Source organism: Ambystoma mexicanum, chromosome 3p (assembly GCF_040938575.1).
Source record: "Ambystoma mexicanum isolate Mex_15411 chromosome 3p, UKY_AmexF1_1, whole genome shotgun sequence".
NCBI lineage: Eukaryota > Metazoa > Chordata > Amphibia > Caudata > Ambystomatidae > Ambystoma > Ambystoma mexicanum.
This window is the reverse complement of record NC_090925.1, coordinates 340,377,762-340,507,457: the sequence shown is the minus strand read 5'-3', so window position 1 is coordinate 340,507,457 and position 129,696 is coordinate 340,377,762. Positions and strand designations below refer to the sequence as shown.

The following is a 129,696-nucleotide window of genomic DNA, read 5'->3' as shown; positions in this document are numbered from 1 at the left end:
GATGTGACGCCGCCAGAAATTATCCAATCAAGGTGACATATGCACATGTCATTAAATTGGCTTTGCAATCGTAACCACCCACATTGAACAGGACGAATGGCATTTGCCTTTCATAAAATCAACACACACACAAAGGCAAGAGGATATTTTCTTCTAATAGTGTTTTTGAAAACTTTAAAAGGTGTGCATGTTTTAAACTCCAAGAACGAATACAAATGTTTTCCCTGGGACTTGCAGTACCGAAATGGGACATTTCACCTCTAGTTGTGTGTTATTCTTCATGTGGTTACATAGTGCTGTGATGAAGCAGCCCAACGACGTGGTTTGATCCCCGAGATTGGCTTTAATTCATAAATTCAATGAGGACATTCAATGTTTCTCATTTTTGCTGGGGGGGACTGAGTCCACCCTCTGAATAAAGTGGGGAGACTCCGTCCCCCCGCGTGTACCCTCGACTTGAGCCCTGTGCGGAATGCATATTGCGAATGCAGCCTCTGAGATGCTCTGGAAACACACACCCTGTGCCCTCGCCCTTTGTGTTGACAGAGCCTTTAAAATGGGGGTCATTTTTAGTTGATGGCTCATTTAACAGGCCATTGTTTTCACACTTAGAGCCTCATCACGAGTTGAGCAGCAGCCCTTAAATGCGGCGGTAATGGTATTACCCAGTGGAGTAACGTTGCTGAAAATGTTGGAGGTGACATGACAAATGAAGAAAAGGTGCCCCAGACAAATGAATGGGGACAAAATGGTTTGCCATGAAAGTTGGGGGAGGCAAACACCCCTGCCCCCCCTAAAATTACGCCCATGATATTACTGCTGTATTTAAGGGCTGGCCCTATCACGAGTTAGGCGCTAAATGGGCTGTTTTACCTCCAGCTTTTTTTCTGGAGGTGAAAATCCTATTTAGAGCCCTGTTTTCAGTCTAATTAACTCCGGGTGTATTAGCGTGCGGTATTTGCGCTGAAAATTCCCCATTGGGTCCCAATGGGGGATGGGGATTTACTGTTACCACCCAACCCATGATCCGGGGGTAATACTGCCGGACCGGTTTGTGATAACGCTATTACAGTTGGGCGGTATTACAGACGGGATACCGCCAACTCATGATGCGGCCCATTATGTGCTTAACATTTTAGTGTGAATATGGGGCATTTTTATTTTGAGGACCAGCACAGAGAATCAGTCACCTGGCCAAACCTGCCCATTCTTCCAAGAGTAGTAACGTGCCGTACAGAAAATGTTTTAAACTATGTTCTTTATTTTCATGTCTTTTTATATAACACACCAAAACCTTTTTTTTCATATTTTACTTTTTAGTTAATCTAGTGGGTGTTTCGGGACATGGACTAAATGCATCCGCTCAGTATCACTCTTTTCATTTTCTTAAAAAGCCAACCACTGCCTAGCGCGCACACCAGATGGCACCTCAATGTGACTTGGCACCTTGATTACGAAAGAAGGGTTCATTTTGCATCACCATGCAGACAGTGGTCCATGGCAAATCAATGCAGTGATGTGTGCAGCAATGATTTGTGCGCTCGACAAGTCCCCACCCTGTTGGGTAATGGCGTCTATGTGGTGCTCCTCTATGTAACAGCACATTTGCGGGTTTTTGTATGATGTGTCCCATGGCCATACAATAGCACACGGGAAGATTTTGTGTATGTGGCTCTGACGAGTATGCCATACTGTGCCCACACTTAAACACATAAAGCAATCAAAGAAAATGCATAATGTTGTATATCTACTAGGCCAAACGCCCTTTCTGCACTGCCGCACCATGATGTTCACTAGCTGCAGGCCAGCACTAATGAGAGATGCTAATGCCAGCTCCGTTAGATAAAGCAGGGGACATGCTCTTTTTGCAGATATAACCCATGAGGTCTGCGTAATGGTGAGGAGGTCGTGGCTGAGGGACTGTGGACCCTTTACCATGCATCAGAAGCCAGTTTTGTTTAAAAAGCTTCATCAGCGTTTTACTGGTCATGCTAAGGTTTGTAAGATGTACAATCCTTTCTGTGTAGCCTTTCTGTGCATTGTTTATTGGGTGTCTCTTGTGCGGTATCTTTTCCCGTCAAGAGATATAATTCCATAAAGATGTTTCTATATTGTGGGGGCATGCTCGCACTGAGGCCGAGCCACTCCTCATCTAAAATTCTCCAGAAACAAAAAGCAAAAGAGCCCTTGTACCCCATTGAGTGGCTGATGTTGCATCCATGTAATACTCACATCCAAAAATGTAACCTGTCTGAATGAGTATGTGTAGTTCATGATTAAAAACATTTTGATGTTAGGGTGTGTGTTGTGAACAGTGATATGGCCACCAAGCCATGTTTCTGTTATGTATTTAGAGATTCATACGTACAACTCCTTTATCAGAGACTTGTTTATCAAATATGATATCCCTGATCACTGTTTTATTCCCAAAATGCTCGTGTGGTTTAATGCAAAGCAGCCAGGAAGACTCATTGGTGATATGTGTCCCCTTTTCCCACTCTAATAGAGGTATTTTGAAAGAGTACAAAAGGAGTGTACCAGACTGCCCATCTTGGAATGATAACCTTCTATCAGAAAAGAATTCATATGGTTCGTCTAGTATTGCCCCTTGCGAAATACAAGTGAGGTGGTACGAACAGAATGCCTGCAACACAGGGCCAGTGGTCAGTGGGCCCACAGACCGCGACAGGCTAGTCACACCGCAGTGTGCCAATACGAGAAGTGCAAAACTACATTCAGGCAAGGCCTTTCTAAGAGCAGCAGCTGTGTTTTCACATTAAATTTCTTCTGTAAAGTACTTGAATTACAATGTAATGAAACCAGCTTAATTTGTATAGCAATGATTTATTGATGTATTGATATTGAGGAGTAGAGGAGGGGTTTTGTTACGCGACACAGAGGTGTAGCTTAGGAGTGACGTGTGCCAGTCGCAGAGAGTGGACTGGGGGGATTCTAGTGTTTCGCCCTTGGCACCAAGTAGGCTAGACACTGCCCTGACCCTCATATATAAGCAGTCTCTCTGATACCAAATTACCTGAAAAAATTGAGGTGGGAAAAAGGTGACACATAAGGTCAATTTTGATAGTTATTTGTGCTGAGAATTAAACACTAGGTCCCATCCTAGCAGGTAAACTTGCATCAGTATCTGATCAGGAACTGAATGTATGTTTTGCAGGTTACAAATAAGTTGCTTCAGTAGGTGCATTAACCCATTGGGCTGTCAGTTGTCTGGCACCAAGAGGCTGAATATTTATTAGCCTTCCTTTGGCCCATTAGATCCATATTTCACCCCCATTCAGAGGGTATTTAGTATCAAAAACCATTGGGGGCATGGGCCGTTTAAAAATTTGAGCAGAGCACTCCAGTTTTTGGCTTCCTCATGGGATGTTTGTTGATGTGGGCAGGGCACGCCTCTTTCTTGGTACTGCCACGCTAATGATTGTTTAATAGTAAATCATCCAATTTTAGAGGTGAGAGATTTGACAGGCTGTTGCTGTAGCACCCCTTTCCCTTCCTCCCTAGGCTAAAAGTCACTGCAGAGTGCTGCATTCTGCCCGCAACTCCCCACATTTGGGAGGGCTTCAGAGGAACTTTGACATAACAACTCTCCATGTTATTGATGGAATTACTAGCTAAGCACGAAGTGTTACAATTAAAACATATTTTTACTTTGCTAAAAGAATCCAATATGTGGTATGCTCCCCTTTAAGAGATGATGAGTCCCTGCTAAGTGCCCGTGCGGTGTCACGTGTCCGTGTGCCAGGTGACTAATGCGGCAGTAAAAGGGAGGAGCGGTGTCTGCGCGCCGGTCTCCGGGGCTCGCTGGATGGTGTTTTGAGTGGTGGGGAGTGTGTGTTTGAGGTGCGGTAGCTGGTGGTGTGCGTGCGTTGGTGGGGGGGTGTTTGTTTGCGGTGGGGTTGCTGGTGGTGTTGGATTGGGGGCAGTCGGTGGTCCTGGGGGTGGTGCGGGGTAGTGGGAGCCTCGCCTGAAGGTCATGTGCAGGCGTACAGGCCGGGGTCCCGCGTGTCTGCGCGCCGGTCTCCGGGGCTCGCTGCTTGGTGTTTTGAGTGGAGGGGAGTGTGTGTTTGAGGTGCGGTAGCTGGTGGTGTGCGTTGTTGGGAGGCGTTTGTTTGCGGTGGGGTTGCTGGTGGTGTTGGATTGGGGGCAGTCGGTGATCCTGGGGGGCAGTGCGGGGTAGTGGGAGCCTTGCCTGAAGCACATGTGTAGGCATACAGGCTGGGGTCCCGCGTGTCTGCGCGCCGGTCTCCGGGGCTCGGTGAATGATGTTTTGAGTGGAGTGGAGTGTGTGTTTGAGGTGCGGCAGCTGGTGGTGTGCGTGCGTTGGTGGGGGGCGTTTGTTTGCGGTGGGGTTGCTGGTGGTGTTGGATTGGGGGCAGTCGGTGGTCCTGGGGGCGGTGCGGGGTAGTGGGAGCCTCGCCTGAAGCGCATGTGCAGGCGTACAGGCCGGGGTCCTGCGTGTCTGTGCGCCGGTCACCGGGGCTCGCTGGTTGGTGTTTTGAGTGGAGGGGAGTGTGTGTTTGAGGTGCGGTAGCTGGTGGTGTGCGTTGGTGGGAGGCGTTTGTTTGCAGTGGGGTTGCTGGTGGTGTTGGATTGGGGGCAGTCGGTGGTCCTGGGGGCGGTGCGGGGTAGTGGGAGCCTCGCCTGAAGGGCATGTGCAGGCGTACAGGCCGGGGTCGCGCGTGTCTGCGCGCCGGTCTCCGGGGCTCGCTGGATGGTGTTTTGAGTGGAGGGGAGTGTGTGTTTGAGGTGCGGTAGCTGGTGGTGTGCGTTGGAGGGGGGTGTTTGTTTGCGGTGGGGTAGCTGGTGGTGTTGTATTGGGGTAGTGGATGTTTGTGGTTGGGTAGCTGGTGGTTTGTGTGGAAGTGTGGGCTGTGTGTTGATTGGTGGGTTTGGTGCTCATCATCCTTTTGAATGGGGAAGCGCCTGCGTGGGTCCGCCCACGCGTTCGTTAATTAAGAAGAAGAAGATGAAAAAAGGGAGGAGCGGGTTCCCGCTCACTCCGCCAGACTCCTGCCTGCTGTGTACTTTCTTCAGAGCTGCGTCATCACGGCCTTCCAGGCAGAGGGCCTGCCCTGCAGAGCCCTTCATGAAGGCAGAGCCCCTGCATGGCAACCCTGCCCCCTGTCTCTGTGTCCCATGTTGCAGACCCCCTGCATGGCAACTCTGTCTGTGTGTGGCCCGGGTGCCCCAGGCCATGCTCCAGTCGTGTGACCATGACTACCCTGTAAGTGTGGGTGCCTGGCTCCAGCGAACCCTCTGGTTGGCCTGTGTGCCTGCCTGCATCTGTCCTTGGTAAAGTGTATGCTGGGTGCCGCCACTGATGGTCTGTCTGGCCTGTGTGCTCACAGGTCCAGACACAACATTGGCAACGAGGGGTACCAGACCCGCATTGCTGATGCAGCGGCCCTGCTGTCTGTGGTGTCCTGCGGGCAGACCGAAGTGACATCACATGACCCTTGACTCCCGATGACATCACAGGAAGTGACCCCAACCCAAAGTGACATCACGGGAAGCGATGGAACATGAGTTTTCACCCCTTGACAAAACAGGAAGTGTCATCACATAGCATTGTATCTAAGTACACTACGGGAAATATGGTTATGATATCACTGTAAAGTGATATACATGTATGCAAGAATGGAGCACCATATGTGGCATTAATATTAATCGCGTATAGGCCCATATTACCAAATTACTGTGAATGCAAGCAGACGTCCAATGCCAAACGATAATGATGTGTTATGATATAGCACTTACGCTTAAGCGCTTCGTATAGTAAAATATACATACAATATTACCCAACTTGTGTCCGTATTCATTTAGCAACCTCAGCAGGATGAAAAGCTGAGTTGACCTTGCCGGGAGTCAAACCTGCAACCTGCAAATCACACACACATTGCAGCAGCGAGTGCTCAACCCACTGAGCTAGCTTAACGGCTATAGCTACCAGAAACCAGCCACTCCAGAAACAAAGAGCCACATGCTGCTGGCCACAACCCAGGAGCCTGAATTATTTATTTTTTGAAAGAGAAAAAACGTTTTTGCTTTACTTTAATTTTTTAGGAGTAGCTAGGGAGACCTCAGGGGTCGCTGGTGCAACCCCTGGCGACCCCTAAACGACGCCCCTGCCTGCGGGCTGCGCGCTTTCTGATCAGAGCCTTGTGCTTTGTTTGGAGGTCGGAAGCACGAGGCAGCCGGCGCTGTGTCTCTGCGCAGCATGTGTGTCCTCCTGTCATCGGTTCAACATCCACTCTTTTAGGCCCTAAACGTGTTTTCCCTCTCATATTGCAAAAGTAGGAACAGTCTCCGGTGTCAAACCCTAATGCGGAGCCCTGTGCACACGCACACATGATGCCATGGCCTGAACGTGTCTCAGGGCATCGAGGGTCGTGTAAGTAGACAGACACACCCGAGTATCTGTCGCCCCCTACACACTGGTTGATAATAAGAGTGACTCATTTGTGACCTGTCTTGTTCCTTTCAGGTGTGTGAAGCCCCTGCCCCCTTGCTTTCACCTCACTTAAGAGATTGGCTGGATCTAGAAGGTACACCCACACCCCCTCATATACCACCAAGCAACTCATGGTGCAAACGTTTAATACAAGATGATTGCTGTGAATGTTTGTGAATGTATATGTTGCTTTTTTTTCTTTATAATTTGTATTCATAAAAAAGTATGCTTACAATACATATGAATATTAAACATCACATAACTTCAAGGATACAAATATTAAAATACACATGAATATATTAAGTAAAAACAACTACCATAAAATCATCATAATAACCATAGTCTTATGTTAGTGGCAGTTACATGTTATATCTGTTGGAAATATGATCAATTGAAACACACAATACCAACAAGACAAAACCATTACAACACAACACAACACAGAAATAAATAAATAAATAAATAAGTAAATAAGTAAATAAATAATACATTAATAAGAAAGTAAAAAATAAAAGATCACTCACAATTATTGAAAGGGCTGATTTCCTAATCTCTCTTTTTGTTGTTGTGTCTGTTTGTTTCCATGTTAATCTTTCTTTTTTCGATGCATAGGATGTTCAGCAACACTTCCTTGATCATATTGTTTGGGGTAATGTTGCTATAAGGTCCCCGATGAAGGACCCTACGCAGTCCCTGATGCATTGGACATATGTCCCATGCCAGTCTCCGGGATAAGAGCATGTGAGATGAACATGCTGTACACTAGTTATTGGAGGGCGTTGTTGTCGATGGTTGGACCAGACATGATGAATGTTTATTTAAGTTTTGCACATTATTTAATGCCCAGGATATGGCGCCCCCTGGGCTATACCCGTGGTCCTGCTTCATAGATTGGCCACTGAGGTGCGACAGTAGCTGCTGCCTGGTCCAAATACTTCACTATTACGTGTTCAAGTTGTTTAGAAAATAGTGAAAAGAGATGGTGCCGGCCTCCCCAGCTCATATTTATTCTTAACTGGGCACCATCAGGGCAGCAAAGGGCAAGGATTCCTGGCACATTCCAGGGCCCGGGCTCATGTTTCCCTAGGAGCAAAAGAGACTTCACGGTGACCAAGGTACCGTTCGCAGGGCATGAAGTGAGCATGGCTACCTGGGCACTCTCCAGGGCATATAGAATAAGGTTCTGAGTGCCACCTGGGTCACGCAGGGCAGAGTTACTTGGGCACCATTATTGGTAAGAATAGCAGTCCCCTGGTTTGATCATTTAAGGGACACACAGAGAGTAAGTAAAGTGGTGTTGTCGGCCTTGCCTACTTTCCCCAATCTACACTTTTGCAGAATATTTGGTGTCATATTTTTGGTTCCTTGCGTTAAAATCGCGGCAAAAATGTCAGTGGACGCAAAACATTGCGGCAAAAAGGCTGTGGTTTTGCCGCTGCAATCCATATAAAGGATGCCGTGGACACCCCCGCAACCCCCAGTCCCCTTAAATGGTATAATGGAGTACACCTTTACAAGGTCAAGCCACAGAATTTGTTTGCACAGGCGACATTTTTGCTGCAATTTAATCACTGCATACCATATTTTTTCCCAATTTATTTGCTGCAAAAATACAGATGGTAAGTGAGGGTAAGGTAAACATGGGGGTACGGAGTGGGGGTAGTAAGGGTAGAGGGACAGTGGGGGCCACCACCCCACATTCCTGCGGTAAAAAAGCAGAAAAGTCAGGAGGGAAAGTTGGCAAAAGAGTGGGTTGGTGATAAATGGTCAGCAATCCTTCAAAGAACCTTCTCATATGACCTTTATTCTGCGGTTGGTTGCTGACGTTGCTGTGCATGACTCTGCAAAGGAAAGTGTGAGGGGTTGTTGGTGAGAGAGCAGGACAGGCAGATGAGAAACATCTGGTGTGGATGTGCGCAGGTCGCGTCGCGCGTGCATGTGCGCTCCTATGGGTTTGACGGAGATCCTTGGGGAATGTTATCCAGAAGGGAGACCCCAAGGTCTGAGAGGCTACATGTGATTTGGCTAATGTTACTCGTTGATGTGGGGCAGTAAATTAGGACTACAGATGGGAGTTTGGCCCTAGCTCCACGTGGGGACTGTCTGTGTGGATTGTAATTGGTTATTTATAACCCGCTTAATACCCAGAGGTTTCTAGGTATGGACCCAGGGATCGAACCTGTGTTGCTCCGCATCGTCTTTCTTCGAAGACGAGCACGTTGCCCCTGAGCTATACTCCCAAGATGGATGCATGCGTGTGGAGATTGAAGCTGCAGAAGTATTGTGGAGGGTGTTGGAGTTAATGAGTTGATGTCAGTAGGAGTACTGGGACAAGAATTGAACACTGGGTGCCTCAGGGAGTGCCGCGGGATGCGACTGCTGCTGAAATGAATAGGTGCTGATGGTCGTTCGGTTCTCTTTCAGCTGTGCCCCATCTGAACCAATTGAGCTACTCATTTCTATAGTGTAATGCTATAATGGGCCCATGCCATGGCGGGCGCTGTGAGCAATGCATAGCATTTTGAAGTGGATCCTCTGGTTGAAAGTTGAGTGCTCAGAGTGCTGCTGTGATGTGTTTGTATCTTATCACACCGAGGTGTAGTCTGGCTGCCACGGTTTGCACTGTTTGTAGCCTGTTGAGAAGATGGATATTCCAGCAGTCCAGCTAAAGGTTATTGGCATAGTTGAGTCTTGATAGTACCAGCGGCATAACTGCCATGGTCCTGTGTGTGAAGGCCAGGCAGGACATGATGGGTCGTAAAGGTGCAGAGTTGGAAGAAGCAGCCCCTTACAAGGGTTTTAACTCATGGCACTAATGTAAGATCGCTGTCCAGTGTGATTCCAGGCTGTAGGGCAGTATCGTTAGGTGGACGGGAAGGGCCCGTTGCTTTCGGCCAAAGACTACTGCGAGGTTGGTGGTATTACACCTCAGATCATGTGTTCTGTTTTACGCTTGGTTGATCTTAAGTCTGTTTGAGGTCATCCAAGAGTCCACGTGTTCAAGGCATGTGTTGAGCTGTGTGTTCCTGATGGGATCCAGGAGCAGGGTCCTGCATGTGTTGAAGAGAAGAGGCAAGAGGCTGGAGCCCTGGGGTGCCCTGCATGTCAGGTCGCAGGGAGGGGATCTGGAAGGGGCCATTAGTGCTGTTTCTTTTCTCTCAGTCAGGATATGATCGAGAAAGGACTTTGTCACATAGGCATCATCAAGGGCCATTAACACACAAGAGGACCAAAGATTGGGTGGCAAGACCCCGTACATAATCCCAAATGCTAAACACACACAAAGTACAGGGCCAACATGCTCACTTGTGTCATTCAGAAAGCACTAACAAATAGCCTAGCCTGTATGACCCTTCACCCAATACTAACTGTGCCCTTTGTGATAGACTAGCCTTAGGCGGAGGTGGTGAGCCACCTCTCTAGGGCGAGGGAACAGAAAAGTGACTGGCCCTCTGTTAGCTAAGGCTGAAAAAGTCCAAAAGACATAAGTGACTATGAAAACATAGATCACAATTCTGGATTACAAAGAAACTAGCCGGATTATGAGCTCAAGTAGAAGAAATTCAATATGAATACCCCCATTCATCAACTCGAAAACAGAATTAAGATCTATATTCAATCAAGGGTGCGCAGTCGTTGGCTGAACATCGCACCTCATCTGTGGTTGACCGGTTTCAGTGGGTTGCCTTATCTCTTTTGTCCCACTTTTTTCAGGACCCAATGGATAATTAGTACACATTTAAATTAGAAATATCAACCAGCTGGTCACTAAGGCTTGATATGATAGGTTATTAATACCCAGAGGTTTCTAGCTGCGGCCCGGGGGATAGAGCCTATGGTGCTCCGCGTCGTTTTGCTTCCAAGGCGAGCACGTTGCCCCTGAGCTATCCTCCAGAGACGAGTCTGTGGCTTGGGCCACTGTGTGTCATTGTAATCTCTGCGTGAATGCAAGCCCGTTCACTCCCAACTTCTTTGGTCTCTGCACAGAAAGGCCAGCCATCTCATCTCTCATCTCAGGCTGATTGGTTACACCTCGTCACAATCCTGTGCTGGGCTCCGGGCGCATCTCGCCCCGTTTCTAGGCTCCGTCTGGGGATAGTCTAAAGGGGACAGTTCGTATTGGTTGGAGGGTCATACAGGCTATTTCTTTGTGTTTTGTGAACGACATGAGTGAGCCTGTTCATCAAGGGAAAATGAAGACATGGGATCACACGGCACATCTGGAGCACATCTGGAGCGTGCGCAGAAGGCTATAAAGCCCCAGGAAGGGCAATGAGTACAATGTTAACTGCTGTGTTCCCTCTAAGTTGTGCACATGTGCGCTTGCCCCGCTTCCCTCGAGGTGCCGCTCAGAAGAGGATTAGCACACACAGACACTGACCCCCTTCCCCTTCGGATGTGCCATGTGACTTCTCTCTTAAGAAAGCTAAACTCTACTATTCTGTTTCGACATTCTGGTGTAGTCCTGTCCACATTACCCCCACTACATATTAACTCTAGAATAGATGTATTTTTTGCAATTGATGCTACTTTCCACCTAGTAATTCATTCCAATTAAAAGATTATTTTTTCCCCCTTAAAGTCCCCATTCAGATCAGGCAGGAATATAACGAGAGCTCCTGCAGTGCAACTAATCTGCTGCTCCCACTGCACTGAGCACACCAGTGCAGCTGTGTGGGAGAAAGCAGGGGCTAGTCCTCTGTGTCTACTGTTTGTAAGGAGCAGTAGTTGCTCATCCCCTGTTCATCTGTGCGGCTGGTTTTGTGTACGTGCCGTCCCCGCTCAATTCCCAGGGAAATGTCATGTCGATGGTAAGCAGCAGCACAGGGATACTGGTGCTGCGCTGCTGCGGTGCTGCGGCGCTGCGGCTCCCATGCGCTCTCCTGAAACAGACTTCTGGAGAGGCCTGTTCTCCGGCAGCCAAAGCTACTTCCTTCTGGTGGCGCATGAACTCTTGAACTCTTGTTGACATATGTTCTAGTAGTGTTCGCTATCTGGCCGGTGATGCATCATGTCTGCATTTCTTGCCAGCCACTTGAGTTATGTTCAGCGATATTTGTTTTTTGTAACCCATTTTCAGGTGATTGTTCCTTTTTTCTTCAGTGTGGCAAGAAGCACGTGCTGCATTGCGGCTGAGCGGTGTCTGCCCCTTGGCAAAAGAGTAATTGCCACTAAATCCATAGTTTATGCTGAACATATAGTGCTTCCCTCTGGTGCATACGTGTATTAGTGCATCACAGGAGCTGTGTTGCTAAGTACTGTGGCAGATCCTGAAGTCTTGGATTGGTTTGTGAGGTCTCAAAGAACTACCTATAAAACCTTTCTATTTGTAGCCAATGTATTTGGGGAAAGTGCTGTCAAATTCCCCTTGCATACTGATTTGTACAGAATTGCAGTATTTGGGGAGGGGGGAATTCACTTCCACACCCCCTTCAGAGAGTATAGTCACAAGGTGGCATACCTCATTAGTCAGTTGCGCACATGGAAAAAAATGTGCCGACAAAAAGCAAACAATTCCCGCACAGAAAGATCATTAGAGGCAACATGGATTGGGGCTACCAAGAGTAAAGAGTCATGACTACCTGGAACTATTTATTTATTTGCATTTTTAAAAGCATTCACACAGCCCCGGGGCATCGAGGCGCTGTTACAGGAATATATCTCTTAGTTGTGTATTTATTACGCGCTTAATACCCGAAGGTTTCTAAGCGCAGACCCAAGGATCGAACCTGTGTTGCTTTATATCGTCTGTTTCCAAGGCGAGCACTTTGCCGCTGAGCTATCCTCCCAGGACTATCAAGGGCACACATGACACCCATGCCTGGATGCAATCAGGGAAGTAGAAAACCGAATGACCAGGCACCAGAAGGAATAGAGAAGCCAAGGGAACATGGCATGTATGTGGCAGCAACGGTCCTTGTCATCTTCGGCAGTCCAGAGGGCGGGGCTCTCTGTTGCCATCAAGAACATAGGGTGCCATCAGAAACAGAGAGGACATAGAGGCATCTGGCACCAACCGAGGCCCACACGGAGAAAACGGTCACCTGGCATCTCCAGGGGCACAGAGGATACGCTTCATGGGCTGGGCTATCGGTATTACCCGAATTGTTCGTTTACAATTGTTCGAATGACACAATTGTTCGAATAATAGGGGTCCTAATTGACCTTCTGCACAATTGACCGTATGGTCATTTTAATATATATTATGGGTTGGGTTGGTGTAATAATAATATAAGGGGATTGGGAGGGGGGTTGGGGTGGGGGGCTGTGGGGGGTTTCCCCCGCATATATATCCTAATTGACCGTTTAAATTCGGTCAATTGTGCAGAAGGTCAATTGTTATTCGAACAATTGACATTCGAACAATTCGTATACAACCGGGCTATCAGGGGCACAGAGGACCAGGCTACCGGGGCTCTCTACAGCACATACACATAAGGGGTTACCTGGGCAATATTGGGGTACAGAGAGAGAAGAGTAGACCTATCTGTGAAGAGGAGGAGTCCTACACGGGGAGGCGTTAACAGGGCACAATGATGTGGATACATTTAGAAGGACAGAGTCTCCACCTCCTGCCCACGATGCCCATGAAGGTGACGGAGAGATGGGGTACAGAGGGTTACAGGTGAGGGGTGCGGGTAACAGTTAAAACCACGGATCTGGATGACTAGAAGAAATAGTCATCTTTCAGATTCTATCCCTGAAAATAGGTCAATGTCATCATAAAGACCACAATTCCTAAAGAAAAGTTAAGTGTGAAGGACATGACAGAATATTTAGAGGCCCTCGCAAAACCCCTCACACCGTAACTGTGCTGAAAGCTTTCGACTGGCACTTCAGTGCCCAGGTAAACCTGATCAGCACCAGGCACACATACACAGAACAGGCTGACCTAGGCACAATCAGAGGGCCCGGGGACCGGGCTCTGAGGCGTCCTCATGGGCATGAAGGGAAGGCTTACCAGGGCACGATCAGAAGACAGAAAGACAAGAATGACCATGGCACCATCATGGCATTGAGAAAAAAATATTAGGTGGACAGGGCAGGAATCAGTGTAAATGGGGCAACATCTGTGGCATATGATGAGATACCTGGTTATTCTGAGGGGTACAGAGAGAGAACATCATTAGCTGGGCAGTGCCAGGGACGCAGAGAGAACAGAGTTACCTGGCAGCACCTGGGATACCTGTGGCTTTGCCAGTTCTTGTTTTGAAGAAGTTAGAGAGTGGGGGTATGGTCAGTTTATAAAGTGCGCCCAGGCTTCCATGACTCCAAAAACGATGTTCTGCGTGGCACACACCAGTTTGATGCTCTGGCGAGTTGCCTAGACAAGGACACTGGTTGGTGCCCCGATTTTACTAGAGGGACAAATTGCCAAACTCTGAAATGCATTTTTCAACATAGAGTTAAACAATGGGACTGGGTCGCCAACTGCAGCCATGTAGCGACGTTTAGAAGTCACGAGTACGCATCCAGGGCGGTGCATACATATTTGAAACCCCAGCAATGCCCGAATGTATGGGTTAATAGCTTCCGATTAAGAATGTGCACGTCAATTAGCGACATATGTGACTGTGGCGGCTCGCTTGGGGTTCCCCATAAAGATAGATGTTGGTGTCTGTGCAAACAAGCTGTTAGATCAGAGATGGCAAAACACCTTATTCACAGAATGTTCGGTATTGAGCACTGAGTATATGAATACCTTGGGTCATATGGTGTATTGCTCCCGATTCTGTAAAGGGTGACACATTCTGGGACTATTGTCTTAACAAGGACACTGAAAGGATGCACCTCGCATAGTAAGCGATTGTCTATTGCTAAGTAATACACTGACAAATGGAGGCAGCTTGTCATTTGTTTGAGATGCCTCTATTCTAGGCGACATTTTAGCTTGCTATTAGTTTTAAATTGCTTAATATTTCTTATTTTAACGAAAACTGTTATATGATAAGCTGCTTCCGGCTGCCGGGGTTGAATTTAAAACATGTGGCAGTGTGACAGAGTACTTGAGGCTTGCTGGGTAAGTTCCCTTCTACCAGTATTCTTATTTGCCTATATATACAGGGAAACTTGAATCAGAGGCTTGCATGACTGATATAGTGATATAAAGACTGTATAGTCTATCTTTATTGGAAATCCGAAGATGAAAATTTAAACTATGGTTGCAAATGTTAATTTAGTTCAATTGTATATCCATTGCAAATGTTAGACACGTTATGAAATGTAATGTAATGAATTGTGTTAACATTTATTGTGATGATATTTTGTTAAAGTTCTTTTAGAACTATACACAAACAAACAAATAAATAAATAAATTATAATCTTCTTTCTTGTTGAGTGCAGGGGGGAGGCCTAGTCCAGGAGAGTGATCAGAATGTGATCATGTACTCCCTGCCACAACATCTCTCCCTCAAAGTCCAGCATGCCATGCTTCCTGGCCCGCAGTAGGATGCCCACCACCTTGTCGGAGACACGCACATAGTGCTCGAAGAGTCTGCCGAAGGTGACCCGGAGACGCCCGTCCCGGCCTCGCACCCCCATGTCCCGTATAATGAGGCACAGCTCCTCCATCTCCTTGCGTACATGTCGGTTGGCCCGCAGGCCTCGTCGCTCCGTTGCACTGCCCTCTGTTGGCCGCCCGTAGCCCTTATCGCCCTTGCGCAGGCGGACGGACATAGAGTGGGCGTGATCAAAGTCGTCACTGAAAGGGTTGCGCCGCTGCTGCTCCAGATGCTCCTCAGAACGACGTTGCCATACATTTCTGATGTCAGCCATGGAGGCGACCTTCACCTAGGAGTAAGTGGCGAGTAGAGGAGAGCGTTAGGGTGGCATTTTCAAAAACACAGAACACAAGATTACTGCCCACTACATGATTTGGTCCTCAACATGCTGTGGAAGGTCAAATCTCAGACGGCTTGCTATAGACACAGCACAAACAAGCATTGGCAATGCCAAGGGTTTGGGATTTTGTATAGACATGGGTTACACATTTGCCAGGCAGTGCTGTAAATGATACTATCTGGCCATTAATGGTAGTAGCTGCAAAATGGTGCAAGAAACTGGACATATAACAGCAGTGCCTGGCCAATATCTATCTAATTCTTATACACAAGCCAAAACAGTTTGCTTTGCCACTGCTTGTTGTTAAGAGGACTTCAGCGTAGGTCACACATGCTCATATAAATCAAGAGGCTCCTATCACACCAGTAGTGCATTAACAGCTCCAATTAAGCCACTAACTCTCAGAAGCTTGCTTTTCCAATGCAGTAGGTTCGCTGATAGGTGGCGCTTAGAACCACTAAAGCGCCACAACTAAAACGGGCTGGAGAGTAGCACACCTGTGATGGGGGGAGGGCAGGCCGGCCGCCCATCTACGCTGCCCTTATGCCTTGCTATCATTGCTTCTGATGTTGCCCAGTGACGTAGATTCACTAAGGGATCTGAAATATGGCACTGCGCGGAAGGCAAGGCTCTCCGTGTGTCTGGCGCAGGGGCTTCCGTTAGTGCAGCGCCTCGCAGCTCGAATGTAGCGGTATGTTTCAAGCTTGAAGCATGTCACACCTATGTTGCAAGATTTGCACTGGCCACAGGTTCCCTTTGCTGCGAAATACAAACTGGCCATGAGCTGCTTTCAAACTTTATAGGAAAACGGGCCACTACATCTGCAGACCAGGGGGTGGGGGTACACCAAGGACACAGATGCATAACCCGTGTCCCTCAAGAGAGACTGGCATGGGTGCTGCACCCATCGCGGGGCCTTCTAGGGGCGGATGCGGGAGGTGTGCAATGTTCCGCACTGTGCCAAGATGGACACCAACACTGTCCATCTTCTGGGCTCATTGCCAAGTCCAGCGGTAACTCTGCCGGTGCTAACAGCGGGTGCCTTCCCGGTGCACCGGGAGATTACAACTCCGGTGGACCGGGAAGTCAGGTGCCGGTAAAATGTAAGTCCCCATTCCCATGGAGTCGCACAGGATTCCATGGGAGTGAGGACCACCGAAGCACCGGCACTGTTGCTAACGGTACTTTCTATCTGGACTGGCAAACTTGCAATGAGGCCCATGGTTGTATAAATTGCTTTTCGCTCTAATTGTTAACTTTAGTCACATGCTTTATATTGTTTGTATACCCCCTTAAAGTGCTCTGTGGCCCCTTAAACTGTGTTTGTTTTATAATGCCGTGATCAATAAAGTTTCAAAACTTCAGGTGTTATATCATGCATCAAGAACACACTATAAAAACGATCCCAAATAAGCGTGCCTGGAGGCAAGAAAGACACAACAACTCTATTTTGGATTCAAAAAAGCTGCTGACTGGCCCTATGTTTCCCTATCAGCTGACCCTGAAGGACTGCCTGCTGGTAAGAGAGGGGGCTTTTCCTGACACCCGCTGAACCCTAAAAGGACTGTCTCTTTGCTTTGCCACTGGACTGATTACAAAGGGTGGAGCGTCCAAGCCTTGCTCCCCACACCCTCTAACTCATCCTTGGGCACATTGGGATTGGAGCCAACATAATGAGGGCGATAATCTCAATGTTTTTACATCAAATATTTAAATATAGGATTTTGTGTGTAGTAGCAGAAGTTGGCCTCTTTTACACGCTATTGTCTGTTTATTTATTTATTCATTGGTTATTTGTAATGCGCAAATACACAGCAAAAATTGTGTTGTGAGGCGCATCACGACAAGGAGGGGGGATAGGGAAGAGGAACAAGGTACACAATAAAAACCAAACGTTCTTGAAAGGTCTTGAAACATTTGGAATGTACAAGGGGGAGGGGAAGGTGAAGGAGGGGTTGAAGGGGGGAAGACAAAAACATTCTGACTAGGTCCTGAGACGATTTGGAATGTGCAAATGCTGAACATGAAAAGGGGGAAGAGGGGGAGGAAAGGGAGTGCAGGTGGGGAAAGGTGAGAGGTGCAATACATGTAAAAACAAGCAAAAGGTGCAGGCAAAAGTAGGCGCTTTGCATTAGGAACCCAGAATGCCTTTATGACAATCAGGTAGGAGTGGGAAAGCCTCGCCTCATGGAATGAGGAGCTACATCAGGCAAGCGGGCAAGCAATTAAGACTGAGCAGGTAAGTGACTGGAGTCTGGGAAAGCCTCGCCTCGTGGAATGAGGGGCTACATCAGGCAAGCGGGCAATCAATTAAGACTGAGCAGGTAAGTGACTGGAGACTGGGAAAGACTCACCTCGTGGAATGAGGGGCTACATCAGGCAAGCGGGCAAGTAATTAAGACTAAGCAGGTGTGACTGGAGACAGGGAAAGCCTTGCCTTGTGGAATAAGGGGCTACATCAGGCAAGCAGGAAAACAATTAAGACTGAGCAGGTAAGTGACTGGAGTCTGGGAAAGCCCGCCTCGTGAAATGAGGGGCTACATCAGGCAAGCGGGCAAGCAATTAAGACTGAGTAGGTAAGTGACTGGAGACTGGGAAAGACTCGCCTCGTGGAATGAGGGGCTACATCAGGCAAGCGGGCAAGCAATTAAGACTGAGCAGGTAAGTGACTGGAGTCTGGGAAAGCCTTGCCTCGTGGAATGAGGGGCTACATCAGGCAAGCGGGCAAGCAATTAAGACTGAGCAGGTAAGTGACTGGAGTCTGGGAAAGCCTCGCCTCGTGGAATGAGGGGCTACATCAGGCAAGCGGGCAATCAATTAAGACTGAGCAGGTAAGTGACTGGAGACTGGGAAAGACTCACCTCGTGGAATGAGGGGCTACATCAGGCAAGCGGGCAAGCAATTAAGACTAAGCAGGTGTGACTGGAGACAGGGAAAGCCTTGCCTTGTGGAATAAGGGGCTACATCAGGCAAGCAGGAAAACAATTAAGACTGAGCAGGTAAGTGACTGGAGTCTGGGAAAGCCCGCCTCGTGAAATGAGGGGCTACATCAGGCAAGCGGGCAAGCAATTAAGACTGAGTAGGTAAGTGACTGGAGACTGGGAAAGACTCGCCTCGTGGAATGAGGGGCTACATCAGGCAAGCGGGCAAGCAATTAAGACTAAGCAGGTGTGACTGGAGACAGGGAAAGCCTTGCCTTGTGGAATAAGGGGCTATATCAGGCAAGCGGGAAAACAATTAAGACTGAGCAGGTAAGTGACTGGAGTCTGGGAAAGCCTCGCCTCGTGGAATGAGGGGCTACATCAGGCAAGCGGACAAGCAATTAAGACTGAGCAGGTAAGTGACTGGAGACTGGGAAAGCCTTGCCTTGTGGAATAAGGGGCTACATCAGGCAAGCGGGCAAACAATTAAGAGTGAGCAGGTAAGTGACTGGAGTCTGGAAAAGCCTCGCCTCGTGGAATGAGGGGCTACATCAGGCAAGCGGGCAAGCAATTAAGACTGAGCAGGTAAGTGACTGGAGTCTGGGAAAGCCCGCCTCGTGAAATGAGGGGCTACATCAGGCAAGCGGGCAAGCAATTAAGACTGAATAGGTAAGTGACTGGAGACTGGGAAAGACTCGCCTCGTGGAATAAATATTCCTCTGTGGTAATGTCCCCCGCATCTCCCTTGGGGTCATGATTAAGATGATGGATGTGTGCTGCCATCTGCTCTGTGGTGCAGGCGCGGTGAGGGTAGGGTCCCCAGGTCACATCGCAGACCCCCGCCCATTAGGCGGGAGTGACTCATCACACGTGCACTTCAGTAATAATACCTGTCTTTTCAAGAGCTTTGCCGAACATAAGATGTGGTGCCGAGAACGAACGCTCTCCTTTTAAATATGGCCCTGCGGCTGAGAAACGTTTCACATCAGGGCAGTGTGCGCACTGCGCAGTACTGTGCACAGAGTAGTAGAACCTCTCATTGACATACGGTTCGGGAAAAACGCCTCAAACAGGAAGTGGAGTTGTGCTGGTGCGACAGGAAGCTCAGGCTCCTCCACCTCCACACACTGGGCCTTATGAAGGATGGGTCGGCAAGAGGGGGGGGGGGTCAAAGTTGAAAAGTAAAATGACCTGGCGTGGAAAACCTATTAGGCAGAACCAGTCCTGCACTAGCAATGAAATCACACACAGTTGCAGACACTCATGGGGAGGCCAGCCCAGGAGGAGGGGACAGTGGCACACAAGAGCGAGTAAAGAGAACACACAGGTGTGAGTGTACAGCTAAGGAGATGGTGCGACTTTGGAGGCACTTGGGGAGAAGAGAGGCGGGTGACAGAGAAGACGTCCGAGCTGACAGGAGGAGAGAAGGAGCTGGTGGAGAGACTAAGGGATAATAAGGAGGCGGGGAAGAGAAGACCAGAGGAGGTAGCAAAGACAAGAGTGGAGTAGGAGCTGGTGAACAGGCAAGCAGAGGAGGAGCTGGGAGCAGTTGCACTCATCGAAAAGGTGGCAAAAGGAGGGGCTGGGAGCAGTTACAGTCATCGAAAAGGGGACAAAAGGAAGAGCTGGGAGCAGTTACACTCATTGAATAGGTGACACAAGGAGGAGCTGGGAGCAGTTACACTCATTGAATAGGTGACAAAAGGAGGAGCTGGGAGCAGTTACACTTATCGAAAAGGTGACAAAAGGAGGAGCTGGGAGCAGTTACACTCATCGAAAAGGGGACAAAAGGAGGAGCTGGGAGCAGTTACACTTATTGAAAAGTGACAACAAGCAGAGCAAGGAGCAGCTACACTCATCGAATAGGTGACAAAAGGAGGAGCTGGGAGCAGTTGCACTCATCGAAAAGGTGACACAACGGGGGAGATGGAAGCAGTTAAACTGATTGAAAAGGGGACAAAAGGACGAGCCGTGAGCAGCTACACTAATCGAAAAGGTGACAAAAGGAGGAGCTGGGAGCAGTTACACTCATCGAAAAGGTGACAAAAGGAGGAGCTGGGAGCAGTTACACTCATCGAAAAGGTGACAAAGGGTGGGGTTGGGAACAGTTACACTTATTGAACGGGTGGCAACAAGATGAGCTGGGAGCAGTTACACTCATTGAAAAGGGGACACAAGGAGGAGCTGGGAAGGAGTAGAAGTCTGGGGAGGGCCAGAAGATGCCGGAAGAGAACAGAGGGCGAAACACGCACTCCAAATCTACTTGGTGTGTGAGTGAGGTGGGAAGAGCAATGAGCATGTGGCGAAGCATCGAGCGGGCATAGCAGGCGTAAGGATGGAGGAGCGATACCAGGAAAAGGGCCCCTATGAGCAAGCCCACAAGGGGGTGTCGTGGGCTGCAGGACCCCTAGACAGGTTGGTGTTTAGCCTCTGGAGCCTCCAGTCCAGCTTCGCCTCTGGTGTAGATTGTGGATCCTGTGGACTTCTTGCCCAGCTTCAGGCCGAGCTGGAGGCAGAACAAATAACAAGAATGGGCTGTGGAGGAAGCGTAACGACTTGCACTCTCTGTGTCACTCAATGGAGGAGCTTCGCTTCTGTGACGCAGGTACAAGACCCAGAAAGACTGCAAAGGGGCATTGCATTTTGGCCCCAAGAACTTGGATCTATCAGAGAGATTGGTACTCTGACCCCTTTTCTTAAATTATTAATTTGGCCATTTTCTGTCAGATACCTCAACTCTGGTTTGAACTGTATATTGTCGTTGTGTCCTTTGTTATAGCCCAATTCTCTGCCTGAAACCCGAATTCTCCTTTCCTCTCAAAGCTCTCTTCTTCCTAGTCCCTCGGCCCATCCATCCTTCCTTGTCCCCAGTCCTCCTTTCTCTTCCCACTTTCTCTTGTCTCTAAGCCCTCGGCCCATTCCATCCTTCCTTGTCCCCAGTCCTCCTTTCTCTTCCCAGTTTCTCTTGTCTCTAAGCCCTCGGCCCATTCCATCCTTCCTTGTCCCCAGTCCTCCTTTCTCTCCCCAGTTTCTCTTCTTCCTAGTCCCTCGGCCCATTCCATCTTTCCTTGTCCCTAGTCATTTTTGCTTTAGCCAGTTTCTCTTCTTCATAGTCCCTCGGCCCATTCCACCCTTCCTTGTCCCCAGTCCCCCGTTCTCTCCCCAGTTTCTCTTGTCCCTAGGCCCTCGACCCATTCCATCCTTCCTTGTCCCCAGTCCTCCTTTCTCTCCCCAGTTTCTCTTGTTCCTAGTCCCTCAGCCCATTCCGTCCTTCCTCGACCCCAGTCCTCCTTTCTCTCCCTAGTTTCTCTTGTTCCTAATCCCTTGGCCCATTCCATCCTTCCTTGTCCCTAATCCTCCTTGCTCTCCCCAGTTTCTCTTCTTCCCAGTCCCTCGGCCCATTCCATCCTTCCTTGTCCCTAATCCTCCCTGTTCTTGCCAGTTCCTCTTCTTCGTAGTCCCTTGACCCATTCCATACTTCCTTGTCTCTAGTCCTTCTTGCTCTCCCCAGTTTCTCTTCTTCCTAGTCCCTTGACCCATTCCACCCTTCCTTGTCTCTAGTCCTTCTTGCTCTCTCCAGTTTCTCTTCTTCCCTTGACACATCCCATCCTTCCTTGTCCCTAATCCTCCTTGTTCTTGCCAATTCCTCTTCTTCCCAGTCCCTTAACCCATTCCATCCTTCCTTGTCTCTAGTCCTTCTTGCTCTCCCCAGTTTATCTTCTTCCTAGTCCCTTGACACATTCCATCCTTCCTTGTCTCTAGTCCTTCTTGCTCTCTCCAGTTTCTTTTCTTCCTAGTCCCTTGACACATTCCATCCTTCCTTGTCCCTAGTCCTTCTTGCTTTAGCCAGTTTCTCTTGTTCCTAGTCCCTCGGCCCATTCCATCCTTCCTCGTCCCCTGTCCTCCTTTCTCTCCCCAGTTTCTCTTGTTCCTAATCCCTCGGCCCATTCCACTCTTCCTTGTCCCTACTCCTCCTTGCTCTCCCCAGTTTCTCTTCTTCCCAGTCCCTTGACCCATTCCATCCTTCCTTGTTTCTAATCCTCCTTGTAATTGCCAGTTCCTCACGTGTGTCTCTGTGCTGCTAACTGGAGGTGGACCACACCCTAGCTGTCTCCCTGGGTGCCTTGCAGCAGTTCCCATCCCTCACTTCACACACGGTTGTGTGTAGGTGTCGCAGTGCTCCACAACTCACGGAAGACCTTCGTGCAAAAATCGATGACACTGCCATTTTCCCCTCAATCTCAATGTTAAAAAAATGTTTTTGGTTTAATAAAAACAAAAAAACGTATAAACAGTATAGTTTGGATTCATAAAAGACACCCTAAAATTGAGTTGACAATCTCCACAAATGTCATAGCCACAATCTGAATACCGGACACCAGGGAAATAAGGGTTAGGTGGGAGGTTGCCTTGAAGGTGGGCCAGATGCCAGAGGTTTGCTTGTGTAGCGGTAGACGGTCAAGCTCAAATCGGACCTGATGCTGTCCCTCCACACTACTGCTGGGAGTAGAGCCTCCCTGATGCTGTGCCTCCACACTAGTGCTGGGAGTAGAGTCTCCCTGATACTGTGCCTCCACATTACTGCTGGGAGTAGACTCTCCCTGATGCTGTCCCTCCCCACTACTGCTGGGAGTAGAGTCCCCCTCATGCTGTCCCTCCACACTACTGCTGGGAGTAGAGCCTCCCTGATGCTGTCAGGAGTAGAGTCTCCCTCATGCTGTCCCTCCACACTACTCCTGGGAGTAGAGCCTCCCTGGTGCTGTCAGGAGTAGAGTCTCCCTGATGCTGTCCCTCCACACTACTGCTGGGAGTAGAGTCTCCCTGATGCTGTCCCTCCACACTACTGCTGGGAGTATAGTCTCCCTCATGCTGTCCCTCCACACTACTGCTGGGAGTAGAGCCTCCCTGATGCTGTCAGGAGTAAAGTCTCCCTGATGCTGTCCCTCCACACTACTGCTGGGAGTAGAGTCTCCCTCATGCTGTCCCTCCACACTACTGCTGGGAGTAGAGTCTCCCTGATGCTGTCTCTCCACACTACTGCTGGGAGTTGAGTCTCCCTCATGCTGTCAGGAGTAGAGTCTCCCTCATGCTGTCCCTCCACAGTACTGCTGGGAGTAGAGTCTCCCTGATGCTGTCAGGAGTAGAGTCTCCCCGAGGCTGTCCTTCCACACTACTGCTGGGAGTAGAGTACTCCTGATGCTGTCCCTCCACACTACTGCTGGGAGTAGAGTCTCCCTGATGCTGTCCCTCCACACTACTGCTGGGAGTAGAGTCTCCCTGATGCTGTCCCTCCACACTACTGCTGGGAGTAGTCTCCCTGATGCTGTCAAGAGTAGAGTCTCCCTCATGCTGTCCCTCCACACTACTGCTGGGAGTAGAGTCTGCTTCATGATGTCCCTCCACACTACTGCTGGAAATAGAGTCTCCCTGATGCTGTCAGGAGTAGAGTCTCCCTCATGCTGTCCCTCCACACTACTGCTGGGAGTAGAGCCTCTCTGATGCTGTCAGGAGTAGAGTCTCCCTCATGCTGTCCCTCCACACTACTGCTGGGAGTAGAGTCTGCTTCATGATGTCCCTCCACACTACTGCTGGGAGTAGAGTCTCCCTGATGCTGTCCCTCCACACTACTGCTGGGAGTAGAGTCTCCCTGATGCTGTCCCTCCACACTACTGCTAGGAGTAGAGTCTCCCTGATGCTGTCAGGAGTAGAGTCTCCCCGATGCTGTCCCTCCACAAAACTGCTGGGAGTAGAGTCTTCCTCATGCTGTCCCTCTACACTACTGCTGGGAGTAGAGCCTCCCTGATGCTGTCAGGAGTAGAGTCTCCTTCATGCTGTCCCTCCACACTACTGCTGGGAGTAGAGTCTCCCTCATTCTGTCCCTCCACACTACTGCTGGGAGTAGAGTCTCCCTGATGCTGTCCCTCCACACTACTGCTGGGAGTAGAGCCTCCCTGATGCTGTGCCTCCACACTAGTGCTGGGAGTAGAGTCTCCCTGATACTGTGCCTCCACATTACTGCTGGGAGTAGACTCTCCCTGATGCTGTCCCTCCCCACTACTGCTGGGAGTAGAGTCCCCCTCATGCTGTCCCTCCACACTACTGCTGGGAGTAGAGCCTCCCTGATGCTGTCAGGAGTAGAGTCTCCCTATTGCTGTCCCTCCACACTACTGCTGGGAGTAGAGCCTCCCTGATGCTGTCAGGAGTAGAGTCGCCCTTATGCTGTCCCTCCACACTACTGCTGGGAGTAGAGCCTCCCTGATGCTGTCAGGAGTAGAGTCTCCCTATTGCTGTCCCTCCACACTACTGCTGGGAGTAGAGCCTCCCTGATGCTGTCAGGAGTAGAGTCGCCCTCATGCTGTCCCTCCACACTACTGCTGGGAGTAGAGCCTCCCTGATGCTGTCAGGAGTAGAGTCTCCCTCATGCTGTCCCTCCACACTACTGCTGGGAGTAGAGTCTCCCTCATGCTGTCCCTCCACACTACTGCAGGGAGTAGAGTCTCCCTGATGCTGTCCCTCTACACTACTGCTGGGAGTAGAGTCTCCCTCATGCTGTCCCTCCACACTACTGATGGGAGTAGAGCCTCCCTGATGCTGTCAGGAGTAGAGTCTCCCTCATGCTGTCCCTCCACACTACTCCTGGGAGTAGAGCCTCCCTGATGCTGTCAGGAGTAGAGTCTCCCTGATGCTGTCCCTCCACACTACTGCTGGGAGTAGAGTCTCCCTGATGCTGTCCCTCCACACTACTGCTGGGAGTAGAGTCTCCCTGATGCTGTCTCTCCACACTACTGCTGGGAGTTGAGTCTCCCTCATGCTGTCCCTCCACACTACTGCAGGGAGTAGAGCCTCCCTGATGCTGTCAGGAGTAGAGTCTCCCTCATGCTGTCCCTCCACAGTACTGCTGGGAGTAGAGTCTCCCTGATGCTGTCAGGAGTAGAGTCTCCCCGATGCTGTCCTTCCACACTACTGCTGGGAGTAGAGTACTCCTGATGCTGTCCCTCCACACTACTGCTGGGAGTAGAGTCTCCCTGATGCTGTCCCTCCACACTACTGCTGGGAGTAGAGTCTCCCTGATGCTGTCCCTCCACACTACTGCTGGGAGTAGTCTCCCTGATGCTGTCAGGAGTAGAGTCTCCATCATGCTGTCCCTCCACACTACTGCTGGGAGTAGAGTCTGCTTCATGATGTCCCTCCACACTACTGCTGGGAATAGAGTCTCCCTGATGCTGTCAGGAGTAGAGTCTCCCTCATGTTGTCCCTCCACACTACTGCTGGGAGTAGAGCCTCTCTGATGCTGTCATGAGTAGAGTCTCCCTCATGCTGTCCCTCCACACTACTGCTGGGAGTAGAGTCTGCTTCATGATGTCCCTCCACACTACTGCTGGGAGTAGAGTCTCCCTGATGCTGTCCCTCCACACTACTGCTGGGAGTAGAGTCTCCCTCATGCTGTCCCTCCACACAACTGCAGGGAGTAGAGTCTCCCTGATGCTGTCCCTCCACACTACTGCTGAGAGTAGAGTCCCCCTGATGCTGTCCCTCCACACTACTGCTAGGAGTAGAGTCTCCCTGATGCTGTCAGGAGTAGAGTCTCCCCGATGCTGTCCCTCCACACTACTGCTGGGAGTAGAGTCTCCCTCATGCTGTCCCTCTACACTACTGCTGGGAGTAGAGCCTCCCTGATGCTGTCAGGAGTAGAGTCTCCTTCATGCTGTCCCTCCACACTACTGCTGGGAGTAGAGTCTCCCTCATTCTGTCCCTCCACACTACTGCTGGGAGTAGAGTCTCCCTGATGCTGTCCCTCCACACTACTGCTGGGAGTAGAGTCTCCCTCATGCTGTCCCTCCACACTACTGCAGGGAGTAGAGTCTCCCTGATGCTGTCCCTCCACATTACTGCTGGGAGTAGAGTCTCCCTGATGCTGTCCCTCCACACTACTGCTGGGAGTAGAGTCTCCCTGATGCTGTCAGGAGTAGAGTCTCCCCGATGCTGTCTCTTCACACTACTGCTGGGAGTAGAGTCTCCCTGATGCTATCCCTCCACACTACTGCTGGGAGTAGAGCCTCCCTGATGCTGTCAGGAGTAGAGTCTCCCTGATGCTGTCCCTCCACACTACTGCTGGGAGTAGAGTCTCCCTGATGCTGTCCCTCCACACTACTGCTGGGAGTAGAGTCTCTCTGATGCTGTCCCTCCACACTACTTCTGGAAGTAGAGTCTTCCTGATGCTGTCAGGAGTAGAGTCTCCCGATGCTGTCCTTCCACACTACTGCTGGGAGTAGAGTACTCCTGATGCTGTCCCTCCACACTACTGCTGGTAGTAGAGTCTCCCTGATGCTGTCCCTCCACACTACTGCTGGGAGTAGAGTCTCCCTGATGCTGTCGCTCCACACTACTGCTGGGAATAGAGTCTCCCTGATGCTGTCCAGAGTAGAGTCTCCCTCATGCTGTCCCTCCACACTACTGATGGGAGTAGAGCCTCCCTGATGCTGTCAGGAGTAGAGTCTCCCTGATGCTGTCCCTCCACACTACTGCTGGGAGTATAGTCTCCCTCATGCTGTCCCTCCACACTACTGCTGCGAGTAGAGTCTCCCTGATGCTGTCAGGAGTAGAATCTCCCTCATGCTGTTCCTCCACACTACTGCTGGGAGTAGAGCCTCTCTGATGCTGTCAGTAGTAGAGTCTCCCTCATGCTGTCCCTCCACACTACTGCTGGGAGTAGAGTCTGCTTCATGCTGTCCCTCCATACTACTGCTGGGAGTAGAGTCTCCCTGATGCTGTCCCTCCACACTACTGCTGGGAATAGAGTCTCCCTCATGCTGTCCCTCCACACAACTGCAGGGAGTAGAGTCTCCCTGATACTGTCCCTCCACACTACTGCTGGGAGTAGAGTCTCCCTGATGCTGTCCCTCCACACTACTGCTAGGAGTAGAGTCTCCCTGATGCTGTCAGGAGTAGAGTCTCCCCGATGCTGTCCCTCCACACTACTGCTGGGAGTAGAGTCTCCCTCATGCTCTCCCTCCACACTACTGCTGGGAGTAGAGCCTCCCTGATGCTGTCAGGAGTAGAGTCTCCTTCATGCTGTCCCTCCACACTACTGCTGGGAGTAGAGTCTCCCTCATTCTGTCCCTCCACACTACTGCTGGGAGTAGAGTCTCCCTGATGCTGTCCCTCCACACCACTGCTGGGAGTAGAGTCTCCCTCATGCTGTCCCTCCACACTACTTCAGGGAGTAGAGTCTCCCTGATGCTGTCCCTCCACATTACTGCTGGGAGTAGAGTCTCCCTGATGCTGTCCCTCCACACTACTGCTGGGAGTAGAGTCTCCCTGATGCTGTCAGGAGTAGAGTCTCCCTGATGCTGTCCCTTCACACTACTGCTGGGAGTAGAGTCTCTCTCATGCTGTCCCTCCACACTACTCCTGGGAGTAGAGCCTCCCTGATGCTGTCAGGAGTAGAGTCTCCCTGATGCTCTCCCTCCACACTACTGCTGGGAGTAGAGTCTCCCTGATGCTGGCCCTCCACACTACTGCTGGGAGTAGAGTCTCCCTGATGCTGTCCCTCCACACTACTGCTGGGTGTAGAGTCTCCCTGATGCTGTCAGGAGTAGAGTCTCCCCAATGCTGTCCCTCCACACTACTGCTGGAGTAGAGTACTCCTGATGCTGTCCCTCCACACTACTGCTGGGAGTAGAGTCTCCCTGATGCTGTCCATCCACACTACTGCTGGGAGTAGAGTCTTCCTGATGCTGTCCCTCCACACTACTGCTGGGAGTAGAGTCTCCCTGATGCTGTCCGGAGTAGAGTCTCCCTCATGCTGTCCCTCCACACTACTGCTGGGAGTAGAGTCTCCCTGATGCTGTCCCTCCACACTATTGCTGGGAGTAGTCTCCCTGATGCTGTCCCTCCACACTACTGCTGGGATTAGAGTCTCCCAGATGCTGTCCCTCCACACTACTGCTGGGAGTAGAGCCTCCCTTATGCTGTCAGGAGTAGAGTCTCCCTCATGCTGTACCTCCACACTACTGCTGGGAGTATAGCCTCCCTGATGCTGTCAGGAGTAGAGTCTTCCTCATGCTGTCCCTCCACACTACTGCTGGGAGTAGAGTCTCCCTGATGCTGTCCGGAGTAGAGTCTCCCTGATGCTGTCCCTCCACACTACTGCTGGGAGTAGAGTCTCCCTGATGCTGTCCCTCCACACTATTGCTGGCAGTAGTCTCCCTGATGCTGTCCCTCCACACTACTGCTGGGATTAGAGTCTCCCAGATGCTGTCCCTCCACACTACTGCTGGGAGTAGAGCCTCCCTTATGCTGTCAGGAGTAGAGTCTCCCTCATGCTGTACCTCCACACTACTGCTGGGAGTAGAGCCTCCCTGATGTTGTCAGGAGTAGAGTCGCCCTCATGCTGTCCCTCCACACTACTGCTGGGAGTAGAGTCTCCCTGATGCTGTCCGGAGTAGAGTCACCCTCATGCTGTCCCTCCACAATACTGCTGGGAGTAGAGTCTCCCTGATGCTGTCCCTCCACACTACTGCTGGGAGTAGAGTCTCCCTGATGCTGTCCCTCCACACTACTTCTAGGAGTAGAGTCTCCCTGATGCTGTCCCTCCACACTACTGCTGGGGGTAGAGTCTCCCTGATGCTGTCCCTCCACACTACTGCTGGGAGTAGAGTCTCCCTGATGCTGTCCCTCCACACTACTGCTAGGAGTAGAGTCTCCCTGATGCTGTCCCTCCACACTACTGTTGAGAGAAGAGTCTCCCTGATGCTGTCAGGAGTAGAGTCTCCCCAATGCTGTCCCTCCACACTACTGCTGGGAGTCGAGTACTCCTCATGCTGTCCCTCCACACTACTGCTGGGAGTAGCGTCTCCCTGATGCTGTCCCTCCACACTACTGCTGGGAGTAGAGTCTCCTTGATGCTGTCCGGAGTAGAGACTCCCTCATGCTGTCCCTCCACACTACTGCTGGGAGTAGAGTCTCCCTGATGCTGTCCCTCCACACTACTGCTGGGAGTCGTCTCCCTGATGCTGTCCCTCCAAACTACTGCTGGGAGTAGAGTCTCCCAGATGGTGTCCCTCCACACTACTGCTGGGAGTAGAATCTCCCTCATGCTGTCCCTCCACACTACTACAGGGAGTAGAGACTCCCTCATGCTGTCCCTCCACACTACTGCTGGGAGCAGAGTCTCCCTCATGCTGTCCCTCCACACTACTGCAGGGAGTAGAGTCTCCCTCATGCTGTCCCTCCACACTACTACTGGGAGTAGTCTCCCTGATGCTGTCCCTCCACACTACTGCTGGGAGTAGAGTCTCCCTGATGCTGTCAGGAGTAGAGAGTCTCCCTGATGCTGTCCCTCCACACTACTGCTGGGAGTAGAGTCTCCCTGATGCTGTCCCTCCACACTACTGCTGGGAGTAGAGTCTCCCTGATGCTGTCAGGAGTAGAGTCTCCCCAATGCTGTCCCTCCACACTACTGCTGGAGTAGAGTACTCCTGATGCTGTCCCTCCACACTACTGCTGGGAGTAGAGTCTTCCTGATGCGTCCCTCCACACTACTGCTGGGAGTAGAGTCTCCCTGATGCTGCCCAGAGTAGAGTCTCCCTCATGCTGTCCCTCCACACTACTGCTGGGAGTAGAGTCTCCCTGATGCTGTCCCTCCACACTATTGCTGGGAGTAGTCTCCCTGATGCTGTCCCTCCACACTACTGCTGGGATTAGAGTCTCCCAGATGCTGTCCCTCCACACTACTGCTGGGAGTAGAGCCTCCCTTATGCTGTCAGGAGTAGAGTCTCCCTCATGCTGTACCGCCACACTACTGCTGGGAGTAGAGCCTCCCTGATGCTGTCAGGAGTAGAGTCGCCCTCATGCTGTCCCTCCACACTACTGCTGGGAGTAGAGTCTCCCTGATGCTGTCCGGAGTAGAGTCTCCCTCATGCTGTCCCTCCACAATACTGCTGGGAGTAGAGTCTCCCTGATGCTGTCCCTCCACACTACTGCTGGGAGTAGAGTCTCCCTCATGCTGTCCCTCCACACTACTGCTGGGATTAGAGTCTCCCAGATGCTGTCCCTCCACACTACTGCTGGGAGTAGAGCCTCCCTTATGCTGTCAGGAGTAGAGTCTCCCTCATGCTGTCCCTCCACACTACTGCTGGGAGCAGAGCCTCCCTGATGCTGTCAGGAGTAGAGTCGCCCTCATGCTGTCCCTCCACACTACTGATGGGAGTAGAGCCTCCCTGATGCTGTCAGGAGTAGAGTCTCCCTCATGATGCCCCTCCACACTACTCCTGGGAGTAGAGCCTCCCTGATGCTGTCGGGAGTAGAGTCTCCCTGATGCTGTCCCTCCACACTACTGCTGGGAGTAGAGCCTCCCTCATGCTGTCCCTCCACACTACTGGTGGGAGTATAGTCTCCCTCATGCTGTCCCTCCACACTACTGCTGGGAGTAGAGCCTCTGTGATGCTGTCAGGAGTAAAGTATCCCTGATTCTGTCCCTCCACACTACTGCTGGGAGTAGAGTCTCCCTCATGCTGTCCCTCCACACTACTGCTGGGAGTAGAGTCTCCCAGATGCTCTCCCTCCACACTACTGCTGGGAGTACAGTCTCCCTCATGCTGTCCCTCCACACTACTGCTGGGAGTAGAGTCTCCCTGATGCTTTCAGGAGTAGAGTCTCCCCGATGCTGTCCCTCCACACTACTGCTGGGAGTAGAGTCTCCCTCATGCTGTCCCTCCACACTACTGCTGGGAGTAGAGCCTCCCTGATGCTGTCAGGAGTAGAGTCTCCCTCATGCTGTCCCTCCACACTACTGCTGGGAGTAGAGTCTCCTTCATGCTGTCCCTCCACACTACCGCTGGGAGTAGAGTCTCCCTGATGCTGTCCCTCCACACTACTGCTAGGAGTAGAGTCTCCCTGATGCTGACCCTCCACACTAGTGCTAGGAGTAGAGTCTCCCTCGTGCTGTCAGGAGTAGAGTCTCCTTCATGCTGTCCCTCCACACTACTGCTGGGAGAAGAGTCTCCCTCATTCTGTCCCTCCACACTACTGCTGGGAGTAGAGTCTCCCTGATGCTGTCCCTCCACACTACTGCTGGGAGTAGAGTCTCCCTCATGCTGTCCCTCCACACTACTGCAGGGAGTAGAGTCTCCCTGATGCTGTCCCTCCAGATTACTGCTGGGAGTAGAGTCTCCCTGATGCTGTCCCTCCACACTACTGCTGGGAGTAGAGTCTCCCTGATGCTGTCAGGAGTAGAGTTTCCCGATGCTGTCCCTTCACACTACTGCTGGGAGTAGAGTCTCCCTCATGCTGTCCCTCCACACTACTGCTGGGAGTAGAGCCTCCCTGATGCTGTCAGGAGTAGAGTCTCCCTGATGCTGTCCCTCCACACTACTGCTGGGAATAGAGTCTCCCTGATGCTGTCAGGAGTAGAGTCTCCCCGATGCTGTCCTTCCACACTACTGCTGGGAGTAGAGTACTCCTGATGCTGTCCCTCCACACTACTGCTGGGATTAGAGTCTCCCTGATGCTGTCCCTCCACACTACTGCTGGGAGTAGAGTCTCCCTGATGCTGTCCCTCCACACTACTACTGGGAGTAGTCTCCCTGATGCTGTCAGGAGTAGAGTCTCCCTGATGCTGTCCCTCCACACTACTGCTGGGAATAGGGTCTCCCTGATGCTGTCCAGAGTAGAGTCTCCCTCATGCTGTCCCTCCACACTACTGCTGGGAGTAGAGTCTCCCTGATGCTGTCAGGAGTAGAGTCTCCCCGATGCTGTCCCTCCACACTACTGCTGGGAGTACAGTCTCATAGCTGGGAAGAACCATTAATATCAAGTTTTCATCATTAATATTTAGCGCTCCGTGTCTTGTCACTTCTGCTTCTAAGTGCTATAATAATGGGTCTGGCTGCCTTTTTTGATCTTCTTCATGATGCGCAATGCTTTATCAACGTTGGAGGGATGGCGGTGGGCAGAATCGGTCCTGCCGATGGCTAACCTGTCTCCCGCAGGCTGAATACAGAGGTCTTGGGGGGCTCTTAGCTCGTGAGCAGCTCCCCAGTTATTAGGACATAAGATGATGTAGACCTCCAATGAGAAATGGCGCCCAAACTGGAAACCTGAGAGCGTGGAAGCGGGCACCAGGGGCGTTGCTAGGGGGGCATTAAGGGGGCTATAGCCCCTGATCTTTTGGTTGTAGCCCCGGATAGAATCTCAGGAGCTACAGCCAAAAGACTAGCTAGCCCCCAATCCCAACAGTTCTGACATCAGCATAGCCCCGGGTCTTTTCCAGACCTAGCAACTCCCCTGGCGGGCACACATCTGTGTGAGCTCCAGTTAGGCTGCGCAGAATGGCATTGAGTGACTGCGCAAAGTCCTGGCTCTCTAACGAGTGAGACGGCCCTCTGAAACATGCTGTGTGTTGAGTGGGCAGTCCATTCGTCACCATGGGCCCTACTACCCAATACATGTGTTGCACAGATATCCTTCCTGCCCTCAGTAGTGATGTTTGGATGTTGAAAATGCTCTGTAAGTATCGTGTGCTGTCTGCGGTGGGCATTACACAGTGTGTTGTGATGAATTGTGCATGGAGGCCGCAATGTGCAAGACTGCAGAACAGGCAACACAATGGGGCGTAGTCAAAGAACACTTTTGCGCATGGGTGCTTTGTCTATTGCCAAAAGCACCAGAGAGTATCTTCTTACTAATGCTGCCCTTGATGGGTATTTGTGGCACGAGTGTCTCGTGGTGGTGTTAGCCGTGGGCGCCCTTACAACTGCTCGCCCTTAGGTTCCTTCCAGGGACCTTCTGTGCTTTCCTGTCCTCTGCTGCGATGCCTTGTTTAGTGGAGAAGTTGCGCACACTGTGTGTTTTGATGGATTTATTTTTAGATGTCAAGATCAATGCTGTGTCTTAAATGTCTCCAGGATATTTGGCAGGCCTGCCTTCAGTGTGATGGGCCAAGAGCCTTATCACACCTCCCGCCATTATGTGCAATGGGGGATGTAGGGATGTGTGTCTTTTCAATATGAGCAGCAGATGTAGGGTTGCTCCAGCACAGTTGCTGGCCATGAGCCAGGAAATGTGTGACATTTTTTAGTGCAAGTTGCTGGAATTGTGTAAACTGGGAGCTTAATTGCAATATTAATCTGGGAGTGTACTGGCAGGGATCGCAATCAAGATGGGATAAGCAGGAGCTAAAAGCAGCTCGCGGGTATCCTGCATTAACCTGTGGCCAGGAGCTCAGGGGAGCGGGGACATAGCGTTCCGCAAATCTAAACCTCTGCATAAGCTGCAGTGCTATCATTGTGCCCATCATGTATGACCCCCTCATGCTTTTAATGTCGCGTAGATTGTCCTAATGTTTTGTATAGATTGCCCCCGACTCATAGAGCTAACTTCACATGGGTGCGTTGGTTCAGCATTCGTTGGCCGGGGGGGGTAGGGGGGGCAGAGAGTAGCTCCTGGTGACTGTTGGTGTTCAGTTAAGCAGGCTCTTCTAGGCTGCAAGCAGGAGCTAACAGCTCCCGGTGCCCCCCTGCCATCCGAACCCTGCACCGGGGATGTGCTCACCACTGGAACCTGACTAGGAAAGTCCACCTTATTAGAAATGGCAAACTGGGGCCTCAAGCAGAAAGCCACGCTTAGTGGCAATGTAAACGGAGAACGTCACACCAGAAGCCTTCTGGGAATGCCATGGCATATCATGACGCATACCGTGGCATTATAAATCATAGCATGCCATATCGTGGCATGACATCACATTCCTTGACAAACCATAACCGGATGACACATGACTGATCCTGACCCAGCACGTCACGCTGGTCATCCCCTTTAATGGTGCGTCAAGCGCAAGCTGGGAGTGTACCGGCGTTGTCAGAAGGTTGCATCTGGGGCTCTTGTTACTACACATGAGCACAGCATTGCGTTTTATGGCTTGTCTTAGCGCTGGCGCCATGACGGATACGCTTGAGGGTCGGGTATAGCGCAATATACCGCTGCTGATAGGTCTAGTTATTTACTCTCGTACCAATGTCGCCCCTGCACCAGGGTAACGGGCAGCTGTATTTGTCCCTTGTGCTGGAGCTATAGTTGCAATTGCCCATTTTGTGTGTGTTTTTCCCCCTAACGCTGGTGTGAATACTGGAATTGGGAGGGGGCTTCCAGCTGTGCAAGTTCTGACAGTCCACCAAGGTGAAAGCCAACCATGTTAAGTAATTTCACTGGCACTACAACTATCGCAAATCTGATCACAGCTCCAGTGCTATGACGGAGCAGAGGCAGGAACGTCATTTGGGGGTTGCTAGAGGTCGCAGGAGCGACCCCTAGCATCTCGCTTGCTACCCCTGGCATGGTCTTTGCGACCCCAGATGGAGCCTGCAATTTTTTTAATAGTTTGCTGTTTTCAACGTTGAACACAACAAACTATTTTTAAAAAGTTCACCTCCATCGCGGTGCCACTGTGTCTCGGGTCGGGTGCTCAAGTTGCTTAGCAACCAAAAGGCTCGTACAACCGACGTCCATGGAGCGGAGGTCCAAAGGGGGAGGGGCGTAATGGCCCGCCAAAACTTCCACAGTGGGTGGGCATGTCACCACGCGTGAGGTTGTGGGAAGAGGTCTGCTGCCCCTCGAATCCCCCCATTGGGTAAGTAGGCCTTCCTTTTTGCCTGTGGTGCTCCTGTGAGCTCCAGAGGGCTGCCACAATGAGAGGAGTGAGCAAGCCAAGGGTCCCAGGCCTCTGCCCTGTAAGCTGAGTTTTAATGGAGGATCAATGTGGAAATAAATCACTGCTCTGCCCCGGGAAGAGGAAGGAAGCAATGAGAAAGAAACGGCAGTCAGCGAGTGCTGAATGGCGAAAGTCAGTGTTTGTAGCAGTCGAGAGCCCGCCTCTGTGTACAGGGTAAAAAAAGACGATGGGCTGAGCGCATGGACGTCATTTAGGGGTCGCCAGAGGTCTCAAGAACGACCGCTGCTGATTGGCCAGTGACCGCTGTCAATCTATTGTGCCTTTTGGCATTTTGTCCAATCAGAGGAGGGGGCATGGCCACAGCTATCATCAAGAAGACTTGCGTCCACGGCGCTCTTCCTATTCAAGTCCTTCTTCAGTCTTCTTCCTGTAAAACACTCTGAGTTCTCTGGTCGGGGTTCCTGAGCCTGTGTGTGAGTCTGACTGTGAGGTCAGGGGGTGAGTGTGTGCGCTGCTGGTTGGGCTGCTGTCTGGGGCACGTGTGCGGTCGGTGGTAGTGGTGCCCTCGTCTGCGGTGCCACCGCAGGCCCAGGCTGAGGTCGGTGGTGTGCTTCACCTAGCTTCACACCAATGGAATGGCCACGTGGCCACGCGGTACTGCCGCAGGCCCCTGGCCCACTAGTTCCAGTCACGCTACGTAAATCAGCCGTAGGGCGCAGGCGAGTTCATGTCGCATGCAGCCGTGGCAGGCCCAGGCTGACCTGTGTGCTTCAACTGAGTGAGTTCAGTTGAAGCACACAGGTCAGACAGGGACGTCATTTCACCAAAATGCCAGGGGTAGCGGAAGTGACATCACAATGCCACGCCCCCAAAAGTGTAATCACACGAAGTGATGTCATTTGACCATGCCCCCACGTGACATCACAGGACGTGGCATCATAAAGCATTATCCATCAGTACACTAAGAAAATGATGGTCACGATATCACTGTTTTGTGACATTTGATACAAGAATGGATCATCGTATGTAGCAGTGTTTCAAGGCCCATGTTGCTGTGAGAAGTGTAGTACAGGAAGCATACAGGACAAGTCGGTGTGGGTGCACAGCCTGGTTAAGCCACGCATCATGGTGCTGGGGTCTATTGCAGTAGTACAGGAAGCATGCAGGACCAGTCGGTGTGGGTGCACAGCCTGGCAAAGCACACCACATTGTATGGGTTTACCCCAGGTGTGCAGGTCAACAAAAATAGCAAATTAAGTTAGGCGCACAATCTGGCAGAGCCGTGCCTCATGGCTCAGGGGGCTGTTGCAGGAGTACAGATACCCATATAAAACACAATTAAGGTGGGTACACAGTCAAACAGAGCCTCGGCTCATCCACCCTCAGCTTGGCCTTGAACAGCATTTATTCCACCTGTCGCTGTTGCATTCTACTCGTGATGGACCCTTAGAAAGTTAAATACGAAAGTTCTGGAATACCGAAAGGTCTGGATGAAGGCTGTTATATATTTTTTGCAGTTTTCCGAAAAGCGGTATGGAAATGTATGTTATATGGTTATATCCTGCTTGCAAAATCGTGATTAGTAATATATGTTAAATGTACATGCTAATGCTTTGTTATATTTGATGAACTCTCAAATCTTTCATTGCCATGTGTGAGAAGGCCATCTGGTCATTTTCTTTTGTTCGTCATGGAATTCTGTGACTTGCAGTTTTCTCATATTTAAAATGAGAATGAACAAACCTCCAATCCCAGAATTCAAAGGAAATAGCAGGACATGGCAGCCTTCAAACACATGGCAATGGGAAACGGGATGTGGGAGTTCTGATCCTTTAACGTAGAGCTATAAGATATAACACATCAGGACATTAATTAAAATCCTGCCACGGTAGAATCCTGCGTACAGTTCTACCAAGCTGTGTGTTTTGGATAAAACCAACACTTCTCCATTACGGAAGTACATAAAACGTCTGGGTTCAATGACATTGCCCTCTCTGGATTCGTAGCTCCTTCCTACTAGCCGGGTTTTATGAGCTTTTATTATTGTAACCTTTGCAGGGATTAAGGGGCACCATCTCCTAACGTGCGTGCTATGCCAGATGGGAATAACACAGTGCGTTGCTGATTTAGTACACAGCCCGTGCAGTAGAAATCCTGTCGCTTGCAAGTGATCTACATGTGAACCACAGATGTGCAAAGATGCCTGTTGTACATCTCCAGACTCCTGGGCAGCAGTGACACACGGCGTGCCCAGGTGGTCCGTGCATAGTGACCTAAGTCGGCTCTCGGGCAGTCTCGCAAACGGCTGCGCTTCCTATTTCATGATCTTAGTTGAAAATGTCATGTTTGAAAAGAAAAATCTCCCAGAAGAACTATCCCTCACTTCAATGAAAGTCAATACACAAATTAACATATCCATGCGGGTTTCGCCCCCCCTACCGTGTATCGGAGACTCGCAGTCTATTTCCTACGCCTTACTGGTTTGTATTGACTCAGTTTATAAACGCACTACTGTAGTGCTTTAATGAACTACATTTCCCTGTTCACGTTAAGGTTCAGTAGAGTTCACATTCGGCTCTGCCGTCTCTCCTTAGCTGCAGTTCTTGGGCTGTGTAATGGGGAGGTGCTGCGATGGCTGCTGCCCGTGTCTGCAACATATAATGTTCAACAGTCTTTTTTTTCATAACCAGACAAAAAGCATAAATACACGTACCTGCGACCACCACTACACTCTCTCTCTCTCTCTCTCTCTCTCTCTCTCTAGCTTTGCCTAGAAGATGTATCTTCCTAATACTACAATTATGAACTGTTTCCCGTAGGCTAAATTGGAGGGGGTCCTCGCGGTTATCACCTGGCTGTGCTATGCAGCGCATGCCACTCCTGCTTCAAGAGCTTCATATTAGGGCTTCACTTTTACCCTCTATATTGCAGGACTCCTTTACGCGCATTGTTGCCGGGCCCCCGCTAATGTGCTGTACGTTGTGTGCCTTTTGTCACACTTTTCGGTCCCATATGCTGTAAATTTCAGGACTCTTCCCACACTTCACGTGGTTTATATGCAGGGCTCAATTCTGCATTGCATGCTGTGCATTGCAGCACCTTCCCGCTCCATTTTGTACATTGTATGACTCCAAGCACGAAAGCTATTGTGCCATGGTAACTTAGTAAACATTTTTTTAGAATTTTGTAAAGCGTGCTTGCAGAGTACCTGAATCATGATACAACGGCACAAAATAAATAGCAACTATCTTAAAAAGCGCAGCGGCTGTTGTGAATCTCGCATTAACAAGTTTAATGCAAAAAGAAAACCCTACCTTGCTGTGATCTCCCCTGCACTCACTCGGGCTGGAGCTGCTGCTGTCTGCTCTCAGAGCTCTTCTCCTCAGCCCTGCACGATCTCCGGATAACTTCAGCTCGAGAAGGATACATTCATCACAGACAGACACTGTGACACCGCGCCCGCTGCCCAGGCATGGCAGCAGGCAATCAGGAGCTTGCACACTTTTTAAAATAGTTTGTTTAAACAACAAACTATTTTTAAAAGCACAACCTGAAGTCCAGGATCACTGGAACAACAGAGGTCGCAAATATATTCCAGAGGTCGCTGGGGAGACAACAGAGGTCGCTCTTGCGACCTCTGGTGACCCCCAAATGATGTCCCTGAGGTCAGACTGCCTGGGCCTCCCACGGCCGCAGGCGAGTTGGACTCGCCTGCGGCTGACTAGTTGTGACTGTTACTTTACTGTCTGCAGCATAAGAAAAAAGGTGTCAGCACATCGGCTTTACTATCTGTGCCTATATATGCCCATTGGCATACATAAAAAGCGAAAATATGCGAGTTATGTGAAATTGTGAAATGAAACGAAAGAGACAATTCTAAGATGCAACGCGAACATTCCCTGCACTACTTTGATGGCTGTGCAAGAACTCACATGACAGACCAGCAACTTAGCAGGTGTAAATGCGCCCTGGATACATGCACCCCCATCTTGCTAGCCCTCCCTGGGCACCTGCTACGAACACCTAGCGTGCCTGCCAGGGGGTGTCTCTCGGAGCTGGGAGTGGAGGGGGGGCGTGTTTCAGTGATTGAAAACAGTGGTTCCTTTTATGCGTGATCCAGGGTGTTCCACAATAAACGGTAAATGCACCCTGCTGTTTCCCACCAGCTCTCAGGGCACGAGGCTTGACACGCAGAGATGAGTAAAGCCGATCTTGGTAGGGGTTTGCATGGTGGTGACAAGTACCTCCACGTATGTGTCTTCTGGGCAGTGCCTGCGGTGTTTTCTTAACAGGGTGTTGAACTATTTCAGAGAATAAAGAAGCGGGTTTGTCGAGACAAGACGTGCAACCTCCATCACCGCGATGAATATTTTATGAAAATGTCACAATCCGAGGTAGCATTTAAAAATGCAAATCAAGGTCACCCACACAAAGATGGATGCAAAGTTTGGGAGCCCAAAAACGAGTGGCGCCTGACCATGCCAAGGTGTCGGGGTATACATTCACTACGTCAGTGGGTGTTGCCTTATTTGATTGATGCATCCTAGAATCTACATATGCAAGAGTAAATCGAGTACATGACGTTTACTGCTTGCTTTTCACATGTTCACCCTGTCTCCTTGGCTGTAAAACGGGCATGTTGTAAAAATGAACAACACGTGGTCTGCGTCACTCTCTCCGGGCCAGGAAAGTTACAAATAGCGTGTTTTAGGCCCATAATTTAACTTTCCTGCTTCGTGTATCATCAGCTTTCATAGGCGGGAGAATATCTAAATTAATTCTTCCGAAGCATCTATCTACCCATGCACTTACCTACCCATGCATCTATCTACCCATGCACTTACCTACCCATGCATTTATCTACCCATGCACTTACCTACCCATGCATTTATCTACCCATGCACTTATCTACCCATGTACTTATCTATCTACCCATGTACTTATCTACCTACCCATGCACTTGTCTATCTACCCATGCACTTCTCTGTCTACCCATGTACGTATCTATCTACCCATGCACTTATCTACCCATGTACTTATCTATCTACCCATGTACTTATCTACCCATGCACTTATCTACCCATGCACTTATCTATCTACCCATGTACTTATCTATCTACCCATGTCCTTATCTACCCATATGCTTATCTATCTACCCATGTGCTTATCTATCTACCCATGTACTTAGCTATATAACGACCAACAGGTCTATCGACGTATCTATCTACCCGTCCACTTGTCTATCTACCAACCTACTTGCTACTTGTCTGTCTATCCATCTATCTAGCTAGCTAACAAACTACTTTCTACTTGTCTGTCTGTCCATCTATCTATCTAGCTACCCATCTACTTGTCTAACTACCCATCTACTTTCTACTTGTCTGTCCATCTATCTAGCTACCCATCTACATGTCTGTCTGTTCATCTATCTTTTCATTTGTTCGAGGCTTTTTTAAAGCACAGGCATGTAACCTTGCTGCTGGTCACCACTAGGCAATTGCCAGGATCCGGGTGGTAACTGACATGTGACGCACTCTGCTTCAGAAGGCAGTCCAGCCCATCTCTAGGTTCACTGGGGTCAGTCCTGCCTCTGAACCTAGAGACTCAAACATATATGAGTCGCGTGACGTATTTCTCTCTGAAAGGTCGGTGGGGCTGGGATGGAGTCTGGCTTTGAAGAGTTACAGAAAGATGATCAGGTATCAGTATTTGCCAGTGCACTAATCAAACCCATTTTAATCTTAGCTCTAGGTTCTGAAGGAGATGAAAATCGAAGACGTTTCATGAAGTCCATGAAACAACTGCAAACAGTACAACACAACACTTTTGAATCAGAAGAAAACGTGGTAAGTGTCAACATCATCCCCATACCCGCCTATCTGCCCCTGTGCACCCAGAATGTGATTTCGCTCTGTAGTCCTGTTGAAATAACAGGGCAGATCCACATAAAGAGGGGATTTGGGTTCATACACTTCCATGGTAACATGGGCCTTGACACACTGCTACATATGATGATCTATTCTTGTATGAAATGTCACAATACAGTGATATCACAACCATATTTTTCTTAGTGTACTGAGGGATAATGCTTTATGATGCCATTTCCTGTGATGTCACGTGGGGTGTGGTCAAATGGCATCACTTCCTGTGATGTCACTCTTGGGATGTGGCATTGTGATGTCACTTGCGCTACCCCAGGCATTTTAGTGAAATGACGTCCCTGGCTACGTGAGCAGGGACTGAAAGCACATCTGTGACCACTGCAGTAAGACTGCTCAAAGGGGTAAAGCACCTGCAGCATAAATCTATGTCACATACAAGTTACAGTACTATTAACATAGCCCATGGAGGAATGCACCTGCTGCAGCGATCTGAGTGCCACGTTTGGGTCCATAAAACAGCTTACTAAGCCAACATGCCTGTTGCACATATTCTGTGTAACGTTGGGACCACTTTTGTACGGTCCAAATTAAACATCTCATGGGGTTAATGCACCTACTCCAGAGAACCGTGTGCACAGTGGGATGCAAGGGCGTGGTGGGAGGAAGGGGTTGCTACAAACAAGGTCTTGCATTCCATATCAGAATGGAAGCGGAACCTACTTGTCAATGATGCAGGTGTTTGTTATGTGTGCGGGACTCGTACGCGTCAATAAACTTTAATACTGATGCGACTATAGCAAACACGACCCCAGCACGGAGCTAGAGGAATACATCTCTTTATTTCATGCTCCTCACTCAATACTGATTCTCCGGCCCTTCCTGCCCCATGAACCCCACGCCATGTCGCAGAGCTGGCAAACATAGACAAGGGACAAGGTGCCACAGACATAGACATAGGACAGGATAATAGCGCAACACTACAGTGTTGAATCGCAGACAAGCAGGAGAGCCGTATATGGGGAACTTATAGCAGTGCCTGCCGCTGCCTCTCCACTCATATGTTCCTGTCGCACATTACAGATGTTACTGGCCAGGGCCGGCCTTAGTGGCTGCGGCGCCCTGGGTGAATTGGCGCCCTCCCTCCTGCACGCCCCTGGTCAACAGTGGGCGGGAGCGTCATTTCATAAAAAAAAGGTGCCTGCCCCGCCTTCTCCAACTACGCCAGCTCAGAGGAACCCATGAAAGACTCCGCCGAGCTGGCGTGGCGGGGGGCTAATGGTTCCCTTGGGGGCATGGCAACCCGGGCAGTCCCCCGGCCGCCCTGCCCTGTTACTAGCCCACTCAACATGCAAGTGTAAAAGCTACATGGGTTATCCAAGTCTCCTCCCTTCTCACCCCCACCCCACCTAATCCCCCCAAAGTGTTAGGCTCAGTGAGCGGAGACTTGATTTCTGGTGGGGGCTCAGACCTGGGCCATACTGCTCCGTTGATGCATGCAGCTGTCATGCTGGCACCCTCTGTCTCCACGTCGGACTGCAATTCTCATCCCAGAGCTGAACAAGTGCCTGGACACCCCATGGCCTTGGCACTATAAAAAAACATGTATTAGTAGACAAGCTTGCCCCCGGCCCTCGTGTTTTCACATCAAACAGGCGGTATGTCTTGCATGTGCTGGCCGGGCTGCTATATGTGACAGAGCTGTGTACAGTGTATACGCAAACCCGTGCATCCAGATGAGAAGCAGAACACAGGTGTTGTTAGGTCTTGAAAAGATCTGGGGCTATGCTAATTTCTGGACTGTCGGGACTTGGGGATAGCTAGCCTTTTGGTTGTAGCCCCTGAGCTTCTACCCGGGTACAATCAAAAGACCCGGGACTATAGCCTCCACAGCGCCCACCCACTTCCCCCCAGCAGCCTACAGTGTACACACGCGGAGCAAGCCAAGGGAGCAGGCCTGTCTGCCTAAGGTCTTACGTGCGCGGCTGTGCATAGCCGTGCAGGATGCAACATTACTGCACTAAAGGAAAAAGAACAAAAGCAGAGTCAAGCAGTGCATTGTTGGGAAGGGCCATAGTTCCAGAAAGGAAAGCCCGACTCGTTTGTTCACACTCTTGTGCAGTGCACATTTCCCAGCTATGTGCAGGAAAAAAAGGAAAATATTCACACTGCCTTGGCTTTTCACCATATCACGAAACAAAATAAAAAGGTGTGGCTGACTCCTGGTCGCTAGAATACGCAGCTCGGGTTATACATCACGCAGGATGCTGCAGCGTAGGCTGCTCCTCTGCTAGTTGCCTGCGCAGCCAAGAGTCACAATCAGAGACGTAATTTCACCAAAATACCTGGGGTAGCGGAAGTGACATCACATGACCTTTGACCTCTGAGTGATGTCATTTGACCCCACCCTGAAGTGACATCACGGGAAGCGATGGAACACGAGCTTTCAACCCTTGACAAAACAGGAAGTGGCATCACATGGCAACTGTTCCTAAGTACACTACAAAAAATATAGTTATGATATTGCTGTAATGTGATATACATTTCATACAAGAATGGATCACAATATGTATCATTAATATCAGTGTGTATAGGCCCATATTACCAAATTACTGTTAATGCAAGCAGACGTCCAAGGCCAAATGATAATGATGTGTTGTTATATAGCACTTATGCTAGAGCGCGTTATATAGAAAATATATATATACAATATCACCCATCATCTGTTGGTACTCATTTATCAACCTCAGAAGGATGAAAGGCTGAATTGTCCTTGCCGGGATTCAAACCTGGAAATCACACATACATCACAGCAGGGAGCACTCAACCCAATGAGCTATCTTACTGGCTATAGCTATCTTACAGGCTATAGTAAAATGAGCAATTACATGTCAGAATGTTCTCAAAGTCAGAAAGCAAATTACACTGGGTAGTGGATACCAATAAACTGGTAACTGAGATTTAACAGCAGGCCAGTTCATCTGCAGGTCTGGTGCAAAGTTGGCCACATGTCAAGCCTGCGTGGATCTACTTTTCAGGCTTCAGACGTTGGCAAAATACATACCATTGGGAGGGTTCATAACTGTGTATTAAAGAATTTAGAGTAGCGCAGGGAAAGCAGTGCACTCACACGGCATTCCGTACTCTGGGCACTCATTACTTCATACATGCAAACAAACATCCTGAACAGCATGCCATGGAGATAGGAAAGATAGACACATAACAAAGCATTAATTGTGGCACAATTAAATCAAGGGCCACTTTATGTGCTATGCTCAAACATTTCTACACTGTGCACAAGCTTTTAGGCACAAGGATTTGTTAAGTGACCAAAGACAGTGAGATGGAATGTCTTGTGATGATTGTAACAGACAACGGCAGAATAAAACATGCTATAACTGCAACTTGCGAAAAGCAAAATACATAGTCTGAAATGGATGCTTAGGGCCTCATAACAAGGTTGGCGCTCCGGTAAGAACGGCACCGGTAAGGCAATACCGGCATCCATTACCGGGCCGGTGTATCATGACCCTAGATGCCTTTGCTACCGGCATCGCCAAGGACCCGCTGTGGCCGTGCACCACCGTACCGGCACGCGGGCATGCGCGCATATGGGGAGGCCTTAATACCGGCATGCCGCAAAGAAGGGGAGACCACGAGTCACACGTACAAGTACATACCGGCATCGAGATGCCTGTAAGTAGGGCCACCATGATGCCGGCAATACCGGCATCGCGGACCACCCGTAAACAGCAAACTGCTGTGTAACCAAGTGCCACAGGTGCACTCAATCAGCACAGGTGGAGGCAATGGAGTCAGGGTCAGCACAAAAGGAGCACACCCACACACCACACCCCCCTCCAAGGCAAAATGCTACCACTTGTACTTGCCATACTGGGCCTGGAGGACAGGCCTGCACTGCTACTCCTTGAGCAGGCAGTACAACAGGAAACACAGAGGAGACGCCGGAGGAGAAGGAGGTTGAGACATGCCCAGCAAATACCACCAGTGCAGGCAGTCGCTCCCCGCAGACAGCCAACAATCCAACATATAAGGTCCAATCCATTTGACTTAACCCCAGCACAGATCCACACCCTGTACCGCCTGGACAGAGACACCATCACCAACATAGTGGAATTAATACAGGACGACTTGGTCAGCCTGATCAACATCCGCACAGCCATCTCCCCTTTGCTGAAGGTGGCATCTGTGCTCCACTTCCTGGCCACAGGCACTTATCAACACACAGTGGGCCAAATGCATGGCATGTCCCAATCATGCTTCTCTGTTGTGTTAAACCAAGTGCTGGATGCACTACTGAAGCACGCAAATGCCTACATATCCTTACCAAGGACACCACAGGAGGCAAATGCCACCAAAATAGCATTCCATGCACTGGCAGGCATGCCCAATGTAATTGGTGCCCTCGACTGTACTCATGTAGAGTTGGTAGTCCCACATGCCGTGGAGGCGGTCTACCGCAATCGGAAGCTATACCATTCCATCAATGTGCAGATGGTGTGTGATGCCAGCCAGATAATAACACACTGCTGTGCCAGATACCCAGGATCCACGCATGATGCCATGGTGCTGCGGAACTCCTCACTACCCCGCTACATGGAAGGAGACGTTGTACGAAGTGGCTGGCTGTTGGGTGAGTGTGCCCTCTGGGCCATGGGGGCAGATGGATTGGGGGGGAGGTACATGCATATGCTAGGGGAATGCCCTCTGGGCCATGGGGGCAGATGGATTTGGGGGAATGGTAGTTTCTTAAGTCATCCGCAGACACACAGCCCTCACATATGCATGCAAAATGCCCCTAGCCAAGACATACATTCCCTGGTGCTTTAAAATCCTAGGACCCTAGGTCGTGTATGTCACACAAGGCTCCCTCTATGGATTGGCATGCACTGTGCAGGGCTGACAGTCATGTGGATGTGGCTGCCAATGACGAGATAGTGCATATGACCTTGAAGGATGTACAGGCTGAGCACACCTGTCAACTGAGCCTCATCCTCACACATACCTCCTTCTGCTCCCATGTGGGTGATGCTGGATATCCCCTGAAGCCGTGGCTACTCACCCCTGTCAGGAACCCGCAGAACGGGCACGAGGAGGACTTCAATCGTGCACATACACGTACACGTGTGGTCATTGAGCAGACGTTTGGCCTTTTGAAGGCACGGTTTCGCTGCATCAGCAGGTCGGGAGGGGCACTCATATACGGGCCTGAGAAGGTGGGCAAGATCATCACGGCATGTGTAATGCTACATAACATGTGCATCTGGCGGAACATACCCCTGCCACCTGACATGGAGCTGCCACCACCTGGTGAAGTAGAAGGAGAGGAAGGAGTAGAAGTAGGACATAGGCCAGGACGTGAAACTCGTGAGGGTCGCGCAGTGCGCCAAATGGTCATAGACCAATCATTCTGATGTACTTTGATGCAGAGGGTGCCATGTGTTGTGAACTGTGGGCACTGGGTGTGTGGGCACATGTGCGCGAATCACCATGAAGCAATAAATTGACATGCAATAAATCAGCAATGTCCACTCATGTGATGTTTGTTACACAACTGGTGTATTCGTGAGGAATTAAGTACAACATGATACAAGAATCCGCCCCCACCATCCCTCCACCCACCCCCAACCTACTCCCATTCCCCCAAACACCCCAGTACTACACACTACACCCACCACCACCCCTCCACCCACCCCACCCTACTCCCATTCCCCCAAACACCCCAGTACTACACACTACACCCACCACTAGCCCTCCACCCACCCCCAACCTACTCCCATTCCCCCAAACACCCCAGTACTACACACTACACCCACCACCACCCCTCCACCCACCCCCAACCTACTCCCATTCCCCCAAACACCCCAGTACTACACACTACACCCACCACCACCCCTCCACCCACCCCCTAACACCCAAAGTCAACTATGGCAAGACATGTGTCTGCATGTATGCCCAAAGGGATTATGCAGGGTGGCCCTGCTACTGTTGAGCCCCTTTGGGAGTTGGGGGTTGGATCTCTGTGTGGCGCGAACTCCGCAGGGACATGCGCACAGGGCTGGTCTGCCTCGAGCCCGATGGTGTGGATGATGCGGATGACCCGGATGGTTGTGATCCAAGGGGCCGGGTTTGCCGTTGGTCCATGCGGTCAGCAATCCTGGTGAGGATCTGAGCCAAGGCATTGAAGCCATCACGCACTTGCTGTGCATTTGAGTTAATGGCCTGGATAACGGACGCGGTGCTGTCCTGGATAATATGGCGTGTTGTCTCCCCTTCAGCAAGGTACTGCTGCACATAGCCTTGCATCACCTCCTGCCGGGCCTCCATCCTGGAGAGGCGTCCCTCAAGGTCCCATATGGCAGTGTGGGTTGTGGTTGGTGGGTGATGTGGTGGCACAGCATGGATCATGGGGCTGTGCATGGCCGGAGACCACTGTCCATGGCTGCCCTGGTCGGATGTGTCCCGCTGAGGTGTGTCCTGTGGGGTGGCCTGCGGGCTTGGTGTGTGCACTACAGGCTCTGAGTGGACAAGTCCTGCATCGCCCTCATTGTCCGGCCTAGCTACCTCATCAACACTATGATCAGCCGATGCAGCCATCTCCCCAATTGTGCTGGCAGCAGCAGAATGTGTGCCATCCTCCATGCCTGCTGTGTCCTCAGCCAGTGTGGATGGTGTGACCACAGATGCAGGTGCAGGTGTCAGCTCTTCCTGTGTACTTGTCTGTGGTGCTTTTTTTGCACCGGTTCTTGGCCCGCTTCCCGCATGGCCCATCCTTGGTCCACTTGGGGTTGATGGACCTGTGCCATCAGATTGCCTCATAGGCATTTTGGCTGGTGTTGTGCATTGTGCACTCCCCTGCGCTTCATCACTGTCAGCATCCGTACCTGTGGGGGACAGAGAGTGGCAGGATATCAGTGATTGTTCTGCTTGCATTGTGCATGCATTAGTCATTGGACATGTGGCGCCATCTGATCAGTTGCATTCGTGCATTTGTAGGGGACTGTGTACATGCAATGTTGAAGAGTGGATCCTGATAGCGTAGTCGTGTCCACATGTACACATTGTTGGGTGCAGTTGCACATTGATGTGTTTTGGGAGGGTCGTCCTGGGTGGCACATGCCCATGATATGTGTCTTGTGGGTGTATACGTGTATGACCGCAACATGCATTGGGATGGGATGGGATGGTGGTAGACCCAGAATGCGTACATGGATATGTGTAGATGTGCATGATGGCCCATTTGTTGGCTGGTGTAGCAGCCACAATTAGGGGAGGGTGATTATGATTATTTTTACTGTTTCAGTAGGGACACTCACCTTCATCTGCCGATGTTGGCACGCCAAACTCTGCTTCACCGACTCCTTCGATGGACTCCACGTCTATGATGGAGCTGCAGGTCTCCTCCCATCTGGCCAATTTCAGTGGGGAGTGTGGTCCTCCTCCTGTTGCCAGCCCCTGGCTCCGATTAGCTGACAATATGTGCCGGACTCTCAGCCTGAGGTCGTCCCAACGTTTTTTGCAATCACGCACTGTGCATGCGGTGGTGCCGACTGCACTTATTTTCTGGGCAACTTCTTCCCAGATGGCCTTTTTCCTGAGCTGGGCTGGACGCCTGAGGTCGTTGCAGAACACCACTTCTGCATTTGCCACAAGGGTGTCAGCCAACATGTTCAGCTCATCTGTTGTGAAAACAAGGAAATAATATGAGGCAGGGTAACCAAAAAGGAAACACAGCAAACACAGGTTACAAAGGAACATACAAAGTACTTTATTTTATACTGAATCCAGTTACAAAAGAACAGAACAAAATTCAGATAGCTGTCGACCCTCAGTACAACACAGCAAACTCCGGCGTGGTTCGGTGTGCTCAGTGAGTGCAAATATTCATTGAAACAGTCAGGCTTTTATACATTTCTCCAGCCTGTTGTCCAGCTTTTCTGCAGGTTAACCATTCCATAAATATGTTACTGCTCTAGGGTCCCTTGCCAGGTCAAATCTAGTTCATCTTAGGTTTATACATTAACAAGAAGAAATGGTAATAATGTATGCTCTAGGCCTAACATTACAATGCGGGACTTAATTTATACAATGTAGTTAAGCAGGTGTTCTCATTCAATTATAGATCAGTTTCGGTGATACAGGTAATCCATTGCACACAGGTCAGCAGAAGGACAAGGTCTCAGCTCATGACCCTAACAAGTGGCCTGCAGGCAAGTTATACATTAGCTGTACAGAGGTCATGACAATCAAGTTCTGTTCTGAATAACATAGGCTAGCATTTTAGCTCACATGGTGACTTTATAGAGCAAGAAAACCTAAAATGGCGGCTTGACCCAAAATGACAGTTTACATGGTTTCTAAGGTCAGGACCTTGCAATGCAAGTTTATTCACATGTAGTTTATAAGCAGCTTGTTAGCAGCTTGGCGTAGGCCAATATACATATATTCATAGCAATAGGAGGCACAATATAATTTCTAGTTTGACAAACCCTCCTTTTGGCCTATGCCAAGTGCTAAACTACTTCTGATCTCCCTGCAAATAACTCCATGTGTCATCGTCCATACACCCTGAATAGCTATCAGAAATATCTATCGCCATTAGATCTTTTCCTAAGATCTCTTTCAGTACATACTCCTTAGAGGTTTTATCCGGGGCATACACTTTATGTCCTATTGTACCTATCGCCTGAGCGCAACATCCCCCTAGCATTGAACATACACTTGGTAGACATTGGATACAACAACAAAGAAATAGCAGAATTCCCAAAATAATCAGCAAGACTGAAAGCACTTTCCAACCCCAAGACCGCAAGAAGTCCCAGAACCAAGCGCTAAGATCCCAATTTCCCTCGGGAACATGCACTTCTGAACTAAGAATGTGCAGATTCTGTATTGCCTTAAAAATAGTTGGGGAGGAATCCGGTGCGAAAACACAGCAAGCGGACCCCACTAGTTTACATACTCCACCATGTTCAGCCAGAATGACATCTAATGCCATCCGGTTCTGAAGCGCTACCAATCTGATCGTTTTCTGCTCTAAAGTCATATTATAGAGTATATCTGTGGTCCGGTTGATGGTTCTCTCCAGTACTCTCGCTAGTTTCCTGATATCCTCGGAATTCGCTATCTGCCCAAAGAATGGAAGGAATGATTTCGCTACATCTCCTAAAACCTGTGCTGGAGTGTCGCCATTCTCGTCCCGCTGTGGACGAGCCTTTGAAACCTCTACAGTACTTGCTATAAACACCCCAGGTAACAGGATTCCTAGATAACAAGTTCCCTGCCAATCCCTGGGCAACCATGGAAATGCTACATTACCTGCAAACAAAATAGATAGGTTCACCTACATACAAAGGTCTGTCTTCCCCAGTCAAATTGGCAACGTTGGCACAACCTTTAAAATCTCCCATTGACCGGGTGCCATTCCGCTGGATGCAGAAAGAAACTGAATCAGGGCTATGGTTAACAGTATAAGAAGGAGGCACAGCATCCTTATTGCCTATCGGAGCCATTTTAAAGGAAACTAAAGATTGGAAAGGATGAGATAGTCTATCAGAAGGCCTAATAGAAGCAACGTTGGGTTTGCTTCTATTTGCAAAAAGCGAGCATCCCAGGGGAGTCGGAACACGTTTCTCAAAATCATTAAAATTAGTTCCATCAAAGTTCCCCGAGATGCTATCATTCCATCGGCCAAAGAACAGTGCTCTGAGAGAGGCATAACAAGCAGTCGTCAAAGGTAAGGGATGAATATACCAACCCAGCCCCTTATCCCCATGTTGCGGTAAATGTGAACAGACCCAACAATTGGTTTTGTTAAAAATGGCATGTGTTGAATTCATGATTAACATCATAATATTATTGTGATACTTCTGTCTATGCTGAGAGTCCCTAGGTGACAGAGTATACAGGTGTACAAAAGGAGTAAAAACAATAGGTGCAATTTCAGTTGGCAAAAGAGGCTCTAGAGGATAAATCTCCTCGACGTATCAGAATCCTAAAGCAGTTAATATAAAAATCCCAATTATTAACATCAAAACACAGCAATACGTTTTCGAGGCCCAGGCACATTGTTCATTGTCCAAGTCGGTCATCCCCTTATTTACATGTCCAATATGGGCAGTAGCAGTGGCAGGCATCGCAGTCTTCGGATGGAAACCACAATGTTCTTTGCTGGCGACCCCCCGGTCGCGCGGCTTCTTAGTCCTTCCCCAGCCCTAGCCGTCAGAACCCCCTTTCTCAAATTTGGGGAAAAAGGCAAGCCCTTGACGATTCTTTCCTTCTTTCGAATGCACAGTCAAACCGTGCTGTAGGTCTATTTTTCTCCGTCGAAAATTGTATCTGGTGGTTCACGGTATTGTTTGATCCGGAAATAAGGTAACGTCACTCCCTGAGGGAAGCAACGTATCAGAGGCAATGGAAGTTGCAGAATTCGAAGCAATGGTTCCGGAAATGACTGTTCCAAAGAGTATGGAGACAAAATGGACGGTTTCCCAAGCCCCACGGGCTCAGAGAGATTCTCCGATTCACTCACAGTGCAATTTGCTGCTCCAGGATTATCGATTGCAGCGTTAGCGAGGGGTTCTGTTTCTTCTGTAAGGTGCAGCATCGGGTGAGGAAGTTTCTTGACGTGCGTCGCGTGTATCCAGTTCTTCTTTCCAGCCACCCGCACTGCCGTTTGGGTGACCAACAAAACCTGAAATGGTCCCCGCCAGCGAGGCGTGAGGCAAGAGGACCATTCGTATGCTCTCACCAGGACCCAGCTTCCAGGCCGAATGTTGTGTCCTGGGCCTCCAAAACGTACAGGTAAAGCTGATCGTACCTGATGATAAATGAAATACAGATTTTTAGTCAACTGGTTACAGTAGTCTGAAAGTAATACATTCTCAACATTTCTCAGTGCTTTAGGTTTCGGAAGACACCAAATATTGGCAGGTCTCCCCACCACCACCTCAAATGGAGAGAGCCCAGTCTTAGTTTGAGGGGTAGTGGGCATGGCTAATAACACGATCGGTAAGGCGTCCGGCCATTTTAGTTTGTTACCGGCACACGTCTTAGCGAGTTTGTTCTTTAGGATACCGTTATGTCTCTCCACCAACCCGTCATCATCTAATTTCCCCAAGCCTTCACCCCATTTCAGCTTGGATATCCCGCACAGACCCAATATCCTCGTCCATTACCTAGTCATCCCTAGTTTCTCTTAGAGCATACATTTCTGTGTGAAGATCTGTGGCAGTTTGTCTGGTTATCTGATCAGCAAAAGCATTCCCTTTTCCTACATCGTCTGTGATCTTGCGATGCGCTGCGCATTTCATGATCGCTAACTGACTAAGGAGCGTGAGCGCCGAGAGCAATTGTACTATCAGGGGGCCATGCTGAATCTTGGTCCCATGTGAAGCTAGAAACCCTCTTTCTGACCAAATTCTCCCAAAGTTGTGAGCCACCCCAAAGGCATACTGACTGTCAATATATATATATTCACTGTTAGCCCTTCGGAAAGCTCACAAGCTCGGGTTAATGCTATAATCTCTGCGGCCTGCGCGGAGTTATGTGTAATTCGCTTGGTCTCTACAACCGTGCTCAATGTGGTGACTGCATAAGCAGCTGTGGATGTACCATCCGGAAGTTTGAAACAGGAGCCATCACAAAATAGCTCCCCTTGCGCATTATCCAAAGGAGTGTCCTTAAGATCAATTCTGCCCTTCGTTTCTTGTTCAGTAGTATACAGGCAGTCATGTGACTCTTCGTCACCGCAAACAGTATTTTGCGGGAAAGGTAGGAGTTCAGCCGGATTAAGAACGCAGCACCTCCTAATTTGAATGTGGGGAGCAAACAAGATTAATTCATATCTTGTCAGTCGTGCGGAAGTGAGGTGTTGCGTTTGGGTTTTGTTCAATAGAATATCTACAGAGTGAGGCACCATCAGGGTTAAATCATGGCCTAGGATCATTCCCTCACTCTGTTTTACAGACGCAGCAGCGACAGCGCGCAAACATCTTGGCAAAGTGCATGCAACAGGATCAAGGGCGGAAGAGTAGTAACCGCATGGCCTATTCTTCCCTCCATGTTCCTGCGTTAATACAGCCAAAGCACATCCATCACATTCATGCACAAACAACACAAAGGCATAATGCAGTCTTGAGCAACTCGAATGAATGTTGATGCTCCGTATTCCATGGCAATGGCGAAGAAATACCCTTCTTTGTCAAGGCCAACATCGGTTTTATCACTAGTGAGAAGTTTGGGATCCATAACCTACAGTAAGAAGCCATACCTATCAAGGCTCTAACTTCCTTTTGTGTATTTGGGACAGACATGCCAGAAATGTGTTTTATTCTTTCAAGTGTCAATCTCTTCCCTCCTTTGAGAGGAGATAGCCTAAATAGGCGACCCACTGGCAACAATGTTGAAACTTTTTGAGCGAAGCTTTGTGACCATGCTTAGCTAGATTGATGAGCAACAACACAGTGCCCTCTTTACAAGAGCTCTCAGAGTCAGCGGCTAAAAGCAAATCATCAACATATTGAAGCAACGTACAAGTAGGGGGCAATCCAAGGGTATCAAGCTGCTCTTTCAAAGCCCTACTATAAATACTAGGACTCTCAGTATAACCTTGAGGTGCACGAGTAAATGTGAATGAGCGTCCCCCTAAGGTGAACGCAAACAAGTATCTACTATCCTCATGTATAGGAATACTGAAGAAAGCATTCTTTAGGTCCACAACACTGAAGTGAGTAGCCGTAGCTGGAATCATGGTTAATATTGTCGTCACATCAGGCACAATTGGAAATTGCGGAGCGACGACTTTATTAATGGCACGTAAATCAATTATAAAACAAAATGGAATTGCATTATCACCTTTTTTGTACACGGGTAAAATCGGACTATTGCATAAACTTTCTGCAATCTCCTCAATCATCCCACGACGCACAAAATCGGAAACAATGCTCTTCAAAGCTTGCTCGCCTTCAACTGAGATCTTATACTGTGTAATACCGGGCAGCTTAATTCCATGTTTCAAAACTATTTTAACAGGCTCAATCTGCAAAACACAGATTGAGCCTGTTAAAATAGTTGTCATCAACTGCCCACAAACACTCTGGTACATTACTGAATTCTGGCGGCAAAGGTCTAGTCAAGAATTGCGAAACAGAACATTGCTGTGGTGAAATCGTCAAACGCACTCCATCAGAAGAACAATGAATTACCGCATTTAATTCCTTCAACAGATTCAACCCCAGCAAATTCTCTCCACAATTCGAAGTCAAGAGAAATGGACAGTGGTCCGTAAAGGGACCCAAAGAAATAGGTACTGGTGAAGAAACCGGACAAACAACTGGTGTGCCAGAAAACCCTACAGAAACATTGGTTTGCCCTGACAGTGGAATGTTTGGAACCCGAGAATGATCAATGGAGCACTTCTGTGCTCCAGTGTCTATCAAAAATTGATGTTTCCTATTTCCCACTACCATTTCAACATAGGGACCTTTCTGATTAACGGGAATAGGTGTAGGTTCCAAACCCTGCTTCGGGCAATCCTAACGAAACAAAATATCATCAAAAGGAAGCTCTTCAGATAGATATGCAGCAGAAGGATGATCAAATATGTTTCTAGTATCCACACTCGAAGTCTGATTATCCTGTGAAAAAGGTTGTTGGGGATCCTGCGAAAAATGGCCTCTACCAGGGCCCCCTCCACCCGGGCGACCTCTGGATCGTCTACCCATATTTCCAAATGTGTTATTCGACCTCTGTCGAAGGACGGGGCATTGTGCATGGCAATGACCCTCCTGGCGACAATAGGCACACTGGTTAATATTCACAGGACCCAAGGGCACATTCCCTTGTGGAACATACTGACCTCTAATCTGCGAACTACCCCCTCTGGGGCCCTCTAACAATTTGCTGTAACAATACTTTAGTCTTCAAATCACCTTTTCTCTTCTCGACTCTATCTTTTTCATTATTGACACGGTTCTCATAGTACTGAGCCATGTGCAGTACTTCTGATTGGGATTTCGCCTGCCAAGCGCTCTCAGAAGACATAATTTGTGACTGGATGTCAGGCAGCAATCCACGTACAAATTTGTCCACAAATAATCTTTTCCCAGACTCTGTGCCTAAGTCTTGTCCACTGAAATCCGAGAATACCTGTTCAAACCGATTAAAGAACTCGGTAGCACCCTCAGATTTTCCTTGGATACAGGCCGTAAGCTTGTCCCAAATAATTCTGTTTTCGGGAATTATAGTTTTCAGTTTTGCAATGATTCTGTCAGGCAAAGTCAGTATCACCTGAGGTGGTTTCTCACCAGCTGGCCTTTCCCCATCAAGCCTAACTATGTTAGCCCATGTATCTCCCAACCCTGGTACATCGTCTATAGTTCAAACTTGTTTCCACAAATCTACAGGCAGGAGTACAGGGAATAGCAAATCAATGTCGCCTAGGGTAAACACTGAGGACTGCAAAACTGACTCTATCTCTTTATAGAACCCTGTAGGATTTTTCCTAATGTCAGGAATAGTTTGTCTAATAGTGTTCACTTCCTGTCGTGAAAACGGGACGTGAACAAACTGCGATACATAATGTGCAGGAATGTCCACAGCAGGTGTACCTGCTGCAGCATTAGCAGGAATCTCAACCTTTGGGACAAATGTCGGAGGAACCTCTCTCATAGGCAACTGAGATGTAGGCAACTCCGAACGCTTACTAAGCAACAGAGCTAAGTCGAGCGCCAAAGCAGTTGAAGAAGTGTCAAGTGAAAAAGCTCTCTTATAAATGCTCAATAACTCTGTGGGACAACTAACCTTTCTCTTTAAACATTCATCCTCCAGGTACTCTACCATTACCTGTATCACTTTCCTCTGCATTTCTAGCGTATATTGACTGTATGTGTCATATACCTCAACTGGAGTTATCGATATGTCTGAAATCCATCTAATCGCATCTTTTGTACAAATTCGCGCCTCCTCAGATGTCGATTTACGACACGGAAGAAATCGTTTCTGTACATACATACTTTCTTCTTCGTCATCCTCATTCCGTAACCTTTCCAACTCCTTTCTATACTCAAATATCCTCTCAACATGCTCATGTACCTTCTCCACAGTGTCTCTTGAAAACGCTAAAGTATTCAGGTCCCTCAACCCTTGTGGGAGGTCTGCATTATTTAATTTACCCCACATTACACATAAATGAATCCCTAAACCTTCAATGAAAACATTTTTCTCAGGAAAATTATCCATATTAGAAAGTGTGGCTAGAACATTAGCTCGATCATCTCTCTCCATACAATGCTTAGCCCATGCAAACAAATCATGTTTCTTTTCTGTAGGAACAGTATTACGAGTAACAATCCTCGACCCCGCACCCTGATCAACTACAAGCGATACAGAACTACTTGGGAGTGAGGGTGCAGGCAAATTCAATGGAGGTACTATTACTAGTGCAATGGGAAGAGGCAGAGGAGCAGGTGGAGGAACAACAACCGGAGGAATAGGAACAACAGGTTGAGCAGGAAGAGCAGGAATAACAGCAGGAAGAGGTACAGCAGGAGGAAGAGGAACATACGGAGGTGGTGCAGAGGCACCAGGCCTTCGTTCATTTAACAATTTGTCGATAAACTCATCAGAAACAAGAAGATCTTTAGAAGGATAGATTTTGTGAATACCGAGTGAGAAAGCCCTGTCCATATTCCTAACCAACTCAGACTGTTTGTCCTGATCATATAACAACGCCTTTTCAGCGTTTGTTCTATGACGGCGCGCATGTTTTTCCTTACTTTTAAGCTGCTGCAACGCTTCTCTTTTCCAATTTTGCAAAACATCAAATGCTGCAGGTCTGGCCTTCTTTTTTAACAAGACTGACTCTAAATATTCAATACGAGGGATCTCAAAACTACCATTGACTGGCCACTGAAGTTCGGAGGCATGTCTGGTTTGTCTGTGCCAAATTTTATTAAATACTACACTTCCAAAGCCATGCTTACAGTACATAGTACATGCCGGTGACCCCTCCTGTGGTGCCGGACAGCTAAATTCCAAAGACTGTCTATCGCTGCGGAATAATGCCCTAAAGCAGCTAGACAATTTCCCAGCCATTTCTCAAATACTCGGTGTTACCTGGTCAATAATTGTGTCTGCAGATACAATGCGCCAAATTCAAATTGTCAGGGTTGAATTAAGAGTCGGGTAACGACTCACCTGACCAAACCTAAGGAGGACCGATCGGTTTACAAAGGACTTACCTAACGAATTTTACCTTGTGTATGGTGATTTCGGCAAATCTGTCCGCCTCAAAAAATTGACCCTCGTCAAGATGCCGTCTCAGACCACACGGCTATCGTCCAGGGAACGGATCGTGCAGCGCTGTTGAGGTGTCGCGTCTCGTTCAGTCGGGCCCGTTATGTCACACCGTCCGATCCCGGTCCGATAGCGTGCGTCAACCTTCAATAATCCGGCATCAATCTTGAGGGTCCCTATTCGGGCGCCAACTGTGAAAACAAGGAAATAATATGAGGCAGGGTAACCAAAAAGGAAACACACCAAACACAGGTTACAAAGGAACATACAAAGTACTTTATTTCATACTGAATCCAGTTACAAAAGAACAGAATAAAATTCAGATAGCTATCGACCCTCAGTACAACACAGCGAACTCCGGTGTGGTTCGGTGTGCTCAGTGAGTGCAAATATTCATTGAAACAGTCAGGCTTTTATACATTTCTCCAGCCTGTTGTCCAGCCTTTCTGCAGCTTAACCATTCCATAAATAAGTTACTGCTCCAGGGTCCCTTGCCAGGTCAAATCTAGTTCATCTTAGGTTTATACATTAACAAGAAGAAATGGTAATAATGTATGCTCTAGGCCTAACATTACAATGCAGGACTTAATTTATACAATGTAGTTAAGCAGGTGTTCTCATTCAATTATAGATCCGTTTCGGTGATACAGGTAATCCATTGCACACAGGTCAGCAGAAGGACAAGGTCTCAGCTCATGACCCTAACAAGTGGCCTGCAGGCAAGTTATACATTAGCTGTACAGAGGTCATGACAATCAAGTTCTGTTCTGAATAACATAGGCTACCATTTTAGCTCACATGGTGACTTTATAGAGCAAGAAAACCTAAAATGGCGGCTTGACCCAAAATGACAGTTTACATGGTTTCTAAGTTCAGGACCTTGCAATGCGAGTTTATTCACATGTAGTTTATAAGCAGCTTGTTAGCAGCTTGGCGTAGGCCAATATACATATATTCATAGCAATAGGAGGCACGATATAATTTCTAGTTTGACACTGTCAGGGGCAGGACTGGCCATAGACCATGTACTGTTGGAGCTGTAGGGCCAGGGACCATGAAGAAACCTAGAGCCAGAAAGTTATTGTACTTTAAAAGGCTGTTATGCCCTTTCTGTAGACATATTGCAGTTCAAAACTACAAATCCCAGCATTTGGCTCACCAGGACTACATTTCCCAGCATGCTTTGTGGACCCGCGAGCCAATGGGAAGCCGCGCTGGGTGTGGCATGCGAATGCGCATGCACAAGCCCCAAGGCACGGGGCTTGTGCTCGAGACATCGAGGAGAGTGGACGTGTGCCCAGCAGCTCCACGGAATTCACACGCGAGGGGCCCAGAGCCTCCGGAGGAACCATCCGGCCCCTCGCTTCAAAGAGATAAGTACCGCTCAGCCCACGGAGTGTCTGGGATTTATGAGGGAAGCGCAGGGGGCATTTCCCAACCCCTCCAGAGCCCCTGCGCCGTCACATAGAAGCTAAGTGGGCGGGCTTTCGGGGAAAGAGTTCTGCTTCAGTGAATGTGTGAAGATCAAAGACGATTATTTATTGTGGATGTTTTCACGTGTTTTCGTCTCGTGGAACATACGCCGGAAAGGCGCACGAGACTGGAACGCATTACAGTGCAAAGGCACTCAGTCTGAAGGAAGACCGAATATTGGCAAAACATAGATCTTGGGGGTTGAAAGGCCACGTGCGGCAGCGCACCCAAAAGGAACCTGAAATCCATGAATGCACAGAATGCTGAATGCGTGTAGAGTGTGTTTGGGAGAGTGAGAGACCGACAGAACTAGAAAGCACACGCTAATGCTTGTCCTTTGTTTTCCTTTTAGTTTGCATCTGATCATCTGACCGCAAGGACGTGGCACAGGACTCGACAGCCTTTGCAGGACAGGACTTAAAGACAGAAGCAAAAGCTAAGTGTGCTAGTGCATGAGACTTTGTTCATGAAGATGTAACTGGGCTCAAATTGTTTTACCAATCCATGTTTGTTATAACTTCGTGTTCAGAGGAGCACGTACATGTTTTGTTAGAAGGGCAATGCAATGTGAAGGGAAACACCTTTACATGTAAAGGTGTTAAGACAGTTACATCAGCCAGTTTAAGAAAAGTGTGCAGTCATCGTTTATCCTAAAATCCCCAGTTCCATCCATAACCTCTTCCTACCCCTCAATCCGGTTAACCTAAAATCCCTCTACCTATCCACTCATCGAGCCCCTAACCCTCCTTCCCCGCTCTGGTTACAGAGGTCGGTGTAAGCCTTGACTTGCAGACACTGAGACCATTGAGGGGGTGGTTGGTACTGCTTCGCTCCTGCGCCTTGGACCTGGGCATCCTGACATCATCGTCTGTAAAACGTGGTTTGCGCAAGCGGGCCGTGCCTCTCCGGGTGGTCTTCGACATGTTGTCAGTGGTGGCCTGGGAGTTGGGGTGTAGAGGGTCCTGTAGGTGGAGGATGGCAATGGATTGTGTTTTTAAAGATGGCCGCCATGGCATTTCCCGTTCCTGTGCGATGACGTTACTTCCGGGTCCGGTATTGACGCACTCGTTATTTGCACTATGTTAATAACGGTAACGGTATTTAGGGGTTGCCGAGGGCGGAGCCGTTCTGTGCGTATTGGTCGATGCCGCTGTGTGAGGGTTTGGGGGTCGTTACCGGCATGCCGGTACGGGCGTAACCGGTATGCAGGGATGCGCGCGCCCGCGCACTCTTGATCATCCGCTATGTGCGGGTTGGTGCCAAGCCAGACATGTTATTACCGCCATGCCGGTTCGGCAAGATTTTTAGCGCCAACCTTCTGATGAGGAATGCTTTTGGAAATTTGTGTCGGCATTGTGAATTTGAGGTGTTTAATAACAGACTAAATCAGTGACTCGCCCCCTGAAGTGTGCCTGAAATAAACCTTTAATGAGTCTAGCAATCATTGTATAGAATTCCAGAAAGACAAATTATTTGTTATTCTTTCTTATTCAGGGTCACTGCTCAAAGCACTACACTTGTGGAACCCCCTGTTTTTATAAGAGGCCTGAACAAGAAAGCCAGCCACTCCAGAAACAAAGAGCCACATGGTGCTGGCCACAGCCCAGGAGCTTCAATTGTTTAAGAAAATTATTTAGGGGTAGCAAGGGAGACCACAGGGGGTAGCAAGGGAGACCTCAGGGGTCGCAGGTGTGACCCCTGGCGACCCCCAAATGATGTCCCTGGTCACAATGTATTCCGCTCCATGGTGCTCCCAAGCAAAGCAACATTTGAAAGTAGGAACCCCGGGGCCCCTGCTGCGATGGATAAACAATGCTGGAGGCAGTCCTGGACCTTATTTTAACTAATGACTTGCTCCCTTATAGTAGATGGCTTATAGGAAATCGAGACCAACCCTGGCCCATCACGTATTAGCTGATCCATACATTTGGCATGGAAGATAACTTTGTACTGGCATGGACCCTGCTGTTACGCATGCAAAGGAAGCTTACACCAGTGCTGCCCATGCAGTATATATATCTGTGCCTGGAAGGCAAGCTTGCACCTGCCCTATATGTGCTGTGTATACATGTTTTGCATATGAGGGGAACCTGCACCAATATATCATGCATGTGAGAGAAGGCTCCACTAGCCCTGCCTGTGATGTTAATACATTCTCTATATGAGGCAAGCATGCTTTGGCCTGGTCCTTGCTGTGCACATACATGTGTTTAAAGCTTGCGCAGCACTTGGCCTGCCCATCCTCTGTATATGTTCTTCATGTGAAAGAAACCCGCACAGTTCCCGCCTAAACTGAACCTATATCTGGCATGTTAGCAAAGCTTGTTCTGGGCCTGCTCGTGCATCACACATGCTGTATGTGTGTGAGGCAAGCTTTCACCAGCCCCACACATTCTATACATAGAATCCTGTTGTGCAGTAACTTTGCATTAAATGTACCCATGGGTGGTACGCATTGGATTGGAGTATGTCTGCCTGTGCTGCACATTTATTATGTATGTGAGGGTCACTTGTACTCCAATGTCCTTGCTATAAATGGTCTGTGTGTGTGGAAACCCCACATTGCCCTGTAATTGCTGTGTGTGCTCTGTCTGTAAGAGATGTCTGCACTGCGACTGGTAAATATTTAGCTGTTGTGTGCAATTGTTCTGTTTGTGAAGAACGATGGTGTGTCGCTACCTGAGGGACGCTAACCTCAAAGTCCCCCATACTTTTCCATGTTGATCCCAGTTGAATAAAATATAGGACTACCCCCGCTGTGCTGCTTAAACCATTGTTTTGTGATGATTCCTCAAAGCCTAAGTGAGTTCATTTCTTAACATTGTTTAAATGTTCATTGTTGGGGCCCATCAATCACTGCTCATTATACACATGGGAATTAGTAGCTCACTATTGCTGCCGCTTGAAATGCATTCGTGAATTGCAATCTCTCAGCATTTTGCAGCTATTACATTCCTCTAATGGCCACTTCCTGTGATGTCACTTGGGGGCAGGGTCAAATGACAACCCTTCCTGTCTCAATTGGGTTGGGATCAAATTACATCACTTCCTGTGATGTCATCGGGGAGGTCAAGGGTTGTGTCATGTCACTTCCATTACCCCAGTGATACTTGGCAGTGTGTGTGTGCCAGAAAGCAGTTCCCGGAGGGAAGTGCTGTCCATGGCTCCAACAAGACCTGTCCACTTGGAGGCTGGCTGGGGTGATATTTAAATGAGGCTTTAGACCCCTCAGAGGAACTGAGTCCTCACTGGTGTTCATTTTTGATGACTTAAAAAGAACAACGGAAGCAGAAGGATGTGCTACACTCATCCTTCTCGACTTATCGGCCGCCTTTGATACCATTGACCACTCCATACTCCTAGACAGGCTCCACTCCTTAGGAATCAAGGACACCAGCCTTCATCTCGAATTGCTCACAAATCATGCTCATCCACCCGCTCTCCTCCATTTCTCACCCAGTTCCGAAAGGGTTTCCGCAGGGAGCATCCCTGTCTCCCCCCTCTTCAATATCTACCTTATCCCTCACCCTGCACTCATCCAATCTCAAAACCTCATCTGTTACAACTACGCAGATGGCACTCAGATCATCCTCAAAATTCCCAAATTGCCAGGTACCGCCGACCCCGACCTCTCATCCTGCCTTTCTGATATTGACCACTGGATGATGACTAACCACCTCCTCCTCAACATTGGCAAAACAGAAATCCTAGTATGTGGCAAAACGCTCTCCTCCCACAACCAATTCCCTGGCCTCACTGTCTTAACCCCCCACCCTGACTACTTCCACTTCTGTGAAAAATCTTGGGTTCACGCTGGACTCAAAACTATCCCTCTCCCAACACATCAACACTGTGTCCAGCACCTGCTTCTTCTACCTATGCATCCACAGGGAAATCTCCCTTTGCCTCGCCTGCCCACACCAAATCTCTGCCATCCTCGCCAGGATCATCTCCCGCTTATACTATACAAACCGCCTCTATCTAGGCGCCCAGCTTTCCAGTTCAGGAAACTCCAAAGAATCCAAAATGCTGCTACCTGTCTCCTCATTGGCCTCTCACCTAGACAACATAGCAGCCCTGCAATGAAAGTGTTGCACTGGCTCCCTATTGGTCGACGGTCTACCTTTAAAGCCTTGTGCATCACTCACCGTGCCCTCCACAACTCTGGGCCTCAATTCCTCCAGGATAAACTCATACACTATCAACCAACCAGGAACCTCAGATCTCGCACTGCTCTTCTCGTTAGCCCCTGTTGCAACTCCTCTAGATTGGGAGGATCCTTTTTCTCCATCCAAGCTCCTGTCATCTGGAGCTCGCTCCCTCTCCACATCTGCCGCATTGACAACCAGCTCACATTCAGAAAGTACCTACAAATGTGGCTATTCACTACCACAACCTGAATCCCCTGCCTACTGTTTCCCGTGATATTGCTTCGCACACAGGCACCAGCCCTAGACTCATCGAAACATCAACGAGACTTGTTGCAGTGGATAACGGTTGCTTTCGCTGTGGCCCGCCCTACTAAACTCAACCCCCAGTCCACTCCTTGCACACGATCACACATGAGCCCCCGGCCCCCTTCCACGCCGACTGGTACACTTTTGTTACCATATACAACACCTGGCAATCTGATGTTAGCATGTACATTACAACTGGAATGTTTTGGGACATATGGTCTAGTCATGAAACAGACACTGGGGTCACGTCCAAACTCACGCCACGGTGAACACCTAGAAGACCTGGCGACGGTCTATCCTGGGGTGCGCTTACTTGGACATTGGGGATAGGAAATGTAATGCACTTAGATTGATTTTCGGGGGGGTAAGAATGGTGGCACATTTAGATGTGTTTGGGGGTATGTAACATGATGCATGTAAATGGACATTTTGTGGGGGGGGGAAATGTGCAATAGGTCATAAGGGAGAACCGACCAGTCTGCCTAAAGCCCTTTAGGACAGGCAGCTGGTTGCACCAGGATGATGTATTGGGAGTGACCCGTCTGTGCTTTAACATGGCAGCATGGTTTGCCACAGTTCCGGTGTCTTGGTGCTGGACTTGTAAATTTGATATTAACCCACATACAATACCTGCAGGGACAAGCCATGGGGCTGGCGTGGATACGTGAAGGGCCTGGCACTGCAACTGGAGGAAGGCACATGCAGGGTAACACATATGGTTTCCTTAAAGCAACATGCCTACAAGGTTCAGCTCCCCCAAGATGCTACACGATATTTGTCATTGACCCCCTTTGCACTCAGAGCTACTTAAGGTTAACTATTGGAACGCACAATACTTACAAGCAGGTATCATTGATATCGTGATTATTAGACTACCTTGGTTAGCGTATGTAGAACACAGAAGATATGTTCTTGCTATGGCTATTTAATTCATTGTCTACTGTGCTCAGAGAATCCCAAATGCCTGATTAGCATATGTGCCGGACCGAGAAAATACTCTAGAACACCTAGGCCCTCATTACGACCCTGGCGGAAATCGAAAAACAATGGCGGAAATGCAATACCGCCATCGAATAGCGCTCGGTGCGATTATGACCCGTCACCGTAAAGTACGATGCCATTAGCGACACCGTAGTGAACGCCAACGCTAACTGCACCAAGTACGCGCACGCGCGCCATGCAAAACCGTAATTACCACCATGGCGCAACGGTACGCGAATTCTGACCCTAGCGGACATTTACCTAACGCCATCAAGCATGGCGGAAAGTACCATTCCGCCATGGTGAGAATTACGGCATCGCGAACCAACCGTAAATGGCCCTACTGAGTGCCTGTACAACACTCCCTGCCCACATTGCACAACTCCTCGTAGGTGCAATGAAGTCACACAATGCAACCAGTGAAATGTACAAGTCACCCATGCATGCCAACGAACAAATGAATGTAGGGGCTCCAAGTGCCTTGTGAGTGGCCATCCATATTTGGCATGTCACCATTGCCGTACTGATGCAGCACAGGCATGTGAAGGTTCAAGTACAGCAATATGAACTGAAATATGAGACAAAACAACAACAGGCCCCCATCGCTTGACACCAGTGTAAGGCAACATTCAAAGCAGTATCCTGAGGGAGACTGCACCAGCCCTGTACTCTTGCCAGTAAACAAACCAACCATCAGCATAAGCATGTACCACACAAGTTGGCAGAGTGACTGAGCAGCCAGGCTCATCTCAAGAGGGGCCAATGGGAGCTGCAGGGCACAGATGGCACGAATACAGAAGCTATTCCAATGGACATGACCTCAGTCTCCCTCCAAGAAACGCACGCAAACACAGGCACCTGTGACCAGCCATATTCTGATAATCACATCATTCCACCAATCCACCTGGCTGACCGGCATCTGTTACACAAAAGCTAATCCCCCGCCCCTGAGCATGACAACATCAAAACAGTCATAATGGCAGCCCCTATCCCTGACCTCACTGGGCTTCGTAGGCAAACGCGGCCAGTACAGTACCACGCAACTATACTCAGAAGCCGGAACCCAATGCAGATCTTCTCACAATACATCGCTCCACAAATAGGAATATGCTACATTACCTGCAAAGAATAACGCTACACGGTCAATATCAGAATAAAAATTTAATGCACAACAAAATCACCAAGCCCATACAGCTATTAGGTCATGAACTCCAAAATATATTTCATTATTGTGGGCTGCATCCGCAATAAATGACCAGCTTCTTCTTGTGTGACGCCCTGTTCCTTCATGGTACACAGGGGCTACATTCACGTTCAAAAAGGCAACATGGAAGCGCCTAGAACCGCAGGGCCGTCCCATTAGGTAGGCACTAGTCCAGCTGAAAGGTCGATATGTTGCTCCTAGCCACTAGTACTGCGTAAGGGCATGTGGCCCATTGGCGATCGTCCCATAAGATCGTAATGGTGCTCCACTGATTAACTCGAAGCAGCAGGTGTCGGGAGTAAAAGCCATCTGCAGGAGTGGCATACAGATGGCAGCGGCAAAAGGGGAGGAGATACCTGTCACCCAAATGAAATGAAAAAGAATAGTATGGGCATCAGAACCTCATTTGAATTACTCACTTCAATGATCACACTAAATCTACAGCCATATGCATGCTAGGCCACTCAAAAGGATTATTCCCACCCAAAAATCACTTGCGAATCATAACTATATAAATCGAGGTGAAAACACTATTACAAACGAGTCTTCGTGTGCATGCGTCTGTTAAAACAGAATCCATTAGATGGGATTAGTAACGTGCATAGACACAAGTGTTTGAAGGCGCGTCGAGACAGGGAGGGTTCAACAAGGGCAGATAGACGATGGTCCCACTATGGCAGCTCTGCATCACATAGCGCAGGGGAAGTGGATAGATTCCAAAAAGCCATGTACATGGCAAACTCTCAATTAAATCATCTGTCCATGCATCCATACATCATTCCCTCATCCCGGTATGAAAACGCCTGATTATTTACTCACATAACATGTGAAATTTCCATTGAGTCTGTGCGTAATGCAGTCTGCAAAATCCACTGTGCTCCAGCCCTGAATTCCAGTGTTGTGAAGTAACATGTATTTGGGAACGTCCTGCCTTATCGTCCACTACGCTATTGCGCATCCCATACTATTCATATCAATCATTGCATTCTCGCCATGGCCCCTGTCCGAAGGACATTAAACAATAGAACGTTATATTTGCAGTCAGACCTGTGGGCGTCTCCTCGCCGCTAGCTGAAAACCGAAAGAGCTGTCCTTCGAATTCCTCATTTGCAACATCACGTCGAAAAGGCATCTGTGACCGCTTGAAATCACAAATTCATCCATGTAGTGCGGCAGTGTGTGAAAATGGCAACTGGCTTCACTCACAAATGGGACGCCCCGCCCGTCGGTGAACCTCGGTACAGTGCTGCATGAGGGTCCACCGTTAATCGAGTACTACATTCCACTGACCCTTCACAAGTTTGTTCGCGACTGCAAAGATAGTATGTGAAACAATAGGACCATAGCAGAATGAACATATAAACCAATATTTCACTGCCATCGGGATTAAATACATGATTGTAATAGCAAGATGCCATGCGTCAAATTGCAGCGTTGTGTGCGGGACGTGCTCGCCCAAAGGGGATTGCAGCTGGCACAGGTGGAATGAATCACCACAGGTGGAGGCTATACAGCCTGAAAACACATAAATTGCACACCCAACCCCCTCCCACAACCACACCCACTCCAAAATGCTACCGGCAGGACTAGCGATGTTGGCCCTGGGGGACCTGATAGCACTGCAAGTACTCCAACTTCAAGAAGAAGACGAACACCAACTACTACAACAACCGGCCGCACAGAGGAGACGCAGGAGGAGAAGGAGGGCAAGGCAGGGCCAGCAAGGCCCACCAGCACAGCCACTACCACCACGCAAGCAGCCCGCAATCCCACGCCTCCGAGCTCATCCGTTCAACCTCACTGATGAGCAGATCCACACCCTCTACCGTTTGGACCGGGACACCATAACCGCCATTGTGGACATGACACACGCTGACCTTGTCAGCATGATAGATAGCCCAACCGCCATCCCACCCCTACTGAAGGTGGTGTCTGTACTCCACTTCCTGGCCACAGGCACCTACCAGCACACAGTCGGACAGTTGCATGGCATTTCACAGCCACTGTTGTCACGGACACTAATGCAAGTGCTCGATGCCCTCCTGAAGCACGCAGACGACTACATCTCTTTACCACGCTCGGAGCAGGAGATTACAAACACAAAAGTGGGATTCCATGCACTTGCCGGCATACCGGGTTGCATTGGTGCCATCGACTGCACCCATGTGGAATTGGTTGTCCCACATGCCATGGAGGTCCAGTACCGCAACCGGAAACAATATCATTCTCTTAATGTACAAATGGTGTGTGACTCCAACAGGATCTTTACACATTGTTGTGCCCGATTTCCAGGAGCAACCCATGATTCTATGGTCTTGAGGAACTCTACAATACCACGCTACATGGAGCGACACGCAGGGAACAGATCCTGGCTACTCGGTGAGTCTCATTTCATGCATGATAATGTGGGGTATGTGATGCGGCAATGACCTGGCAGGAAGGGGGGGATGCGTACGTAGCAATGTAATTCCACAAACATCCTTTATTGTCCACATACAGGTGATGCCGGGTATCCACTGAAGAGATGGCTCCTTACACCACTCCGGAACCCACAGAACCAGCATGAGGAGGACTACAACCATGCCCACTCACGTACCCGTGTAGTCATAGAACAGGCATTCGGCCTACTGAAGGCTCGTTTCCGCTGCCTCAGCAGGTCTGGCGGGGCACTCCTGTACCGCCATGAGAAGGTTGCAAAGATGGTCATGGCATGTGTCATGCTACACAACATGTGCGTACGTAGAAATGTGCCCATGCCCCCTGACGCAGAACTGCAAGCACCTGAAGATGGTCATGATGAGGGTGGGGATGTGGCAGCACCTCAAGGAGTCCGCGAGGCACAGGAGGCCCGTGAAATTCGTCAGAATATCATAGATTCATGCTTCTAGCACTCACGCCTGGTGGCTGATACATGGACACGGGACTTGTGGCACTGTGTGTGTCTGGAACATGCACAATATGGACTGTACGCCTATAAAGGCCTCGTACACAAAGATCAATGTCCACACATCTCATTGGATGATTGTGAAATGTTTATAGCATATGTGAAATTATGTTACACACCCCATCGACCCGCCACCCAAGAAAGCCCAACACACCCCCTCCACCCTCCTACCTCCCCCCCGAACACCAGTGTCCAAAGATGCTCATTGTCAGTGGGCAGACGCTATTGCAAGCCCCCTCTCCGGGTATCAGGGGCACCCCTGCCTGTGGAGCGCAGGTTCCTCCCAGATCTACGTTGGGGGCTGCCCTGGACGGAACTTGCAACGGATGATGTCTCTGCCTGCTCACGTCCATGCATGTCCCTAAGGGTTTGTGAGAGCTCAGTGAGCACACGGCGCACAGCGGCAAGTTCAGCACATACGTCTTTGGACGTCGCATGCAGTTCCCCCCTCAGGCTCTCGGTGCTTCTCTCCATTTGTGCCCTTAGTGTCTCTGTACTTCTCTCCATTTCTGCCCTAAGTGTCTCAGTAGATGTTTCTATGGCTGCCTTAGTACCCCCACATTCATCAGCATGCTCCTTGAGGAGCGTGGCCAGTTGCTGCTGTTGCACGATCACCTGGTCGAGGGACTGTTGCCTCTGCTGGGCCATGCCCATTTGCGGTGGTGTCACAGAGGGGCTGATCACCTCATGTTGCCTTGCCACAGGGCTTGTGGGGGATGGCCAGTCGTCGTCTTGTGGGTGCCCCTGCGTGGTATCCTCATGGTGTACGGGATGAAACAAACAGGGGGATTGAGACAGGTCATGGATGGATCCTACATCGACAGCACCGTTTTCTGTGTCGGAGCATGCTGCCATTAATGCAGTGTCACCTATGGTGCTGCTGCCACCAGAAGCAGTGCCTTCTGTGGCATCCATTGGGGGGACCTGTGGTGCTGCTGTTGTGGGCATGCTGGCTGCTGGGGTGCCTGTTGAAGTCCCCTCCTGTGTGCTGCCACTTGATTTGTGCTGCTGCCGTGTCTTGATCCGTGCAGCTGAGGTGGAGGGTCTTTGGCCGTTGGTCTTGGCCCTCTTTGCAGGTGTGCTGGTAGGGGTGTCCTGAAGCTCGTCGTTTGAATCAGACCCTGTGGTGGAGTAAAGGAGGGCGAGCGTTATTTATGGGTCTGTGGAAATTGGAATGGCAATGTATCACATGCATTGGGGTGGTACCTGAGGGTGATTTGGGTCAGGGCCTTGGAGGTGGTTTCATTTTTGTGTGGATTGAGGATGCAGTTGTTTTGCAGCCTGCAGTTAGGGTGTGCATGCTGCACGTGTAGAGGGTGTTTTTAGGATTTGTTATGATTTATGTATTTAATGTGACTTTTAAAGTGCGCTATCAGGCCAATGTATGTGGACGTTCTCCTGGACATGTGTTTCTGTTGCACTATGTGGACACATGGTACTTCACATGATTGGACATTGTGGATTTAGCATTGTTTTATTTGGCCCACCTACCTGATTCTTCGGATGTCTGCACTCCTTTCTCCATCCCTCCGACTCCCTCTATACTCTCCATTCCAATGGTGGAGGCACAGATTTCTTCCCAGGGGGTCAACTTGATGGGTGATTCTGATCCTCCCCCGGTAGCTGTGGCAATGTTACGGTTGGCTGATAGTATGCTCCGTACGCGTATCCGCAAGTCGTCCCATCGCTTTCTGCATTGCTGTGGGTTGCGGGGTGCGGTCCCCACCGCACTTACCCGCTGTGCCACCAGGGCCCATATGGCCTTCTTGTTCGCAAGTGCCGTACTGGTCATTTGCGTCGAGAAGACGACGGCAGCATTCTCCTGGAGGGTCTCTGTGAGCACGGTGAGTTCCTCATGGGAGAAGTGGACCTGCCGCTTGCGGTCGCACGCTTTTTTCGCAACTTTTCCCATTTTTATTGTTTTCACTAGGGTGGCTAACGGGTTGGGATGTGTCTCAGGGTAGAATTTTTAATGGTTGTGTTGGGATTCTGCTTTTGTAGGTGTACGGCGTGCTGTTTCCCGTTCCGGCCCCATGTTTTTGCTTCCGTTTCCGTATATTTACGGTCACCGTATTTTGCGATTACCGCTCATTACGGTGACCGCTATGATGGGTGGCGGAATTGCACCTAGGGCGCCGTACGATGGCGGTGAGGGGCGTTTTGGGGACATTTCCGCCATCGCGGACTTTGCACTTCCACCATGGCGTAGTGCTCGTGCCCGATGGGTCAGAATTAGCCGCACTTTACTCCGTCGTGCAATGGCGGAAACGCTATTTACGCTATGGCGGTCAGGTCAGTTACTTTCCGCCAGGGTCGTAATGAGGGCCCTAGTCTATTGGGGTCATACTCCTAGTATGGTGGAGTTGGAATATGGGCGGTAATTCTGCTACCATCCATTTTTTCCTGCTCCGCCATACTTGTAATGGGGCCCAGAGTCTCTTGCACTGGCGCTCTGTCGTGACCACCACTCAGCACCCGCCAAAGTGCCTGACCTCTTGGGCTGCTTACTGGAGCCTTGCCAGCCCGCCTAAGTCGTAATCTCGGGCCAAATGCACACATGCGTATCAAGTCTCCTCTTAGAAATGTTCCCATACCTGTACTACGGTACCCGAGGGCGTTCCTACCACAAAGCGCGTTGAGGCCATACAAATGGGAAAAGATGCTATTTAAATCACTACTGCAATACAAGAGATCTTGCTGCCGTGCGTGCGAGTGTGTGCGTGTGCGTATACACAGCTAGCTATGATGTGCTCCTTCTCTGGGCATTCGGGCAGTGCTGCTGTGCTAAGTGTGTACAGTTAGTGAAGTGTTATCCTTCTTTGGTGTTAATGCGAAGTGCCGCTGTGCTGAGCATGCAACACTGCAGTTTTAGTGCTGCCCTCTCAGGTGTGTATCTGATGCTGGTTATATGTGATATCATATCATCGCTGGAAAAAACATTGAGGGTGACTCGATATGTTTTTTTAAAGGCACTAAACACCCAGCCCAACATATTTTAGGACTGATGCAATTATTATAAACAAACTCCAGTCCTAGAATATTTGGGGAAAGTGTTGGATATTCACCCTCAATGTTTTTTTCCAGCGACATATCACTGGATATCGTGATGTTCTGCTGTGCTAGATGTTCAGTGCTGGGGCTGTACTTCCCTCTCTCCTGGTTTATGTTCCGTGCTGCTGGGCTGTACTTTCCTCTCTCCTGATGTATGTTAAGTGCTGCTGGGCTAGATGTTAAGTGCTGCTGGGCTGTACTTCCCTCTCTCCTGGTGTATGTTCCGTGCTTCTGGGCTGAACTTCCCTCTCTCCTGGTGTATGTTCTGTGCTTCTGGGCTGAACTTCCCTCTCTCCTGGTGTATGTTCCGTGCTGCTGGGCTGTACTTCCCTCTCTCCTGGTGTATGTTCCGTGCTTCTGGGCTGAACTTCCCTCTCTCCTGGTGTATGTTCCATGCTGCTGGGCTGTACTTTCCTCTCTCCTGGTGTATGTTCCGTGCTGCTGGGCTGTACTTTCCTCTCTCCTGGTGTATGTTAAGTGCTGCTGGGCTAGATGTTAAGTGCTGCTGGGCTGTACTTCCCTCTCTCCTGGTGTATGTTAAGTGCTGCTGGGCTAGATGTTAAGTGCTGCTGGGCTGTACTTCCCTCTCTCCTGCCACGCTCCATGGCTCGGCTCTACACATGAATTCTTTGGATCCCCACCTCTGTATGCCGGTATCCAGCCGGTAATAACTGACCTACTGTTTCCGTTGCCTGACACCCCGCTATTACCGGGATATTACTGGTGGCGAAAAGGGCGGTAAATCCCCATTCTATGGAGTCCCACAGGACTCCATGGAGGGGATTGCTGGTATTTTTTTGACGGTGGGGGCCTGATTTACCTCCAGCTCTTGGCTGGAGTAAATCAGTGACCCCCCACCGGAAAAACTTGTGGTTTGGCGGGCCGGGAAAAGTGCTGGTAATGGAATTACCAGCCGTTTTACCTGCATTTTTCCTGCACTGCCAAAACTATAATGAGGCCCAAGGAATGAGCTTGCTTTGCTTTGAAAATATCCGCAACTCAGGAGTGTTCAGATGGACGGATACTAAGTGGAGAGGATACTAAGTGGGGCGGATACTAAGTGGGACGGATACTAAGTGGGGCGATATCTGTGCAAAGACCTCAGCCCATTCGAATGGCTCCTCCGAACACAAAGAAATGGGAAAGGATTGATCTCACAGAAGATATGTAGAGCTACCAGGAAGCGGGGCCTAGACAGATGGAAGCTTTTGACTTCACTCGCGCAGTAGAACATGCATGAGATAAAGTCACTTCACCGCTGCCACTGGTATATTTGGAAAAAATAGATGCGTACGTGTGGACTCTACTCAAATTCCGGCTTCCCCTTCACGGAGTGTGTGGTCCTGGTCAAATAATTTGATTTCTCTCTTGGGATGTGAGGTGTGAGCTTTGTTTTGCGGGGGGTGCAGTGCCAGGATGGCATGTATGGATCTGGTGTTGTGGGTGGGGGGGAGGGGCAGTTCGCCAGGTATGGGTTTATGGGTGTTGTGTTGGTGGGGTGAAGAGGCAGGACGCCATCTTTGAATCTTTTGGTGGCTCCATCCCTGTTTGGCTGTTAGAGCCCTGCCACGCTCCATGGCTCGGCTCGTCACATGACTTCTTTGGATCCACACCTCTATATGCAGACCCGATGACGCAATGCCCATTCTGTGGGCGTCTGTCGCTGGTGTATACCACGCGGGATGTGTGCAGCTGGCGTTTTCTTTCACTAGCCAAAGGTGCCCCGACGTGCTGCTAGCATGCGTTCATATAGCTGGTGTAGTGCTGCCCTCTAGTGCATCTGTGAATTGCTGCAGCTTGATCATCTGGTGGCATTCTTCTTCACTCCCTGAGAATATCTGGGTAGTGTTTCTTTGCTGTCTGGGCTCAGCTAATGTTGTGCTGCCCTGTGGTGGACCTGCGAAGTGTTGCTGTGCCAACACTGCGCATGTGGTGCTCTGCTACCCTCTACATGGTGTGACAGGCCGCACCCCCTTTCCTCGCTGTCTGAGAGAGGGCAGGCCCCCTCCCACTCCTCTTTACATGTACTGATGACGTCCTTCCCCGCCATAGAAGACCGCGGAGCAGGAACTGGAGGAAATGCACACAGGAGGCCAGGACCATGCCACCACGGGTCGCATGAAAGCAGCGGGATGTCGCGAACGCGCCAACACCGGCTGCGAGAGGACGCCACCGGGAGTTGAGAGCGGTTTCAGAGAGGGTCCTGAGAGGGTCAGCTGGAGCCAGCGCTGATGGAGGAACACCCACTACATCACCAGGAACGTTCTCACTGAGGCAGGGGAGTGCACTAACCCACTAGGGAGTTTTTCATTTTAGTAAAATAAAAAGACCTCTAGGAAGGTCTTTAAATCAGCTAAACCACCAGGGAACCACTAGATAGGCCTATACGAAGGTCTGGGGCTGCAGTTCCATAAGGACTATTGCAAGCACACAGCAGGAACATAGCAGCAGTATGGAGGAAGGGGCGGGGCCTACAGGCCCTTTTTAAGCCTCCCAAGCCCTTCCCATAACCCCCCCAGGATGCTAAGTCATTGGATAAGGTAAGTGACCAATCCTGGGAGGGGTTGGGGTACGTACGGAGACCGGGGAAGTTCAGAGAGAGAGTGAGAGATGGCCCTAGTGCCACATTCCCCAAGAACCTGCAACCTACCAGGGAATCCCTGGCACAGAGTGATTGTAAAGTCCCAGTGAAGACCCTTGGCCTTTCTACCAGAGTCAGCGTGGTTCTTTGTGGCAGGCCGCGGTCACAGCGCATAGCTAAAATGTTGCTTTGCTGGGTGTGTACAGATAGTGCCCTGCTCCCCTCTCTGGTTTGGGTCTGTTCAGTGTGCTGGATGTGTGCAGCCGGGGTGCAGAAGAGGTTTGGCAATATGGCAGTAGCTGGTCACTTTCAGCCGGCTGGATGGCTCTCAGGCCGCGCGCTCCTCCTGGAACCAGGACTACACTGAGCGGCAAGGGCTCGATGCCCAGGTACCGTCCTGCACTTACAGGCTGGAGCCCAGCATGATGCGTGATATAAGAAACCAATGTAACTCTGTTTTCTCAAAGTGATATTCCTACTATAACACATGGCAGCCTGCATTATCTGTATACAGGCCTAGAAATAATGTTCTTATTACAGGCTAGTTGTGACATCTCAACTGACATGTAATAAGAAAATAACATTACAACTGCTCTTTAATCAGCTGTTGCTCTTCAGTTGTGATGTCACAATGCCTCCAGCTTGAGCCAGCAGAGAGCAGTTCAGCTGTCACTGTTGCACTTAATTAAAGCTGTGAAAAGCTTATCAAATTCCTTGCTTGAAGAGTCGTTTTCTGTGACACATTGCAGCCTGTAATTGGCAAGGAACTGCTTATGCTAGAATGTTTAATGTGTGCACTGCTGAAGTTGAACTCATGTGAGGAAGAACCCACATGCTTTTACCCAATTGCTTATTTTAAGGCACTGAATGAACGCTTTCTTCAATACATTTTATCAAACTGCTTGAACTATGTTTTTGCAACACATTGGGAGCTGCATTTTAGATTTTTTTTAATGCAAACACATTCTATTTTGATAATATGGATCAGTAAATGAAAGATATCCTAAATTATATAAAGCAAGAGACAAGGCATTAAAGGGAATCACATTGTGTGGCCATGTATTATAAAGAATAACACACCCCTACCACCCACAAAAAGGATATTGCAAGTCACCTTGGAGTTCCCTGACCTTATAAAGATTTGGTCACAAAAGTAGTGAACGATACCTTTGCAAATATTTTAGCTGTTTGGATCCTGGAACGATATCAGACTGAGGCCCCGAGACGGCGAGCCTACCTTGTCTGTAATGGCCGCTGCCCAAAATAAGGGCCTGAGTGAAGCGGGGACCCTTAAAGGGGGTGTTGATGCTGTTACCCACAGGGTTAGCCCATCGCCAAGGGACATATCACCATTAGCACCTGTGTAGTTTCCTAAACGGGTGCTAGTAGGTCTTTTAAAAAATGAAAAAAGAAAAGAAGCGTACCTTGCCGGCACTGTGCAGTGCTGGTGTCCTGGAAGTCTGTTTTCATTGTGGTTGACTGGGACGTCATCAACATGAAAACAGACTACAGGAAAAGCAGCAGTGCGCAGCACCGTGCTGCGCAGCCAAGGCAAGTTTCTTTTTTTAATTTACAAAATAATAGAAATCGTTGGCACCTGTGTAGGAAACTAAACAGGTGCTAAGGTGAAGGGGTAGTGGTGAAGGGAGGGGAGCGCTGGCTTCCAAGGCTGCTTGGGAACATGGGCTTGTACTATACAAACAGCCTAGCGCCCCCCACCAGGGTGCTAACATGGAATTATGACAGGTTGATGAAATCAACAGGAAATGAGTTCAAGGTACAATATAAGAGAATCTAGCTAGACATTAAGTGCAAAACTTTAAAATGCCCACTCTTAATGGCCCTCAGAATCTCCAATATAGATAAGAGGAAGGTGAATTAGCCTTGCATAAAAAAAACAACTGTCCACTCGCAATATGGAAGGATCTAGCTGGAGCAGCAGAAGACCCTGACACTTGAGTGCCTTGGAAGCTTGTAGCTGCACATACAAGCTCTGAGGTGTCAAACCAGGAGATCTCAGTTCATGTCTTACCAGATGAATGAGTGCAGAACTTCTCCTTGTTCTGTGGAAATAAGATGAAGACTTAAGAGGAAAAAAGTATCCATTATGGATTTGCTGTGAGAATTAACTAGACAATACACAATATGTGCCCTATACTACTCGACCGCTCTGCAGCATTCGACCGGATAAGCCATGAGATCCTCATCAAGCGATTAATAAAAATAGGAATAACAGATTGAGCCCTACTCTGGATTAAATCATTTCTACCAAATAGAACAGAAACTGTCTGGATAAAACCCGTCAAATCCGCTCCACGGGAAACCAACTGTGGAGTACCACAAGGATAATCCCTATCCCCACTGTTCTTCAATATCTACCTGGCTCCGCGAATCAAGCTCATCAAAAAACACAGACTCACGTTCTACAACTATGCAGACAACACACAAATCATCTATAAAATCGAAGAAGGACAAGAAGAGAACACAACGCTGGGAGAATGTCTACGACAGGATGAACACAAACAGCCTCAAACTCAACCCAGGTAAGACAGAAATCATGGTTATATCCAAAAACATGGAAAATACCAATTGTATCCCATGGCCAACACAACTAGGAACGGCACCCACACCATCGGAAATAGTCAAATACCCCCAAATCCTAATCGATAATGCCCTAACATTATAGCCACAAGTAAACGCAATAATTGAGAAATGCTTCTTCCTCCTACACTCGATAAAAAGAATCCTACCGTTCCTGTCTTTCACTCATAAAACACTGACAATCATCACCCACATCATGTCAAGAATTGACTACGCAAACAGCGTCTACCTCAGAATGCCAGAACACCTGCTGAAGAAACTGCAAAACACAGAGCAATCCCTGGCCAAGGAGCAGAATTCCTACAAAAGAAAATAACCAATTACCAACCGACAAGAACACTCAGATCAAGCAATGACATCTGCTTGGAACCTAAACCATACACAAGAAATAAACTTGGAGTATCCTTATCCTCCCAACTGGCAGCAAAATCTTGGAACACACTTGCGAAAGACATACGCAATATAAAAGACCACCTAAAACTCAGGAAACTGCTCAAAACCTGGCTCTTCACCTCAGAACTGGATGAACCAACAGACACCATTGGAAATATAATCCGCCAGAAACAAAAGTACGTGGCTAAAAGTAGCGGGTGAGAGAGGAAACCCATGATTCACCCCCTCCCAAGCCTCTCCCAAGCCAAACACCTCTGCTAGGCATAGCCCAAGGGCCAGGGACTGTAGCTGGAGACGAAGGAGCACTAATCGTTAACTAATCATTAACTACCACCCAACAGAACCGGGGGCCATTAAGATTCAGAGGGAGGAGACCACACCCCAGGGACGAGGGCAGGCAGACTCCACCGACCACCAAGGAGCAACCCACAGCCTCAGTAATCTCAACCCTGGGGAGGGGGAGGCCCTCACCACCTTCCCGCCCACAAATCACTAGACGGTCACAGAGACATGGCACCGCCTCGCGCAGAACCAAATGAATGAACCGCCAAAGGAACACTCCTGCACACAGCAAGGGCAGGGACACCCAACACAGATGTCCAAACAACGAGGTAACCCAACTAACCCTTCTGCTAAAAAACCTCAACCCTCTGCTTACACCTCTCACACCCTAAACAAACACAACCACTTTCTTGTAGGCAGGCGTGTGACAGCACGGATGCACGCAGACGATGCCATCATGATGGGAGAACCCCAGCAGCCCTGCAGAGCTTGGTTCTGGGTTACTCTGAATATATGACTCGAAGAGGACTATCTGTTAACTTAAAAGCCCAATATAATGGTGGCCTCACAGAAGGAAAGGACTGAAGCCATGCCCACATTATGACTGACTGGGCATAGGATCAGTAAGTACCCTGATGTGGCCCTTAGACACAAGGAGGGGGCGAGCTAATGGGCGGGATACTGAGACTACTATTTAGGGGGCCGTTTTCACTGCCCCTAAAAGATCTACAAGGCACAAAGAATTGCAAGGGATGGCGCTGGTATCTGGGGATACCTGGGTGACGGTATAAGTACATACATACATCGTGAGAATGGGTAGAAATGGTGGGAGGCTCCCCACCTAGATTTCTCTGAAAGCTAATGGCCTGGATCCGCAATCCGCATGCACTTTTTGTTCAGATATATTTCTGACAGTATTTCTATATTTGAACAATCATCATGACATTGTATAATGCATACCATGCCCTGAACATTGGCCATCCATTTTGCTCCCGAAAAGGAAAACGCAATAGCTCAATGGGAGACCCGATGACGCGATAGAAAGCAGCCATTGTTTGGAATTGGAGGGGAATCCGATTTGGATGAACATTTGGGAGGGGGGGGGCAGGCATTAAGTAGATGAAGAGGATGCAGCTTGGGGGGTCAGTGCCCCTGCTCCTTGTGATGCCTGTATCAGCTCCCCGGGGCAAGCATGAGGGCCGCCTCTATTAGAGTTGGGCCTAGGCCCGGCTACTGGTGGAGTCCCTTCGGATAGACCAGGAAAGCACAAATTCCATCATAGGAGAGCGGCTTCGTTCACTGATTATTCTAAATGCAGGCGGGTGTCTGCAGGGTTACCCCAGAGAGTCTAGTGGGACCCAGAGATACGAGTGCACAAGGTCAGGAGTCTACACCTAGGAGAAACTCTGGAAGAAAACATCGGGGATGCAGCTACTAACAGAAGGCGTGAGAGATGGGGTACCAACTCAAAGCAGCTTATTTATACTGCCCTTTCAGACATAGACAGGTCATTAGACGAGCTGACAACTATGGGTTCTAAATGAATATGATGTTAATTCTATAGTGACCCGCCCCAGGAGTACCTACAAGGGTTCATTTGGGGGGCCATGTTACATATTTCCATGTGATCTAATGCTATTCTTCAAAGAAGTACCCAGGGTTAGTACAATGGTTTATATCTAATATGTTGCTGGTAACCACCCCTTTCATGATTGTAACAGAACCCACATAACCTCCAAGCATTTCCAGTGATCCCAAAATGTCAAGGGGGCATTAGCTTGAGAACGGAGTGGTCCAGTAAAGGCCAGTAGGATCCCAGTAAAGCCGCAATGAGTCCTGGTAATGTCCAGCCAAGGTCAGGCTGGGAGGACAGCACAGTTTGTGGAGGCCACCATGAAGAGGACCATGGCTGTCCTTTCTCTGCCATCTTTCTTTCTGAAGTGCCCACACGGTGCTTAGCTCTGTGGCTCCAGAGCAGGTCTCTCGCTTGTCAAGCTGCCATAAAACCTGCAGGGGAATGTGCCCCTTGACACTAGCCTGCTCTCAGGGTGCCACACCGCTGGACTGGGCTGCCCCCCATCCCCTTTAGTAGCCCAGTACTCCCACAGACACCAGAAAGACTGGCACGACCAGGGCGGTGGCAGTGAGTCATACAGTGAGGCCCATCCATGGGCCCAGCAATGCAGTAGCAGGCGGCGAGACAGTGGAACAGCCAGAGTGCGGCCCATGGGGTAAGACACGCACGCACTGTCCCAGGGCTCAAACTGACATTCTGGCCCTAGCGGAGGTGTGTACAGACCTGTTCCTGACCGCTGAGGAGGGTGCATTGTGACAATGTGCTCTGCCTGGCTTTATGGGTGTCTGTGGGGGCTACCCAGGAGGCTAGGTCGGGCCCTGTCATGGTATGGGGTCGAATCCCTGGGATCCCCCATAGGGATCGTAGGCCTGCAGGGGATTTGCACATTCTATCCTCCCGCCGCGGCCCAGGAAAAGCTTCATTCCCAATGTGTACCCCGCAGTCACGGTCCCCTTGGAGGAAGTATGGCATGCACAGAGGTAAAACGCTGCAGAGCGACATTCCCTGAACGAAGCCCATGAGAGACTGCTTGCCACTGTCACTGGGGTGGCACGGGACAAGCAGAAGCAACCGAGGAGCGGCCCACAATCTCCACAGAGAAACGCATGCACGCTCAGACCCAGGGCCAAGTCGAGGGGATGGAGTCCGCCCACTTTTTTCAGAGGGTGGACTCAGTCCCCCCAGCTAAAACGAGAAATGTTGAATGTCCTCTTAGAGGTAGAAAACATTATCCTGACGATCAAACCGTACCCCTGCCCTTCCCCAATTATTAAGGAATCCGCCCACGACCTGGCCCCATTTATCACATCCTTCATCAACGCATCCTTCAAAACAGGAACTGTCCCCGACAACCTTAAGGATGCTTGGGTGATCCCCTGGCTCAAAAAACCTTCCCTCGACCCTAGCATACCCACCAACTACCGACCCATCACCACTGTCCCGTTCCTGCTAAAAATCCTAGACCGTGCAGCATACCTGCAAATCCAAGAGCACTTGGAAGCCAACAATCTTCTAGGCCTTAGACAATCTGGTTTCCGACCCAAACACGGAACAGAGACAGCTCTACTTGACTTAAAAACCCAAATCGAAGTATTAAAGGACAATGGCAAACTTGCCTTATTACTCCTACTCGACCTCTCTGCGGCCTTTGACTTGGTCAGTCACCAAATCCTATGCAAGCATCTTCACTCGGCCACCCATCTCTCACCATCAGCCACGGCCTGGATCAAATCATTCTTGAGTAATAGATCTATGCGGGTCTTCTCTCAATCTGCAGCTGCAGATCCTTCCCCGATTCATTGCGGCGTCCCCCAGGGCTCTTGTGTGTCGCCAACGCTCTATAATGTCTTTACAAAACCACTTTTTGATGTACTTGACTATCTGGGTGTCTCCTATACGAACTACGAAGACGACACCCAGATACTCATTCCCATCACTGGTGACTACTTGGCTGACACTAAGGCCTTGAACGAGGTCTACTTGGTTATCCAAGCTTGGATGGCACAACACCAGTTATGCCTCAATGATGACAAGACTGAGCTCCTCATCTTGGGCACTACGCAACGCCTTAGTAAACTTGAGCCATCCTACCAATCATTTGTCATCGATGGCAACACCATCCAAGTCTCAAAAGACACCAAAACCCTAGGTGTCTATCTTGACGCCACCCTATCCCTATCCAGACAAACAAATGCAGTCAGATCCTCTTCAGCATACACCTGCAAACTCATTGCAGCTTGCAGGCCATTCCTGACCACCCCAAACGCAGTCACTCTGGCCAGAACTCTTATCATGGCCAAAATTGACTATGCGAGCGCCCTCTACCTTGGAACGAGCCAAGAGAATATGAACAAACTGCAAATTACCCAGAATAACGCTATCAGAGCAGCCCTAAACATCCCACAAAACCACCACATCTCGGAATCTAGATCTAACTTACACTGGCTACCGGTCAAACAGAGAATTTCACTGAAAGCCTTAGGCCTCACCCACAAATGCCTAGCTAACCAAGCCCCACCATACCTCTGTAGCCGGCTATCCCGACACGCGCCCACCCGTCCGCTAAGAACGGCTCAGACCCACTGCCTAACCATCCCTAGGTTCAAACTACAAAAGGCGGGTGGATCTAGCTTCCCCGTCCTAGCCTCTAAGCTTTGGAATGCCCTCCCTCTCACCATCCGATCCGAAGAACGCTTTAGTGCCTTCAAAGCTAAAACCAAATCCTGGCTCTCCAACCAGCCATGATGTCCGGACCAGCCCTGGGAAACTCCTGCGCTAATTTACCTTCTGTAAATATGTATATTGCTGTATGCCTTGTATACTATGTGCTGTTTAATGCTTTGAATATATTTAATTGTATGCTTATGTAACCATGTCTAAATTGCGCCCTGATGCCTCCGGGCCGGATGGTGCGCGTTACAAATAAAACAAATACAAATGAAGGGTAGGATGTAGATCATGACAAAGCACTGATGTCCCTTTTAATCAGGAAACTTCTTTACTTGTTTTCCCTTGAATTGGGAACGTTTTTTTGGTGTTGGTGGTGGTACTCCACCTTGCAGCTGTGTCTCCTGTTTAGCGAGCATTTCGTTCTCCCATCCTAGTTGTGTTGCTCTGCCTTTTGAGGGCTGCTACAACCTGGATGATTATAGAGGGGTGGAGTAGGGGCAGTGATGTCTTACTGGAATGCAACTGGAAGGATTGCATCTCCTCCTTACTTGACTTTAGTATATGCAGTACATGCTAGCAAATGTTTACTCTGTTCTGCGCCCCCCAATTCCCCTTGCACCAAGCTGCCGACTACGCGCAAATGTAATCATATAACTGCCGGTGATGTCACTTCCAGGAAATTCATAAATTGGCTCCACTGATATTTCACACTGATATGCTAATTTCGGGGCACGTCACATTCTCTTGCATTTGTTGATGAGTCACTCCACTTTAATTTTTAGGACTTGACCCCTGCCCAGACCACATCCAAGATGGCGGACTGTTTTTTGAAGGCTTGGTCTGAGATGACAGAGAAAGAAGTGAAATATAATCACCCACGCGCGCACGTACGCACGCACGCACGCACGCACGCACACACACACACACCGATTCTGATAAGGCATAGTTATAGACCCCAGTTGAAGACCATAGCCCAAGAGGAGGGTAAAGAAGTATATAAACACACAATTTCCAGAGGTCAGTGTTGGGTGCTGGGATAGACGGGTAGTAAGTAGTCTAAGGAAAAGAGTAGACATGTCCTGGTGGAGGCAGTGGAGAAGAGCAAGCAAAAGGTGCTGCAGGGGGTAGATTTAATAACAGCTATGAATTTGCAGGAGGGGGGAAAGGTGCAGAAGGAGACAGAGGTAGGGGGTGAATGACCTGATGGCTCAGGAGGAGGTGTAGTAAGAGAGAGGACACTGGAAGTGCAGGACGAGGTTAAGAGGGAGCGCAAAAGGTGTAGGGGTGGAACAATTAGCAAGGGCAGGAGGAAAGGCGAGAAAGAAGATTGGAGGTGAACATCGGGCAGGGGGAGGAGAAAGAGGAGGAGAAGTTGAAAGGTCTGAAGTGCAAGGAGGAGGATCGAAACCAAAAGGGGATGGCAAGGCACAGAGCAAGCAGGAGGTGGGCAGAGTACAGAACACGATGGCGAGGAGGCGAAGCTGAGGAAACGAGGAGCCAGAACATCAGAGTTTGGAATTAGGGAAGACCAAGACAGAAGAGAATGAAAAGCAGAGAGGAGAGGAGGGGAATTGATTGAGAAGAAAACAGAAAAGTGGAACTCTCGAGGGAAGGAGGAGTGCGGGCAGGAAGGAGAAACTCACAGTAGGAGTAATTCAGAGAAATTGCCTGATAACACTAGCTAGCTAGTAGGTAAAACGTCCCTGGAGATGCAGGAGCAGAGACATAGGGACAATGCCAAGCTAACTGCTGGTCCAGGGAAGTGGGAAGAGGAATGAGCTTGTGGCAATGCAGTGGGGTTGACAGCCAATTGAAAGCCTCTGGGAGAGTCGTAAGCCTCAGAGACAGGCCTCCAGGAATGAGTGATCATCAGTTAGGGAAGGAGGGAAGCAAGATTGGATTTAGTCTTTAAGTCAGGTCACTGAGAACAAAGTAGAAGGAGGACATACCAAGTACCTCAAGATCCTCTGAATCCAACTCACCTATAGGCGATGCTATGGGTCCACCCAAAGAAGAGGCTGGGAATACAAGCATAGTGTTTGTTGCACTTGAGCAGTCTCCTGCCGCTTAACCATCAACCAAGGAGACCATCTGTGGCCAGAAGGTCTATAGAGGAAGCAGATGCTCCATTACAATGGTCTTAGACAGCAAAAGCCAGGGAGAGCTATCCCTACACTTAGCATTTGTTTTCCTTATTCTGTCATGTGTAAAAATTCACTTGCCATTTCAGGTCCCTATAAAGGAAGTACAAATAAAGATCCTTTCCTTAAAACTGACATCCCATTAGCTGGACATGTTTTCCTTATGGCCTCATGACATATGGTGTTAGAGTGGCATCATTGACCTACACTTGCGGGACAACCCACAATAGCTTAGCAGTCGTCTTCTACTCTGTTGACAGGAACCCAACCCAGACTGGTCAAGAGAATGTATCTCCAATCAAGAAGCACGGAAAACAGAATAGTCTGAGGTGAAACCCGATGCTTCCGGGTGCATATCCCAAGAGTCATCACCTCCAGGAAGAACCAGTCAACAAATCAGAATTCCCTACTTGCTGCCACTGCTGCCTTGAGCTTCTGCAGCTGCCTCCAGTCGCGGATCTGAATAGGAGAGTGGAAGTCAAGCATCTGCCCCACGGCTTCAATTTCATATCAATACATTTCTCAGGAAGCACTTTCTGAAGAGCGAGGCTCTGAAGCCAAGGTGCAGGATACAACTACTAGTTATTTGAAAGAGGCCCCTGGTGGCAAGGAACCCACAACCTTGGAAACCATCCTATGCAAACTACTACCTCGACAAAAAGCTGTGGTAGCACAGATTTAGAAACCCCAATCTTCTCCTTTAATGTCCCTGCTTGTCACCAGTGAAGGTCCTGAGGCTTTCTGCAAAACCTTTCAGCAGATCATCGGAGCTATCCATTGAGAGAGGACCTAATAAATTGCCCCTTTCTTATCCAGAGAGCTCCAAGCTCATTGAGTAATGAATGCAGGGCATTCTGTATAATACTGTTGTGTCTGAATCCAAGATCTTTAAAGATCTTGTCATTAGGAACAGAAATATAAGAATTTAAATGACTTGTGTGGACCTCAGTCTACAATTGTGGCTACAGAGGATTGCTAATCTGAGGAATGAGGCAACGTAAAGCGGGAACAATACCCTGAGATTGACAGCGTGTGGCTGAACATACTCTTGCGATAGCGGGAAGGTATATAGAGTGATTGAGCCAATCAGGAGGTAATAGAAGCTTTGCAAACTGGCACAGCATTATGACAAGTATGGTGAAGAGTCACCAATTGGATTGAACAAGGATTTGGACATGAGAGAATTACAGAGAATGCCCTGAGGAGGACCTTGTTAGGAGGTCGAAACACATGTTGGCAACAAAACCAGTAAAGAATATATGCTGAAACTGGAAATTGTCAGACTTTTCTGAAATGTATATGGAACAAAGACAAATATTTTAGGGCGTGGAGCCGTTGGTCTAGAGCTTGGTTGTAGTTCTGTCCCTTTAAAGAACTTGGGAAAAGCAGAGTTGCAGAGTTAGATACTAAACACGGGTGCAAAGTGCCAGCGTAGTGCGGGTGAAGTGCAATACCTGCAGGATGTGGAGGACCAGGGAGCCTCACTGGGTCACCTGGGATACGTTTATGTGTTGTTACACACCTCATGCTTGCATTGCACCCTTCATGCAAAGGCCTGTTTAAGGGAGACTATATGGACTCCCCCGTGTGGGTCATCAACAACGATGGATATAATATAAGCAGCAAAGTGTGTCCAACTATGGCAGCCCCTGAGGACGATCAAACGAAGATTTTGGTGGCATATTATCTTCCCTCCGTAGCCCATGTGTTCCTACTCTTACTGGTAGTTTGTCCTCAAGTGATTTGAATCACAGGGCAGTCGACATCGTGGACTACTTTCTGGAGATCCACCAGGCAAACGTGGAACTAATAAAGTCACGGAGGTCACCTGCAACCCATAGCAAGAGTTATCTTCTCTCTGGCTCAGTCGCAGTCCACGAAATGCAACTGGCTTATTTGAATGTGTCTAAGTTTGGAGAAAGAAGGACGTGCACCTCGAAGCCAGAAGGGAGGGCGGGTGCCCGGGTATTCTATCATCATTAGTACTTGAGGAAAGCGACACGGAGGTCCATGATTTCTTTACAAAACTCCCACAAGTCCCTTCACAGAAAATACTGAGGTTTTGCCTTCACTGGGACAGATATCTCAACGTCTTTATCAGCCCTGAAGCTTGTACGCCAATCTCTCTGAGGCTTTATGATAACATTAGCCTGGAAGTTCAGTGATTCCACCATGCCTAAACAAGTGCTTACCCAGAAGGAGTGCATCAGGGCAACACTAAATACAGTACATGTAGTAATCACTCCTGCTAACCAGCCCGAGTATAGGTAGGCCCGAGCAAATCCATGGGCTCGGCCAGAGCTCTGCGTTGTTAGAAGCCCTGCAAGGCCCCTTAAGCAGGGTGAAAACTTTAAATGTTTTAATTTTTGAGGAGAAGGACTCCGCACATATTGTGTGAGCCCAATTTCCTGTAAAAGAAAATTCAAAAACAAGATGACCACCACCATCGAAAATAGAAAAGGGATCAAGTCCCTTTTCTATTTCTTTGCTGGCAGCAACCTGAAAGACCAGCGGTTCCAGGATCCCTAGCAGGTAAAATGGGTGGGGGTTGGTGGGAGGGTGAGGGTTTGGGGAAGACTTGAGTAGCAGGGGAAGGGACAGGGAGGTGCCTAAAAAATGATGACCCACGGTGAAGGGCCTCTGTGTGGCTGGGAAAACACAACCAGTACACTGGGTGCTCTCGCCCACGTTTCCAGCCACGTGATTGGCTAAGCCCCCTTTCCTGGGGGCAAATTTAAATAAATCCACACCTATACTGGCAGACCTGGAGACAGCATTCCTTGCCCACTTAGGGAAGAAACCATAGTGGAGGAACATGGTGGCATTGACGGGCACTATCGTGTGGCCTATTGAACAGATCCTCTGAGGGCTCCCTATTTGACCGTAGTATACAGAAAGTACAGAGCAGGAGGCCTACACCCAGAGCAAGAATGAGCAAGTAACAACAAAAAAAGAGAAAGAAGGAAGAAAGCTGAAGGTGAAAAGGCCAAACATATAAAACACGTACAAATGATAGTGAACACAGAAATTCGACAACTCTCCCGAGATCATTAAACATGAAGGTTATTTCAATAATAATTAATCATGGAGATAATGGAGTTGAGTGAGGGTTTACTGTGGAGAATTCGAAGGTAGTGCTCAAGGGGAAAACTCACCAAAAGAAAAAAGTAGAGAGGTTTGTTCTTTCTTTTGGCCAACAGGACCCACAAAGAACTCGGAAGGACTATCAACGAGTGCTGTAGTGAGCCCCAAAGAGAAATGCTTGATTTTAGAGCCCGGTGCCCCAGCGAGTCCTGATGACACAAGCTTGACAACAATAACACTGCACTCTCATTAAACACCAAGGCGCTGAACGACGGGGGCTGTCCACTAATAGCCCGAATCCAACGATGGTTCAGAGTAGGGGAGCGATCCTCACCCCTGGTGTAAGGCAAGGCCCACTGGGTGGGGTCCAGAAAGAACACCCTTGTGCAGGCTCTTCCTAAAACTGCAACCTCTCTATTGGTCTAGAAGCGGTCCTTGGGGAGCCAGGCTGTGCAACTTTGACCATGGCAGAGGGTTATAGGTTGCTATTCGAAATTCCCTCTTTGTGATCAAGAGTGTCCACAGATACCTATGGGGGGGGGAGTTTTACTCTGGCAGAGGGGACTCTGTGATTCCGCATCTAAACAAGGATGATACAGAACATGTTGATTCCAGAATTTGAGTCTGTCCTATAACTTGTATTTGACATCTTCCAGGCTAAAAGAGACTCCTAGCAAAAAGTCTATGGCCGCTTCTGGCTGCGAAAATACACTTTCAGTTATAAAGAAAGCTCAATTGGTTCGGGAGTGATCTATGGAGACCTTAAGATAAGGTGTGCTGAGGAGAGAGCAGCCAGAGAGAGTTTAGTGGGTAAAGATGACGTTCTAGTGTCAGGTCTAAGTTCTAGGAAAGCATTGGTCGGGGCTACGTGTAATCTAACAGACCAACTCCGCCTCATTTCCACAGCCCTCACCTTAAGGAGCGTAGGCTTCTGTCTTGGAACTCGAGAAGCCGAACACTGTCCTGGTGCGGGGGTCGGGGGGCAAAGGGGTAAGGGATTAACAATATTTTCCTGTATAAGGCATTTAGAGATCACATTACTCAAACAAGTGCTATAACGTTCATTCATCACCAGTCCTTTTTCCGACGTTTTTTTCCCAAGCGTTTTTTTTCTCGAAAAAACTCATCGAAAATATATGGGAGGTGGGTAAGGGTATATAAGGGTTGAGTTTTTTCGGAAATCCCATTTAAAAAAAGACTGGTGATGAGTGGACATAGAACCCAGCAAGTGTGGTTACTGGAGCCCCCTTGCATAGGTGGCTCCCCTGTAATGCTACAGAAAGCATGTAAGTTCCGGGGGGGGGGGGGGCTGAGGTAGGACTCATAAATGCTACTAGTGACATCTTGGATGTGCTTCTGAAAGCGTGTGAATGTGTCTCCGAGGTCTTCATGGCTGTTCATCTCTCTTGATCACATCACCACATGCAAGAAGACTTTCTTTTGGTAAACATGTTGCTAAACCCCAACGAACATGAAGATGATGCTGTGTTCAAGGACCTCACTGCGCTATACACCAAGAGGCTGGCGGACAGTGCATCCAACGGGTTTATGGTGCTTGGGGTTTAATTGTTGGTGTCCTGGTGTGCGGGATCTGGGGAATAGTTATCTCAAAGAATCCAGCGCCGTCTGCTCAGCAGAAAAGAAGGTAGACTCGAGACATATATATATATATATATATAGGTCTCTGTACGAAGGTACAAAGAAAGTGGATGGCACTCCAGGAAGAAGTTTGGGGCTAATAGTCTTCTCCAAACATAGAAACAGGAAGCCAGGGTGTTACAGGCACAAAAAGTAGCTTTAATAAATATAATGTCCAGGACAGAGATAGCAACACGAAAAACAACAACGCGTTTCGCAGCAACAAGCCGCACATATGAGTGCATATGTTTGTTTTGTCTCAAGTATATAGCATTTAACCCTTGCATCAGCTGGCATGTGGTGCCTACGGATCTAAGTGATCACGAGTGTGTTTCTCTAATGTTGATGACTTGTGTATAGGCGCGTTACAAATGCCATATCATATCATATCATATCATATCACAGCATCACCATTTATGGAAAGCATCCACTTTAGGTTACTCTGTTGTAAGTAGTGCTCACACTAGGGGCCCTTCGACATTTTGTAACTAAAGTAAATAAGCATGTATCAGACTCTTTAGATTGTTTGAGTGCAACTAGCATATGTATCCTGGTGCACCCTGAGTTCAACTAACATAAATATCCTGGTGCTGCCTGAGTGCAACTAACATACGAATCCTGGTGCACCTTGAGTGCAACTAACATATGTATCCTGGTGCACCCTGAGTGCAACTAACATATGTATCCTGGTGCACCCTGAGTGCAACTAACATAGGTATTCTGATGCACCATGAGCGCAACTAACATATGTATCCTGGTGCCGCCTGAGTGCAATTAACATATGTATCCTTGTGCACCCTGAGTGCAACTAACATGGGTATTCTGGTGCACCCTGACTGCAACTAACATATGTATCCTGGTGCACCCTGAGTGCAACTAACATTGGTATTCTGATGCACCATGAGCGCAACTAACATATGTATCCTGGTGCACCCTGAGTGCAACTAATATAGGTATCCTGGTGCACCCTGAGTGCATCTAACATATGTATCCTGGTGCACCCTGAGTGCAACTAACATAGGTATTCTGGTGCACCATGAGTACAACTAACATAGGTATTCTGGTGCACCCTGAGTGCAACTGACATATGCATTCTGGTGCACCCTGAGTGCAACTGACATATGTATCCTGGTGCACCCTGGGTTCAACTAACATATGTATCCTGGTGCACCCTAAGTGCATCTAACATAGGTATCCTGGTGCACCATGAGTGCAACCAACATAGGTATTCTGGAGCACCCTGAGTACAACTGACATATGCATTTTGGTGCACCCTAATGACTTTTCAAATAGAGCAAAATCTTGGACTTCCATAATTGGCCAGCAGAAGTCTAGTTGTATCCCTTTCTTGGAAGTTTGACCTTAGCCTCAGCTTGATCCCGTCATTCAACATAAGAAACAGGAAATGAAGAAGGCATTCAGCGTCATAAAAAACAAGTACTTTGATGGGACTAGTTACAATTCTATGAAACAAAGAACTAGACCGAGGAACACAAATTGGCTTTAAGGATATAGGTACTCACAGAGTAATTAGGAAAGTCAACAAATGATGGAGACCTTAAAAGATAAGAATGTAACTGAGTATAAATAGCCCCTAAGAACCCCAACAATATGCATTGAGAAACCCATTTTCATCGAGTGCTTGGATTGAACACTTCTCGAGTTGGTATGCACCCAGGAATCAGAATGGCGGCTTCATAGATTGGAAGCTGCTTAAGAGCTGGGATGACAATTTACAAGATTAGGAAAATCTATCAGGGCTGGGAGGATTGCTCAGGGGCAACGTGTTTACCTTAGAAACAAGACAACACAGAGCAACACATCTTTGAATCACAGTCCCGCGCTTAGAGACTGGTCCCTGCTATTAAGTGCATTACAAAAGATTGATTAATTAGTCAGCCATAAAAGGCCCTGGGCCCTGACTGTGACAGGATAGAAAATGTTCCAATCAAGGAAGATCTATGTTTGTGGGCAGGCATATTTCTTTAAACAAATTGTCAATGCAGTGAAATTTCCCAGTGTGACATATTGGCCATGTGGTGAGGGTGGGATAGCATGCAAATGTTTTATTTTTATTAATATAAAAATGATGAGGGTAATTGAGGGGTCTGCAACCCAGAACCCCTTTCATAAATGCTCCATGCCATAATTATAGTGCAATAAAGTGCCTATGCTGAGATCTACAGATACCCTCAAGGGGTAATTATGCAATGACACAGAGCAGGTTCAAAAATCATGTGTGTGTTCCTGACTGCTGCTAGAACACAAAGTTCCTGCAGGCAGAGGTGACATTTGTTTCTTTTGCACCTCTAATTACAAATATAAAAATGGAATGCCACATTCATCTTTAAATATAAGCCATTCCTGGTTGTAGCATGGTGGCTGATAAAAGAACAGAATTATACAGCCACAGCAATTTGATATCACACTAGTATCAGCACTGTGGTGAGCAGGTCCCAGTTATGACAGGACTGATGCATATTTGTGTCTGGCCTAACTGTTTACAAAGCTGCTAAGTGAAACAATAGCCAGGATGCTGCTTCTTTGATTCTCTTGCAGGAAGGATAACATCATCCCCAGTGGCACAATATCTTCCCCCTGGGAGATCTCTTGGAAAAGGGTCCTTCAAAGGAAGCAATGACATAATAAAGCCACTCTCACACCAGGTTGCTGACCTCCTGCGTGACTTTAATGTTAGCAGACATAGGTAGGGTGCAGAGTTAGAATAGCCAGATAGGAGAGCTGGGCTGAGAGAAGGTGTCACCATCTTGGTTTCTTTTAGGGTTCTCTTCCTTTTCCAATCGGCTCCATTTTCAGCAAGCAAGGCACTCTGGATATAATACCATACCGAAAACGGCACTTGTTTTAACAACTTGGATAGGACCATATACAGCAGATTTGCTTTGGAACAATCCCCTGTGGTATTTGCCCTCTAAAAGGAGAGGGTCATCCCCCATTCCTTGATTAATCTTTGGGCCAGAAAGAGAAGAAGAAGAATACACTTTTGGACCTCTGTTGGCAGTGCAGTCCAGTCCTAGGTCTTCTGCCATAGAGGTGCAGACAAACGGTGTTCAAGGCAGATGTGAGTTTACCCCTTACCATTCTCAGGGAACATTGGGCTGACTGCTGTTAAGACCAGGACCATCTCTGCAGGCTGCACTGGAGCCACGCTCCTGTTCGCTTCACGTTAAGGATCCCCTGCAAGAGTTAGCCAAGCTCCCTGGAGTGGGAGTGCTGAATAGGACTCACCTTCTCCTGGAGCCCCTGGATTGAAATTCACTGGAGCCAAAGAGCAAGAGACGAGACCCCTGTTCTCCCTGTACCACCAAACTGCCTCAACACTGATTTGGATACCTTCAATGCTGTCCAAGATGCAGCAAGGGAACTGCCTTAGTCCTCCTTCACACCAATGCTCAACGGCTACTACATCTCGGAGCTCACTCGAATCCAACGCTTAAGCTCTGCTGTCTCAGCCTCTGAGACCCGCCATGTCTTCTAGCATCCCCAACTCAACATTGCCACCTGTTCACCAGCTTCTTTGAGCTTCTAGCTGATGCCGTCATAGTACCCTAGTGCTGTTTCGAGCAGGCCGAGCCAGCTCGCCTCTCAAGGCCAGAGTCCACTCCTCGGCACCCGCAGCTGCCAAGTCTTCCAGCACTGCCGACTCAACATCGCTTGTCATCCCCAGTGTCTTCAACCCACAAGTTGACACCACTGATGAAAAGCACTGCATAGTTGGGCCCAGCGCCACCACTCCTCGGCTCGATAACGGCCCAGTTCCAAAATGCAATGCCGAAAAAAGCCTGGATCAAGACTGGTGAGCCCTAAAGTCTAAAATGAAGGGTGCTGTGAAGAGGAACGTTTTTCACCCTGGACCTCTTTTAGGGAGCATAGTTACTTTGAAACCCCCTTCTCCACCTTGGTCTTCAACACATATCCTTTTAACAGGTACATTGTGTCAATCATGTGCCTGAACGCCCTACTCTTCTACCCAGAGTGCCCTTTTCAGAACAATCCCCCGTCTCTGCTTTGTTTTAGAGAGTTGTGTTTGCCAAGTGTTTTCTGAATGGTTTAACCACATTTTTAGTTTAATTAAAAGTTTCTGTTTCCAGAGACCCCGGATTGTCCTTTCTTTTGTTTTAGAACTTTGGTACTTAAAGTTGTTTGGGGTGCTACTGACGGGGAGCCCACGTCCCTCAAGAAGATATAACCTGCCCTCGGTCTGCAAAAGAGGTGCAGCGTGTATGCCTTTCGTGCTGTGCCTGTTTCACCTTTATGGTTGGTATTGCCACTGGCTTAGTAGTAGTGTGGGACTGACTACTGAGTAGGTGGTTTCGCCACTACTCACCCTCCTTCTCCTGCCGAGCAGTACTAATCTCATCCCACCCAATGCATCACATAATTCAGCATAATAGCTATATTTAAAAGAGGAAATACATGAAATCTAAATAATGGCAGGCTCAGATCCCTTTCGGATATTGACAGTAAGGTTCTCAATTCAATCGTCCTCACAGAACTAACTGAGTTGTCTTTGACCTTGTGGGCGGTAACACAATTCCAGACAGTTTCTCGGAAAATAACGTGCATGGGTTTGAACAATTTAATGTATCATTTTCTACAAATGGAATCCTTGAAACCCGGCTCCCTTCTGGTTTAGACTTTTCATCGGCCTTGGACAGGGTCAAGCAGATGAGAATCTCGTCCAAGTGGAAAGTGCCAGATGGTTTATGTTATGTTATGTTATGTTACTTTGCATTTATATAGCGCCTTATGTACCATTGGTATGGTCTCAAGGCGCTGGTAGATTGAACGCCCTTGGGAACCGAAGTTCAAGTCAATAGAGAGAGTCAAAAGGTGCGTGTGAGCACCGTATATGTGTGCAGCTGGTGTGGTATTCAAGTGATAGCTGCTTCATAGCGGTAGGTGTGGTGGTTGAGAGATCAAGCGTATGTGGTTGTTCTGGCCGGTTGTTATCCAGACTGATTCTGGCTGCGTTAGGCCTGAGGAGAACGCCTAGGCTGGAGGGTGTGTAACCAGCAGTGTTTAGTTAGGATGATGGGCGGTATGGACAAGTGATGGTATGAGAACAGTTATACCGAATGGTGTCATAGTATCGCTGTGTTCTATTTGTGTGGTGGTGTAAAGAAGAGAGTAAGCATGGGGTGTGATATGATGGTTTACCTTAGGTGATCCAGGTACACCATCCGTTCCATGTACTCAGACTGTTCCATCCACATACTTGACCCGTTCCATCCATATACTTCACCCATTCCATCCACATACTTCACCCATTCCATTCATATACTTCACCCGTTCCATTCACATATTTCACCTGTTCCATTCACATACTTCACTTGTTCTATTCACATACTTCACCTGTTCCATTCACATACTTCACCTGTTCCATTCACATACTTCACTTGTTCCATCCACATGCTTCATCTTTTCCATCTACCTACTACACTCTTTCCTTCCACATATTTCACCCGTTCCACCCAGATCATCCGTTCCACCTAGTTCATCTGTTCCACCAAGTTCATCGGTTCCACCAAGTTCGTCTGTTCCACCAAGTTCGTCTGTTCCACGCAGTTCGTCTGCTCCACCCAGATCATCCGTTCCACCTAGTTCATCTGTTCCACCAAGTTCATCGGTTCCACCAAGTTTGTCTGTTCCAGCAAGTTCGTCTGTTCCACCCAGTTTGTCTGTTACACCCAGTTCGTCTTTTCCACCCAGTTCATCCGTTCCACTCACATACTTCACCCGTTCCAGCCTCATACTTCCTCCGTTCCAACCACATTTTCATTTGATCCATCGATTTCACCCGTTCCATCCACATACTTCATTCGTTCTATTCAATAAATTTGACCCATTTTGTCCACATACTTCACCCGTTCCTTCCTCATACTTTATCCGTCACGTCCATATACATCACCCGTTCTTCCAGATCCATCCTCCGTTCTTACCTTTACTACACCCGTTTCTTCCAACCACTTCACCCGTTTCCTCCAAACACTTCACCCGTTCCATCTACACACATCACCCGTTCCATCTACACACATCACCCGTTCCATCCACACACGTCACCCGTTCCATCCACACACATCACCTGTTTGCTCCGCACTCGTCACCCGCTCCGTACTCTATACTCTGTCACGGAGAGTGTGGGAGTGGACGGGTTTATCACTGACCAATCCAGGTTTTTAAAGAGAAATGTATGGGAACCCGATTGGATGAACACCTTAACTCCAACTGGAAAAGATTTCCTTCAAGGAATATGTTTAGTTGCCCAAGAAATGGTGAGCTTTGCCAATATATGTAAATACATTTCCATCTAACGAGTATAGATGCTTATTTGTGAGTTAAAAAAAATGTTTTGTCTATGTTGGATCTAACGCGTCCCATACAGGGATTTCTTAAAGATGATACTGTTGTCGAGGGAGCCGGGAGCACTTGGCACTTTACTTTGGAATTTTTTTATTTTTTTTAATAAAACTGAAACATTTAAAGAGATGTGTACATAACCCGCATTTCCGCCCTAGCGAGCCCCTTTGGCAGCAAATAATGTGGGGTGCAGAGACATGCTGCATTGTTACTTTGAAATGATTTGGCATGGCTTGCTGGGCAACAGGCTAATTCCGTCACTAATGTGTATGTTTATGTAGTTTAAAAACAAAACGTGTCTCTTATTTGATCCAGGATTCTCCTGATCTGTGTAAGGTTAAATGGTTAAACTAGACCACAATAACTAAATACATTCACAAATGAATGAGCACAGTATATCATTCATTGGAGTGCACCATAACTACACCGTCCGCTTCCTTCTGCTTGCATTTATTAGTAGGAAAACAAGTTGGAGTTTCGGTGTCCATAAAGCAGGAACGCCTCCACATGCATTGAACAAAACTAGTATTATTATAAATGTTTTCTTTTTATAACGCGCTTAAAACCAAAGGGGTTTCTAAGCACAGACCTGGGATTCGAACCCGTGCTGCTTTGCGTTGCCTTGTTTACAAATGGAGAGGTTTGCCGCTGAGATATACACACTTTTACATTCACCTGCCCCTTCATAGAACCATGCATAGCATCCCCCTACTCCCCCTGGAGCTGAGCGCTCTGGCATGTTACTTCCGGAGAAGAGATGACGATCGCATATCAGAGAGCAGAGGTCGAGGACTAAAGAATACATCGCGTTTCTGCTTTTTTGGTAAAATCGGCCGCTGTGCCCTTACTATTGTCAGTTCAGAACCTTGTTGTTTTGCTCCGCTTTATTGGGGATACGAAGCTTGACCCTCCTGGTTCCGCGCTGATGTCTCTAGCAGCTGCTGGACTGGTCTTATTGAGTCCAGTAGCCTGCTTGGGACACAAAGCCCTTTCCCCAGCCGCCACATAGCCCTGCTCCCACAGTGATCAGTGTCTGCTCACTGCATTTAGGCGTGATTAAAGTGAAATCACTGCGGCAGGCACAGCTGTGTGTGTAGGTAATAGGTGGGTGGTAAGGGTGGCTTTAGTCTTTGTAATATCTCTTAAGAGGTATGAGTGGTGGGTGATTAGAAAGGCATGGGTGCATAAAGCAGCATGCTTTGGGGCGCAATGCCTTAAAGCTATGGGAGGCGTTTGGTAATGTTGATTTTTGTCAGTAGGTGGCGGTGTCGTCTTACAAATAAAACACCGAACAGCGCTGCGCAAATAGAAGAAACGTTATTGTACACAGCAGGCCAATTAAAAAGTAATTTATTACATATTGAGTTTTGTTCTCTGGGAGGTTGTTTGATCTAAATGAGCTCTTTTTGCTTTCTCTTGGATGCAGGCGAAATTCTTGCCCTCTTCTCTGAAAGGTCGATGGCCGACTGTCCAAGAGAAAACGAGTTGCCCAGGCCCCAGACTGACGTGTGTCCATCTGAAAGACATTGTCAGGCGCCTACATGGCTGACTTTTGCCAACTCCACTGGCCTTTCCGGAAATCGTTTTGGTCCTCAGCATAGACCCGGAAATGCGTACTCTCTCAATTGTTTCAACATGAACCCTTTTTATTCTCTATTTCCAAAATGTGAGAGGGTCAGAGAATACATCGTAGCATACCAGTAACATCTCCCTGGTTGTTATAATATACATACAAAGTGTGGTTAGTGTTTGATAAAAACTCATCATTATCATTTGGCCTTGGACGTCTGCTTGCATTCACAGTAATTTGGTGATATGGGCTGATATACACTGATATTAACGATACATATGGCGATCCATTCATGTATGAAATGTATATCACATTATAGTGATATCATAACCATATTTTTCGTAGTGCACTTAGGAACAATGCTATGTGATGCCCCTTCCTGTTTTGTCAAGGTGTGAAAAGCCATGTTCCATTGCTTCCTGTGATGTCACTTCAGGGTTGGGTCAAATGACACCACTTCCTGTGATGTCATTAGAGGTCAAGGGTCGTTGACGTCATTTCCGCTACCCCAGGCATTTTGGTGAAATGACGTTCCTGTCCCAATCACGTGAGGGGGCGAGGCCTTTTCCCAGAACATTCTTGCTGAGGCTTGTCACTAATGTGGTTAAGGAATCCCCACCCAGGCTCTCAAATCCCGGCAAATATGGCCTTGCCACCTGGCTCTGGGAAGGCATGTCCTCTTGCCACTTCAGAAACCACAGCCTTGGTCCTGCCACTGGACCATTTATTTCACCTGTCACAGTGTCAGCTGCATACTAGGCACCCTCCCTTGCTTTCAATCCAGTCCTAAAGGCACAGCTTCTCAAATTCTATTGCAACCCATCAGGCAAGGCACACACAGAGGGGAGTGATGCACGGCTTTAAGTAGGCTGGGGCCAGTCGGATCAGAGTCCCGGCAGTCTCCAAAATCTGTCCTCGAGCCTGGGCTCCCTCAGTCCCCCCACAAGTAGCTCCAGGGCAAATGTATTCAGATGAACACGCTGTGGAAGACACGCATGCATGGAAGCCATCTGCATGTTACAGCAAGACAGCCACACCCGTCGCCCAAAGGATTACTCTTTCCAAATGTATATATATATATAGATGACTCATAGTTTACCGTCGCTAAACTTGTAGGGTGTTTTCATAAATGAAAAAAGCAGAAAGGCCAGTGTGCACAATTATCTGAAGGTTTGCAGGCTTGACTCACTGTCACAGATATGACATATATAAAAATGTGTGTCATTCTTATTTTCCCAAAACGCACTTGGAGTTTTTGCTGAGCATTATCTAGTTTACACTGGTGCTATTTTTCCCTCCTCCCCTTTTTCAGCGGTGCTCTCTTGGGTGATTTCAGGAATGTTTGATGGTGTCATGGACACAGAAACACTTTGAGATCAGGGACGTCATTTGGGGGTCGCCAGAGGTCGCAAGAGCGACCGCTGGCGATTGGCCAGCGACCCCTGTCAATCTCTTGCGACCTCTGGCCATTGACCAATCAGAGGAGGAGGGGGCGTGGCCACAGCGTGCTGCGACGCTTGTGTTGGCCTCCATTTTGATTATTTCACGACGCACGCGAAACGCGTGTGGTGCTTTCTCGTCTTGCTGCTGCAGTGCTGCCAGCTGAGGCTGAGTGTTGTGTCCAGCTGCATCCACCCACGTCGATCCACCCCCGCTGAAGGAGGAGGCCAGGCCAGTGACTGACTTCGAGGTGAGTGACTGAGTCGAGAGACTCGAGTCGAGCGTGAGCCGAGGTCGCCGCCGACGGCAGGCCTCAGGCCGCAGCTCACCAAATTCATTTTACTGACGTGCAAATATGTGCCGGCGGCGGCCTGCAAGCTGCCGCCGGCATATATTTGCAATGTAGTAAAATGAATTCGGGTGCCGACGGCAGGCCTCAGGCCTCAGCACCCGAATTAATTTTACTACATTGCAAATATATGCTGGCGGCAGCTTGCAGGCCGCCGCCGGCACATATTTGCACGTCAGTAAAATGAATTTGGTGCTGCGGCCTGAGGCCTGCCGTCGGCACCCGAATTCATTTTACTACATTGCAAATATATGCCGGCGGCAGCTTGCAGGCCGCCGCCGGCACATATTTGCACGAGGGGGGCGGGTCCGGGGGCATCTGGGGATTTGCTTTGAAATATTTTCTTTATTAAAAGCTCTGAAGACTAATTGAAAGCTTGTGATACGACAGCAGATGAGGAGTTCGCGAACTCCCCCTGATTACAGGCAAAGCAGTATTTAAGATGTCTGGGGAGAGGGCGATGAGGGTGAGGGGGGGGGATTGAGCGGAAGTGAAGCTGAGGCCAATGGAGGCTGGAAGGTGAGGGAGGGTGAGTGGAGGCTGAAGAGGCAAATGGACGGAAGCATGAGGAAAATGAAAGCTAGCTAGAAGGAAAGGCTGAGACCTGGGGGAGTGGGGGAATGGGGGCAGAAGGAAAGAGAGGCTGTGGGTAGTGTGGGGGGGCACAAAGCCCGGTGGCAGGAGGGGTAAAAGGCTGGAATGCTCTCGCAGTGTGGGCTTGTAGCTAGGCCGTGGGGGGTTGCAGGGACAGGGGGCACCGAACAGAAGGGTGTCAGGACCTGCTCCCAGTGGTGGAAATGGAAAACATGGAAAAAGGGATCCCACAAGTGCTGGGGTGGGGGTGGTATTTGGTGGAGGGGGCGGAGCTGGCAGTTGAACTCCACTCAATTGAAATCTTCACAATAATTCTTTAAATGGTGCAATTTCTTTCATGCTGCTTCTTACCACACTGTACATCAATTCCACCTTAAATCCTTTCCATGGCAGTGGTGCACCCAAAATACTGTTGGTAATGTAGTGATTTTTAGTACATAAACGGACCCATAGATATGTTCTACAGTAAAATGTTACATGGGTAGCTCAGCAATTTGAGAGACCGTTGCTGAGATGTTATATATTAAACATTGCTTGTTAATCGTATGACTTTTTGCAATTCCTTATAATAAAAAAAAAACAAGTGCTATAAAATGTGTTTGGCCAGGGCATGGGTTGGGCTAGTCGTTTGCTTATATTCAGGGCTGAGATCGGGGTATTTCTGCCCCTGTAGTGAAAGTCAATAGTTGGCACCCATGAACCCACAGTTTAACTTCCTAATAACTACTGTCAGCACAACAGAAGCATGTATTTGTAATTAAGCAGTTTGATAAGCATGTAACATGTTTGTAAATTTAACCTATGATGAGACACAAAGGAAAGGGCAAAACATTACACTGTATCTAAGTGATAGTCCAACAAAAAAAAAAATACACATTTCAAAGAACACTAGTGAATGGAAGTTTAAGCGCATTTTTGAGTTTGGAAATGACTTTTTTTTCTATGAAAGTGTAAGATGCCCGGTTGGCAAGCAGTAGTGTGCCCAGCATGTAGGAAGCCAGCTTTCCACAATGATGGCGCCCGCCCCAGTGATAGTCATGGCCATTGATTCCAGTGGTGTCCCTTCCAGGGCAGAAGAAAGACCACAGGCGAGCAAATGGAGCCTGCAAACGTGCGAGTGACTGCTGGGCAAAGGAGGACAGAGCAGATTGGATCACCGAGCCCCCAGCTCCCCTCTGGGAAGCTTGGAGGTCGGTACTGCTAGGGTGGCCAACTGTCCCGGATTTCGCTGGATTGTCCTGCAATTAGGGACTCTGTCCCGCAGTTTGCAGAGTGGCTGTGCTGGAGACAGGTTGCCTCCAGCACAGCCACTCTGCAAACTGAAGTGGCCATCTACACAGCATGGCTCTGCCACCTGCTGCTTTCTTTACCCGGGCGGTTCCGCAGCCCTGGCTCCTTTTGATGATCCATTCTTGTATGAAATGTCACAATACACTGATATCGTAACCATTTTTTTCTTAATGCACTGAGCGATAATGCTTTATTAGGCCACTTCCTGTGATGTCATGGTGGGGGCGTGGTCTAATGACATCACTTCCTGTGGGGTGTGGTCAAATGACATCACTTCCTGTGGGGGTGTGGTCAAATGACATCACTTCCTGTGATGTCACTCTTGGGGGTGTGGCACTGTGATGTCACTTCCGCTACCCCTGGCATTTTGGTGAAATGACGTCCCTGTTTGAGATCTGTCCTTGGACAGCATAAGTACATTTAAAGTGACACAACCTGTAGTTTGAGAAGATTGGTCGCTTCCTCAGGAACACGCGCATACTTTTAACCCTTCCTTGAAGGGATGTCAATAGTTGCGGATTATCACAGGACAGGCAAACAGAAGGGGAGCTTAAACTCTCTATGAGTATTTAAGAAGAGGGGGCCTGGGTCATTTATGTACAGAATGAAGGTGATATACAGACTGAATTGCTTGTATGGGATTATTTACAGTAAGCAGTTAATTTGGAAAGTGAACCAGAGGGAGTTTTATTTATGGTATGCAGAATGGATGCAAACAAGAACACCCTAACCACGCCGGGTGGCCCAAACTACATGTTTTCAGGGCCTCAGATTTTTCATTTGGGGAAGGTGGCCCTTGCCTAAGTTACCTGCCCCTCTTTTAGGCCACGTCCAGCACAATCTGGCGACACCCGCTTTTTGAGAGACTCCTCCCCCATCCTCGATTTCGTACTCCACTTATAGCACTGGTGTGATCAATCAATTTGTGAAAGCAAACACCGAGCTGGAGACTAAGGCCTCATTAGGAATTTGGCAGCCGTGGTAAAAAATCAGTGATAATATCATTAACGCTTGCTTTACCAATCTGCCAGAAAATGAGGTTATAAACCCATCAATTGGAAGATCGTCTGCATGAAATAAGTCCAAAAATGTACTGTTAATGGTGCCGGCAGTGATACCATCAGTGTTAATATCACCATTCCTCAATAAAGTCCAATGGGACTTTAGGATGGGAAAACCGGGAAACGTGTATTTAGGGTGAGTCACCACTGTTACCACCAGTTTCAGCACAACGAATGCATAAAAAATCATATGCTGACTCTGCAGAGCTACCGAGGCAGAGGATGGGAAAACGGGAGAGGCCTGGCAGTCATAGTCTTTTGTTTCTTTCCATGCATCACAATGTAGAACACCACAGGCATTTTTCTGACAAAGTTGATTAAGGAGGACAATGGCATTACTATACTTAGTATGGTTTAGTTTCTACAATGCACACAGTGCTGACATGCCTTAAAACTGACAGAAGGTCGCCCCAAGGGATTTGAAAGCCATTGTGAATCTTTGTTGTTCGTCTGAAAGGGCACCTAGTTGGAGAAAGAGTTCCTCCGACCGTATCACATAAACTGTGTCTTCTCACAAAGCTTTGCATTAACAAAGCATTAGTGATGGACAGCACGGTTAGTGACCATGGGGGCAAACGAGTAGACAAACCCAATCCTCTGTTAACCATGGAAGCAATGTCAGCCGGCGGAAATGATCCCACGCTTCCCCTGACTTTTTTCCAAAACTCTTGGCACTACCATCTGCGGGAAAACAATCTGACTCACGGAACCTCGACTGCGTGACACTGATCCAAACCTTTAATCGCAGTGAAATCTACCACCAAGATCCAGGAAGTCACAATAGCCTCGACCCCACTCTCCACCAATTCATCCTTCGCCTAACTCCTCACAACTAAAATCTTGCATCCTACCACCTCCCGCTCTCCTACAGGCGACCTCCTAGGCCTAGTGTACTTAACAGATTCAGACGCTAGACATCTTCTTTCAACAACCAAGCTGTTAATTGCTGCACTCCACAATCCGGAGGCAGCCATATGGCTAGCCTGCCTGATCGGTACCAACCGCAAACAACACAGAGATTTTCATATCGACACACAAGCAACGGGTACTCCTGACCTGCATCCATCAACACCAAAGGTTTCTGCAGCTGCCAACTAACACATCATGCCCTCTTTTCTTACAGAGCCATGTGCAGCGAGGCCATTATAAGTGGCAGAAGGGCGCTATATAAGACCACATATATGTTTTAGAAAAAAACGGGTTTTCTGGTGACGTCGATCCCACAGAAAGGTCACTAGGACTGAGTCAGAGCCAGACAGGAGTTAGTTAGGCTGGCGTGCAGGTGACTCTCTACAGCCCCTAGTGGCCTTTCAGAGGGGTGCCTATCAGGTCTGTGACGTCACCCTGGAAGGGTTTATGAGGGAAAGGATGGCGATAGGCCCAAAGTTCCAACGGAAGCCTATTGCCTTGCTGAGTGCCAACACTGTTGCATGACTGCTTCATTGAGCTTTAGTGGGAAAGCAGAAAGAAGGGGAGAAGAGTTTCAAGCAAAGGATTCCACAAGGAGGAGGTCGTGCTCGTGCATCATTAGATCATTCAGATGGGTTTGAGCCAAATATTTAATCAAAGACAAACATTTCCAGGTCTTTAGAGAACTTGAAGTCAGCTTCAGGGCAAAGGGGCAGAGGTGGAGAGTTCAGTAGGTTGACACATGCTGTGTTGCTTCTTGTTTTACCCGGGCTGGAGGAAGATTTGGTGTTTGCAGGTGGTTAGTGGAGGGGACACTTGGATGGGCGTTTCATGCAGAGGTGAGAGCCGAAGATCAATCCCTAGGGAGTCAACGCTTCAGGGACGGGTGAACGTCTGGCGTGGGAGAAGAAGGGTGTGAAAAGAACTAGAAATACGAAAGGTGTCATTGCTCCCGTTAATGCGGGACTTTGTGGGCAGCTCAGTACCGTGTGCGAGGGTTCACTACGGGGGTAAGAGTTGGAGATGTGAGTCAGTGGTTGTAGGAGAGGGTATTGGGTAAGCGAGGACTCCCATCCCAGGAGTTTCAGGGCAAGGTTAAACCTGTGCCTTTTCTGCCTCTTGTTGAGCCGGGATGGCACTCTTGTTGAGCCGCCATGGAACTCTTGTTGGGCCGGCATGGCACTCTTCTTGGGCCGGCATGGCACTTTTGTAGAGCCGGCATGGCATTCTTGTTGGGCCGGCATGGCACTCTTGTTGGGCCGGCATGGCACTCTTGTTGGGCCGGCATGGCACTTTTGTTGAGCTGTTGTCCATCAGGATGAAGCATTCTTACCGTTCTGGCTCCGTTTGCAAGGGAGGGATCAAGGAGACCGACCCACCCGAGTCCAGCACCCGGAGTCCCTTGGCTGAGCCACTGTACACATGGTGTGTTGGGAATTAAGGAGAGAGGGTCCCACCTAGACCCTGGTGTGCAGGTTTTTTTCTTCTGATTGCTTTTCACACAAGGCTATCTTTGGGTCCATATACATCACAATAATTTGAGGCATATGGCTTTAGTGGCTGCATGTCCATATGTCTTCTTTTTGACAGCTGTTTGCTGTCTCAGAGAGTGGGGTGTCTATCGGTTGAGGGTGGCTTATGCTTGGTCCAGCCTTTACGGTCTTGTGCCAGTGTGTCGTTTGAATAACCAGGTTTTCAGGGACTTGCTGAAGGCCATGTGATTTTCCTCTGTGCGCAGACATTTGGGGAGAGGGTTCCAGAGGTTGGCAGAGAGAAACGCGAAGGACTACCCTCTGTGGCATTGGCACGGTTGCTAGGGCTGTGTACCTAGACCTGACCGCTCGGGTTGGTTTGCAGTGGATGAACGTCCTCGTTGTGGATTGCACGGTGGGTGATGCACAGGATTTTCAGGTGTATCCTACGCTTGCTCAGCCCCCCATGGAGGGTTCGGAGGTCTACTGCGATGTGCTCTTATTTTCAGAGTCTCTGAGGCATTTTGGAACCTTTATAGTCTGTTTCATAAGAAATCGGGGAGCCCCAGATTCACGCTGTTGGCTTGTTCTAGCCTGGAGGGCAGTGGCTCAATGGCTGCCATGGTCCAGTGTGGGAAGCTGAGGTGTGCCTGACTAGGATCAGGACCTATCGACTAGGTTGCCAGCTGTGAAGGCACTTGTGTGTTTGACTGGCATCCACTGAGCCTTCCTTCGGACCTGGGATGATGCCACGACGAGTCTGGCTCTGATGCTCTGAGCTCACTGTGGCTTGGAGCCTAACACTAATCACTTAACAGGAGTCCACGTGTGAGGGGGCGGCTGCTAGTGATACGGTGATGGCACTGGGGCACTGTTTCCAGTGGAATAGATCCTCTTACCTTATGGAGGTGGTGAACAGATGGCTCGACAACTTTGGGGTACCAGTGGCGCTCTTTGTGAAGGTTAAAACACATGTTTCATGCCCAGTGACACAGAGGAGGAGGTGGGGCCTTTGCATGGAGTCAGTCAGTCAAAGAGTAGTAAAGTGGGTGAGGGGGGGTTAGTTCCCACCAGCAGCACCTCCTTTTTCTGCCCATTTGTAGAAGAGCCAGCCCTGCTTAATGAATGTGTATGTTTTTGTCCAGCAGTGTCAAGTTTGCGACATCTGAGGGAGCAACAATTATTGCTATGGATAGTGTTAGATGGCAATTGTGTATTGCTTCCTTTTGTGTGTTTGCGGCAATGTGATTTGCTGCCAGGTGAACCTTCTGCGTTAGCCTTAATTGACACTACTGTTAAATTTCATGGAAAGAATGCAGCTGTTCAGGCTTGCCTGTTGTTTTTATTTTGCTGGCTTTCTTCTTTTATTTCAAGTGTTGCCTGTATTGTATTGTATTGTATTGTATTGTATTGTAATAGGATTTACAGCGCGCAACAAGACCAAGCGGCATCAAGGCCTCTTGTATATGTTAAATACTTTAATGATGGGGTTGTGGCTTGTAATGATCTGAACTCCATTGCTCCCCATTAGTGATGGCATGAAGTTCATTGTGGTCTTTGATGCTGCACTTGACATATTTATTTAATTTTGCATTTATTAAGCGCCCACAACCCTTGGGCATCAAGGCGCTGTTACAGCCAGTTATACTTACTTGTGGAGAGGAGGCAGAAAGAAAAACATGGGCCTGATTGATGGAAGTGTTTTATAATGGCGAAACCCCATAGGAAAATGTTCCATGAATCAGGCCCACAATGTCCCTCTGCCTTTGGGTGAGCAGCTAGGTTATCAAAGTCTCTCTGAAGGTGCAGTACGATGGTTTCGCTCTTCGCTCTGGTGGTCAGTCGCCACGGAGGGGAAGCCCGGCACCTCCACATTTTGCGCGCTTGGATTTAGGTTGGACAAGTCTGTGGGTGTAAGCGCTCCTAACCGGTCTAGAGGGGTGGGCCTTCACGAATCTTTGAGACAAATATGGCGGGGCAGAATTGGACAGGCATCTCTGCGTGATCGACACGCGTGATAGGCAGCTAAAATCCACTGCATTTTTGTCAAAGATTTGTGGATTCTTGATTGGAAATCACAGACTCAATGATGCTCTGCCAGCTGGTTTGAAATACGGATGAACAGCTGTGTGTCATTCGCATACATGTGGAATCTAAAGCAACTTTCCAGGTTATTTGCAAGCTGGGTCACATATGCTCTAAAAATTAGTGGGTTGCCTTTGCAGGACAAAACAGGAGTTTTTTGCGAGAAATGGTGTCCATTTGATAACAGGCATTGGCAAACCCAACAGTTTTGGTTTTTGTGTAGGAATGCAATAGGCATTTGTCAACTACTACCATAATGGTGCTACTTGGCCATAACAAGGCAAGAGCTAGAAAATGGTGTGAGTACCTAAGCCTTGTAAATGCCTATCTGATACATAAAAGCACACCGAAACTGCTGCCCTTTCCAAAACGTGTTGTTAACAGACTTTCAGTGCAAGGAACAGATATGAGGACACACATACTTTTTATAAATCAAGTGGTCGAAGGCACACTTGGTTAAGACATTTTGAGTACACCAGTAGCACAATTACAGCCGGTATTAAGCCATTAACCTTTGCAAAAGTGCTTTGAAATAACATTGGCAGCCCCTATACAGCATAAAGTTAAATGTTACTACTTGGTAGAGCTAGTTCAAAGCGATCCCATGAAGATTTGTTTTAGTCGGAGAGAGGCAGGAGTGGGTGCAATTGACCAGAAGGATTTCCATGATCATGTAGACAAAAGGTGGGTAAATAATAAAAACACCTGGAAGCTGTTGGTACTTTTTCATGTCTCACCTCCCTCCTTATTTGTGCTCCAATACAATAGTCTCTACTTATAGGTGATACTAAAGGACTATGTAATACTCAAAACTAAAAAATGACCAGCGCCAGGCCATACGTTCTAGTGTGAAGGTTGTCACAAGTCGAAGGAGGAGGCGGAGAAGGGTCATTGATCCGGCCTGGCCCTGCCCCCAATGTTGTACTTTCAGGTCTTCATGACCATTGCTTTGGAAGCCAGACTGGAGGCCGCAGAGGAGGTCATCGGGCTCCAGGTGGACTGTGAGTCGAATGTCCAATGTCTCCTGCAATCTTAGAATTGCTAAATACTTATATAAATGTTAGGTTCAGTTGTATTCTGGCGCAAGGGTATCTGTGCATTTAACCCGTTTTGTTGGCGTGTAACAGTAAGAAGTATTTTCTTCTCCATCAGAAATGGAAAGGCAGTGGAGAGCGGAAACGGTTCATGGTTTGCCCCGGTCGCTATCCTGAGTAACGGAGTGGTGGAGGCGTGGGTGAGTTTGAGTGGGAACTCGCCGCCTAGAAGGGAGGCAATGAGGAGATATGTCAGCGTGGGGAGTCAAGTTCTTGCAGAGCTTTTTGGAGCTGTGGCTTGAGTTGAGGACGGGTTGAGACGATCGATCATCTTGGTTCGGTCTTCTTGGGAGTGGGGGAAACGTATCGACCGATGAGAATCCAGGAGACCCAGACTCCAGGCTTCATCCATGGTGGGATTGGAAGAAAGGTTTGAGGTCCTCACCTGGGAATGTCCGATGCGGGTCCTACCGACTCACACTAGAGGTAAATAACTTTGGGGGGCTTTTTTATAGCCTCTGCTTTCAAATCCTTAAGAGATCGGCTCATTAAGGCACATAGAACTCTGCCCTTTCCTTCCTAGCAATTTCCCTCTGCATTTTAAAAGCCAGGGGCCAGAGAATTCCTCATTTTTGAAGCTTGGCCAGCTTTTCTTTTTCTTTTGATGAGTGGGCCACTGAGCTGGGAGCAGTAGCCGTGATCGAGCCCGATCGAGAGTGTAATTGGGGGGCGGAGGGTGTTTTTTCTGGGTGAATCGTAATAGAAGCAGGAGCATGAGGACAGGGTTCCTGATATTGCTGAGCTTTCTGGACCAGGTGAAGCCACAGCTGAAGGTTTCCAGAAAGGTTCTGGTGCAGAAATGCTCTGGGATGCAGCATGAAGATGGGCGCGGTGGGTCGCTCTGTGTTTGGAGGTACTGGAGAGGCACATTGCTCAACTGGAGTCTTTTTTCTCTGCCCGTGACCTGGGGGCGGAGTGTTTGTCTGGCACACCATAAGTCTTAAAAGCGCACCATAGGCGCAGAGCGTGCACGGTGTGTAACTGTGTGTTTGGTGCGCAGCGCCGGGGCAGCAGCGGTGAGACCTCTGGAGTACGGAAGGAAAGAGGCGAGAACTTCTGCTGTCTGCAACAGTGCAATTAAGGTGAACTGGACTTTTTGCATTCTTAGCTGAAGTTGCTGCCTCATTTCCGCTGCTGCCCCTCTCCGGATGTTAATCCTCTGCCGTCTGCCTATTGGATATACACATTCGGATAACTCGCTTATAGTACGAGTGCTGCGAAGCCTGCGTGGGAGACATTTAGAATTGTGTAGTGTGGCGGAAGTGTTTCGTCTGCTGCACTGTGGGCAGCGAGGGGAGCGACCAGCTGCCTGATCAGTATTTGCCATCGAGGGCCTGATTCTGTCGGCTGTGAACGTCGTTCAACATCGGTGCTGTCATTTGAGGCGGGTTTGCGCACAATACATCCATCGTGTAGTTGGCGAGTGTTGCGCTTGACTTTTACCATCACTGTTAACTTTGTTTTATTTACCTCCAACCGGCCATGAAAACAGATAAGCAAGGGCAGTACACACTATGCAGCTCAACCAACCGTGTTGGGAAGTGGGCACGCAGCCCCGTCCAAGTTACGAAGCGATCAAATGGAGATTAGGATGTGTGAGTCACTGGCCTTGTTTAGAAAAAGGCTGAAAACCTTTCTAGATATAGATACATTTAACACAGTGATAAAGTTAAATCCTTGCATTTCCCATTTGCTGTCTTTTAGTTGTCATCTGCAACCCAAATATAGTTGAATCTGTCCGGTGCGCGTAAGACATTTTTCTAAACCAAAATCAAATGGCTCGCCATGTCAAAAAAAAGGATAAACACGATCATCTGTCCGACTTAAACTGTTTTTTCCATCCAGTAAACCCAACATGCTCTAGCCGGCGTGATCTTCCTTGTGGGGAGATCCTTTGCTGGCCTTCCTCCCATCCACGATGCTAATTCATTGTTAACCTTGTGCCTTGTTCTAAAAGACCTCGCTGGGGACGGGGCGGTTATCCATTCGAAAAACACCAGAGGGACGTGACAATATTATAGGAACAAATCTTTCTATCGGTCCAGATCTACAAAGAGGCGTGTCCTCTTCGGAACCCTCCCAGTACGACAGTGATGATGAACGTTTAATGTGTTCTGGTGCCTCCGTTTCACTAGTGTTAAACAAAGCTACTTGCGCAGTCAGTATCTGCAGCACTCAATTAAGGGCCCGCTGAAGTTATATCCTCACCCATTTCATGAAAGCTTAATGAGGGCCATGTAGAGGTAACGCATACTGCTGCCCCTGTCCCCCCATGAAGAACTCGCAGAAGGATGCTTAAACGGGGACTTGTACATACATCTATCCCATTAAATAAAGGCAAATTGATATCTACGACCAGGGCACCTAAGACTACCCAATATACCCCGCAGTCTGCTCCTGTGGACGTAGGGGAAAATTCAAAGTGTCAAGGGCACAGGGGGCGGGACGTTAAGACACGTCTACCTCCAGGGCCCTTTGGACAGATGGTTTAGTATGTGGTCCGAGAACAACCAATTTCACCATCCAGGTTAGTAAACCCAAGGATGGTCACCTCAGCTGGTGTCTTGCCGACCGTGTTACCTGTGCCTATACCAAACAATGAGCCCATTATAGTTCTGAATTCGCAGCATCTTGCCAAGAGCACACAGAGCGCTCAGCTGCAATTTCACGTCTATAGCCAGGAACCAGCTCTTCCTCCACAGCCAAACATAGTAAAGAATTCATCATATATTTATGAATATTATTCATGAATTTGAATTTATGATTTATGAATTTAGCATATAGTTTGGCAGATAAAAAATCAATGGGCCATTATATTCATCACAATTTGCGGGGGCGCTCTTCCCCTCAGGAAATGGGTTAAATTAGGTGCGACAATCGCGATAATGGCGTAATATTCCCGGCCTGTCTACAATTTGCTCGGAAGACATGCTACACATTGAACTTCCTGTAACGGGTAGTTCCAACAACTGGGCTCTTATTGAATTTATTTCACCGGCTGTTGTGGCCTTGTTCTGCACCAATATGATAGCTCTAAACAACGCGGGCTACCAACTTACAGTATGTAGAAAGCATATCACTAATGTGCAGCAGAAGACATTTTTGAAACCCCCACAGCCTGCTCTGCCTTGTGTACTCCCACAAAATGTGTTCATGTCTGAGCATGCCAGTCTCCGAGCCTCGCTGACGGGCAGCAGAGAGCCAACACATTCCACCAAAGAAGGGGTTCGTTGGGTTCCCGACACTCGTTTCATAACTAGCAATTGACGAAGCAAACTGTGTGATAACATTAAATCCATCTCCTGGAACACCAGAGGCTTTAGTTCATTCCTATTCCATCCGCTTGGATATCCACATATCACTAGCAGTGATGTTTTTATCCTAGAGTGGAACCTGGGTACTTAATGATTTTAAAGCTGATGGCTATCAGGTTGTTTGTAGAGTTGCTGGACAGAACACGAACGCCCGTCCTTATGGTGGCCTGGCTGTAGGTGCACGTGATTATTTTAGTTTAAAGCCATTTTTTGCTGGCCCCATTAGCCCTAATATTCTTCCTGTTATTCATCACAATGCATCATGCTCGAATAATGGTGCCCTTATTGTAAACATCTATGAGCCCCGCCCCGGACAGCGCTGGTACTAAAAGTATGCAACGTTTGATTGATAAGCTTTTGTCATGCGGGGCTGACTATCAACCCGATGGAAATGTGGTTTTAGCAGGAGACTTTAATGCCCGGAAATTGTACGAATATTTACATCCACATCTAGACACGGAGGTGGAAATGACACAACAGAAAGTGGTGCTTCGAGATTCTGAAAGGGAGCTTGCCTGGAATACTTTGGGAAATTGATACCATTTGCACTGTCTCAACAACAAGGGTGTGTTAAATAAGACACCACCGAAAACATGGTCAAACAGTCTTGCATCTTCTTGTCTGGATTACGTGATCGTGGATGCAGTATCCTAGGTTAGCATTAGTGATCCGACCGTTCGTTGGACTGAGCTGAGGGACCATGCGATTCTTGAATGGTCGCACATGTTAAACAGATCTTGCACAACCCATCATATCGATATCTCCACCTCGATCAATCATGGTCTGCAGCTAACCTGAACAAGTTAACCAGGTGTAGTGTGTCACAGCTGGGACATTCGTAATATGATAGGTGGCCTAGGGCAGTTACTAGGCCTCAATTTAAAGATAGGAATTAAGAGGATTTCCCACAAGAAGCCTTTTGATATGTTAATGTATCACAAGAAAAGGACATACCGTCGATGTAGAGCGAGGGTCAAATTTAGCAGCAGGCTATCACCTAAGGACAAAGCGACACAATTCACTAAATTATCAACTCAATATAAGAAGTTGCTGAGGGCACATACATTTTCCACTTGCAATGTTATTTGGAAACATTTATATCGCTTACTCAGGAGCAAAGAATACAAATGTTTCGGCCATGATCATACATTTTTCGTTAGGGCATGAACGTCAGGATCAGAATTTTATCCCTGCGTCCGCATTGACTAGGCCATCACTGAGTTATATTATGATTCAGCAGTGGCAACAACTGGACCCAAAGTGCGTTATCCACTCCTGTGGAGTGATTTAGTCTTTGATTCCACTGATCTGCGCTGCATTATAAAGAATTAAAGAACTCCAGAGCGCCAGGGCCTTGATGGTATCTCCAGCGCAACGATTAAGGACAACCCTATCTTTTGGACGTGCATACTGGAACATCTTTTTCGGGACATCATGGCCAAAGGAATTATACCATCTGGTTGGCAGGAATCCATCCTAATCACAGTTTTTAAGAAAGGTAGTAGGGTGGATCCCGCAAACTATAGGCTATTGGCCATGATGGATTCCAGACAAAAGATTTTTTCCTCATTACTTCTAAAACATCTTTATTCCTGGGCCGCAAAAAAAGGCCTGATACATAGGCAGCAGGTGGGTTTTCGTAAAGATCACACCACAATGCATAACATCTGTGCACTTTATTGTGCTATGGCTAAGACCGTAGGCCATTTTCATCGAATCGCTACCTACGTTTTGTGGACTTTTCAAAAGCCTTCAGCCACGCTCTCGGCACAGGAGCCTTTGGGCTCTCTAGTGAGACTGTGAAGTCTCCCAGGTGGATGGGCATGTTGGTGTGGACAGTGGGTGATGAGCAGGGACCAGCATGTCAGCGGGGATGAGTGGGGCGTAGGTTTCTTTGGTTAGTGGTAGAGGTTTAACTTGAAAAGTTGGCAGCCATACCTTTCATGCTTTTGATGAGCCGGTACTTGAAGGACTCGTCGGGGGTCCGATGAGCAGTTCCTTAAAGGTAATCAACTCATGGAAGATTACTCTGACTCCGCCAGTGTTTGAGGAGGATGATATATATACAGAGGGGCGGAGGTCAGTGTGAGTGGGAGTCAACCAACCATGTTTCTTGGTGAGCGTAGAATAGGGAGACCAGACGTCCCGGTTTTCCCAGGACAGTCCGGGGAAACCGCTCTTTGTCCCGGGGTCCCGGGAGTTTTTTAATTTTGCAAACCCTGTCTGGGTTTTGCAATGGTGGGTTCCTACGGTCCGGGACCCAATTTCAAAATCCCGAAATCGTGTCCCAAGGCAACTCTTCCTACGTGAATGGGGGCGTGAAATGCTTTTCACACCCCCATGTCCTCTCCGTCCACTCTCCTCCAATGAGAGGAGAGTGCTTGTGAGCACACACACCCCCGCCGCCTGCAACAGGCCAGCGACATGGAAGTAGGACTAACGTAAATACATTTTTATTCGTATTTGCATTAGTCCTACTTCTATGTTTATGGCCTGTCCCGGTTTAAAACAAACAAAAAATATATATATATATATATATATATATATATATATATATATATATATATATATATATATGGTCACCCTAGGTCAGAAGACAGGAAGTGCATCATCATTGTGGTCCCAGATGTGTGTTACACGTTTTACTGTGGACCTAGAGTGATGTAACAGTCCTCTGAAGGTGAATTCGTAACGCGTGGGGGCGCTAAAGGGATCTAATGATGTGATTGGTGGAGATGCAAGGAGATGCAGGAAGTGTCTGGCCACAGAAGATGCGTTGTTTGCAATAGGAGGTGACAGTCAGAAGAGAGAGGTGTCACAGCAAAGTGCATTGAGGAAGCAGGAACCTTGATCTGAAGGTTGGTCACTGGATATAGGGGTTCGACCTTTCACTACTCCATAGGGGAGACACTCTTGAAGACTATGGCCAATGAGTGACTGAAATGTGCATTGGAACTGGTTGGCTTTTAGCAAATACTTTTTATCATTTATCTGCACATCAAATATTTACTCCTGGTCTCAGCAAAGAGTTGGAAATGTATTGGGGCGAGAGAAGGGGGTCTTCCCTGGCATGGTGTACACCCTCCTACGCACTGCTAATAGGTCTGCCATTTTCCATGGGCTGAGCCCACTGCCACCTCAAAGCCAAAAGGCACACCCTGCTCCAGTGGGCTGCCCAACATGTGCCTGCATTCAGGAAGAGAAAAGCGAAATGAAAGCACGCTGTGCCAGGCTGCCTACTTCTCTTCCATCATGTCGGCTTATGTGACATGTAAACACGTATGCTCCAGGCCCGGGGCTGCATGAAATGCGGGACAATAGAGGGTCTGGGAGTTTAGGCACGGGGTGGGGGAAAACGGCGCGAAAGCGTAGGGAGGGGTGTCCGAACGGCGCCACAAGAAACAAAAGCCCAGGAAAGGGCAGGAAGCAGCACCTGGGAAGGTCAGAAATATAACAGCAAGGGGTCAGGGGGGCAACCCGGCCGCTCCCAAGAAGGAACAAAAGGCCGGGGCTGTATAAGTAAGCCAGGAAAAGGAGAGGCGGCACAAACCAGGTAAGAGCTCACCTCTCTCGGGTAGGCTCTTAGTGCCTGGATAAAGGGAAGGAAAAACGTTTGCCACCCAACCCACCCTACAAAAATAACGGAAGAAGAAGGGAGCAGGCAGGAGCCGGAACGCCGAGTACTCTTTCGGTACACGGTCCAAAAAAGAAGGAGCAGGCAGAAGTGGGAACGCCGAGTACTCTTTCGGTACACGGTCCAAAGCATGTCGTAGGCGGCATGTGCCCAGGGATAACAAGGACTCAGGAGGAGCCTTGGGCAACTTCGAGACTGGACACAAGGTGCCCAAAAGCATATGGCAGTGTATTGATTTTTGTTGTGTTGTATTTTCTGTAAGAAAATAAAATGCCTACGGCCTACAACTTTTCCATAAACATAATTGGTCTGTGATTTATTATTTAGGTAGGAATCTGGTAAGAGGAGCAAAGCGAGTCCACACTACTCAGCCTATGTATGATGCTGATCTGCACATGTAGTCTCCTCACGCCTATCCGCAATCTCCACGCCTGTGCAAAGAGTGACTGCAAGCAGGTGACTGGGATAGGGTAGTTCACAGGGATCCCATAGTCGTGCCTTGGCAAGCGTCTTGGTGTTTAAGCTCACCACACTTTGCTTTCTGTTCCTTGTAGTCCTACATTAAACAACACTGCGTGTATATTAGAAGAAAGATATGCGCTAAAAGCCAGGGGTTGCGTGACAGAACTTGCGCGCACCATCTTTGCGTGACGTAAAACAAGAAGTCTAAGTGATCAAGGAGTGACGTTAAGAAAAGTGGGCAGTAGTTGTCAAATTGACTAGGTGAACGTTTCCTCCTCAGAAGTTTCTGTGCAGATAGTTTATGATTGTCTGCTATAAGAGAAACACGTTCCAGTCCAGGGGACTTGTCCCAGTGAACCGGGAACAACTGCCGTTCAATAATAGTGGCTGGAAGTTACCTTTCATGACCTCTGACATCACTTCCTCGGATGTTGCTGCGCCTTTATTCATGTCCTCTGACATCACTTCCTGGGATGTTGGCGCGCATTTCCTATGCCAATTAGTGTTCGCTCTTATTTTGTAAGACCGGTGCCATGTGAAGGGGCTCAGAGGTGCAGTGGCACTCTGAGGCAATGGGCACAGCAGTTGCACAGACATGGCCGAGTGGCACCACACTCAATGGCAAAGAGTCATGCTTGCTGGTGGCGCAGGTTACGTGCAGTGGTGAGCGCATGTGCTGTGAGGTCATGGCTGACGTCACGCATGGAACTTTGGGTAGCATCCTCTGAGATAGGTCAGTTGGCTAGAGAGCCTGAGATAACAGCAGCCTGGGTGGTGGACACTACTTTCTCTGGAGTCCCAGCTTTTACCTGGACAGTTGGAGTAATGCAGACTGCACAGCCAACACCAGAACGAGTGTCTGTCTTTACTCGACTGCTGCCTCCATCTCTCAAGAAGTTACCCAGGTACAGCCAAGGGGGAACGCAGCATACTGGCGACGAGTGGTCTGAAACCTTACCACGGTGGAGGGAGTGGTGCATGACCAGGTTAGCACCCCCCCCCAAAGTGAAGATCCACCACCCAGGTCCCCCAAGCCATCGTAAGCTGCTTTTATTGCCCATCCCCAAATAGCTAACTGAAAAATATCCATCTATGTAAATACAGGCACATATCCAACAGCTCGCGAGCAAAACACCATACACACGAAAATGAACAAGACAATGACACCCACAGCTGGCACAGCAGATCTAGCACACCACTACTAACAAACCGCGAGACATTTGTCGGGCCCTACAAATGTAACCGTCTGATATCACCACCAATGACTAACTCTCTAACCAAACTGCCAAGACAAAAATACCACAACAGGTGGGGAAATACGCCCAAACAGTACTCAAGAACGCAGGGATGTCTCTTTCAAGGATCATGGGTCCTCAGCTATGTGGGGAATCACGTTTGGGGGCGCCCTAGTTTATTGGGGCAGAGTGGCAACAGCATGTTTTGGTGTGGGAGGTTCAATGGCGCAAGGGAGGTACGTAGACTGGCACAGTGGTAATGAGTGGCACCGAGGGGAGTGAAGGTCAAAGTGCTACACGTCCAGCGGGAGCTGAAGTCTACAGGCACAGATGCAAGTGCCCTCGGTGGCACCACCGGTTTCAAGAGCACACACTCAAAGAAGGCACAATCGCTAGGTCCAGCGGGGTTCAGTGCCTGAATGACACATTAGTGTCGCTATCGATGGGCAGCATGGGGTCAATAACGCAGCTGAGCCACAGCCATAGGACAGCAAGAGTCATGTGGGGCTGGAGAGCACCAATGAGAGGAGAGGGCCTTCCTCCATCAAGATCTGCACTTGGGCTCCTGAGTCCATGCCCTGGTCCCACTGTCTACACGCCTCTCATAGGTCTGGAGGTAGGCGCACTTACCTTGGCGAGGAGGGTCTTCCTTCTCAACGCTGCTTCTTCTTGAGGGTCTCTGCTGGAAGGAAAGGGTCCATCACCCCCTTCCGTGCTGTTCCCTTCTGCATGGCAGGTTGAGCCGTCATGCTTGGCCCCGCGGTGCTCCGTGTTGGAGTTGGATTTAAGTTTCACAGGCAAGGGCCACCCTTGAGTCTCTGTCAGATCGAGGCTCTTCTGGTCGATGACACCCCGCTGCACTTGGGGGTTAGTAGCTTGGCTGGTGTCCCCAACACAGGGATCATGGCTGGGTAGGCATCCGTCAGCTTGAGAAGACTCGTTGCTGGCCCGGTCTCTGTGGAGGTGGTCTTGAGTTTCACAGCCCAACTGCTCGTCATTGTTGACCCTGTCTCTGTGGGGGTGGTCTTGAGCTTCACCAGCCCAATGTGTGACACTCTTGGGCATCTCTCTCTGGGGGTGGTCTCTTTCTGGCATGGCGCTGTCTCACACTAGGTCTCTTGCCCGTCTTTATGCAGCTTTATAACCTATTCTTCGGCTGGATGGGGGGCCTGAGGGGTGATCAGGAGACTTTGTTCCTTGACAGCCAATGGGTAGGGAAAATCCTAATATTCAAGAGCCACTCAGCCTCCTGTGACTTCCAAAATTCAACTTGAGTGGGTCTAGACGCGTGCAATCCGGTGACAGGGGCTACCCGTCACATCAGGGGAACCCGTCCTCCCAAAGGTCTCCTGCAGAGCTGAGCTGCCAGTCAAATCAGAGGCACCAAGGTTGCCAACACTCTGCTCATTGCTGGCACTGCCCTTCAGATCCAGGGCGCTGGGGCTTCCAAAGCTCTGCCCCGGGTTTGGGCTGGGAGGCCCTTCAGATCCTGGGCAGGGGGGCTTCCTAGCTTTGCCCGGGGTCTCACTGGAATGCCCTTCAGATCTTGGGCAGGGGTGGGCTTCCTAGCTCTGCACCAGGTCTGGCTGGGGAGGCCCTTCAGATCCTGGGCACCTGGACTTCCTGGCTCTGCTGAGGACCTGCGCTGCCTTCCATTCTTGCCATTAGACTTCCCAGCTCAGAAGGGCCCAGGTGTCCTTCAAATCCAGTGCCCTTGGTAGATGTTCAACGCCTGCTTAGGGCCTGGGCAGAGTTGCCCTTCAGATCCTGGGCACTGGGGCTTCCTAGCTCTGCCCCGGGTTTGGGCTGGGAGGCCCTTCAGATCCTGGGCACTGGGGCTTCCTAGCCCTGCCCCGGGTCTCTCTGGAATTCCCTTCGGATCCCGGGCAGTGGGGCTTCCTAGCTTTGCCCCGGGTGTCGGCTGGGAAGTCCTTCAGGTCCTGGGCAGTGGGGCTTCCTACCTCTGCCCCGGGTCTCGGCTGGGAGGCCCTTCAGATCCTGGGCACTGGGGCTTCCTAGCCCTGCCCCGGGTCTCTCTGTAATTCTCCTCGGATCCTGGGCAGTGGGGCTTCCTAGCTTTGCCCCGGGTGTCGGTTGGGAAGTCCTTCAGGTCCTGGGCAGTGGTGCTTCCTACCTCTGCCCCGTGTCTCGGCTGGGTGGCCCTTCGGATCCTGGCCAGGGGGGCTTCCTAGCTCTGCTGAGGACCTACGCTGCCTGCCACGTTCCTGCCACTGGGGCTTCTTAGCTCTAAGAAGGCCCGAGGTGCCCTTCGCGACCAGGGTCCTTGGGAGCCGTTCAGCGCCCGCTCCGGCCCTGGGCTGCCCTTCACACGCTCCAGACAATCCAGGGCCTCTCCCTGAAGTCCCCGCCGCCCCCGAGGCCAGCCAGTGCTGCAAGGAGCGACGCCGGGGGCTCTTTATACACCCGGCCCGGCTCTGCCAGCTGTCCCGCGGAATTCCTGGCATCCAAGGAGCCTGCAGCACGCTCCCCCCCTCCCCCCCAGCGCCGGACCGGCCCCTCGGGCCGGACCTGAGGGTGGCTGAAGGAAGAAGGAGGGAGATGATGTCGGCTTGTGGTGTATGGGTGGGGTGGGTGAGAGGGGGCTCTGAAGCGCATGGGGCAAGGGACTGCTGGGGTGAGAGAAGGTGGTGCAATGCAGGTGGGGTCAGATCGGGATAGTGCCGCAGGGATAAGGGTTCGGTTTGGTGGCATCGGGGATGGAGCCATGCTGTAGGATTAGATCCAGACCTTGCCCCTCACAGGACATAACGTTATGCACCCTCCCCTTTCCAATCACCCACCATGCACATCTCTTGAGGGTAATGGCCTAGACTATAGCCAGAGCCCTCCCTCTACCTGCAGAGACAGCTGTGCCCACAGCAATCCAAAGGCACGTCACTGCTGAGTGGGGCTGTTTTGGTGTCTCGGGAACGGGCGTTATGTCCCGAGCCGTCTATAGAAATGAAATCAAGCCCGCACCTGCGAGGTAACGCAGCGGGGGGTGGCACTGGGTTGTTTCTGAGGGGGCGGGGGTTTGCCTTCCCAGTAGTGGAGAAACACAAAAAGACAAAGGTACTGTGGCCCTGGAATGGGCGGATGTCACTGCAAAGTAGGGGAACGCTGTACCCTTTACTTCCTGCTCACTTCGACCTCAGCGACAGCTTGCAGAGCTGTTTCAGATCACATGGGGAAAAGGAACAGCGGGAGTTCTCTATCCCAACGGCGAATGGGATCACCTCCTGGTGGCGCAGCCCAATTGGTACGATACCCATTAAATTCAGAGAGCCACGTTCCCCTGCGCCTGTTGGGAATAGGCGAAGCGGGGAGGCGCAAACCATGACAGGAGCTTTTCTGACCTCGTTATGCTTTTTTTTCTTTAAGTGTGACAGCCGCAGTTTAAACCACGGCTTCCATCCCCTAAACACGTATGTACATGCTTTTACCCCCTAGGGTTTCACAGAGACGGGTCTTTTAAGGGCCCATCTCTGGGAAATGCGCTCCCGGCAGTCGGTAGCGTTCCCCCAACACGAATGTATGCAAGGGGGCTGGACAGTGGATCCACTCCTGGAATACGCAGGTCGCCCCTCAGAATAAGGTGACTCGCGCAGCTCAGGAGCGAGGGCAAAGGAAACCAGCACAGCTGATGCACTTGTTCAATTGAACCTATTTTTGAGAATCTGCCCATTTGTGTCTCTGCAAGAGGAAACCCTGCCCTCTTTGTAAGCAGAGTCTGATCTGCTTTCTCCGGGGCTTCAGTTGAGAGTGCCGTGCAAGGAAGGAGTCTTCAGAAATGCCGACTCCGAGGCAGATGCGGTGAACTCGGTGCAATATCCTTCCCGATGACGTCCAAAACCCAGGAATCCGAAGTGGGTCCTGGCAAAGCTTGTTTAGAAAACCTTAAGAGACAACAACCAGAAAATAGCGCTAATGTTGAGCGCTTTGGTATAAAGCGCTTTATAAATGTATATAAAATACAAATATCGGTCTTCCATGGCAGAGTTGGCAGTGATGCAGGCGAACCACCTTTAGGCTGCATCTAACCAGCTCCCCCTCTTGGTAACATCACACAAATCCGGTATCCAGTGAAAATCATTCCATGGAAAGTGTCACCAGGAGGCGCTATTTACTCACATTTAGACCCTGACTATGATAAAGCACTTTCCCCACAAATAATTTGACTGAAGTTTAAAATAGCAAATAAAACCAGCGCTAGAGCATGTGGGGAAGGCTTTTAGGTGTCAGAAAAAAAATCGCCTCCCTGGTGACATTTTATATTTTAAACCTACTTTTTATACAAAAGGTGCCAATCTATGGTTGACTTCAAGGAATTTGCTCCATAACACAACACCGATCAGTGCTTTCAAATGTATTTCCATATGGGCTGTCACATGATTGTTTTCTATTTGTCTTAAAAAACAATTTTGTAACATCACCTCGATGTACAGTCATACAAATATCACAGTCATAACAAAACAAATAGGTTGTAGTTGGGGAAAGCACCCTTGTGATGCTGATGCCCTTTTCCAAACCACATGCCGGTTAAGGGTCTGTCCAAACCTTTTCCAGCTATGCTTCTTGGGAGAGTGATGCGTATTCTATTGTACTCTAACCCCCCCCCCGCTCCCCACATCTAATTCAGGCGAATTATGATTGTTATTATTTGCCTGCGTGCTTGTGTTTACATATGACATCGGTCTGAAGATCACCATAAGGTTGCTAAGTGATGAGCTTCAAGAAAAATGAGTATTAGCCATGCTTTAAGTGTTGTCGGAAGTGTTCTGCTGTACCTGCTGCACTTCCTTGCTGATAGAGAGAATGTTGCTTGAGTGGAAAACTGCTCCTAACCCATTGCCTGGTACCTGCACCTTTAAGAGGCTGAACTTGAAAAGCACCTCCTCCACACGAAGCGTTTCAGGAAGTGTTGTCGGAAGTGTTCTGCTGTACCTGCTGCACTTCCTTGCTGATAGAGAGAATGTTGCTTGAGTGGAAAACTGCTCCTAACCCATTGCCTGGTACCTGCACCTTTAAGAGGCTGAACTTGATAAGCACCTCCTCCACACGAAGCGTTTCGCGAAGTGTTGTCGGAAGTGTTCTGCTGTACCTGCTGCACTTCCTTGCTGATAGAGAGAATGTTGCTTGAGTGGAAAACTGCTCCTAACCCATTGCCTGGTACCTGCACCTTTAAGAGGCTGAACTTGAAAAGCACCTCCTCCACACGAAGCGTTTCGCGAAGTGTTGTCGGAAGTGTTCTGCTGTACCTGCTGCACTTCCTTGCTGATAGAGAGAATGTTGCTTGAGTGGAAAACTGCTCCTAACCCATTGCCTGGTACCTGCACCTTTAAGAGGCTGAACTTGAAAAGCACCTCCTCCACACGAAGCGTTTCGCGAAGTGTTGTCGGAAGTGTTCTGCTGTACCTGCTGCACTTCTTTGCTGATACGGGGAACGTTGGTTGAGTGGAAAACTGCTCCTAACCTATTGCCTGGTACTTGCACCTTTAAAATCCTGAACTTTAAAAGCACCTCCTCCACGCGAAGCCTTTCAGGAAGTGTTGTCGGAAGTGTTCTGCTGTACCTGCTGCACTTCCTTGCTGATACGGAGAACGTTGGTTGAGTGGAAAACTGCTCCTAACCCATTGCCTGGTACCTGCACCTTTAAGAGGCTGAACTTGAAAAGCACCTCCTCCACGCGAAGCCTTTCAGGAAGTGTTGTCGGAAGTGTTCTGCTGTACCTGCTGCACTTCCTTGCTGATACGGAGAACGTTGGTTGAGTGGAAAACTGCTCCTAACCCATTGCCTGGTACCTGCACCTTTAAGAGGCTGAACTTGAAAAGCACCTCCTCCACACGAAGCGTTTCGCGAAGTGTTGTCGGAAGTGTTCTGCTGTACCTGCTGCACTTCCTTGCTGATACGGAGAACGTTGGTTGAGTGGAAAACTGCTCCTAACCCATTGCCCAGGGACGTCATTTGGGGGTCGCCAGAGGTGGCAAGTGCGACCTCTGTGGTCTCCCCTGCGACCTCTAAAAAATGTTGTGGCTCTTTAATTCTGGAGTGGCTGGCTTTCTTGTTCAGGCCCCTTAAAAAGAAGAAAAATAAGAACATGAGGGCCACAAGTCTAACACTTTCAGCACTGAACCTAAATAAGAAAGAATAGGAATGCCAAAAAATGTGTCTTTCTGGAATTCTATACAATAATTGCTAGACTCAAAGGTTTATTTCAGGCACACTTCAGGGGGTGAGTCACTGATTTAGTCTGTTCTCAAACGCCTCAACTCAGCCTTTCATCCTTCTGAGATCGATAAATGGGTACCAACACAGGTTGGGTGATATTGGGTGTATATTTCTTCTATGTAAAGCGCTTAAGCTTAAGTGCTATATAATAACACATCATTATCATTTGGTCATGGACATCTGCTTGCAATTACAGTCATTTGATCTTAACGATACACATGGCGATCCATTCAGGTATGTAGGGTACATCACATTATAGTGATATCGTAACCATATTTTTCGTAGTGTACAATGCTATGTGATGCCACTTCCTGTTTTGTCAACGGGTGCAAGGTCGTGTTTCATCGCTTCCCGCGATATCACTTTGGGGTGGGGTCAAATGACATCACTTCCTGTGATGTCATCAGGGGGTCAAGGGTCGTGTGACGTCACTTCCGCTACCCCTGGCATTTTGGTGAAATGACATCCCTGCCGTTGCCTGGTACTTGCACCTTTAAAAGGCTGAGCTTTAAAAGCACCTCCTCCACGCGAAGCCTTTCGGGAAGTGTTGTCGGAAGTGTTCTACTGTGTTCAGCAGTGAAGCAATGGATGAAAGTAGTGGAAGTAAGCCTCAGCATATCTTAGAGTATTCTTACTCTTGATCAACGTGTTGATATGCAAAGCTGAGAACAGCGCCACAGATGCACAGTGCAACGTTATTTTAGTTAAAACCTGCTCAGCGACAGTGTTCAGAAATATTATTCTGTTTTGAATGCCCTGCTACGACAAATACGGGCATAGATCCTGTCTTTGAGCCCTGTGCGCGTCGCTGCTTAACGGTGTGCCGAAACCCGCCAGGCGCTCTCAGAGACTAGCTGGGGCGACTGTTTGCAGTCTCTGCCTTTGAGCCCCACTACGATGCTGTTCTACACAGCACTGCAACCCTTCGGGGTCTAAATTATTTGACTGGTGTGACTGCTGGCTGACATTGCCTTTGAGCCCCAGCGTGATACGCGTGCACGTTCCGAAGTCTAGTGCTTTGAACTTCTTCATTGATAACAGAACGGCGGTGAGTGACTCATTTATTTAAAATAAGATTGAGTCACTATACCGTGATTCTTCGTCTGACCCAGTGTGATTATCACACTTTTCTGCGTGTGATCACACGTTTAGCGCTACCGGTATCATAGCACATTGTTCATAATTCATTAAGATAATGTACAATTTATGGAGTGCCATATTCAAGGATGATTTGAAACTCCCTGAAATGGATCACCATTCACTGATGAACAATTGTTGTACGCCGCCCTCCAAAAAAGTCTGTGGTTCACAAAATGGCAAAATCATTATACAAACAGACACAAATACTGTTGATGAAAATCAGGCTTCAGGTTTGCCAACAGGTTCCTCCATTTCAGCAATTGAGGACCAAATCAACCTGCCTACTCTTCCTTTTCATCTGGTGAAAAACACCTTAATACACAACTTGGATTTAACTGTATCCACCTGAACAATGAAATACCATATCAATAATTTGGTGCAAAAAAAACATCCCAGATCTCGCAGCCTGAATGCCTTGGAAAATGTCACCTGGGTTGAGAGGCCTACTCGATTAAATCAAAAGGAAAACCAGGAAATTAAAGAACTTCTTGTACGTGATATCTTGCTTAATACATCTCACTATAATATTGTTCAATCTTTTGACCTTACTGAAGACGCTGGATCAATTGTACAAGAAAAGGAAATGTCCGCTCCCTTTCTTACAACTATACTAACAGGTCTCAAATCAAAGAAAGGTCCTGGAGTTGGCGTGGGTTTGACGTCTGTCAATCCTTCTGTTCGTGACAATCATGGCGAAATCTCTACAAACACAGATACCCAGAAACTGCAAGGTTCTACCCTCTCAGTACTAGGCTTTGTGCTAAATTCGTTGGTAAATGTTTTTGAATCACTGAAAGAAGAAGTCTACACTTACTCTGGCGTCATCATTGAACTTACCAAGGAGGTAAGTTGTTGTGATTCCAGACTAGTCAGGATGAATACTGCAATGCATGCTCACTTTAAAGAACTCAAGAGTCAAGTCTCACAAAATGAAAAGACTCAGACAGATTCCATTAAGATCCTTGTTAAAAAATGTTGCCAGTCCAAAAACAGTCAAGAGCTAATGTGGTCCGACATCAAAGCAACTCTCATTGCAAAAAAAAAACAATGGATCCAATTGATACAGAACATTTGACATCTCCCACCAATGAGGCTTCTGAAGGGGATGATACTCTGTTATCTGCCTCGATATTAGAAGAATACATGAGACTAGCTCAGATTGCTGATGATCTGGTTCAAAACCTGTCCCTTCCTTTAAGTCACGGCATTCATTCTTCTGACTCAGGCAGCGTTCCTTTACCTTAAAAAAATCTATCTACAGTGGCGGTCAAGGCCGTTATGCCCATCTTATCAGATGAAGGAGCAGAGACTCTCAATTTGTAAAAAGAAACCCCAATAAATTCAGGTAAATCTAAGAGGAAAGGAAAAAAGAAGGGACAAGTAAAAATCGTCGAGGTTGTTGCTCTGACTCAATCCTCAAAAACTCAGCAAAATAGAAAACAAATTTGGAAAACTGAACTTCTTCAAAGTGCTATAAAATGTAATTAAAATGAATGAAAAGTGGGTTAAGACCTCAAAAGGATCAACATCTGAGGCTATAAAGGTTCCTTGAAACCTACCAAAGAAGGTCAACGTCCTGATATAAACATACCGCCGACTGTTCCTGAATCAGCAACTCCTTTGGTGTCTAAGAAAATACATATTGGGACACAAACCGAAGATCCTTCGATGACTGGATACATGCCAGTGAAAGTTTTAAAATTGGCTCCAATTTGTTGTAAGAAAATCAACTCAAAAGCAATAGGTCTCGATGAGCAGTCCAACAGCATTGCTGACCAAAAGCCAGAACATACAGAGCCGATGGATATAAGTGGAAGCCTTTTGCCTTCTTCAACACCTACGGTTCATGCTGAGATTGCCTGTGAGCCTGTTTCAATCAACAAACCATTTGCTGCCCCAAAGGTGTGGCTGCAACAAACGAATCAAAATAAAGGCCAGATGGCGCTAAATCGAAGTGATATGTTATCTTATACAAAAAGAATACCGGATCTGAATCAATTTTCATCTAATGACATAGACAGATTATCTTTTCTGTACGACAAATCAGCTCATATTGTCAAACCTATCCTGAAAACAACTGAAGCTCTGCAAGCTCATCTTGCATGTGCTCCGGATCTCAAAAACGTAGGGGTGGAGGTCTTCCCGCGCTGAGACAATGAGCACTGGACGAAGTAAACATTCGTCCTGCTATTGATCCAAAGAGATCATCAGCGTTTGGTCAACATGCATCACAAATAGAAGCAATTCGATCTAAAGGAATAAGCGCAGTTCACAAAGACAAAGAACATTCTAAATTATTGTCTCTATTGCTGGAAATTATATCACAAGTTTTTCAACGTTTCAATGTTTCAGAGGTCCGACTCTAGGCTAATGATATTACTAAACTAGTCAGTTGGAGCACAAGGGGGGCTTTGTCATTTCAGCACAAAGGTATCTGTGAATCCATCTTCACAGAGTTTGACTTGGTTTTATTTCAGGAAACTTGGCTAAAAACAGACCTATATTTGGATGGTTTCACTGTTGTATCCCAGCTTGCAATTAGTTCTAGATTGGAGCGACCGTCTGCGGTCTTTTGATAGCTGTACGTCATATGACGGGTCATAATGTCCAATGTATTAGTAATAACATTCAAGGTATTCTGGCTATAAGATGTAACATTAGATGCGGTGTAAAGTCAAAAGGTCTACAAGTCATAAATGTTTATTGGAATCCTGCTTCACAAGCTTTGCCCTTGTTTCTTGAAGACCTTTCCTCAATCCATGTTGAACTAAATATACGATTCCCAGACGGTTTAATAGTAATTGGCGGATATTTTAATGCATGTTGTTCCCCAATAGCAAGGCAATCCTCCAAATCTTTAGTCAAGAATGCATGGTGAACTATGGGAGCAGTTGTTTACAAATTGGAATCTAAATATTGTGAATGGCAATATTGACCCTGACTGTCCCCCCGCTGCAACTTGGTCAAATGGCAAGAGTTCATCCATAATAGACTATATAATAGTATCTCCTGATTTATTCTACCATTGTAAGTGGTTTAGAGTTGTGCCTTGGCACCAAAGTGATCACAATGCACTGCAAGCTGCTTTTTCCTTAGAAATGTATGACAGTGATGACACCTACGTTTCCAAATTACAGACCAACTCAAATGGGAATCGTATTGTTGGCTTTGCAAATGGGGGTCAGAAGTTGAGTGCAAAACTGCGTCATTTAGTTATGCAGGGCTCTATGGTTGATCTGGAATTGGTAAGTGCCGCCAGCACGTTTGTTGAATTTATTCGGGATCTGAATCCACCTCAAATTAAAAAGATTGCCTCAAAAAATAACATGTCACTACTTTCGATCACAGTACCCACATGCATAAAAAACATCTTAACAAAAATCTTAGAGATTTAAAAGCAAAGAAACTTGATCCCCATTATTATTGAAAAGTCCAAACTAAAAAAATCTATAAACATTGGTTGCGTGGGTATAGACAGTTGCGTAACATCAATGATGGTCAGAGTATGTTAAAATCACTCTTACCCTCACAAACCAAACATTTCGGGGCTCTCATCAACAATCCACAGGTATCTCAAACTAGTCGTGAAACCTGTATTTTATCTGCTACTGTCTGGGAGACCTATTTCACAGAACAAATGGTTAAGGGTACTTTGTTTCAATCTCAGATTGACGATACTATTGTATGGAATATGCAGATAAATGAAGACAAGATTCTGAATTTAATCATGCCAGCTTCTAAATCTTGCACTTCTGGTCCCAACAGTTTACCCAATAAGATGTTTTGTTCAGACCCCCAAACCTGGTCAACAATTATATCAAAATTGTTTAAGAAGATTGTGCTGTCTGAAGTAATTTCCAATTCTTGGAAGCAGGCCATAGTAATTTTGATTTTCAAAAAGGGCGATAAACTGGATCCAGCAAACTATCGTCCGATTGCTTTGATGGACTGCGACAGCAAGATCTTTTCTCATCTGGTTCTACATGATTTACAAAAATGGGCTATCAATCATCTAATTCTATCTAAATTTCAAGTAGGATTTCGTAAAGGTCTCTCAACAATTTTAAATGGGCTGACCCTTAACACCTTGCAAGCTCAAAGTCAGACAAAACAATCACTTCCAACATACACCACCCTTATTGATTTATCAAAGGCTTTTGATTTAGTTAACAGGTCAAATCTATGGCTAAAATTGAAATCCTGGAATATACCTGATGGGTTGTTGCAAATAATCATTGCCATGCACGATCATACAACCATCACTTCGGCGAAATAAAAGAGCACTGGATCATCTTCACAAAAAAACCCAATCCTCCGAATCGTCCAACTCCTTCCAGCAAGCAAATAAAATATACAAATAACCCATCATAGCTCATAAAGCTAATGCCCTTAACATCCGAATAAATAATGCCTCTTCAAATTCCCCCCAATTTATTTTTCCAAACTCAGATAATTGGGAAACACCATCCCCTCCACCACCCCCCATTAACTCCAATAAAGCCTGGTTTACCACTATCCAGAATGCGTTAGCATCTAAAATTCTCACAATCTAAGACAAAATCATAGCCAAAAGAAATATACTGGCCAACAAAAGCGCACCGCCTATAGTCCTTGATGGAGACTGTGAAAATATAGTCACGCAATTCAAATTCGCCTCAGTCACTCAAGACCAGGTACTAAACCCCATTATGATGCTAAAACCATCTAACTGCAAAGGTGATTGCTTCCCCGCACGGTTAGTAAAACTTTACGCACCTACCCTAACACCCATCATCACTAGCTTCTTCAATGTTTCCTTCGGCACCAATTTGGTCCCTGCTAGCATCAAAGAAGTGTGGGTCACCCCACTCATCAAAAAACCCTATTTGGACCCAACCATACCCACCAAACTACCGCCCCATAACCACAGTACCTCTCCTTTTAAAAATAATTGACAAAATAGCTTACTCACAAATACAAAACCATCTGGAACAAAATCACCTACTAGGAGCTAGACTATCTGGATTTAGACCAAATCACAGTACAGAAACTGCCTTACTGGACCTTAAAATCCAAATGGACTCTATAAGAGACTCTGGAAACCTATGCATACTACTCCTACTAGTCCTCTGCGCTGCCTTTGATTTGGTGGACGATGATAACCTACGCAATACAGTTTCAGAAAACTTCAAATTCTCTGCGCAAGCTACACTATGGATTAAATCCTTCCTAGCAGAACGCACCTCAAGAGTAACCATAGGGAAGGAAGCCATTGACCCAATATCAGTCCCCCTAGTGGTACCACAAGGCTCCTGCCTCTCTCCCACCCTCTGTAATGCATACACAAAACTCTTATTTGCAGCCGTGGACGCTATGGGTGTCATCAACACGAATTTCGCGGAATGCACCCAGATTCTCATCGCCATCACGCGCAACCATGAGCAAGACTCAATCACTATCAATGAAATATATGCCATAATCCAAAACTGGATGGTAGCTAACATTCTGTGTCTTAACAATGAAAAGATGGAAATCCTCATTGTTGGTACCCCTCTAAAATAAAATCTCTTCATCCCGACTATTCATCCATCAACATCGATGGAACACCCATCCCAGTCATTAAGCAGGTTAAAATGCTGGGGGTTCACCTAGATGCCATTCTAACAATGACCAAACACATTAATGCCCTCTCATCATCACTGCCTACATAACTAAACTCATATCACTGAGCGGCCAATTTCTGACCCCTCAAAACTGCCTCACACTTGGTTGTGCACTTATTCTTTCAAAATTTCATTATTACAACATTCTGCTGTTAGATACGTCGAATACGTATCTGACCAAACTTCAACTGTTGCAAAACAAAGCCCTACGAGCAGCCTTTGGCCTAAAGAAATCAGATCACATCTCCAACACCAGGAGGGAAGTGCACTGGCTGCCCATCAAAGCCAGAATTACCTTCAAACCGCTCTGTGTCACCCACAAATGCCTCACCAACAAGGCTCCAATTTACCTTAACAATTCTATCTCCCAAAACAAGACCACCAGAATTCTGAGATCTAATTCTAGCACCCAACTCTTTATCCCACAATTCAAGAGTTCTAGGGCAGGGGGGAGCAGCTTCCCAGTAGCTCTGCCTTAAATTTGGAGCTCCCTCCCCTCCCACATCAGAAATGAGCCATCCCACAAAGAAAGCAATCAAAACTTGGTTATTCAATAAATTCGAACCTACTGATTGTCCATGTCACTCCATACATTTACATGCTTCGACCTCAATTACGATATGATAGTATCCACTTGTTTTTCACTATGTTGTCCTGGAAATGTTTCATACTATGTTGTAAAAGAACCATAACCCTGCATGAAATGTGGCTATTCTCCACTTTATAACCAGATAAGTAAGCCTACTGTAACTACGACGTGATACCTCCGGGTTTGGGCGTATAATAAATGTAATAAAATAAAAATAAAAGTAAGATTAAACCTACAAGGCAATCTTTCTTCAAAAATACCCACCTGTAATGGAGGTGCTGAAATGAAGATGAGGTACCAGCAACTGAATGCAGTAGGGGGCAGCCACCCCCCTACTTAAAGCCAGGCAGAGATATTTGTATGGAATGGTTAAGTATGGTAAATGTGTGAAAATAGACTCACAGGGTTAAAAGATATTAGTACCTTTAATAGTGTTATGTTTATAAGGTCGAAAATGCTTTTATCATGGTTTAGTAAGTAGGCAAGGTACAGAATGCATAGCATAAAAATTGAGTAGGAAAATGATATAAGTTTTTTCCCATACCCAGACAGAAAAGAACTCTGCCATTTATGTAACCAACAATGCCTTTAATTGACAATGCCTTTATATAAGTAAAATCATATATTTGACTCGCTACAGACAGTAGCAGCATAGTCAACCCAGAGTTGAACAATTCAAGGTCGCATTGGCCTTCGAAAAACCAGATAAGCGCTGAAACCAGACAGTTAATTGGGCTGTGTCCAAAATTTAGCTAAGAAAAACAGCTGCATGACCATATTTGGGGTAGAGTGACCGGGAAAGTCATAGGATGGGTACCAGAATGTATTTCATTTTGAAGGTTTAAACAGATAAGAAATAATTGCCTTGTGCGCGAATGTAGTTGGCGGAGAACTTTGCCTAGATATGTTTAGAAAAGGTGGGGGTTTGAATCCTCTTTCTCTGACAGATATAAAAGGGAGCTCTGGGGGGTGACGCTGTTGAGCAGCCCAAGATGGCTGCCTAGTCCTTGAGCTCCGTGTGGCTCTGGCCGAAAT

At 48.4% G+C, this 129,696-nt stretch overlaps 1 protein-coding gene across 1 annotated transcript; it reads right to left on the bottom strand.

The window, feature by feature from the left end:
• Positions 1–14,569: 14,569 nt before the first annotated feature.
• On the bottom strand, positions 14,570–117,440 carry LOC138580410 (actin-binding Rho-activating protein-like). The gene is made up of 2 exons (XM_069650942.1): positions 115,693–117,440; positions 14,570–15,262 (listed from the first exon to the last, which is right to left on the bottom strand). Exons 1-2 carry the CDS (start codon positions 116,155–116,157, stop codon positions 14,825–14,827), a joined length of 903 nt encoding a protein of 300 aa, XP_069507043.1. The 5' UTR covers positions 116,158–117,440; the 3' UTR covers positions 14,570–14,824.
• Between the last annotated feature and the right edge of the window lie 12,256 nt (positions 117,441–129,696).

Excerpts from the sequence above, each read along its gene's own strand:
- LOC138580410 (XM_069650942.1), bottom strand. The coding sequence starts at position 116,157 with ATGCCAGAAAGAGACCACCCCCAGAGAGAGATGCCCAAGAGTGTCACA. Across the intron at positions 15,263-115,692 it reads GGAAGACCCTCCTCGCCAAG|GTGAAGGTCGCCTCCATGGC; the intron begins GTAAGTGCGCCT and ends ACTTACTCCTAG.